This window comes from Lissotriton vulgaris, chromosome 4_1, assembly GCF_964263255.1.
Source record: "Lissotriton vulgaris chromosome 4_1, aLisVul1.2, whole genome shotgun sequence".
In the NCBI taxonomy this organism is placed as follows: Eukaryota; Metazoa; Chordata; class Amphibia; order Caudata; family Salamandridae; genus Lissotriton; species Lissotriton vulgaris.
In genome coordinates this window covers 1,984,410,948-1,984,555,126 of record NC_141691.1, presented here as the reverse complement: position 1 = coordinate 1,984,555,126, position 144,179 = coordinate 1,984,410,948, and the positions used below count along the sequence as shown (strand labels likewise).

The 144,179-nt window shown below is 44.3% G+C and overlaps 1 protein-coding gene across 1 annotated transcript; it reads left to right on the top strand.

Annotated features, from left to right (window-relative positions):
• The first annotated feature begins 67,775 nt into the window (after window positions 1-67,775).
• On the top strand, window positions 67,776-142,713 carry LOC147724786 (lymphocyte antigen 6E-like). The gene is made up of 4 exons (XM_086967070.1): window positions 67,776-67,884; window positions 87,122-87,241; window positions 116,815-117,035; window positions 142,544-142,713. Exons 1-3 carry the CDS (start codon window positions 67,833-67,835, stop codon window positions 117,024-117,026), a joined length of 384 nt encoding a protein of 127 aa, XP_086823196.1. The 5' UTR covers window positions 67,776-67,832; the 3' UTR covers window positions 117,027-117,035; window positions 142,544-142,713.
• The last annotated feature ends 1,466 nt before the right edge of the window (window positions 142,714-144,179 follow it).

Below are 144,179 nucleotides of genomic sequence, written 5' to 3'. Positions count from 1 at the left end.
AGAAAAATTATATAAGAAAGAACTTGGGAAATGGTGGGAGGCAGAATCCCTGCAACGATACATTGACGCAGGTAGAGTGCCGCGAGGCCTGAGAATTTTCACTGTTCCCACCTTTGAAGATCCAGACCCTGACATGTTGGATGAGTGGTCAAATAACTCGGTGGCATGCTCAACGACAATGATGCGCATTCTAGTAAAATATGCGCTAAAAGACCGAAAGAAACTGCTGGAACAAATTGAAGTACTTATTGCTGAGATCACGCCTATAATGGGAAAGGATGCCTTTGATGAATATGCTAAGAACCTGGAAATTAAGATGCACAAATTGGAGGAAGAAATAACAGCAAAGAAACAACGTAAATTCCTGCGGGACTATAAAGATTATCAGGCGGGCCGCACCTTAACCTTCCACCGCAAATACGACCACCTTTTTGACAAATCAAACTCCAAAATGACAAAAAATGCTTTGACAGTGGCACAAACAGAACCGGAAGAAAGTGACGTGTCAGATGGAAGTCTACAGGATCTTACTACCACGGGTCTAAACCAAAGTGCTGTGGATGATCTAGAGGAAATAAGGAAGCGTTTTTTATTACAGTTCCAAGTACTAAATCAGGGACGGACAGATCAACAACAGGATCAGGGAGGTCAAAGAGGACGCGGCAGAGGAAATCGGGGAAGACCGAAAGGAACAAAAAAGCAAAAATCAGACAGCAACGCCGCAAAACAGCCCATGGGAATGGCAACAAGGGGCAGCAAGACACACTATGACGGTAAGCAATTTATCTTCTAGGCCATTAACTGTGCATGAACACGAAGTACTTTCATTGGGATTGTCATTTTTTCCTTGCAATAATCTAGACTACGCCCAAACGAGGATAGACTTGTTTTATTTCTCAAGAAAACTGAAATTGAAAAAGTGGTTTGAAACCCACCCTTCCAAACCACCATCAGGGGTGGGAACGAATATTGAAAATAATTTGGATCTAAATGATATTGAATTGATGGAAATTATCTCTTCTGGTGCAATTGATGGTAATGAGTTCTTATGTGATGAGGATGTTGATACCAATGTAAATCCAGGAAGTAATTTCAAAGTAAAATCCAAGTTCATTCCTCAGATCATGTGTGAGGCAGTTGAGGTTTTTGAAAAGGGTGTTTTGGAAGACCTTAAAAAACTGAGACTTGACAGTATACCTAACAACAAGAAAAACTTGTCATTTGAACAGCATAAGGCGATTAAAAGCCTGAAAGAGGATGTTAATATTGTTATCCGCCACGCGGATAAAGGTGGCAATGTTGTTGTTCTGGATGAAAATAAGTATCTAGCAGAGGGGCATAGACAGTTAGGAGATGTTAACTGTTATGAGTCAAGCTCATTCTTTGACTACAGACAAACTAAAGATCTGTTTGAAACCAAATTACAGAACTTCAGAGATAAGGGTCTACTGACTTGGGAGGAATATCTATTCCTAAAATGTGATCATCCCAAAATCCCCATTGTATACCTTCTCCCTAAAGTGCATAAAAACGCCACTGATCCACCAGGGAGACCCATAGTATCTTCGATGGGTTCACTTCTTGAAAAAACCTCGCAATACATTGACTATTATTTGAGACCCTTTGTGACAGCTTTACCCACGTATCTTAAGGATACTACACACTTTCTGAAAAGTATAGAGGGCATTATCTGGGAGCCAACTTACATCTTGGTTACCTTAGATGTGAACAGCTTATACATGTGTATCAAACACAGTCTAGGACTACAAGCAGTGGGACACTTTTTAAAATCGAGGTCGATTGCATTTCTGGAACATTCAAATATGCTGCTAGAGTTAATTGACCTTTGTCTACACCACAATTTTTTCATTTTTGATGAGTTGATATACCGACAGTCACAGGGCACGGCGATGGGCACCTGTTTCGCCCCCAGCTATGCCAACCTTTTCATGGGTTGGTGGGAGGAGCAGGTGTCCAACGAGGTCGCCGATTTTAACAACAAGGTTGTCCTGTGGCTTAGGACATCTTCCTGATCTGGGATGGCACCGAAGAATCGGTGAGAAGATTCGTGTGCCAGTTAAACAACAACACAATGAATCTTAGATTCACTGAACATACACATAGATCTAAGATTGAATTCCTAGACATTTGTGTTGAGATAAAGGGAACCATGATGACTACTTGTCTTTTCAGAAAGGCAACAGCTGGCAACAGTTTACTCAATGCCAGAAGTGCGCATCCCAAAAACCTCATTGACAGTATCCCTTATGGGGAATTGTTATGTGCCAAACCCAACTGTAGCACCAAAGAAGCGTTTGAGTCAGAACAGGAAACTATGATCAAACTTTTAAAGAACGCGGATACAATAATAAAACCATACAAGGGGCTGTTGCAAGAGCAAACACAAAAGTCAGAAAAGACCTTTTGAACACTAATAAAGTTAGCAACACTGAATCCAACATCAGATTCATCACAACCTTTTCAGGCCAGGCTAAGGAAGTAAAAAACATCCTTAACAAACACTGACACGTGTTGTTAACTGATCAACATCTAAAGCCTCATTTAAATCATAATCCACAGGTCACATTCAGAAAAAGTAAATCCTTGAGAGACGAGCTGAGCCCGAATTCTGTGACAAGTACTAATAAACCCACAGACATACTTGGCTTCAGATGTTGTAGATCGTGTAAGGCATGTCGCAACAGTATCAATTGTAAGGAGTTAACTGTGCCCAGCACTGGTAGACTATTTTCTATACTGTTTTCCTGATGGGAGAATGTTTGGACTAAGATATTGGGCTTCCGGAACCCTAACAATGACCCACTCGCGAGCAGGTACTGGCTTTCACCGGAACTCTGTGTCTGATATGTATATATATATATATATATATATATATATATATATATATATATATATATATATATCTCCAAGGACGCGGCACACCGTGAACAAAGCCGAGGGAGGCTACATTGGTCGAGAGGAAGTGTTAATAAACTAAGCCTTGAGTAAATGCCCAGTCTGGAGTGCCGCGTCCTTGGATGAAAATTGTTGTTTGTGCCATGATCCGGCCCCTACGCTGAGCACCGGTAGTTGAGCACACTGCGGTCGGAAGAGCATTTTTTGTTTTGCTTATAACTTTGGCGTCCCAACTAATTCTTTGTTCAAATCACCTCTTCTGTTGAAAGTTTGGGGATGATTCGTCAAGGGGTGCCGAGATAAAAGGGGGTCCCAAATTGTGTTTTCTCCATGTTAATATCTATAGGAAACTTTAGACAAGGCTACAGGTCAAACGGGTGAACGGGATTATCCCACAATTGGCAGAGTGAAGGGTCTTGGTCTAGAAAGCAATCTTTTGCTTATTTGGGGTCAATCCATTCAGCAGTTTTGGAGAAATATCCAAATTTACAGATAACGATATTTGGGAATTCTGTCATATAATTGGCTGAGACGTTACAAGCACAAGCTTGCTGCTTATTGGCTGCAAACAGTTGTAACTAGTAAGTGTTGGCCACCATTTTGTGTTTCAGTTGAAGCGAGTAAAGTAAAAAAGGGTGAAAAAAGTACAAAAGCGGAGGGTAGGAGCACAGTAATGTTTGTGGGGTTTTTAGGGTGTGCTATACAGGGAGTGTAAAGTGAAGTTTTGACCCCTACCAGTGTGAAAGTGCTGTTTTGCCCACAGTGAGATGGTGCTGAGGAGAGGTGCTGGTACACTCGGGGAGGAAAGCATGCGCATAAACCATGAGTTGAATGCTGTAAACTCATGTGCTCTGGGTGCTTGGTTGGAATTACGAAGTGGTGGCCGCCATTTTGTGTTTCCGTTGAAGCGAGTAGGGGGAAAAAAGGGCAAAAAAGTAGGAAAGATGAGGGTAGGAGCACTGTAACGTCTGTGGGGTGGTTAGGGTGTGCTATACAGGGAGTGTGAAGTGAAGTATTTACCCCTACCAGTGTGAAAGTGCAGTTTTGCCCAGAGTGAGATGGTGCTGAGGTGAGGTTTTGGTACAGTCGGGGATGAAGGCTTGTGTCTAAACCGTGAGATGAGTGCTGTAAACTGATGTGCTGTGGGCGCTGTAGCATACTGGCCAAAGCGAAGTATTTACCCGTACCGGTGTGAAAGTGCTGTTTTGCCCACTGTGTGATGGTGCTGAGGTGAGGGGCAGGTAGACTCGGGAATGAAAACGTGTGCCTAAACCCTGATCTGAGTACTGTAAACTGATGTGCTCTGGATGCTGTAGAATACTGGGTGCTGTAGCATAGCTATGCAGGTGGTGTTAGTATGCATTTGAGTATAGCGGGAGTGGGAAGCAAACTACTCACTGGTACTGGTCTGAAGACTGGGGGATGAAACCGTGAGCCTCAGCCATGAGCTGATTGCTGTAAAGTGATGTGCACGCTAAAGGATACTGGCCGCTGTAGCATACGTGTGTAAGTAGTGTTAGTATGCGTTTACACTATTCAGGGAGTGGGAAGCAAACTACTCAACCCTACCGGTCTGAAGACTTGAATGCAGTGTTTTAGCAAGCAGGAATAAAGAAATGATGGTGAAGAATATAATGCAGAATGTTGCAATGCCACAGAAGACAAATGGTCAAATCAGGTGTGTCTAAGAAAGTGGTTGTGTGTAATAAAGTGATGGAGTTTGAAAGTTATATAAAAAATTTGTTTATTTAAGTGCCATATATGGACCCACTGGTGCAAGAGCTAAGGCATCCAGCTGAGGCACACTCCAACCTGTTCTGCTGGATTCAAACTTAAGCTCCTGTATCAGTGAATTCCACATTACATGTTACAGTTCCATGTGACATAAACAATATCTATTAGACTTGGATGACTCTATAAGGAAAATAAAGATAGGATACGATTACCACAGGTATCCTTTAAGAAAACAAAGAAAAAAAAATTGCAAAATGTAATCATTAAACTTTTTAGGTACCCTGGAACTGCTTTTTTGTAACACAAAATTACCAGCAGTAGAACAGTCAGCAATCTGTTGTACAGTAGATTCAATCTGGTGTGTGTCAGAATAGGTATTAGTTCTACCCACATTTGAACTTTGAGGCGGAATACAAACATTGCGCTTCTGAGAAGCACATTCGGTAGCCTTCTGGTCAAACCATACATTATTGTCTTCAGCTGTTTCAAAAAAACCTTATTGTGCAGAGCTAAGGCATCGAGCTGAGTCAAAAACGCCAACAGCTTCTGCTGTATTCAAACCGAAGCTCCTGCATCAGTAAATTCCACATGATATGTTACAGTTCCATGTAACACGAACAATAGCTATTAGACCTGAATGACTAAATTGTATAATGAAAATAAAGGTAGGATACGATTACCACACTGTGGCAACCAGTTCCTAAACAATGTTGTGTTTTTTTATCTTGATCGCCAGCTTGTGAGCACAAGCTGAGGAAGAGTACCTTTGTATGAAAAGGCTTCGTGAATAACAGGCAGGGAGCGAGACGTGTGCACAAAGAATAGACATGGTTTCAAAATGGATGTTGGGTTTAAGCTAATTTAGCAAGTAAATAGCGTATTTGCATAGGCCATACATCACCGATCCCTGGTTAGAGTGGAGACGTAAGGGGCAATAATGAAAACAGAGTTCAAATGTGTGGGCATACTTAGAAAGGTATTATATGAAAGTAGTATAATTGAAGTGTATTGAAATAAATTAAAGGACAAAGTCAAAATAGATGGAAAAAATCAATCCAAGAATAACGTGCGTTTCTTACAAGTCTTGGAGATTGCAGTCCAGAAGTTCTTCAGCGGCTTGAGATGTGTAATGTTCCAAGAGGTCATTGTTGCCATCGTGTAGGAAAAGCAAAGCGATCCAATTCATATCCTCGAAGGGACACTAATGTTCCTCGAATGTTTGAGCGGCAATTTGAATTGGGAGGCAATCTTCGATGTTGTCAAAGGTCGGACGTTGCAGTAGATCTTTCGCGGCTTTACAGGAATCCCATTCCGCCACAATACCTTTTTGCATGGCATCCGCCATTTCTCCAGTTCCCGAACACTCAAGTTCATGGTTTTCAAGATACTGCATTACCTGATGGATACTGCGAGCAGTATCTGGGATGTTAGCAAGGCATAAATCCATTCGCCAGTTCAATGGGCACGTTTTGCAATAAAAAGATGGTTGCACATAGATTGCATATGTGTAAATAAATGTCATGTTTTAGTTAGCTCCGATAATAGAGAGAGGCAGGCAGCCGAAAAGTAGTTCCATTTTTTCACGGTATTGATGTAGCTTTGCATAGAGGCGTATTCTGTCTGCCATGGTTGTTACCACAGTGAGTGCAGCCACTTTTTACAAGCAAAAATAGTGGTAGGATGGCCGCAAACAGAGCAAGAATTATAGGCACAGTTCCTGTTATTCCAGAGATGATCGAATGAATGAAGTCTGGTATTATACCAAAAACAGTTTGAACGGGTGTGAGAAGGCCGGAGGAGACCATGTTAAAAACGTGTGCCAGACCTTGAGTGTGAGATGTGTTGAAAATTGTGTATCAATTCACAAACTGTAATGGGAGGTTCGTATTTAAAAGGGACTGTATTTTACTTGAAGTTCGTGCTATCTGCAGTCGATAAGTTTCTTTTGCAGACGTGAGGGACACTTCTGTTCTGAACAAAAGCACTTTCAGTTTGGTTAGTTTAATGAAATCTGTTTTCAAAGTAGGGATTGAAGGCCAAGTGGAAGTTTGGGAGTTACTTTGTGTGGGTGGGAATATACATAGCCACAGGAAGTTACTCGGTTTGAAACAGTAAGGACATACGATATGCCAGCTGACATTCCGTAGGAGTGAATGTTATTGAGAAGCAGATAACTGCCATTAGAAAGCTTTGTGAATGTTGGTCTAATTGTGGGAGTTGGCGTGCTTTTAAGAAACCACGTAAGATTGGGGGCTGTAAGCTTAGAAGAGTCGTGCAGTTGGACATTCTTGGATAGTAATGAATGACTGCCATTGTGGTTGCAGTTTTTACCTGTGACAAAAAACATCTGTATGCTCTTTACGACAGCAATATGTAAATGGGAGAAACTACTGCTCGTGTATAAACGTGCTACCTTATATTATCACATACAAGATGATAAACAACATGTACACCTAGCAGACACAACAACACTACGTACTGTGGGAACCATGGCTAGCCATGAACACAAACCAAACATGGCATGGCACCTCTGTTACACAATGCAGAACGCCGGGAGAGATGGGAGCAAAGTATGTGCAAAGGTGGCAAGTGATTCTCGATTATAAAAGTATACAATGCAAAGTGTTGAGGGGATGTGCCGGACAGACTTGAGTATGCAGAGCACAGACATGTACATGTCACCATACACTGATGGTGTGTTGAATGAAGTGGATAGTGGACGCTACCATGATACTACAGTCAGTAGTGAAGATTTACGGAAACATAGCACGTACGTGACCGCTCCCCCAAATCTTTAGCGAAATGGGCTGGCTCGGCGTATGCAAGGCTAGAGTAGGGCTATGAATAAAAGGCATGTTTCTCAGGGTGTGGTTAGCTTACGTAATGGCGAACATGTCTGCCAGGTCTGCGCAGCTTACACCGCCAGGAGGTTGCCCACATGAGTGAAGGAGGCTGCGTGAATGAAGCTCTCAGCGTGCTGGAACCGAGAAATTGACATGGCCGCTGTGACGCACATATACCCCACAGTTCAGCTTTCAACAGTGCCATATGTGAAAGAGGGCCCACCACGTGCCGGCGGAAGCTCCTGGGCTGAGGTCTGCAAGCTCAGAAAGCTCCTGAGATCAACGCTGGCTACCTCGATATAGGGCACACAGCTCCCAGCCTGAGGCCTAGCAGCGTGGAGTGATCTGTATTCTACTAACACAGTGGTCAATCAGGTACCAACAGTCGTACAGTGTCTTGATGTTAGAACTGCATCTGAGAGTTGAGATGAAGGTACGCCCTTCAGCAGGTTCGAACAGTAAAACGGGGTCTTGATTCTATGATTGAGGATGCCAGAACTTAAAATCTGTGATAATTCCTGTGTACCCCCTCTGACCAGGTGCAACCCACTCTAGGTCCCAGAATGGTGTCTTGATCCCACAATGGACAATGTCCGATATTACCTGTTGCTTGGTTTTCACAGAACTCCCTCCGTTGATGTGCATTAGACTCTGTGCTTCCATAGCTAACTGCTGTACAGGATTATTGGGTTTGGTTTATGGTACTCACTGGACAGCAGGTCCGAACAGTGAAACAAGGTCTTGATTCTATGATTGAGGATGTAATAAGTTAAAGTCTGTGATGATTTCTGTGTAACCTCTCCGACCAGGTGCAACCATCTCTAGGTCCCAACACTGGAACAGTGTCTTGATCCCACAATGGACGATGTTAGAATTGCATCTGAGAGAGGAGATGAAGGTACTCCCTCCGACCAGGTGAAACCAACTATAGGTCCCAACAGTGGAACGGTGTCTTGATCCCACGTTGGACGATGTCCGATATTACCTGCTGCTTGGTTTTCATAGAACTCCTTCTGTGCATCAGAATCTGTACTCCGTAGCTAACTGTTGTACATAAATATTGAGCTTGGTTGGCGGTACTTGCTGGACCACACTGCAGTACAGCAGGTTCGAACAGTAAAATGGGGTCTTGATTCTATGATTGAGGATGCCAGAACTTAAAGTCTGTGATAATTTCTGTGTACTCCCTCCGACCAGGTGCAACCAGCTCCAGGTCCCAACAGTGAAACGGTGTCTTGATCCCACAGTGGATGATGTTAGAACTGCATCTGAGAGTGGAGATGAAGATACTCCCTTCGACCAGGTGCAACCAACTCTAGGTCCCAACAGTGGAACGGTCTCTTGATCCCACAATGGATGATGTTTGATATTACCTGCTGCTTGCTTTTCACAGAACTCCCTCCGTTGAGGTGCATCACACTCTGTGCTTCCATAGCTAACTACTGTACAGGATTATTGGGCTTGGTTGACTGTAGTCGCTGGACCACACAGCGGTACAGCAGGACTGAACAGAGAAACAAGGTCTTGATTCTATTATTGAGGATGTCAGAAGTTAAAGTCTGTGATTATTTCCGTGTACCACTTCCGAACAGGTGCAACCAAGTCTAGGTCCGAACAGTGAAACGGTGTCTTGATCCCACAATGGACAATGCACGATATTACATGCTGCTTGGTTTTCATAGAACTCCCTTTGTTGAAGTGCCTCAGACTCTGTCCTAGCGTAGCTAACTGTTGCACATTATTATTGTGCTTGGTTGACACCAGGCGGTGGAGTACACCAGGGTACAGCTAGTCCGAACAGTGAAACAGAGTCTTGATTCTATGATTGAGGATGTCAGAAGTTAATGTCTATGATGATTTCCGTGTACCACCTCCGATCAGGTGCAACCAACTCTAGGTCCCAACAGTGGAAAAGTGTCTTGATTCTACGATGGATGATGTCCGATATGACTTGCTGCTTGGTTTTCATAGAAGTCCCTCCATTGAGGTGTATCACACTGTGCTTCCTTAGCTAACTTTTGCACATGATTATTGTGCTTTGTTGACACCAGTCGTGGAGTATACCACGGTAGAGTCCGACATTATTTAATCTGTACATGGAACCCCTGGCTCACATTGTGGAATCATTTGGAGTAGACATCGTCACATATGCCGATGATACTCAATTAATGATTTCACTCACCCAGGAACAGAGTGATGAAGCTGCAATTAATTTCTCCACTTGCCTCACGACACTAGCGAGTTGGATGAATGACAATTGTCTACGTTTAAATGGTGATAAGACAGAGCTGTTAATAATAGGAAAAACTCCAACCATTTGGTCGCCCGTATGGTGGCCGGCTGAACTTGGTCCTACACCTCCTCCTTCGGAAACTGTGAAGAACTTGGGTGTTCTAATGGATGTGAATCTGTCCTTTAAACAACATGTTGGAAAAGTGATAGGAAAATGCTATGGCATCCTAAAAACTCTACGTAAAGTTTTAGACCTGCTGCCTATTAGTGCTAGGAAAACTTTAATCCATGCCCTAATCACGCCCCATCTTGACTCTGGCAATTCCCTGCTCATAGGCCAAAGCAAGAAATTGCTCTATCAGCTGCAGCGGGTGCAGAATGCTGCGGCACGCCTGGTGCTGAATCTGCCTCGCAGAGCTTCCGGGAAACAAGCTCTATCAACACTACACTGGCTTCCTATTAAGGAACGCATAAGGTTTAAAGTGCTGTGCATTGCGCACCGCATAGCCCATGGGAAAGGTCCCGTGTATCTACAAAAGCTTCTAACCATTCATTGTCCTATACGTAATCTAAGGTCACTGGGTACTATGCTGTTCACGGTTCCTCGCATCCGAAAGGCCAGAATGGGTGGTGGCTCATTCAGGTACTTGGCGGGCAAATACTGGAATGAGCTTCCCATTGAACTTCACATGGAGCCATCTGAAGCAAGATTTTGCCTTAAACTTAAAACCCATCTTTTCCCACTCACTTGCTAGATATTGACATGTCTCTTGGCCTAGTGATAACAACTACTTAGGGGGTGGACAGCAAGCATAGCGCGGGGACACACTGTTGTTGAGTGTAACCCGGCGCTTTAGAAATGGTTTTATTATTATTATTATTATTATTATTATTATTATTAGAGCAGGTCGGAACAGTGAAACAGGGTCTTGATTCTATGATTGAGGATGTCAGAAGTTAAATTCTGGGATGATTTCTGTATACTCCGACCGATGTGGTGCAACCAACTCCATGCTTTCGAATTCAACTGTACATAGCTGTGAGGCCTTAATGAATACTGCCTCTGGCCTACACTCCGGTCAGCAGGGCTCACAATTCAGATCGATTGGTGATTGTTTAATTACAAAATCCAGTAGTCAAGTAACTACAACATCTATTGAAATATACACAATATCTTTTTAGTATACTTGCTTGAAGATTTTTTTTTTAGATGACTTATAGGTTTACTACAATGATCAAATTCATCTTGCAAGTCTAAAGGAACACTGAGTAGTCTACTCTGTGGACAGCAGAAATCGCAATTTGAAATGTTTTGATTTATTCATTGCAGACTTTTCTGTAATTTATGTTGTTGTATTTTGTGAAGAGGAAGTGAGAAAAAGTATTAATGGTTGTCTGTGTGAGTACTGCTTTCGATTAACACTGCAGACAGCAGTGTTCACAATTCAGATCGAGTCGCTATTGTAGATGACTCAGTCCTGTAAGAAAATACATTGCTCCTGGGCACACTATCTGCACCATGAATTTGAATTTGAATTTTAAAATATTTATAGAGCGCTCTTATACCAGAATCGGTTTCATGGCGCTAGGTAGCAGAAGACCAGTGGGTGCGGGGGAAAGGGCTATACAGCTACAGATCTGGAAAACAAGAAGGTCTTAAGATGCTTGCGAAATTCCAGGTAGGAAGATGACGACCTAAGAGTAAATGGGAGTGAGTTCCAGAAGGAAGGAGCCAGCACTGCAAATCTGGCCCCACCGGACTTCTGTTTTCTAAAACGAGGGACTGACAGAAGGGCCAAATGAGTGGAACGGAGTTCTCGGGAAGGAAGGTAAGGGGAAATGGCTTCGCACAGGAAAACGGGAGCGGTCCCTGATCTGGCCTGGTAGGTGATACATCCAAGCTTAAAAAGGGCCCTCTCCCTCACTGGGAGCCAATGGAGAGACTGCAACAGGGGGGTCGTATGATTGAACCTGGGGAGTCCGTAGATCAGGCGAGCCGCCTGATTCTGAATCTGTTGGAGCCGGCGGAGCAGGTAAGCCGGCGCACCGTTGTAAATGACGTTCCTATAGTCAAGGCGCGAAAGCACCATGGCCATGAGGATGAGCTTGAGTGCAGCAGTTGAGAAGTAGCGGGCGACCCTTCGGATGATCCGAAGGGAGAAAAAACAGGCAGATACAACTGCATTGATCTGCGTATGAAGGGTGAGCATGGGATTGATGAAAATACCCAAGGTTTTAACCTTGGAAACAGGAAGAGGGGAAGGGCCAAGGGCAGAGGGCCAGAAGGAAGGGGACCAGGGACTGCAACCACCCCCCGTCAGGACCAATTCGGTCTTGTCCGGGTTCAGTTTGAGGTGGTCGCAGTTCATCCACCCTTGGATAAAAAGCATAACCTTCTGGAAATTAGAAGCTGAGGAAGGAGAAGAGGAAAGGTTGAAAACAAGTTGGAGGTCGTCGGCGTAATTAAACACCGAGACCTCCATCTGCACCATGCATACGTATCATTTTTTTGTAAAATTATTTTTATTGAGTTATGGTGCATCATACATTCACTGCCAACAACGGCAGCGTAAGCCTGGTGAACATGAGCTTTCAACAATGCAGTAGCAGGTAAGTCCTCAATGATCAAAGTATGCAACATAGCCAATACATAAGCCTTATAAATATAACACAGTGAGTGTGATCACACAGTAATATAAAGATCAACATGGATAGTTAAGAATGTTCATCGTCATCAGCAGGTGTTGGTATAGCAAGGAAGTGTTCGAGTAGTCCCCAAATATCCTTCGGCCTAGATGTTACAGGTAATTCTTCGGCGTACGTTGCCAAATTGTTTTTACAATATACCATATCCTTCATCCACCTTTCCAATTTTGGAGCAAGGACACTGTCCCACGTAAACAGAGTGCGGCGTTTGGCAAGTAGGAGTGCAACTCTAACAAATCTGCCCATAGTGCCTTTCAATTGGGGGATGTAGTTTAGTAAGTATATGAGAGGTGTGCAGGGAAGCAGAGTGCCCGTAATGGTGTGGAGACGATCAAGCACTCCCTCCCAATATGTGAATACTGGGCCACAGCACCAGGCAAGGTGTGGGAAGTCAGTGTGCAATTGTCTACAATGTTTGCATTGATCTGATTCCCCTAGACCCATTCTGTGTAATTTGGAGGCAGTATAGTATATCTGATGCAGGAATTAGCATATTCACTCCCATTCCTCTCCAGTGATCTGGGGGTCTAGTGTTTCATTCCATCTATCGAGGCTTTTATTGGGTCTTCTGACCATACCCTCCTGCACAGCCCTGTATAATCTAGTAACCAATTTTCTCTTGGTGGGAAGCAGTAGTTGCAAGGACGTGGGTGTTGGGGGCTCAGCAGGAAAATCAGGGTAGTGGTCTCTTATGGCACGTTTGAGGCAGTAACAGGTATATTGAAACAAGGAAGTGGGGTTTTGTATGTATTCCAAATCACTGCTTTCAAGGTATCGCCCTTTAGGGTATAGGTCACACATTTGAATAATGCCAGCTTTTTTTAACGGTTTTAGAGGTCCCGCCTCCTGAATAACAGATAAGGCGGCGTGATGGGCTAAGGGCAGCGCGGGTGCATACAGTGGTAATTTGTGTGCTCGATTGCCAATCGCCTGCCACGCAGCTATGGTCATTTCTAGCGTATTGATTTCTGTCTTTGGCGTGTGTCTATTCGCATGTGTCAGCATGCTTCCAAGAGGAGTAGGATGGGCAACTCCGTCTTCCACCGCTACATGTGGCATAAAGTTGTGTGTTCTGAACCAATAGTATGCATATTGGGCTTGAGCGCAGAGATAATATACATAAAAATCTGGTGCAGCAAATCCTCCCTTGTCATACGATAGTGTTAGCGTACACCAGCTAATTCTAGGCTGTCCTGTGCCCCATATTAAGTATAGAAGTTGGGTTCTTTCTGTTTAAAAATATTGTTGTGTCAGTTTGATGAGTATATTGCAAAAAAGATATAAAAAGCGGGGAAGAATGACCATTTTTATTACTGCAATACCGCCTACCAGAGACAGGGGCAGGTGCAGCCATCTATTCACTTGTTGTTCTAATGTGTCATATGCTCGGCCATAATTTTCCCTGATTACAACTTCAGGATCATGATGCACCCGGATACTGAAATATTTAACTGGGTCACTCGTCCTTAACAAGGAGTATTCCAGGCGGGGCTGGGATATGATCGTAGTTAATGGTATGATGACCAATTTCTTCCAATTGATTGAAAAGCCCAGAGAACAGACCAAATTTTATGTATTCTCGACGAACAGGGGATAGGTGGTGTTCGGGATCTCTGATAAACAAGACCATGTAATCTGCGTACATGGATGTGCCAACTGGTCGGTGTTTAAAATTGAGGGCAGACGCTCTGTGACATTATTGAATCTTACAAGCAAGTTGTTCGAGCACAAGAGCGAAGAGAAGAGGGGACAAAGGACAACCATGCCTGGTGCCGCGTTTTATTTGGAGGTATGGCTGACGTGTCGGTGTATAAAATCTGGATCCACTGTATTATGGGAACCCCATTTTGCGTAAAATATGAAACATATAACTCCACTCTATAGAGTTAAATGCTTTAGCCGCATCAAGCATGATACGGGCCGCTGGCAAGTCGGGGTTAAGTATGTGGAACTTGGCGAAAATAGTAAGCAAGTTATGGAAAGTGGATCTTTCTGGTATAAACCCAGATTGATCAAGGAGCACGAGGAGGGACATCAAAGGTTGAATCTTTGTAGTTAGTATTTTTGCCAATATTTTCGCGTCCAGTTAAATCAATGATAGGGGGCAATAGGACTCACAGGAGGTAGGTGATTTGTCTTTTTTGAGAAGGGTAATGATCATAGTTTGCCTTATAGAGGGGGTTAGGCTGCCGGCTTCATGCACCTCAGTGTACATTTCCAAAATATGGGGTACCCCATATATTTTCAATATATGGGGTACCAGAAGGTCCACTTATGTTTTGTAAAATTCTGCCGTTAGACCATCTGGCCCCGGGGCCTTGCCGTTGGGAAGGGAGAGAATAGCGTCTTTAACATCTAATTCATCTATGGGCAGGGATAAATATTCCTGTGTGCGTTTGATAGCCACACGCATGCTATGTCTGATAAGTATTCTGCCATGGTGTCTTCAGCCACGTTGCCCTGTGTGGTATACAGTACCTTATAACAGCCCCTAAATTGTTCTACTATGGCCTGTGGGCTGAGATGTTCTGACCCGCTGCCATCAACGATTTTATCAATCTGATGATGATTTTCACGGAATAGTAGTTTAGTGGCTAAAGTCCTGCCAGATCGGCCACCTTCGCCATATGCTCTAGCCTCATGTCTCCTCCCCCTATACTACATCTCCGTTTCGGCTAATTTGTCATAGTCTGCTAAGAGTTTGCGTACGCGGGCAAGTTGTGCATTCGATGGTGCCGCCCAGTACTCTTTTTCCAACCCATCTAGTGCTGTCTCAGTTTTGGAGAGTTGCCCTTTGATGTCTTTCAAAATACCGGATGTAGTGCTAATACAGACCCCCCTTATTGTCACTGTGAATGCCCCCCAAAGGGATGCCTGACTGTCCACTGAGTCCGTGTTTTCTTTGAAATAGTGAACTATGGCAGTTCTAATGGCTTCGTTGAAAATGGGATCAAGTATTTGTTTAGCCATGTTCCCGCTCTTTCGCTGAGAATCTTATTTAGCTCATACTTCTTTTTCGTTAGTGTTGTGAGGGTGTTCCTGTCTCTTAGGTTGGCTATGTGGCCCGTCTCTAGGCCTTTTATTTCCTTTTCCTGGTTGGAAATCTTATTGTTCCTCTCTTTGTTTATTCGCTCTTTGATGTAGAGTATTTTATCCCTGATCTTTGCTTTTAGGGCGTCCCACAGGGTACCTCTATCAGTTTCTGGGTTGTCATTGAGTTCCAGGTACTCTCTTATGGCCTCTTCTATTTCTGCCGTTGCGGTTAAGTTCTTGAGGAGGTCATCATCAAACCTCCATCTTCGTGTTCTTCTATCGGTATGTCTGCCTGATAGGGTCAGACTGATGTGAGAGTAGTCTGAGATGGTCCTCGGGGCTATTTCTGTTTGGTCTATGAGGTGGGTGTGTGAGTCTGAGATTAAAATGTAGTCAATTCTGCTGTAGGAGTTATGGGGGTGTGAATAGAAAGTGTACTCTCGGCCGTCCGGATTTTGGAGTCTCCAGGGATCCTTGAGTTTAATTCTAGCGCACATGTTTTGCAGAGTGTTCCCTCTTTGTGTGCTTTGGCTCTGTCTTAGTGGGTGGATGTCTATGGCCTGGTCAAGGACCTGGTTTAGATCGCCCGCCACTATTAGAAGGTCATCCTGCGGCAGTGTGCTCAGTTGTACTTCTACCCTCTCCCAGAAGTGCTTGTCATCCGTGTTTGGCCCATATATATTGGCTACGTGTATTGTCTCCTCTCCCCTGGATAGACTGGTTATCTGGACCCTCACTACGTCGTCTGCGTGTGAGTCTTTAAGTGCTAGCTTAGCCTAGGACCCAACTATAGGAAGATGATGCTAGCACTCTATAGCGAGCCTAAAGCACGCGTAGTAGTCAATGGAGGCACATCAGAGCCATTCACCTTAGAACGAGGGACCAGACACGGATGCCCGATATCACCGGCCCTCTTCCTACTTGCCCTGGAACCACTCCTAACAATGATTAGAGTCAACAACGACATCAGAGGAATCCCAATAGGGGGCGACACGGTCAAGCTGGCAGCGTACGCGGATGACATCCTAATTACAACCGAGAACCCAGACCAGTCAATAACAGCACTTATGGCCACCATAGAGCAGTATGCACGAGTATCAGGCTACACATTGAACAGAGATAAATCAGAATGCAAACCCCTGAACGTGCACAAAACGAAGGAGGAGCTGGGGAACTCGGGGCTAGCATGGCAGAAAAAATCCCTTAAGTACCTAGGGTTGCTCTTTGGGAGAGCCCTCAAGACCACACTAGATCAGAATGAATCGACTCTACTCAACAAACTGAAAGAGAGAATAGAGGCATGGTCACCGAAATTCATCACATGGTGGCGCAGAGTAGAGACAATCAAAATGTTGCTGACCCCGATGGTGAACTACATGCTCAATATGCTCCCGCTGACCAACACAGTCGATTTCCACAAAAGACTAGATAAACTAATCAACAAGTTCTTGTGGAAAGATAAAAAACCCCGAATTAGCCTACAAAAACTCAGGCTTGGTAAAGGCCTGGGAAGCCGAAATATAACAAACTTTAAAACCTTCCAAACAGCCTGCATAGCTAAACAAGGACTGTACAAGAAAACACCCCAGCATGGCTCTCACTAGAGAAGAGACTGCTAAGGGGCAGGAACCCATCGCCCTCCTCACGGCGACCAAGCACCCAGAGATCGCAAACAACCCCATACTCAAGAACATCAGGATGGCCCTCCTTAAAATAGACAAAACAATGGACACAGGCATTAAAAACACTGAGTGGGAATCTATATGGTTCAACCCCAAGATCAAATACCAAGAAAGAACACTAGACATGCATTCCTGGTACAAGCACAGCATCTCCACGGTGAACCAACTGTATACCCTAGGGACACACACAACCTTCGACTCCCTTAAAAATAAATACAAGCTAGGAGACATCGAGCTGTATAACTTCCTTAAGATAAGAGTGGCGATCGCCAAGGCTGACCTCAGCAAGCAAACCCCCCCAATCCTACAATATGCGACCAATCTAAACAAAATAGGACATCAAACATCGCACCTTTACAAAATACTAAGCCCAGGAACTTCCAAACTGAACAACAAACTTAGCGAGAGAGAAAAGTCCAACGTCTGGACATCTACCTCGAACAAGAAAGTGACCACCACCCTAGCCCAAACCAAATTTTGGGTAATACACAAGGCATACTGGGCCCCCGCCCTCCTGGCGGCCATTGGTGTCCGTGAAAACGACAAATGCTGGAACTGCGACGGGCAGAAAGGAGATCTGGCACACCTAATCTGCCCTAAAGTTAGAAAATTCTGGCACAAGATAAGCAAATTCATAAACAACATGTTAGGCACCCCCATACAGCTAGAATTCCACAGCCTAGCCACAGGCTTCATGGCCCCAACAATCCAATCCAGAGAAGACAGAGACCTGATTGACCTCCTACTGACAGCGGCGGTCAAGACGGTCCTGAACAACTGGAAAGACACAGGGAAGGCGTCCTTCAAGGTCTGGTTTAACTGGGTCACCTTCCTGCGTGGAGCAGACACCATAACTTCCAACCATACACCCAAAACCCACGCAAAGTGCGAAATGTGGCTCTCCCTGGATAACTATCTGTCCTCACACAAGCCACCGTAGCCGCTCGAGTAAAGATCCTGACCAGTATCAATCGAACACAGGCACTGTGCTCCATCTAACATCACAGCCACACATTTCTCCTCCTCTACTTTCCTTCCTTCCTTTCTCGACACCGGGGGGGGACACAGACGGACAAGGGCCGTAGACATGAACATACACTGGCCATACGAACAATATGCAACCCAAACGGGCCAGTAGAGGCGGGGTAGACTGCCGAGGCCGGGACAAGAACAATCACCAACTATACCTCACCGGCCCGGATTGTCACTGCAACCTATTGCTACGTCTCCTACCCCCCACCCACTCCTGCTTTTCCTTTGATTGTACCCCTGTATACTGTACCTTGTATATATAAACTTTATTTTCAATAATAATTACTGAAATTAAAAAAAAAGAAAATGGGATCAAGTAATGCCTCAGCACGGATCGCCTTGTAAAGGGCCAATGGGGATTAGTAGGGATTAGTAGGGATTCGCAATTGCAGGTAGACAGGATTGTGATCTGATAGGGTGCGGGGCAAGTTGTGTATATGAGTAACCCAATTTATTGCGTCTTCGTAGTCCAACTGGGACCAATTGTTGTAGGCGGGTGTGATATGGGTGCCTTCCATTAATCTGTCCATTACGTAACTGCCAAACATCAGCCAGGCCCAGTTCTGTCATAGCTTTGCGGATACATTGGGCAACTTTAAGTGTACGGGCCCCTGACGGGTTAGATTTGTCGACCTGTGGGTCAAGATGCGTGTTGAGATCGCCCCCCATTACAGCTGTTTCGGGCCATGAACGTAGATTAGTAAGCATCTGTATAAATGGTGTGGTATTATCTACCACAGGTCCGTACATATTAATAATTGTGAGATTGGTCATGCCTAGTTTGCCTTGTACCATGGCGCAGCGGCCTTCTGAGTCCGTGTGAGTATGCGTAGGCCGGAACGGGATACCCTTCTTGATCAAAATAAGTACACCCCGTGCATAAGTGGAGTAGGATGATGCCAGCCGGAACCCTGACCACCTGTAAGCAATTATAGAGTCTGTGTGCTTGTTCATGTGTGTCTCTTGCAATAGGGCAATCTGCACCTGCTGTATCTTTTTTGGGGTGTTGAGTCCACGGACATTCCGTGTCATGCACCTATAATCTTCACCCATTATCTATGTGTAAATATCTTGATGCGTATTCTGTGTACATTGAATGGCACCCACTATGTGTCACGTCCAGGGTCGTCGTCATGTCTAGGACTCTGCTCTTGCTACTTGCAATCTTTTGAGACTGTGCCCAACCCCCACACCCTCCCACTTTAGCAACCCAATCTTGCCAAAGGCAAATCCTAATGTCATAACCAAACCTAAGAACAAAACAGTACAGTGTAAAAAAAAGTAGTAATGGGGTACACCCAACAGGGGCCGTAGCAGCTACAACCACTCCCCGATAGAGCGGGAGGGGGCCGCTTTATGAGTTCTCGCGCTCCTGACTGTTATCCCACTGTACTAGAACAAGGAGTATATATGTATTGAGCAATGCGACCATCTCAGCACAGGAAGCAACGCAAAGATATACAGATTGCATATAATACCACATATCATCGTCACTGTTGCATTCACAATTATGGGCCAAAAAGAGTAAAAAGGCGAGCGTAAAAATGGCATTATGGACATACGTCGATAACATATTGGTAGGCTTAACTCGGGAAAAAGTAGGAGATAAACAGTGATTTTGCTTAATCTTTAGCAGTAGGACATCAAGCGTAACAAAAGGATACACAGTAAAATAGGGAAGGCTGTAATCAATCATCAATGTCGGAAGTCTGAGTGGAAGATCCTTGTTTCCTTCGCAGCAGTTTGGCGTGGTCCATAGCCAGTTTTGGGTTCACAAAAATCTTAGCGTCACGATCAGTTCCTATGCGGAGATGGGCAGGATATAACATGGCATATGGGATCAGCTCTTTCATGAGGCGTTTTTTGACTCCTTGGAATTCCTTTCATGCTGCCTGTACCGTGGCTGTGAAATCCGGGAAAAAGGATAGGACGTTGCCTTGATAATTAATGGCGCCCTTCTGTCGAGTGAAACGTAGTTTATTGTCCCGCTCTCTAAAGTTTAAGAGTCTTGAGATTATGGGCCGAGCTGGGGCACCAGCTTCGGGCGCGGCGCCAGAGATCTGTGGGCGTGCTCAATGGCGAACATGGTGGAAAGATTTTCGGCCTCACAGATGTCCCTGGTCATAGTTTCTACATATGAGAAATAAACAAGGACCCCCTGGGTAGTAAGGTACGCAGACTCCTAGGGCAGGGTAAAGACCAATGTGGGAAGAAATTCCTAGGCCATCAGCAAGGTTAGTGAACAATTAGTCTAGATTATACAGAGAAGAGAACAATAGAATGTGAATATATATTAAAAATATATGTTTAATTTACATAGATAAAAATCATATAGAAACTACAACAAGTTGAAACTATATGATGCAATAAAAATGACATAGACAAATTATATCCACAATAAATGTTTTATTATTATTATTCTACAGCAACTTATTATGACAACTGTGTATGAACTGTTTTACTTGTAATGTTTATGAATTATATGTTATGCATTTATTGTGGATATAATTTGTCTATGTCATTTTTATTGCATCATATAGTTTCAACTTGTTGTAGTTTCTATATGATTTTTATCTATGTAAATTAAACATATATTTTTAATATATATTCACATTCTATTGTTCTCTTCTCTGTATAATCTAGAATAATTGTTCACTAACCTTGCTGATGGCCTAGGAATTTTTTCCCACATAGTTTCTACATAGTCTTCCAGCCGCCCCACATTTGTGGACTCCGGTAGACCCAAAATACACACATTATTGCGCTTTAAGGGCGCTTCAATGTCCTCATTTTTCGCCAGGATTACCACCAGGAGTTGTGTGATGTCTTTGGTTTTTGCGGCGACTTGTTGTAGGCTGTCTTTGCTTGCTTGTCCAGTTTCAATGACATGCCATCCATTCGACCATTTAGAGCTTCTATTTTCCCATCTATAGATTGCAAGCTGGCCTGGATGGCGGATAGCATTTTCTCTCAGGTGGATGGGGCCTGCGTGGCAGATTCCAGCTCAGAGACCGATGCCGCATTTTGCGATGTTTTGCCCCCTTTGCGCAGTTCAAATGTGAGCCTTGGTTGATTTTTCTCTGGTTTGCCCATGATGGTGGTGTTTGTGCAGATTTTTCACCAGAGTCAATAGTCGGAGAATCACATAGCGGCAGAGCCTGCGAAGCAACACTATTGTCCAGCTAGGAGTTTATCCTCGAGGGCAGGCTATTTGCTACTCCGCAATTGCGTACGATCAGCAGGAGGTGAGTGTTCACACAGATACCCTAATATTTCTTGGTATATTCACAAAAGAGGGCAACCCAATATTCCCCCGGAACTGGCTATATTTAATAACAAAAACAGAAAAGTTCCTGAAGGAATTATTTCTTATCATTTAACAATTTATATGAATGTCATAAAAATGAACATCATTCAATAAACAACCAGAGATTATATTTATATAATCATTGAGTTTATTTCATCAAATAAGAAATTATTAAATCAGCATAGGTAAATATCCATCTGACAATTCATGAAATGGCAACTAGAACAGAAAACTGCTACTTACATTTTTTTTGTGAGCAGTGATGATAGACACTTTTGCTTATTATATGGACAATATGTACAGTTTATGCCATATATACATTAGTTACCAACTATATACATTTATTTACAATACATAGTCAGATGGTATTAGCAAAACAGTGTCAGTTCGTCGACGTTTCGGTCGCAGACTTCATGACTAAACGAGACCATCCTCAGGACCAATGTTGCACCATGAATCTACAGTAAAATAACATATAATCAGTAATCTCCATATTGTGTGATATGTACTGTCTGCCCCCACCAGATATGGTGTCTAAAGAGTGGAAAACTATATACAGTGTCTATATACATATCTACAAATATACAACCATGCACTAAGAAAACGAGTAAGTAAAGGTCAAGGGTAGTGCAGGTTACCTATCTCTTTACCAAGTGCACACATCTAGTGGTGTATAACGCGCCGTTGCCAATGGAACAAGAGCCAAACTTTTGGAAGAGAAACGGTGAGAGCGGGGACTCGAGCTGTGCCTCACCGCCCACTGTGGAGATTTATTTGAACAATTTTGGGGGAAATGCATGGCTTCTCACTGAAGTAATACAAGAGCACTACGAATACCATCAGGCCACGGTTGTGGCCACACCCACTGGGCGGAGGTCCGTTATCAGATGTGATGCTCTTAAAAACGCTGTGCTGCTGCCTCTTCAGTTTGTCTGCCTCTGAAGAAGTGGAAACATCCACGAAACGCGTCAGGCGGGAATTTCATTTCATTTTGGGAAGACATTGCTGGTGTTTCCTCGCTCTGAAACCTTCCAATAAAGAAATCTTGGGCAAATACATATCTTGTTGTGAAACGCCTCCCTTGACAGGCAACTTTATGTGTGATATATATATATATATATATATATATATATATATATATATATATATATATATATATATATATATATACAACAAAACATCGCCCTGGTGCAAGGACGCGCACATCCGCAGAGTGGTTGTAAACTATTTATTCAAGAGAAACTTGCATTTCCATCGTGATTATTCTTATTTTCCTGACGCGTTTCAGTGCTCACCAGCTCCCTATTCATAGGGTGACAAAATGAAATGCACTGAAGTGCTCATTAAGGTGCCATTACTGCATGCTGCTCATTTAAATATTCCCCAGTGGGCATCTCCAATGAGTTACAATAATGAGCATGCTGGTACCTGTAGTGTTCTTTCCTTGAGCGTATATTTTTCAACAGTGGGATCAGTGCAAATTCAAAGTTCTTTATAAAATATATCCAGTCTCAGTGACCTTCAGTTAGGATTGCCGGTTTATAATCCATATCTCTGCTGAGCTGCTAACAAGGTTTTTCATTTCTCCAAGCCTCCCGGGCCCCATGCTAATTCTCTAGTGGCACATCCTCTATGGCCGACTACCGTGATTCAAATCCAACAAAACATTGCCCTGATGCAAGGCCGCGCAAATGAAATTAAATTAAAAGGAAATGTATAAAGCGCAAAACATTGACCCAAGGGTATCATGGCGCTGGCTCAACACAGGACAACCGGGACCAATAAAGACAATCTCAAAGATTATAAAGCCATGTCTTTAATGCCTTCCTAAATGGCAACAAGTGTGTTTCTTCCTTAAGCCGCACAGTTAGTGAATTCCAAAGTCTGGTCGTACTGACCAGAAAACTACTGCCACCCCAGGAGCACTTTTTAAACCTGGGAACTACCAAGTTATGAAGCCGTGCTGAGCGAAGCTGGCGGGCAGGGACATAAGGATGCATGTTTGGTTTAAAGAAAGCCGGCCCTGTATTATAAATGGCTTTGAACGCAATGCAGAACCTTAAACTCTATCCGCCTCTTCATTGCCAACCAGTGAAGTTTTTTGAGCGCCATGAAGGCTGATTGATGTTTTAGGATATTCAGAAAAAGACGTGCTGCAACATTCTGCACAATCTGCAGCTTATTGAAGCTTTTCTTGCAAAGGTTCATGAAAAGACCATTACAATAGTCGGCTCTGGACAGAACAAGAGCCGAAACCACTAATTTCTTCAAGTCAACTGGGATGAATGGAAGAACCCTTCTCAAATTTTTTAAAGTGTGGAAGGGAGCAGATGTGACCTAATTAACATGACCCTCAAAAGAGAGCATGGTGTCAAACGTGACCCCCAGGTTTTTAACATCAGCAGAGTGGTTGTAAACCATTTATTCAAGAGAAACCGGCATTTCCATCATGATTATTCTTATTTTCCTGACGCGTTTCGGAGCTCACCAGCTCCTTATTCATAAGATGACTAAATGAAATGCACTGAAGTGCTCATTAAGGCGCCATTACTGCATGCTGCTCATTTAAATAATCTCCAGTGGGTCTCTCCAGTGAGTTACGATGTCGAGCATTCTGGTACCTGTAGTGTTCTTTACTTGAGCATATATTTTTGCACAGTGGAATAAGCGCAAATTAAAACTACTGGCTATTCATTCATTTATTTACAAATATTTGGGTTTTGTTATATTTAATAATTGAAAGCTGTAAAGTCTATTTTCTGGCAAGTCTTTTATCGCTGTCTACTGCAAAGAGGTGTGGTTAAGCAGTATCAACTAAGAGTGTGGTCACTATTTAAGGGTTGTAACTGGTACAGCAAGTCATGTGATCAAGACCGTGGAAACGCGGTCGGAAAGTTGGGCCTATCTGAAAGATACAACCCACTTTCTAAAGATCATTGAGGATATCCATTGGGAATCTTCATACACACTAGTAACCGTTGATGTAAGCAGTTTATATACATGCATACGGCATGAGTTGGGCCTGGCAGACTGGAACACTTTTTGAAAACACGAGCCATCTCACTTTTCAACCATTCCAAAATGTTGGTGGATTTAATTAGTTTTTGTCTTACCAACTATTTTTTTATTTTTGATGATACGATGTATCGACATTCACAGGGCACCGCGATGGGCACCTGCTTCACCCCCAGTTATGCCAACCTATTTATGGGCTGGTGGGAGGAGCAGGTGTCCATGCAGTACACTGAATTCAACAACAAGGTTGTCCTGTGTCTTAGGTACACTGATGATATTTTTATGATTTGGAATGGAAGTACAGATACAGCGAAAAGATTTGTGAGACAACTGAATGACAATGAATTGAATCTTGTATTTACAGAGCATATTCACAAGACCTCAATTGAGTTTCTTGATGTTCAAGTGGAAATTCATGGGCAGACTGTAAACACCAGCCTCTTTCGAAAAAAAACCAGCTGGAAACAGTCTGTTACGTGCTAGAAGCGCTCATCCTCGGAACCTGGTAGATAGTATACCCTTTGGGGAACTACTACGGGCAAAGAGGAATTGCAATACAGATGCTTCTTATGAAGTTGAGAAGGAAATAATGTGTAATCGGTTTAGGGAACGAGGCTACAGGAACAAAACCATCAAACAGGCATGTAACAGGGCGGATGCCACTGTTAGAAATGAACTGTTGAATCCTATCAAAGTGAATGATGAAGATACTAAAGTAAGGTTTATAACAACCTTCTCGGGCAGGCCCATGAAATTAAAAGGATTTTTTTAAAATTATATTTATTACGTTTTTGACACCTTTTTTCCCTCAAAAAAATAAATCCAATACATGTTACATTACACATATTTCAAAATACACATTTGTAGAAGCAAACAATGACAAAAAACAAACAGCTTCCCATACGACTTTCCTGTAGTTAATATATATACATATTACCCTTTACTTGACCTATATATATACTAACCTCCCCTTTTCAGTGAAGGATTTCTCACCCCTGGCCCACCCTGTTCTTCCATTGTTCAATGGGCATCCAAATACTTTCGCCCAATGCTCTTGCCCTTCTACCCTTCCTGTTATATATAGCTTTCTCCATATTATACGTCGATAGCATTCTTGCCATCCATATCTGAAATGTAGGAGCCATGTTCTTGCGATGCCAAACCTATATACTGCCATTACCATGAATAAAAATTCTGTGGGGAGGCCTTCTGCTCTGGTAATTACCCCTAACATTATTAGTTCGTCCGTCATTTTGGTCTTAATCCCAAGGGAACCCTCCAAGAATTCCTCTATTGCCAATTTTAATGTATGCAATTGCGGGCATTGCGCAAACATATGTACAACATCAGCATTATCCGAGTTGCAGCGCGTGCAGGTTGTTCCAGTAGTCCCTCCCCACTGTGCGATTCTAGCGGGGGTGTGGTATAATAAGTATACTGTTTTATAATGCTGCGCTTTTAGTGTCGCCGAGCACAGCACTGACCGGCCTAAGTTGTGGAAGGTCCTGGAGTGGTCCGGAATAGGCAAGGGGTATATAAAAGCAATTCAGGCCCTATACAAACAGCCGACAGCAAGAATAAGAATTAATAAATCTTATACAAAGGAAGTACAGATAAAACGAGGGACCAGGCAGGGCTGCCCAGCTTCGCCTCTATTGTTTGCTTTATACCTGGACCCGCTGTTAAGGAGACTTGTGAGTAATCATAATATCCACCCTGTCAGGTTGCATAATGAGGACTACAAACTATTTGCTTATGCAGACGGCATGGCCATTATAACTCCGGAGCCAGGGAGAGCAATAGATGAAATAGAGCAAGAGGCCAGGAATTTTGGTTTAATATCAGGATACCTTATAAATAAAGGGAAGACCCAGATAGTGCAGAATAGGTTTACATCTTATCAGGATGCCAGGGTAGTATCTGAAGCGAAATACTTGGGAATCAGAGTGACAGCGGACCTAGAGAATCTGGTAGGGATAAACATGGAACCACTGTTAGGGAAAGTAAAAAGAAATACTGAAAGGATTAAAAATTTACACCTGAACTTAATGGGGCGAATCAATGTCATCAAAATGGTCATATTCCCCAAATTTCTGTACTTATTCAGAGCTATACCTCTCTTCTTCGACTGCGTGTGGTTTAACAAATTAGAAAAAATACTAAATAGACTGATATGGGCGCAGGGAAAAACAAGGAGAGCCTATCGCTTCATGACACTTCCCAGGGACAAGGGGGGCTTGAGGGCACCCGACTTTAGATTTTATTACTGGGCGGCTGCACTGCAATACTCACAAGGGTTGATTGGGCGGGGGGAATGGCTGGGTCAGGAGCTGACAGATCTGGTTTTGTGAATGTTCATTAAGCTTTGGTGGGCAGAGAGGCGGAGAATGCACTATTAAATACGGTAGATTATACCTACTTCAAGCACACTAGGTTCAAGACCCTAAGAGCAATATTTAAAATCTGGAAGGTCGTTACAAAAAAATTGGGAATAGGCAGACACAATAGATATATGAGATTGTACACAAATCACTCACTTACAGGAGAGATTTTTAGGGATGCAGTCATGAAAGAATGGGATAGGAAGGGAATCAGGAAACTAGGGGACTTAATGGATTTGGATGGAGTATTTCTACAATTCCAGGAGGTTCTAAGTAAATTTGAGATACCAAGAAGTAACTTTTTTAAGTATTTGCAAGTAAGGAGCTATTTTTATAACAAACAAGGTGGCCAACTAGGGTTTAGTCACATTAGGCTATTGGATTTTATAGAACGAGGTAATCATTGTAAAACCAGACAGATATATGCAGAACTCTGTGCACTAAAAGGGGATTACAGGGGTAAATATGCCAATAAATGGGTAGAAAAAGTGGGCTCGTGTCCAGATGGCCTACAGGCTTCTTTAAACTTAGGCCGGTCAGTGCTGAAATTAAAAGGATTTTTAAAAAACATTGGAATGTCCTGCTAACAGATCAACATCTAAAATCTCACCTAAATTCCAATCCTCAAATTACTTTTAGGAAATGTAAGTCCCTAAAAGATTACTTAAGCCAAAATTCAGTAACCAGCACACAACAAAGAAAAGGAAAGGCTGGCTTTAAATGCTGTAGAAGCTGTAAGGCCTGCCGGAAAAGTGTGGACTGTGATATTCTCACTATTCCAACAACTGGAAGGGAATTCACGATCAGGAAATCCCTGACATGTAACACCATGTATTGTATCTACGAACTCATCTGCCCATGTGACAGATGGTACATGTGAAGTACAATACATAGAGCAAAAAAGAGAGTAATGGAACATGTAAGGGCAATTAAGAACAATCACCAACAGTATTCTGTAGCTTGTCATTTCTTTGACCACCATTGTCAGAATGCAGATCTTTTGCGGATGGTGGTCATAGACATGGTAGATCTGGGAATCCGAGGAGGTGATAGAGAACTGGTTTTGCGAAAATTGGAGTCAAGGGACATAATCGACTTTGAGTGTATGACTCCGAATGGGTTAAATTCTAATGAAGAATTGGCTATACACCTTTCTGAATGAAATTGACAATCTGATATATCTCTGCAGTTGACTTTCAAGTGTCTGATTTTATATTTTTTAACTCTTTTTTAGTTAATGGTTGGAATCATGTGGACCATGGTGGTGGATTAGCATATGTTGGTCAATAGTGAAGACTAGGATTGTTACATAGAACTTCAATGGAATGATACAAGATTGAAACTTCAAGGTCCATAAATACCAGCCCACTGAGGCATAATAGCAAGGCTGTTGTTCCTAATATTGCATTAAAAACGGAACTAATTTGAAATTATGAGTGCGTCGCATTGTCCATCATATTGCCCACTAGGGCGAGGACTCATTAATTTGTTTAGAGGTCATATATCTCGTTGTACTGGCATGTATTGTTTTTTGAACAGGAGCGTTCTGTAAATTTGAATATGTGAACTTTATTGAGTTCACTGATAGTACAGTGACGGCCAAATGACCTTTGACTAGTTGTATCGAAATATTGCAATCTTGTCTTCAATTGGAATCATTTATGCATAAATACCGTTCAATTCCGATATTCTAAATGCCACAATCGTATGTTTGTAAGGTACGGCTGTATAACAAAATCAGATGTGATCATTTTAACATCTTGAATAATAATTATGAGAATGAGTCAATCGTTTAAATGTACAGCTAAAAAATGAGAAACATATGCATTACAATGTATTTTCGACTTATGTATAATGGCCGCCATGATTGTTCACTGTTCGTATACACAATGGGTGATCAGTCCTATTTCTACTGTAAATAATGACTTAAAAGGACACACTTTTGTTTTCTCAGCTGAAACGTGAGCAAGCCGCAAGGTGAAACGTGTTGTTTCCTGCCAATTAAACTTTCGTGCACCAGCAACTCCAGAGTTTTGAGTACGTTTTTTCACCAATGGAACGTTTGGCTGGATACATTGGGTGACCGGGAGACCTACCTCGAACCGCCCGTGAGCATGACTGGCGTTTTGCCGGAACTGTTGTGCTATATATTTATATATATACATAATATATATTAGATCTGACATTCACACCATTCAGGATCATTTAAAATAATCTGTTTATATAAAGATGTATTTATATCGCGAAAGTCTGCATAATATGACTTAAACAGTTTTTAAGAATAACAATTTATTTTTGTATTCAAACTGTTTTTAAGTATTTAATATATGCTTTTTAAAACTGAAACTGTATTATTCATATAATGTTTACATAATGGCGGTATTTTGCACAGAATACATTTCAATGATTCATGAACTGTCTTAATCAAATTCATGCATTTATGCAGAAATTTTGTTGTCTAAATATTTAATTAACTCAGTTATATTTAATAGTATATTACAACGTTGGTATGTCAATGAGACTAGTGTACTTTCCCTCGTTGTATAATTGCTCTATATATATGAAAACAGTACCTCTTCCCTTTTCATTTATGCCACGTGATGTGTCACATGATTTGCACAAGCATTTGAAAAATACAGGCATTGTGGGTAAACATTTGACTGTGAGCAAGGGCAACCGCCCGAAACGCGTCAGTTTTGCTGCTCAGTTTGCCTTGAATAAAGAACTACATTTTGCCTTACTGAGGATTCGTTTGGTCGTCTGTTCTGGTTCTGTGGGTCAGGTTGCAGTTTGGCTGTTTGCGTGCATATATATATATATATATATATATATAATTGCGCATTGGGGAGAGAGGAGGCAGAATTTATTTTGCCTTTGTAAGGGGGACAACGCATTGGGCTTTAGTTGCTGTACGGATACAGTGGCGAGGAAACACCGACCGACACAGTTGGGAGGCATCACTGGATTTATTGAAGTCCCTTCACTGCAATGGGCTTCAGCGGTGGACTTCAACGCCCAGCATGCAGTGCAGTAGCAATAGCGTGAGGTGCCTTTTAAGTGAGAGGCATTGGAGAAAGATCACATGACAGGGAGTTGTCATCTACTTAACAGCAATCTAGTGAACCATCTGATTACATCGTGGAACTCTGGAATGGGCACTGATGAGGACAATTGATGTCTGAAACGCGTCTGCCCTAGCGTTTCAGGGACCCTTGACGGACCGGCGCTGTAACATCTAATGAAGCAGAGCGTTTGTCCCCCGTAGCTGTGTCACTCTCTTTTCTGCGAGGGAGAGAGACTGTATGCAATGTTTTAGCCAGCATGCAGGCGCTGGCGAGTGACCGCCCTCTCAATCTGGAGTGACGAGTATTTCCTGCAAAACTCTGGTATGTTCATAACAAATGCTACTCGTCACCCCCCCTTTGCTGGATACCCACTGGAGGTGAATTGCGCATTGGGGAGAGAGGAGGCAGAATTAATTTTGCCTTTGTAAGGGGGACAACGCGTTGGGCTTTAGTTGCTGTACGGCTTCAGTGGCGAAGAAACACCGACCGACACAGTTGGGAGGCATCACTGGATGTATTGAAGTCCCTTCACTGCAATGGGCTTCAGCGGTGGACTTCAACGCCCAGCATGCAGTGCAGCAGCAATAGCGTGAGGTGCCTTTTAAGTGAGAGGCATTGGAGAAAGATCACATGACAGGGAGTGGTCATCTACTTCACAGCAATGTAGTGAACCATCTGATTACATTGTGGAACTCTGGAATGGGCACTGATGAGGACAATTGATGTCTGAAACGCATCTGCCCTAGCGTTTCAGGGACCCTTGACGGACCGGCGCTGTAACATCTAATAAAGCCGAGCGTCTGTCCCCCGTAGCTGTGTCACACTCTTTTCTGCGAGAGAGAGAGACTGTATGCAATGTTTTAGCCAGCATGCAGGCGCTGGCCAGTGACCGCCCTCTCGATCTGGGGTGACGAGTATTCCCTGCAAAACTCTGGTATGTGCATAACAAATGCTACTCGTCACCCCCCCTGTGCTGGATACCCACTGGAGGTGAATTGCGCATTGGGGAGAGAGGAGGCAGAATTTATTTTGCCTTGTAAGGGGGACAACACGTTGGGCTTTAGTTGCTGTACGGCTTCAGTGGCGAAGAAACACCGACCGTCATAGTTGGGAGGCATCACTGGATGTATTGAAGTCCCTTCACTGCAATGGGCTTCAGGGGTGGACTTCAACGCCCAGAATGCAGTGCAGCAGCAATAGCGTGAGATGCCTTTTAAGTGAGAGGCATTGGAGAAAGATCACATGACAGGGAGTGGTCATCTACTTAACAGCAATGTAGTGAACTATCTGATTACATCGTGGAACTCTGGAATGGGCACTGATGAGGACAATTGATGTCTGAAGCGCGTCTGCCCTAGCGTTTCAGGGCCCCTTGACGGACCGGCGCTGTAACATCTAATGAAGCAGAGCGTTTGTCCCCCGTAGCTGTGTCACACTCTTTTCTGCGAGGGAGAGAGACTGTATGCAATGTTTTAGCCAGCATGCAGGTGCTGGCGAGTGACCGCCCTCTCGATCTGGAGTGACGAGTATTCCCTGCAAAACTCTGGTATGTGAATAACAAATGCTACTCATCACCCCCCTGTGCTGGATACCCACTGGAGGTGAATTGCGCATTGGGGAGAGAGGAGGCAGAATTTATTTTGCCTTTGTAAGGGGAACAACGCGTTGGGCTTTAGTTGCTGTACGGCTTCAGTGGCGAAGAAACACCGACCGACACAGTTGGGAGGCATCACTGGATGTATTGAAGTCCCTTCACTGCAATGGGCTTCAGCGGTGGACTTCAACGCCCAGCATGCAGTGCAGCAGCAATAGCGTGAGGTGCCTTTTAAGTGAGAGGCATTGGAGAAAGATCACATGACAGGGAGTGGTCATCTACTTAACAGCAATGTAGTGAACCATCTGATTACATCGTGGAACTCTGGAATGGGCACTGATGAGGACAATTGATGTCTGAAACGCGTCTGCCCTAGCGTTTCAGGAACCCTTGACGGACCGGCGCTGTAACATCTAATAAAGCCGAGCGTTTGTCCCCCGTAGCTGTGTCACACTCTTTTCTGTGAGGGAGAGAGACTGTATGCAATTTATATATATATATATATATATATATATATATATATATATATATATATATATATATATATATATATATATATATATATAAAGTCACAGGTTGCCTACGTGAGAACACCACGCAAAGAGGGGGGTTATGCACACCAAACCGCAAGCGTCAGCGTAAGCAGCAGGCCACTCGCAATCCCATGTACGCGCTTCGACTTCTATTGTAGCTCTTGATCACTGGCAAAGAAGCAGAAAACCGCATGTGTAAGAACAGATGGTTTTTATTGGAGTAATGAGTCTGTGCTTAACAACCAAAAGCACTGACTGGAACGGAGGGGGCCTGCTTGCCGGGACATATTGTGAGCAGTACAGCGAGTCAACCTAACCTCCCACCCACTGAGGGTAATATTCAGAGAGAAGACTCCACCGTACCCACTGGGGTTTAGACATTTTATGTATTTTTTACACGGAGTAGCGGCACCTAAACAGGTTGACATTTGGCATCATAAGTCCTGGCAACATTCTGCATAAACTACGATACCCAGAAGGCTGTGTTTGCTAACGCCCACATGGGCGGAACTATTAATTTGAATAAAACATGATTCCACTAAAGCTCTCTATCTCCGTGTGGTGGTGTAGCCAGTGACCAAGAGCAGCACAATGCTCGAAACGTGTTTGGCGATCTTATAGTGGAGGGAAAGCGGGCTGGCTTCTACTGCTGCTACCGGTGTTGCGTGTGTTTCAACCTCTCCGTGTGAGACATCTTCAAAGAGGGCAACCTGTGGTTTGAATATATATATATATATATATATATATATATATATATATATATATATATATATATATATATATATATATATATATATATATTACCTACTGGCGGTCGCCAGTAGGTAGTTATAGTTAGGATTTTTTTCAATGTTAAATCTCAAAATTCTATTTGGAATAACTTTGGCGCCGGTTGACGAATCTGCCTCAAAATTTCCTCAAAATGGCCTTGCGGCGTTCCGGTCCTTCCCTGAAAGTTTGGGGGGGATTCGTCAAGCGGGGGCCGAGATAAAAGGGGGGTCCCAAAACGCATTTTCCCCATGTTAATTTCCATAGGGCGGTCGATTTCACTTTTAGCCCGAACGGCTGAATGGATTTCCACCAAACTTGGCAAAATTGTAGGGACTGGTAGCCCGATGTGCCTTTGCTATGTCTCAAGATATGTGCTCCAGTGTATTTTGAGTAATTAAGGTTCAAAAAAATATATATATCTATAGCCGCGCTCCGGTACGCGCACCGGTACGCGCACCGGGCGCGCCACGCGACTTGCGCGCAGAAAGCTGATTGGCTCTGGGGTGTCTGTAAACATTCTAAACAGTCTGGAGCGGCCGCCATCTTGTGTCTTGGTAGGATCGAGACACGAGAGGTGGCCAAAACAAAGAGGGAAATGACCATAAGGGGGCAGAGTAGACCCCCCTTGACCCCCTAGGTTTGATGTGGGGGCCATAAAAGGGCCCCGCCGGGCAAAAAAAAATAATTTTTTTTTTGATTTTCACGGGGGGAGCGTACCATGGGGAAAAAGAATGACAGTTTTAAAAGTAGCTGTTTAAAAAAAAAATGTTTTGTTGTTTTTTAATACATACACATACATATATATAAATGCATATGCATATATATATGCATATATGTGTATATGTGTGCGTGTAGAGAGAGGTAGAGAGGTAGAGGTGTAGAGGTAGAGAGGTAGAGAGGTAGAGAGGTAGCGGTAGAGAGGTAGAGATTAGTAGAGAGAGAAGAAGATAGAGGTAGAGAGTAGAGAGTGAGTAATAGAGAGTAGAGAGTGAGTAGTAGAGAGTAGTAGTGAGTAGTAAAGAGTGAGTAGTAGAGAGAGAGTAGTAGAGAGTGAGTAGTAGAGAGTAGTAGATAGTGAGTAGTAGGGAGTAGTGAGTAGCGAGTAGTAGGGGGTGAGTAGGATAGAGTAAGTAGTAGAGAGTAGTGGAGAATATTCCAAAGTTTGGCACAGCACCACTTTCACAATGAGTCCAATCAAATCATATCACTTAGAGTCCTTATTGAAGCGCTGAATCTTGGTGTATATTCAAATGCTTTTTTTTTCCTTATGTTTATGTACCACAGCCAGCCGAAACGTTTCGTTCTGTACAACAGAACTTCTTCAGGGCGTTCTTATTTCCTTCAAGTTATGTCGGTATCCAGTTGTCATATAACTAGATATTTCTTCCAAATGTTAGACGAGACATAAGTATATTCTTATTCAAAGTGACTAGGTATCAATTTTACCCACACAATTCGGGCAGACTTGAGTAATTTATAGCATCCTCAAAGTCAGTCTTTCAAAAATTCCAAAGTATAGGACATGATAATCCAAATCCAAATGTTTCTCAAGAAAAGTCATTTACAATCGTTCGGAATATCGGTGTTTGGGCAGATATGATCCAGGGACCCCCAGTATGCAAGGGGAATTAGTCCCCCCTCTGCAAACGCGCCAGTGGCCTGCATTGCAGAGAGGTGTAACAAGGGTGTGGCCTCATTACACTTCTCTGCAATGCAGCTCCCTCACGCATACTGGAGGCTCCTGGTGGACTAGTTGACCCCAGGGACCCCCAGTATGCAAGGGGAATTAGTTCCCCCTCTGCAAACGCGGCAGTGGGCTGCATTGCAGAGAGGTGTAACAAGGGGCATAGTCTCATTACACCTCTGCAATGCAGCCCCTGGCGCATACTGGAGGTTCGAGGTGGGCTAATTGGCCCCCAGGGGCCCCCAGTATGCAAGGGGAATTAGTTCCCCCTCTTCAAACATGCACGGGGCTGCGTTGCAGAGAGGTGTAAAATGGGTTGTGGCTTCATTACACCTCTCTGCAATGCAGTCCCCTGGCGCATACTGGAGATTCCTGGTGGGCTTTCAGGTCTTATATAGTTAGGAATTAGCATTAAAAAAAACTTTGAAATTCACTGAAAAAACCATAGGTTTCACACCAGTTATAGTTAGGAATTAGCATTTAAAAAACCTTTGAAATTCACTGAAAAAACCATAGGTTTCACACCAGTTATAGTTAGGAATTAGCATTTAAAAAACCTATTAAATTCACTGACAAAACCATAGGTTTCACACCAGTTATAGTTAGCTGGAAATTTTACTGACATAAAACCATTGAAATTCCCACGTTATAGTTAGTTGGACTCACTATAACTTGCGCGCCTGCAATGCACTGCTGATGACGTCATATATTACATCACTCATGACATGGTCAGTGACATCACTCATGACATCACTGATGACACCATCCAGTGAATGTGTGTCTTTCTGAAAAATAAATTTGTTTTATATATGTATTTGTAAAGGTCGATGGAAGAATAAATGTTTAAATAAGTGTGTAAATGGATTTTTTTTTAAATAAATTGGTTGGTTAACTGGCTTATTAAGTGTATCTTAGTGAATACATATATTAGCGAGTATTGTTTAAATATTTAAATGTTTGTATCAGTGTTTCTTTTTTTTTTTTTTTTTTTTGAAGTTCAACAAAGTCTTTATTGTTGTGATTCGGGTACAGTTGACACAGCCTTAGGCCTACAACCCTGGGGCCGGCCGCGTTCTGTAAAATCGTAGCATCAGTAAACAACACAGCCTTACATCTGGCAACCCGGGGGTCCAGCGGCGTATCTGCAGCAAAACAGTAGTTATGTATCTTATGTTTGCGGTGCCAGCTGACTGCTACTTTACATGCAACTTCATTTTTGTGGGTTCGAGCCCCTTTTTGTAGAACATTCAAAAACAATAAATCTAGGAACACCTGGGCAATTCTACACTCCGACATCCTCCGTGTGTAGCATGGTGAATGTGCAATTAATACAGGGCTAGATCATTGAGCAGTGTAGATAATACACTATATCAGTTGTTTGAAAGGCAAGTCACGTAAGGCAATACCTATCTAGTCCTCCATTTCTTCTCCCTCTAGGGTCAGGAGAAAGTCTGTCAAATAACACCAAAAATTCTTTGGTCGCGATCTTCTGGGCAATTCCTCTTCGTAAGTGAGCAGCATGTCCCTACAGTACGTCAGATCTGTCAGCCATGCTTTAACATTCGGGACCTTTTTTCCTTCCCAGCATCTGGAGACCTGTCTTTTAGCAATCAAGAGCGCTATGGCACAAAACTTCCGCATCCCCGCTTTAACATTTGGCACCAGACCCAATAGACAGTTTTTTATAGTACACTCCACCTCGATCCCCACCATTTTACTCAGAGTGGTTGTTATCGTATCCCAGTATGCGTTTATCTTTTGGCAATACCAAGCTAAATGAACGAAATCCGCCCCGTCACACCCGCAACGTCTGCACCTGGCATCTTCTCGTAACCCATATTCATGCAACCTGTGCGGTGTATGGTATGTTTGGTGTAGGTATTTAAGGTGTGTAATACGCAGGTTTCCATTTGAAGTGAGGAGTTTGAGGAGCGTGCAGGCAATAGACCATTCACGCTCTGTTAGTGCTTCCGGTAATGAGTCGTTCCATCTTTGCAGGGCCCTATCACTGTTGTGTGGGAGTTCGCTTTGTGCCATCCTGTATAATCTAGAGACTAAGTGGGAGGTATTCGATGAAGTGATTATAAATTGCAGTAATTGCAAAGTCGGCGGTTCTTCAGGGTAGTTTGGGTACAGTTCCTGGATTGCCCTCCGTAGTCTAAAGTGTGTGAATCTGAAAAGTAAAGTTGGGTTGCTGATATAGGTCAGATCTTCTGTTTTGCGGAATGCCCCCTCGTGGTATAGATCCCCAAATGAGTCTATTCCTATATGTTTTAGTATGTCCATTCCAACTTTCTCATTGGTCACCGATATGTTAGGGTGGAAATGTAGTGGGAGCGCCGGGGCATACAGTGGAAGCTTGTGAGCCATCCTGCCAAGTGTTCTCCATGCGTGAGCTGTGGTATCAATTGTGTTAATATCTTTTGAGTGCAGCGGCGGCCGTTTATGCGTTACTATTGCATTCAGCAGAATCGGTGCTGCGTCACCCTCTTCCACCGCTGTGTGTGTGAGATATGGGGTGGGATGATACCAATGTGCCGCGTATTGGGCCTGTGCGCACAGATAGTAGAGCCGAAAGTCTGGTAAACAAAACCCACCTTTTTCATAGGGCAATGTTAATGTACGCAGGTCTATTCGCGCCTGCTTGCCTGCCCATATAAGTTTAAGCGCCAGGGATGTTATGTGGCTGAATACTGCTTTAGGCGGTGTGATTGGTATATTATTGAATAAATACAACAACTTTGGAAGGACATTCATCTTAACTATCGCAATTCTGTCCGCTAGGGACAGTGGCAGCTGTATCCATCTCTCTACTTTACCCTCTAATTCTGTGAGTACCCTTCCATAGTTCGTCCTGATTACTTCTTCAGGGTCCCGGCTGTACCATATGCCCAGGTATCGCGAGGGGTCAGACTGCCAGTCCAGGGGGAAGTCAGGTGAATATTTAGTGGTGGAATCAGTGAGTGGGATGATTAATGACTTTTCCCAATTAATTTGTAACCCAGAATGGCGACCAAATTTCACATATTCACGTAATAATGGGCTAAGATTCTGTTCGGGGTCCCGCACGTAGAGAAGCATGTCATCCGCATACAGCGAAATATGAAGCGGCCTCCCGGGGAAATGTAGGGCTGAGTGGTTATGCGTCTGTCTGATTATGCACGCTAGTGGTTCCAGGGCCAGGGCGAATATTAAAGGCGATAATGGACACCCCTGTCTAGTCCCTCTAGTAATATTAAAAGGCGCCGATATGTATCCATTTACCCTTACTCTAGCTACCGGCCTCGTGTATAGTAGAGACACCCAGGAGATATACCGTGCCGGGAACCCCATTCTCTGCAGTATTGTTTGTATGTAAGACCATTCGATGGAGTCGAAAGCTTTGGCTGCGTCAAGCATGACGGCTACTGCTTTAGTCTGGGGGTGGAGGTAGTGAGATAGTGCAAATAACGTTCTCGTATTATGGGAAGTGGCTCGTGTAGGGATGAACCCTGCCTGATCTGGGAGTACTAGGTTCGTCATAAGGGGCTGTAAGCGTTCAGCTAAGAGTTTCGCTAAAATTTTAGAGTCCACATTCAGAAGGGACAGGGGACGGTACGATTCGCAGTGTTCTGGCTGTTTATCTGGCTTTAGGAGGGCAATGATCACCGCCTCGCGCAGCGATGGCGGTAGCGTTTTCTGATCAAAGGCCGCGCCATACATCTCAACCATGCGGGGGGCAAGTGTATCAACAAAGGCTTTATAGAATTCACAGGTATAGCCATCCGGCCCCGGTGCTTTCCCGTTTGGTAATGCGTGTATAATGGCGGTCACCTCTTCTACTGTAATTGGTTGTGCCAAGTATTCACGCTGGTTGTCGGACAACCACGCTATTGCTATGTCCTCAAGGTAGTCACGTGTTTCCTGTGGCGGAGCAGGTTGACGGGAAGTATACAAGTCGGCATAATTACGGACAAAGCAATCCAGTATTCCCGTAGGTTGCGTACATAATTTGCCGTCTCTGTCATGCACTTGTGTAATTAGTTGCGGCTCTCGTCCCTTACATATTGTCCTCGCCAACAGCCTGCCAGGCCTTCCACCCTCCCCGAACCGCCTAGCTAGTGGCCGTTTGTTCACATATTTCAGTTCGTCTTCCGCAAATTTTTGATGTTCTAGGAGGACAAGTTTAATTTTACCCAATAGTTCCACATTACCTGTGTGTGCGTACTCCTTCTCTAGGGTAGACACCTCCCGTTCCAGCCTTGTTATTTGCGCCCGTATGTCTTTGAGTATCCCAGCTGTCGTGCTAATGCAAGTGCCCCTGAGCGTCGCCTTGAATGCCTCCCAAAGAATGCATGGGTCGTCAACTGAGTTTTCATTCAACTGGAAGTACTTCTTTATTGCTTTCGTTATGGTAGTCACGTACAGGGGGTCTAACAGCGCCTGTGCACGGAATCGCCAACTGAATGGAGGGGGAGTGTAGTGTGGGACCTGCAGAGTAAGTTCTACTGGATTGTGATCGGACAATGTACGCGGGTGAAGTACTATCTGTGTAGCCCATAACACCACATTATCTGTCCCCAGCCAATAGTCTATTCTTGACCAGCTACCGTGAGCCATGTTTACATGTGTCGCACCCGGTGTCGACGGGTGCTTGACCCTCCAGACGTCCTTGAGTGCAAGTTCTACTAGTATATCTCCCAGCTTTTCCCTGGCTTTCTTGTGTGGTTCCAAGGAAGCGGCAGAGCGATCCACAGCGTCCCGTAATGCCACATTAAAGTCCCCTCCCCAGAGTATAGTCGTGTCAGTAAATTCCAGCAGGTGATCCCACAATTCCTGAAAAAAACCCGGAGAGTCAACATTCGGTCCATACACATTCACTATCGTCACCTCCTGGCCCCGCAACTTTCCTGACACAATAACATATCGGCCATTTGTATCAGAAATTGTACGTGTTATTCTATAATTAGTGCCCTTTTTGATCAGTGTCATCACCCCTCTGGAATAGGAGGAGTATGCCGCCGAGTTGGTTGATTCCGCCCAGCGTGTACCAATTGGTCTATGTGATTTGGGGTCCATGTGAGTCTCCTGAAGCAATGCTATGTCTATGTGGTGCCTGTCAAGACATGCAAAAATGTGCCTGACCTTTTTAGGATTGGTAAGGCCCCTCACATTCCAAGTTAGTAATTTCAGGCTATTCGTATTCATATTAACAGCATCACATTCTGGTTGTACCATATGTAACCTACCCTCTTCCCAATTGTTAGCTCAACCTTGCACAGTGATAGCATTTTGGATGTCCACCTGTTTACAATCATCTCACTTCGGTGTGCAGCAGTGTATCTCGATCGCCCAGGTAATTCAAAAATCAACAAACCTCAACTTTCCCAATACCCACCCACTCCAGCAACCCAATTCTGCTGAAGCCATTGTACCCATAGAACTGTGATTGTCAACATAACTTGTCGGGGACTGCCCTAGTGGAGGTCCGCCGAGGACGCATTACTCCATCCTAGTGAAAGGATGTGGGCGAATCTATGATCTGTGTACAGAGCGCCTGGGCCCTAAAGCATCACCATTCCCATTTTGCGTCATTGAAGTCATAGGCATACAGAACAGTCTTACAGTATGTGACAGAAAGCACAGCATCCTTCCCTCATGTACATCTAAGTGGTACACTACGGAAGCATAACCAAGTTCATGTTTTGACAGTTTATGTTTCGCTGTCACGTTAACCTCCTTGCATTTCTCCCCAATTAACCAAGCTGCGTGTCTCTCTGACATGGCATCCATACCCAACATTGTCTCATTATACATGACACCCTGTCACTCTGACTCGGCGTGTTTGTCTCTGCGATGGGACCGTTTACCTTTGGCAGCCGTTGTTTTGATGAAATCCATTGCAGCTTTCGGGGTCGAGAAGAAAATTGGCTTGTCCTCCCATGTGATCCGCAGGCGAGCTGGGTATAACATGGCATACGGGATCTGCAGATCTCGGAGCTTGGTTTTAGCCTCGTTGAACTCTTTGCGTGCCTGTTGTACAGCGAACGTGAAGTCTGGAAAAAATTCAAGTTTGTTTCCCTGATACTGAATCTCACCTTTTTCCCTCGCCAGTCTGAGTACTGTGTCCCTGTCGCGGTAATTCAGAACTCTTGCCACAATTGGTCTAGGCGTGGCTCCCGGTTTGGGTTTTGGCGCCAAGGATCGGTGCGCTCGTTCAATAATGAATATTGAGGAGAGATTTTCGGGGCCAAACAGGTCTTTACACAGTTGTTCCACATAGGTCTCCATTCGGCCAGTGTTGGTTGATTCTGGAAGACCCGAAATACGTATGTTATTACGTCTCGATCTGGCTTCCAACTCCTCGGCCTTGGTTTTGATCACCTCTAGTACTTTTTCCATTCCTGTACATTTGGCCGTCGTGGTTCGCGATTCGTCTTCTACCGTCGAGATCCTGTTTTCCGCCGTATCCAAGCGTTCGCCCTGTTTGTCTAGTTTGGCCGCCATGCTGTCTACTCGGCCCGTCAAGTGATCAAGTTTGCTATTGATATCCTGCAGGTTTGCTTGTATGGATTTCAGTATGGTTTCCATGACACCACCATCTCGAGAGTCAGTTTCCAGGTCGTCTTCCGCAGCACCAGTCTGACTCTTGGGTGCCTTTCGCGCCTCAAAAGTTAGCTTTGGCTGTTGTTTATCTGGTTTGCCCATGTTGCGGGTGTTGAATTGACTGTCTCTGGGGGTTGTTCGCTTTTGCGGCGTGCCGTATAGCGCCTAGCTCTGTAAGGAGGGGATGTGGCACCTATTCTCTAGCCACCTCAAGTGATGCACAAACAGACCCCACAATCGGAATGAGCCCCGTGGTTAAGCGGTGGTGGTGTCTCCGTGGTACACCAAGGCGTCGTTGACCGTCACTAGATAATCGCCAGCAGTTACTGGTGTGGGCATGCGATGTTCACCACCTCCCGGTTTCACAGGTTGTGTCGATAAAGTTTTTTGCCGTTTATATAACCGTTGAAAGAGAATCCGGCTTCTGTAGTAGGGACCTCTTTGTTGCGCTGGTGAGATAGTGTCGTTGTCAGCCTTCAGTGAGGGAGCCTAGTGCAGTGTGCACAACCTATGTAGAACTTGCATTACCCACTTCCATGCAGGCAGAGAAAGGACGTTTTTATTCCTCGTTATGTGGTGGGTGGCAAGGCAGCAAACAGCCTGCCCACTGGTGTGCTAGGAACCCCGATCCCACGTGTGCATGGACACCGCCGTTGTGCTTCCCGCCGATGTACAGCAGTTAGGAACAGTTCAGGGGGGAGGTGTGAGGGGGAAACGCTGACAACAGTGGCATTGGTGTACGTGTTCGTGATCCCTAGCTCTTCACCATAAACCACAAAAGCAAGCCAGTTCCGATCTCCCCCCGCCGCTACCAGCACTTGTCCATGTACAGCGCGTTATTAGTGCCAGTCAAGCCCGCATCAAAGGGAGCGTCCCGCCATGACACCCCTGCTCCGTACCTTCTTGCTCGCTGTCTCTCCTCCGTGGTCGCGCAGTTCCCACCAGCAATCCGCCGCGGGCGGCACCCGCTCGGAGCGAGCACCACTGTGTTTTGGCATTCACTCACACGCTGGCACTGGCGCGGTCAGCCGATTCTGCAGTCGATCGCCGCCCGCCATGTTGAATCGCCGAGTCCGTTGGAGTCCACAGCCAATGTCGCATCTCTAGCGCGACAGGGTGCCGATTTCGGGGGCCCTCGTATGCCCAACACTTTCCCCTGTTGAATGGTGTGCCGGTTGGCCTGTGGCGCTCCGATTTAGCGCATATTAAGGTAGCGTTTTAGATACGCCCGGCGGAGCTGCACAGCTAGTCAGCCATTCCGCTGTGCGCCCCCTAGCGCCTCCATGTTTGTATCAGTGTTTCTCTTCGTGTATAAGTGGCTGCAGGGGTTGGTGACTGACTCACTGTTTGTATGTGTTTTGAAGACAGCATATGTGCAGGACTGTATGGGTGGATGAGTGTGTATATGTGTGTGTTAGTGAGTGAATGACTGTCTCACTAGTGTCTTCATTAGTAACGACATATGTTTTAATCTAGTATATGTGAGTATTGATGTATATAAGTGAGTATAGTATATATAGTGAGTGATTGTAGGAGCTCCTGTTTAAATAAGTATGTGTTTCTATAAGTGATTGTTTAAGAGAGTAAGTATGTGTAAGTTTCCTTAGAAGTAAGGTGGTAGTGTGTGTATAAATGTATATGCAAATAAATGGATGTTCAATAGTTTATTTGCATGTGTGAGTATGTGTGTGAGTAACTTTTGGATGACTGCTGATGTGTAACAGGATGTATAGGTGTATCACTACATATGATGAGTGAGTATATATATGAGTGACTATATAGAACTGTTGGTGAATGAGTGGATGTGTATATAGATGGTGGAATTACTGAATTGGTTGTTGTTACTGGTTTGGGTATCTCCATTTTTTTGAAAATGTTTGTTTCTATTTTTGAATATGTGTTTCAAGCGTTACATTACACTGAAATTAGGTCTGTCACTCTGTCACAAGGATGGTGTCATCAGTGATGTCATGAGTGATGTCACTGACCATGTCATGAGTGATGTAATATGTGACGTCATCAGCAGTGCATTGCAGGCGCGCAAGTTATAGTGAGTCCAACTAACTATAACGTGGGAATTTCAATGGTTTTATGTCAGTAAAATTTCCAGCTAACTATAACTGGTGTGAAACCTATGGTTTTGTCAGTGAATATATATATAGATATGATATATATGATCATTTAAAGAGTAATATGCTTTCAATACACTACGTTAAAGTCGATATTTATTAAACAAAAATTTTTTTTGTCGGTTTTTGGTTGATTTTCTTATAAAAAATATTTATGAGATAATATTTTTGTATTCTAATATTTTTGCATGCAATATTCTGTCAGTGATAAGAGTGCTACAGATGCGAGTGAGGAAGATATTATTTTCCATGACTAGTCTCCTTTGTCTTGTTCTTCTATCATCCATGTTTCCTAACTCTCTTTTATGGTGTTGTACCCCAAACCTGAGAGAACCCCACCTCCCAAAAGCTTCCCTGTTTTGGGCGTAGGTTTATTGGAAAACGTTTTATGAACTATACATAATAATCTCAGGGTATGACAATGGCATGAACAATTGCTGCTGGCTCCCAGTAGATATTGAATACATCATACTGTTGTATTCTGCTTTTCTATTACCTTGTCCTTCCTTTGTGTCACTACTTGTCTATGAGCCCTGCTGCAATTTTGGGGTCACTTGCCTTGCTGTCACTGCTACTGAGTCTCCAGGAACCCCGCCACCAACACCATTGCCGCTACTGATGCGTCGGGACTACACTACCCGGCAGCACCCGCGGTACGCACGCCGCCAGCGCGTTGAGAAAGCGCCAGGAGGCGCTTCTAAGGCTCGCAGGATCTCCGCGTCGAGGGACCCGTGCGGGCAGCTCCGGCCAAAGCCCGGGCCAAGGGTGGGCCCGTCTGTGCCCGTCAGTGGACGACAGAGGCCGGCTGGGCCACCCCCCTGAAATCCAGACCAAAGACTAAAGCCTGCAGTCCAAGGTAAAGTGGGTAATATTATCCAACTGCACATCAGTGTTTATTTACCACTCATAAGTAAACAATTGGATTCCGTTGTGATATTGATATGGCGAATAAACGTAAGGGGGCAGCCGGGACACTAGACCCTTTCATCGTTAGTGATGAGTCTCTACTTATGCACAAAATTGAACTGACAGAACGTCGTTTGTCCTTGGATTCAGACACATTGCATCCGCGCTTATCGTTAGGAGGTCAGAACATCGACAATGCAGCACATGTAACTCCTCATGAATCAATCTCAACCGAAGCTCGCCTTGCTTCTCCATCTTTATCTCCGCTATGCCTTGAAGCTCCAGATTTAGTAGTCCCAGAAATTTCAGGCATCAACACCAGAGCACGGACAGCCGGCCCCAAAATGAACGATAAAGTAAAATCGCAACCTGTAAAAAGGAAGAGGGTTGTAGGGGTTACTAAGTCCAAAAATCCAAAGGCTGTCCATCATTTAGCAATGCGTTAGACTCGGTGGCCACTCATACTGTCACAGTGGGCACACAGACTGATGTCACCACTAACAATGTCAGCGATGACAGCATCATAGGAATTGAGGATGATGTTGCTCCCTCTCTTGCCCTGAAGTCGATTGAAGTTGTTTTAATGGACATTAAGAATGTAATTGACACCAAATGTAACCTACTGTGGAGGAAAATGGAATCTTTAACCTCTCAATTATCTAATTTCACAACCCGCAATGATTAACCCGTGCAAAATATAGATAAGGATGGCATGCTTATACCACATATGAGTAACACATCTGGCCCTTTGTCACATTTTGGCTCTGCCTCCAACACAGATAGCATCCCTGTTATTTCACTCATAGACCACCGTAGTAGAAATACATCTTATGGCCAAAACTCCCACAGGGATTATAGGGACTATAGGATGAGTCAGGAGGTTATTCCAGTGATCACTGCACAGGTACCAGGAAGAAGAAGTCAAGTCCTCAAAACCTTGAGTCTCCCCGTTAATGACACTGGCGCCAACAGGGGTCGTCTTAGTGGCCCCAGAACGTCTCTTTTAGACCAAATACTGACATGCTAAGTTTACCCCCCACCTCCTGTCCTTACGTCTTAGTGCTGGCTGGAGTCTCCGAATTAGTTGGGAATCACAGGGAATCCTGGGCAGACCTTCGTAACAGGTTCTTAGATTGGCTTTGTAAACATAAGAGGTTTTCTTCCTCGAACATGAGCGATATCCTCATTACCAGAAGATTAGGATGGGTTGGCCACTCGGGAAAAAACATAAATGGCGACTGTGTTGTCCTCAACTTTCGCAGACCGCAGATGGTTCGTCGATTATTGAGTAGTTTTGAGCAACCCCTCTTAGCTAATACCAATTTTAGTGTGCTCTCTCAGGGCTATTTTTACAAGCCATCTTTTGAACACCCAAGGGAGGCTCACACCATACCTTTCCGAACCAGTAGATTCTCTGCCTTATCTGTTTAGATGCACCAGACTGACAACTACCTCTGATGTTCCCCAGTCGCCTCCCGAACACAACAAAGCAGACCCCCAAGCCACTATAGCAACCACTAACACTCATAATGAGGCAAAATCTCCAGCTAGAGGTAATTGGAGGAGCAAACCTGAACATTCTTAGCTGGAATGTCACATGGGTTACAGTCAAAACTTAAAGACCAAGAATGGCTACGTCTAGCTAGAGAACACAATATAGTAATGTTCTAGTAGACTTGGGCAACTCACGACCTGCATATTGAGGGATTTCATTGTTTTAATGTGTCGGCATCCCATCGTAATTTGGGCCATCCCTCGGGGGGCCTTTTTTTGGACTTAATGTAGCAGCTGGCGGGAGACTTAAAGGACTTCCAACAAACAGTTGTAATATCCAAGCTGATTTAATTCAAGGAAAAAGTTTCTTTTTATTTGGTAAATCTTTATAATAATGACTTTCTTTCTACCCCTAATAAGAATTTTATTGAGCTTTTTGACTTTATTTCAAACCTAGATTAACACCAAGACCTGGGTAAGAATATGGGGATTGTTCTGGGAGGTGATTTTAATGCAAAACGTAGGGACAACCAACTGGGAGTAGAGCGACCCAATTTATCTCCTCCATCGCGTAGGGGTGCTGAGTTGTCGGTGTTCCTAAGGTCCCATAATTTAGTTAATGTTATGGTCCAGATGGCCATACCAAACACGGTTACCAACCACCATCTGACATTTGAGGAAGGGGCCATAGATCAACCATAAATGTTGTTTTTATTTTCATCCCACTTGTGGATTATTTAGCCATAGCAGAGGTAATTGCCACTGCTCAGGGGGACGATAACGCCATTAAAATAGCATTGAGCTTGGCTGAACGACCAATGTTTTTGTCTGATTGTGGGGCAAGAGACTTAACGTTATCGACAGCCAATTTAAGACTAGTATGGAGGGGCATTAACTGTGAGGATTTCTTTAAACTAATAACTAAGGACAACTTGCCCCGTATCTACTCCTGTCTGTCATCTCAATCCCCGCACCCAGATATAATTCTGAATTTTTCCAAACTTTGCTTGGCCAATAAAACTCATCTGTCGAAGCCTGTATCATAGGATAGACAGGGCCCTAGATGGTTTGATAATGAATGCTCACTGGATAATAGGAACTTGCGAAAGGTACTGCAGACTGTACCCAGGTGCGCATCGGATGTGAAATCAGCAAGGAAGGAATATAATAGGGCTGTTAATAAGCGGAAGGGAGTACTCCTTAGGGACTGATGGGAAATCCTATCTCAAGTTGCAACCTACAAAAATGGTAAATTATTTTGGTCCAATGTAAGGGACTTTCAAACCGCGGGCCAGTCATTAACATCTATTAGTTGCACTATATACTGGGAATCCTGGGAAGTCAATTTTAATAAATCATTCTTTTTTTTTTTAAACATTTTTATTCATAGTGTATTGACAGGAGTATACATACATTCATTAACTGCAGTCTTACTTCAAGCACAACAATTGCATTTAGTTCGCGGACATTACATACATAACAAGGTTATTCGAAACTTTCTAGGTCCCAGTGTGATAGTAATCGTCCCTCCCACTCATCCCACCGCACCCCCCCCTCACTCCCCGTTAATAAATCATTCTTAATGTCCTGTGGTCCCAGAAAACGCCAGCTCAGTTTTATAACCGTAGGCAACCAAAAATTGACAAGCACCTGTACATTTCCCTATCTTGGGGTGGTCTTTGCTGCAAACGGCTCCTGGACTTAGTATCTTACTTACTCCAGGAGCAAGTTCTCAAAGACCATCAACTCAATCTTAAGTCTTCCCCGTCCAAAGAACTCAGGTGCAATCCGAGTGCTCGTAAAAAATGTTAAATCTCAATGTGTCCCTGTGGCCTCTTACGGAGCAAAGATTTGGATTACCGCAAATAGTTCCCGCATCCAGCGGGAAGAGAATAGATTTTGAAGAAGATTGTTGGGAATCCCAATCTCTACTCAGCAATATATTTGCCACAGGGAACTGAATTTAAACTATATAACTGATTTTGTTCATGCCCGCCCAGTCCTCTTTTGGCTATGGGTTTTGAAGAACGAGGCAGCTACTCTAACTAAAGATATTATTATTAACTGCATGAAATGTGACAAAGGGATGGACATCCCCTGTCTCTCTGAAGTTTACCAGAGCCTATGCAGTGCCAACTGAGGCAGCATTTTTACAAACCCTAGCGAGACGGAAACCCTGGACAAGAAAGAACTAAGAAGTGCCCTCTACTCACTATATACCCAAGATAGACTGGTGCCGGAATCAAAGAAATCACTAGCTTTTAACTACATGTCCCGTGAGTGGTGCTGTCTTTCCCTACCAGATTATTTATTGTTACTGATGAGTAGCTGGGACAGGAGCCTCCTATTCCTTCTCAGAGCAGGGACAATCAAATTTGCACTATGTTTTCCTTTTGGCTATAACCCGCAACTCGCTTTATTACCATGCCCATGCGACAGGATAAGTGGCCAATCTATTATTCATTTTCAGTTTTTCTGCAAATATTATATAAAGTATAGCAAGGGGTACCTCCAGCCATTTTTTAAAAAGAGTATGCCGGTTAGCTTGGATTCTGCCTACTCAAGCATGTTAGCTTTGAGCAATGAAGAGCTCGTTTTTCGCACCAGCACTTTCTTGAGGGTTGCTACCTGGGCACGTAAGTTAATGCTAGCACCCTGATTCCCATAAGCACTGATGAACACATTTTATAGTTGTTGCTAACGGTTTTATTGTCTTTTTCCTCCCTTAATGTAATGGATGGGACAATGTAACTGCTGCTAATGGATTTACTGTTTTAGCCTTGATTGTATCACACTGTGTTTTATAAATTGCTATTTATTTGTTTATATTGTTAGTTTTCTCTTGTTACTAATATCTTATTGTACTTTTATGGATATGACGTATACCCGAATAAAGTTATAAACTGAACTGAACTGAAACTGAACTTGTCTATGTCATGTCTCCGTGATGTCAAAAACTGTTCTACCTGTTGATGTTCAGTGATATTTGTCAGTTATCTGGAGGCTGAGCAGGAAGGTACCTGCTCCCGGTGGGGTTTCTTACCAGATTACATTTCTACTTGAATGCTGTACCTGACCATCTAATCCCAAGAATAAATATACTACTTGAACATTACAAGGAGGAATCGTTCATTATCTTACAGAATGTACCACATACCATTCCATGCAGCCATATGTTGTAGTTTTCTTCCCTGGGATCTTGTAACCCAGTAGTTTCATTACATCATACATAGGTGTTCCATCAACTGAAGTAGTGGGTAACATCTGAAGTAGACTGGATACGCCGGCATCAACAAGTCCCTACTCTGAAAACTCCAGACAATACAGAACACCGCCGCCAGACTCGTCCTCGGCATCCCCCGACAAAAACAGTCAACACCAACATAGTCTCCACTGGCTCCCCGTGGAAAAAAGAGTCACTTTCAAAATCCTCCCTCACGCCTTCAAATGCCTACACAACAACGGACCCAAACACCTCAACGACAGAATCAACTTCCACGTACCCAAAAGAAACCTCCGATCTTCCAACCTCGCACTGGCCGAAACCCTGCGTATCCACAGAGCCAGAGCAGGCAAAAGATCCTTCTCTCACATTGCAGCCAAGACCTGGAACGAGCTACCAGCGGACATCAGACGCCACTCCCTCCACCTTCAGGAAGACCCTCAAGACCTGGCTCTTCGGCTAAACAGATCTGCGGACCTCCCTCCCCCACTCAGTGCCTTGAGACTCTCATGGGTGAGTAGTGCGCTTACAATTCCCCGATTGATTGATTGATTGATATATGGGCCACATGGTGACTCCTCCACTGATTAGGTAGCCTTAATTCTAGTGCAGATTTGCCTATTAGTCTGATAATGGGAACGAGTCCTACAAACGTAGGGGTAGATTTGCGATGGGAATCTGGAATGGGCAGGTAATTGGTAGATTACCAGGGTTTCCAACCTGTCGTAAACATAGGTCCTGTCCTATGTTTTTTGCCTGCAATCCATTTATACTGAGCTTTTGCCCTTCTTAAAATTGAGTAATGCTGAATCTTGGCTCTTACGCAAGTCATTGAGTAGAGATTTATGGAAATAACTGTGGAGGGGAAAATGGTAGGTGGAGAAATGTGGGATTGGAACCCCATGGCCAAAAAAACTTGGAGTATCCTAAAGAGATGTGCAAGATGTTTCAGTAGGAAAATTCCACAATAGGAATTCATTCTACTCACTTCTCAGAGTGATTTGTTAAAAAATCTTAAATACGGTTCAAGTGTTTGATTCAGTCTTTATCTGTCTTTCTGTCTGGGGATGGTACCTAATGGCCATAAAATGTCTTTCGCCAATATGTTTAAGCAATGTTCTCCAGAGCATGTCTACAAATTGAGCCCTTATATCTGTAATGAAAAGTGGAAGTCCCTGTAATCTGATACTTTCTTTGAGGAATACAGATGGGAGAGTGGGTGCTATGGGAATCTTTTTTAACTGAAAAAAATGTCCAGTCTCAGTGAGATAGTCAAATACCACTAATAATGCAGTCTTGCACGCTGAAGGGGGTAAATCAACTCTAAAGTCCATGGAGAGATTGATGAGGAGTAGGCAAGAACTACAACAAATCCACTGGTTCTCTTTGAGGGGCCTTGACTTGTATACAGATGACAACTGCTCTACACAATTCTCAATCTCTCCTCTCATTTTAGCCCACCAAAATAGACAGGTTTCAACTCCTGTACTGATTGATGCTTGGGTGCACTGCCGCAGGGGATTTATGCCTCTTTTTATGGATTAGTCTTTATAATATAGGATATAGAATGCAGCTTTTCCCTTGTGCCGCAAAAGCCTATTCTCTAGTTTTTGATGTATTGATTTTGAGCAATCCACTTTGTTATGTTTAGAGATTAAAATCCTTCTTTTAAGGACTGAAAAAAACGCTTCTGCATCTTCACTCATCTTTCCTGTTAGCACCAAGATTAATGGATGACATGTTCAGTGTTTGTTCTTCTCTTTGACGTGACAAAGCATCGGCTTTTGCATGCATGTTACCTGGTCTGTAGATTATTTTCACAGTTAAATCTGGAAAATAATAGAGATCACCTACTGTTCCATAAATTCATGCACTTCATTGATTTTGGATGCCAACATTTTAATGATCATACCAGATTGTAATCAGATGCTGAATCCACTCCAAATGATTTTGCCAATGGTGCCAAAGTGTTTTTGGCAGTCAATAGTTGTCTATCATGGATAGTGTAATTGCTCTCTGTGGCTTTGAGGGTTGGAGAAAAATATGCTACAGGATGTGCCACTCCGTACTCCGGATCTTATTGTAACAGAATCGTTCCAAAGGCAAAGGATAAGACATTGGTCTCCAAGAAAATGGGCAAGTCACTATCAGATGTTTCAAAATGGGGATGTTAGTGAAGGGCCTCTCTAAGGGGCCCATTAGGATGTCGGGCAGATCACCACCGCCATGCGGGCGGTGGCGATCCGCCCGACATCCTGGTCCGCCCGCCACCCATTTCCCCGCGACATATTACCATGGCGAGTGGGAGACCACGGCGGACGGAAAGACCGTCCGCCGTTTTTCGCCCCGGTCGCAAGGTTTAATATGGTGGCGGTGTATATCAGACAACGCCAGCCATATTAGCATGGGCTGCAACAGATGCCTTTCCGTGGCTGCATATGCGGACGGACTTCACTTTGGGTGCCCCCTGTGGGCCCCCGAAGTGAAGGCGAGGTGGGGGGTGCACATCGGGGGTATCTGTGGTATCCCCAGCATTTGCATACACAATGTGTCAGGCACCGCGCGGTGCCTGCCGCTTTGTGTAAGAAAATGTCTAATGTTAAAAATGCAGGATGCGCCCGCCACTGTGGGGGGTGCATCCGAATTCCACCCACAGGACCGCCGCTCTTATGGCGGGCGGTGCCAAGTACGGTGAGGATGCCGGGCGGGCAAAGTCCGCCCACCATCCTAATGAGGGCCTAAGTGTCTGAAATGCCTTTTCTTCTTCATTTACCCATTAAAAAGGACCCCCTTCTGAATAAGTTGTGATATAGGATTAACAATGACTGGGAACACTTTTACAAATACCTGTAAAAATTTGAAACTCCCAGACACCGTTGAATGTGCTTCAATGACATGGGGGACAGCCACTCTTGCACTGCATTGACTTTGTCTTGGTATATGCAGGCTAGCTTGTCAGAGAGCTTAAAACCCAAAAAGCTTAGTTCAGCAACCTCAAAGAGACATTTTTAAACAGTCGCAAATAAAGAGTGTTTTCACAACCTTTTCAATCACTTCCTTGTCCTTTTTACAGTATTCTTCAAGGGACTCAGAAAATATAAAAATGTCACACACATAAATGATTGCAAAAGGAATGTATGATGTACGGAATGCTGAACAATGCCAAACATTCACCCCAGGACAGACATCCAGGCCTAAATCTATTGTTTTTTTGCTCAAAACGTAATTCCAGTTTTGACCCAGCTTTATGCAAATCAGTCTTGACCCTGCTCTCCATGGGAAAAGTCCAGCCTGAACTGAGCGTCCTCCCCAGACTGGAAACAAACATCCTAGGACCGGTTTCAGGGTATCACCTCTCATTAGCCAGGATAGCTTGACCGGGGTGGCGTGGTGAGCACAGGACTCATATCTCGGCATACCTGCCCCACTTAGAGCGACAAATGCCAAAAATACCAAATGATTGGCAAAATACTGAACGTTGTCAATGCTCACCCCCAGTACATAGATCTGGGTTTAAAGCCATTGTGTTTTTGCTCACCATGTCATTCCAGTTTGGACTCAGCTATACGCAAATCAGTCTTGACCCTGCCCCCAATGGGAACAGTCTATCTTTAAAGGCTAGGTCCTCACCGGACTAAAAAAAACAACCTAGGACAGGTTTTGGGGTATCACTCCTCATCAGCCAGGGTAGCTTGACTCCGGTGGCATGGTGAGCCTGGGACCCATGTCTGGGCATACCCGTCCCACTAAGGCCGACGCATACAAAATAAAAACAAATTATGGAAGAAATTCTGAACAATGTCAAACACTCACCCCTAGTATGGAGATCTGGTCCTAAAGCCATCGTTTTTTTGCTCACCGTGCCGTTCAAGTTTGGACCCAGCTATATGCAAATCAGTCTTGACCCTGCACCTCATGGAAACAGTCTATTACGAACTGCCAGGTCAGGTCCTCCATGGACCGGAAACAAGAATCCTAGGGCCATTTTCAGGGTATCACCCTACATCAGTCAGGACAGCTTGACTCCAGTGGCATGGTGAGCACGTGACTCATGTCTGGGCACACCCATCCCACTTAGAGCGACAAATGTGAAAAGAAAAATGTATGGACAGAATGCTGAAGTATATCAGGCACCCACCACCAGTACAGAGATCTGGGCCTATATCCATCTTTATTTTTCACCGTGCCATTCTAGTTGGGACCCAACTATATGCAAATCAGACTTGACCCTGCTCCCTCCCCATAGGAACAGCCCATCCCGAACTGCCAGGCTAGGTAAATTATGGCATATTACACACCTCTATATTTATGGTTTTGAGTTTCCTGTAGTCAATGCATGGATGCTACTGCCCTCTTGGTTTTGTATAACGAAGATTAGAGCACTCGCCTTAGATGTGGATTGATGGCTGAACCTGTTCTGTAGATTTTGCCTTAAATAAGTACAAATTAACTTATCCTCTTTAATGGTCAAAGGATAAATGCAATCCTGAGGGATCTTAGCTTCTGGGATAAGATCAATTGGCAAGGCATAGGACCAATTAGATAGTAGCTGATATGCGCCTTCTTATTAAGCACATCTTAAAACTCATGGTATAGTTCTGGGATAGATAATGAAGGGTTTTAGTCTGTAACACACCACACATTAAGGGCAAAATGTGTATTAGAGATAGGTGTGGAAAACATTTCAGTCCATCAGACTGGGAAGAAAACAGGGATCTTCTCTCTCCAATGAATCTGAGGGTAATGTTTGTGGAGCCAGTGAGTTCTCAGGTTCACAGTGAATATTGGGGGATCTATGAGATCAAATCATATCGCTTTCATATGTCCTTTCTCTAATTCCATATCAGTTCTGTTGTTTTCCAACAGACAACTTCCTCCCGAAGAGTTATGCTATGAAGTCCTGCAATGACTCTGGGTTTATCTTTTTCCTACTTTAGTACTTCATTTACAGGCACATGCATCAAGCGATTTGGGAATCGCAAACGGTGCTAATCTCAAAATTCGGCCGTTTGCGATTCCCAAATCACTATTTGGGATGCATCAACTTAAAAGTGAATAAATCGCTATTTTAGCGATTTTTTCAAGTGCGATTGCTTTTAAGGAATCGCAAATTTGCGATTCCTCAAAAGCAATGCATGAAACTAAAAAAAATTGCGAATTCGCAATTAGAGAGAAAAAATTACCATGAGGTTGGACCTCATGGTAATTTTGCGAAATGTTAGAAAAATGCAATTTTTTGCATTTTTTTAACTTTCATGTTGTGCACACACATGCCCTTAGGGCATGTGTGTACACAACATATGTGCATTGTTTGATTTCAGGGGTGCAACAGGGTGTCCTTTGGACACCCCTGCACCCTTGAAATCGCAATCTCAATTTGCGATTAGCTAATTGCGAATAGCAAATTGAGATTGTCTTCCCATTCATTCCTATGGGCCTCTGGGCCCATAGGAATGAATGGGAAGGGATTCCTTAATTGCGATTCGCAAAATGCTAATCGCAATTAAGGAATTCTAAGAAATCGCAATTTATTTAGCGATTTCTTGATGCATAGGCATTTGCAATTCCTTAATTGCGATTCCTTAAAAATCGCAATTAAGGAATCGCAAATGCCGAGTTTGATGCATGTACCTGTATGTGTGTGGAGTGACTGATCTACAAACAACCCAATGTCCCATGATCCAATGCAGCAAGAAGATTCAAGGGTCCTTTCGCAGTTAAGGTTTCTATCTGGAGTTAAAATTGGCCCTTGTTGTTTCTTTAATCATTTAGGCAAACCTCTTAACTTGGGAAAATCCAACTGGGATGTTAATGTTAATGTTATAGATATTTCTAAAGCACGACTGTTACCCAAGGGTGTCCTGGGGCTGGATGAAGTCCCACCTGGGTCAGAGAGTGAGGGGGGGGGAGGTAAACCAGAAATTACACCTAGCAAGTAAAGAGCCATGTCTTCGAGGTCTTTCTAAAGGCCAGTTGTCGTGGCAGGGCTCTGAGATGCATTGGGAGTCCATTCCATGCTCTGGCTTCCCCGATCGTAAAGCTTCTTCCCCCCAGTTGGCTTTTTTTTACAAAAGGAATCGCCACTAGTTTAGCGTTAGAAGAGTGTAAGCATCTGGTTGGTTTGTACCATTGGAATTGCTTTTTGAGGTGGTTGGGTCCAGTTTGGTAAAGTACTTTGTGTACTATACACAGAACCTTAAATTGTACCAATTTTCACACTGGCAGCCAATGGAGCCTTCTGATTTCTGCTGATATGGAGGCATGTTTGGGTGTGCCAGTCAGCAGTCTGCCTGCAGCGTTCTGCAGGAATTGTAGTTTATTTATTAGTCCTTCCTGGATGTTAACATATTAACTGTTGCAGTCTGGACATTACTAAAGCTGTGATGATTGTCTGATGACTATTTTTGGGCAGGACTGGCAGGATATTTTTACAGGCTTTTAAAATGTATGAAGTAGAGGAGACTACTGCGGTCACCTGATCCTTGAGGTTAAGTTTATTATCTTTCCAGACTGCAAAGTTTTTGGGCTTTTTGACCATTGTTGGAAGGGGGCCTAGTGTGTCAGGAATGTCTGACAAAATAAAGAAAGACATAATATTGAGGTACAAAAATATCGGAGCATTAATATCTATGTCAACAATATCGACATCCTATCTACAACAAGGTAAGTACAAAAATATTGAATAAAAAATATCGATGTCAAAAATATCGTTTTTAAAAAAATATAGTGTTTTTAAATTAAAAAAAGTAAAATAAATTAAATAATACTTAAAAATATATTAAACATAGTTAAACATATTTAATAATATTCAAATTAATAAGTAATATACATAATTTAAGAAAATAATTATTAAACATACATATAGTATATAAACTTACTTAATAATTATTTTAATAATTATTTCAATAAATTATACATAATTAAAAATATTATAAATTACACATTCATCTATACACATAAAATATTAAAATTAATAAAAATGTAATAATTACGCGAAACAAATTTTCAAAATTACATTTACTTTTATTATTTTTCAAATTAATAATATACTACATTAAATAAAACTATACAAATATATATTACAACAGTAAGTAAAATGTTGGATAGCGTAGAGGTAAAAATTACTATTACCACTCCAGAGAGTGCAACAGTAGGGAAAGTGTTGGATTACGTAGGGGTAAAAATTACTATTCCAACTCCAGAGAGTGCAACAGTAGGGAAAGTGTTGGATAGCATAGGGGTAAAAATTACTAATCCTACTCCAGAGAGTGCAACAGTAGGGAAAGTGTTGGATAGCGTAGGGGTAAAAATGACTATTCCCACTCCGGAGAGTGCAACAGTAGGGAAAATGTTGGATAGCGTAGAAGTTAAAAATACCATACTTATAAATACATTAATATTTTAAAATATTAAAAAATTATTAAATAAATCTAAACTATTTAGACATACCAATACATACTTATTAAAAACATAATTACCAATGAATAATTAAGTAAAAATAAATGCATAATAAATACCAATTAATAATAATTAATTCCCAATTAATAATTAATTAATAATTATATAATTAACAAAAACAATTAATTAAAATAAATGATTACTTAATTACATTTAAATTACTTCCCACCTTATTCCCCTATAAACCCATAGCCCACTACAGAACATAATTATCAATTAATCAATTAATTTAGATTAAGCACCAGTTGATAAAAATTAATTACCAATTAATTAAAATTAATTTATAATTTATAAAAATTAATAATTAAATATTTTTGGGGATTTAATAGTTTATTAAGAAAGAAACAAAAACAAAGCAAAGCAGAGTCAACATACAGTAAGACAATCAATACAATTCAGAATCTTATGAAAGGGCAATATACAGAAGTACATTATGGAGCATTACCTCGTCGAGGTCCAGCCTTATCCATAGCCATATCCACAGTGGGGGAAGTACAAATCTCACCTCTGTAGACATTCCAGTGTCCCCATTTCTTGTCCCATTTCCCGGGGCACCCCCTGATTTTAAATACAGATTTGTCAGCCAACATGCATCTATTCATTTCAGCCACCCAACCCACCAGGAGAGGCTTTCACGTGGCTCCCAAATGCATTGCCACAGCTCATTTCCCCAACAGGAAACCCAAGGCCACCCACTGGAGCTCCACCTCGGGGAGGTCAGTGGCACCCCACACATTAAGAATCCCCTCCTTAGGGGAGAGAGGGACGGGTTTTCCCACCGCGTCCGTCATTTTGCGGGTCACCCTGTCCCAAAATTGCTGGATCACAGGACACTCCCACAGGATATGGTAGAAGGGATCAGGGAGGCCGCAGCCTCGGAGACATCTATCATCCGGGCGCCTACCTAGTTTGGCCAGAAGAGGGGCGGACATATAAGTCCTATGTAGGATTTTCAACTGGATCAACCGGAAACGGTGATTTATCGCCGTTTCCCTGGGGAACATCAGTGCTGACTGCCATTCGTCATCCTTCAGGTTTCCTACATTCGCCCTGCCACTTGTCTTGTAGGGACTGGAAGGAGTCGGGCAAGTTATTGCACAATTTACGGTACGTGCAAGATATTGCCTTTGTAAGAAGAGGTTCCGAAAGGATTAGTTACTTACCTGTAATCCTAGTTCTCTTCCAGGGGTATCCTCATCAAAGTCATAAGCATTAGAATATTCCCGCCCATGCGCGGGACCCCGGAAACACTATATTATATGTGCCCCACATATAAATACAAATATATATATAAATAATATATATATAAAAACAAGCAATAGCAGCCAAATCACATTAGAGCTGAAATATGCTGTGAAGAATTTCCACCAGACATGTATATAATAAGCATTAGAAACATGAGAAACAACACCAAAGATTGTTTAGAAATTGTTTTAATGCTCAGAAAGCAGTAGAAATGCTCATAACTCACTGGAAGCATAAGAAGCTCCCAGGCTGCATTGCAAACACACAGTCTAAAAAGACTGAAAAGCTAACCTGTAGCTGAATAGCAAAAAACTGACACTGTGCCTTTAAGGCACTCATGACCCCCTGTATCCCATCATGCCCCAGGGGTGACAGTTAGGTCAGTTGTTCTTTTCGGAGACTGAAAAACAAACCCAATAACAAATAGGTTAACAATATCTCCTTATGAAAGAGTATCCTTTGCCCGGGGAGGCGGGAGGGTTGCTTATGACTTTGATGAGGATACCCCTGGAAGAGAACTAGGATTACAGGTAAGTAACTAATCCTTCTCTTCCAGGGGATCCTCATCAATAGTCATAAGCATTAGAATAGAATCGCGAGCCTCTCCTCATCACTGCGGGCAAAGGAATGACAAGACAGAAATCTCATCAATAAGCCTGAGTAGACTATAGACTACCCAAACAGATTCCTCAAGGAGGCTTTCCCTACTTGAGTATCGGTCCTGGAATCAGATTCGAGGCAGTAATGCCTCGTAAAGGTATGCACTGATTTCCAGGTTGCAGCCTTGCATATTTTCGACATGGGAACGTCATGCAAGAAAGCCACTGTAGCCGCCTTCCCTCTAGTGGAATGCGCTTTTGGAGACATCAACAAAGGTTTGCCTGCTAGTTGATAGGCCAACTTAATGCAAGAGACAATCCACCTAGAAATGGACCTCTTTGCTGCTGGAAAGCCAGTTCTCATCGAGCCATAGTTCACAAACAGTTGGTCCGTTTTCCTAATCCCTTTAGTCTTTTCCAAATAAAACTTAAGCACTCTTTTCAGATCTAAGGAGTGAAGTGACCGCTCGGCCGGGGTCGTAGGATTTGGAAAAAAAGAAGGGAGGGAAATAGACTGATTTATATGAAAATCAGAGATGACCTTAGGCAAGAAGGACGGGTGAGCCCTTAGGACTACTCTGTTATGGTGGAATACAGTATAAGGTTCCTTTGCACAGAGCGCTTGTATCTCACTTACTCTGCGCGCAGAGGTAATCGCCACCAAAAAAGCTGCCTTTCAAGAGAGATGTTGTAAGGAAGCCTTGTGGATGGGCTCAAAAGGAGGAGACATTAACCTTGATAGAACTAGGTTTAATTCCCACGGAGGAGATGGATTTCGCACAGGGGGATACACTTTCTTCAATCCCTGGAGGAAATCCTTGACCACCGGAACCTGAAAGAAAGACACCTGATCAGGTGACTTTCTGTAAGCCACAATAGCTGACAAATGCACTCTAATTGAAGCTTACTTTAAACCAGCTGTTGCGAGGGAAAGGAGGTATGGTAAGATGACGTCCTCCTGCCCCTTAGTCAGATCCAAATGATGATCTCTACACCACAAGTAAAACCTTTTCCACTTGAAGGCATAGGATGCTCTCGTGGACGGTCTCTTAGCCTCCTTTAAAATGTTCATGCATTCGGGAGGCAAGTTCAAATGTCCGTATTGCAGGACCTCAGGAGCCATGCTGTTAGGTTCAATGATGGGAGGTTGTGATGCATTATCCTCCCGTTCATTTTGCTCAACAGGTCCGGCCTGCAAGGGAGTTGTTTGTGTGGACACACAGACAGATGTAGAAGGTCCGGATACCATCACTGCCGAGGCCAGTCTGGAGCAATCAGGATCATTACCATGTTCGTCCTGAGGAGCTTGGAAACCACTCTCGGAATCAGTGCCAGGGGAGGAAACGCGTATGCGAACATCCCTGCCCAATCCAACAAAAGAGCGTTCCCCTGCGTCCCTGGCCTGTGAAACCTGGACGCGAAGGCGTGGCATTTGGTGTTTTCGTCGTCTGCAAACAAGTCTATGGATGGACGCCCCCAGCAACGAAAACGCTCTTCTACTACTTCGTCGCTTAGTACCCAGTCTGGCTGATCTTCGAAGTGCCTGCTGAGTGCGTCTGCCTTGACGTTCAACTCGCCCGGAAGGTGCACCGCCACTACTGTGAGACCTCGAGCGAGAAGCCAATGCCATATTGCTTGAGCCTCTCGAGACAGTGGGCGAGATTTCGTGCCTCCTTGCTTGTTCAGCTAGAACATGGTTGTCGTATTGTCCATCTGAACCAGGACTGAGCTGGATTTGATCGCTGGCAGGAAAGCTTTGAGAGCCAGGAATACCGCTCTGAGTTCCAGCATGTTGATGTGGTATGTCTGCTCCTGCGCACACCACTGGCCTTGAATCTGAAGCGGACCCATGTGTGCTCCCCAGCCTTGCAGGGAGGCATCTGTCACTATAGATTGGGACGGAATGGGTTGGTGAAACGGCACTCCCACCATCACATTGTTTCTCCGAGTCCACCATCTGATGGACTCTTTTGTCGCCTGGGAAAGATTGATTCGATCCTCCCAACGTCCTGTTGCTTGGTCCCACTGATCCTCCAGAGCCTGTTGTAGAGGACGCATTCTCAGCCTGGCGTTTGGGATGAGAAAGATGCAGGACGCCATGGAACCCAGTAGAGATGCTACTTGTCGTGCTGTTGGAGGCCGAGACTCTAGCAGAATCCCACATTTCTGTTTCATGGAAGAAAGTCTCTCCTCCGAAGGAAACGCTTTTCCCACGCTTGTGTCCAGAACGGAGCCTAGGTAGTGGATGGATTGCGTAGGCCGCTGGACTGACTTCTCCAGGTTCACATGGAGGCCGAGCCTGTGAAGTTGGTGCAGGCACAGTTGCAGATCTTGCGTAACCCGTACCGGAGATGGACCCTTTAGGAGCCAGTCGTCCAGGTATGGGTAAATGAAGAGACCCTTCTTGTGAAGAAAAGCCGCCACCACTGCCATGCATTTGGTGAAGACACGTGGTGCGGACTTGAGACCGAAGGGTAACACCTTGTACTGGTAGTGTTTGTTTCCCACAACAAACCTTAGGTACTTGCGATGTTGTTGCGCAATCGGGATGTGAAAGTACGCATCTTGCAGGTCCACCGAACACATCCAATCTCCGGCTTGCAGATGAGGACATATCTGGTGAAGCGCTAACATGCAGAACTTTTCCTTGACGATAACCTTGTTTAGGAGTTGTAGGTCGAGTATTGGTCTGAACTTGTCCTCCCGATCTTTTTTGGGGACAAGGAAATATCTGGAGTAAACTCCTTTTCCTCTTAGAGCGAGAGGAACTTCTTCTATCGCTCTTTTTTGCAGCAGGATTTTTACCTCTCGTCGGAGCAGGCTTAGTTGGTGAGGGCGAGAGCTCTTCAGAGGGACGCTTTTTGGAAGAGCACGGAAACGTATCCTGTATCCATTGCGCAGTATATTCAGCACCCACTGATCTCTTGTGATGCTGACCCACTCTGCCAGGTGTTGTGAAGCACTTCCTCCCACTGGAGTGGGCAACGGCGTCAGAGGAAGCAGCTGTTCAGGCCTTTCCTCCTCTCGTGGTGTTGGAGGACTGTTGGTGACCTCCTCTACCTCTGCTGGGCTTGCCACGAAACTGGGGTTTCCCTTGAGTTTTGTTTTGGGACCACTGAGGGGTTTGAACCCTCTGTTGAGCCCCTCTCCCCCTGTTGGTCTTGAAGCGGCGCTTGAATTCCTTTTTCTTCTCCAAGCCCACCGCCTTTACCGTGTCCAGCTCAGTCTTCATTCGGGTCATCTCTTCGTCCGCATGTTCACCGAAGAGAGCGGAACCCGAAAAGGGAAGATTCAGAATCCGATGCTGAGCATCCGGTTTCAGACCTGTAAGGCGCAACCAGGCCCATCTTCTGGCACAAACTCCGTGGGAATAGGAATGAGCCGAAAGCACCGCCCCATCCGCAGCCGTGCTTATCATCTGGTTCGCCACCAGACACCCCTCCGTAACAGTTTCTTCAAAGTCCTGCTTGTCCTCTTTCGATAGCTTGGCTTTGAATCTTTCCATCGAGTCCCATAAGGCTCTGTCATACCGACCCAGGAGCGCAGCTGCACTGGCGACCTTAAGAGTGGAAGCATTAGAGTTGCAGACCTTTCGACCCCAGGAGTCTTGGGTTTTGCTGTCCTTATCCGGCGGGACTGAAGAGGAATCAGCAACCGCATGTGTCTTCCTCGCCGCCGCTACAATGACAGAGTCTGCTGGAGGGTCAGATTTCACAAACACCGGGTCAGAAGCCGCCGGTTTGTACTTCTTCTGAATGCGTGCCGGGACTGCTCTGATTGCTGCTGGGGTTAGGAAAACCTCCTTGACAGGGTCCATAATCCCCGGAACTAAAGGCAGCAGACGTCTGGAGATGGCCTTCTTGTGTAAGGTTTCAAAAATGACTGTCGTCGTTACTTGAGGGACAGACATTTCGATGTTCAGTTTAAGCGCACCTCTTTGCAGTACATCCAGATACGTGCCAATATCATCCACTGGGGAGGACCTGGACGTTGGACTGTCCGTCAAAGTCGGGGAGTAGTCCCTCTTGGACGATCTGGTAGAAGAGGTTGAAGAAGTAGACGGAGTACGTCTATGTCTACGGTGAGCACTGAGTCTCCGCTCCCGCGACCTCCTTGAATGCTCCTCCCGTCTAGGGGAGCGAGATCTGATCCGATCTCTTGTCCGATGTTCCTTTCTAGGAGATCGGGATGTCCTGGGAGATCTGGCTGGTGATCTCACGGTAGATCTGCCCCGAGGAGATAGAGACCTTTTCCGACCTTCCGTTCTAGGCTCCCTTGTAGGAGAACGGGATCTTCTTGGCGCTTTGGTGGGTAGTGTCACAGGGGATGTGCTCCTGGGAGGGCTACGCTTGTCCATCTCCTCCACCAGGTCTTGGAGAGGAGACCTGTGGTCTGGGCTGGCATATTCCTGCATACGCTTGGTAGGCCCGGCATCTCGCCAATGGTCCAAGGATCTGTACCATCTAGGTGACAGCCTGATGCGCCCTGTCGAAGGATCTGGACGACGCTCAGGAGTTCTGTGTATAGGGCTTCTGGACCTTGAATGCTCAGTTGAGGAGCCAGAGGACCGATAAGATGAATGGTGAGAAGCAGATTCTGTCACCATGATCGTATCTGAGTGTCTCGACGTCGAGCGTTCTTTTCTCGCCGTCGAACGCCTTTGGGGAGTCGGAGGATCAAACAATCTCGACCCCGAATGTCCATGAGAGGTTCTGTAGTCTCTCGACGTCGAGCGGCAATGAGAAGCCGTCGACCGAGCCCTTTGCTTCGACGTCGAACGGCGGTGTCCGGCCGTCGACGGAGACCTCTGCCTCAACGTCGATCAACGATGTCCTGTTGCCGATGGAAGCTTTTCTCTCGACGTCGAACGATCTCGTCCTGTCGTCGACGGAGTTTTCTGCCTCGAGGCCCAACGGCGATGGCCGGCCATCGACGGAGATCGCTGCCTCGACGTCGAATGCCTGTGCGACGACGGAGGAGGGGTATTGGGCACCCTCGACGCCGAGCGCTGATGCTGCACTGACGGAGACTGTGTCTTCGACGCCGATCGACGAGCTACTGTCGACGGCGGAGGGGTCTTGGTCCTCGACGGCGATCGCCGCTTCTTGGACGACGGCAGAGGGGTCACACTTCTCGACGCCGGTCGTCGCCTGGTTGACGACGGCGAAGTGACCTCCCTCGACGCCGGTCGTCGCCTGGTTGACGACGGCGGAGGGGTAATGGATCTCGACGCCGACAGCCGCCCGGTTGAAGGTGGCGGAGTAGCCTCCCTTGACGCCGATCGTCGCCCGGTTGACGACGGCGGAGGGGATTTCGACGACGGAGTTGGTTCTTTCGAAGTCGTCGACGTACCTGGTCTTCTTCTCGACGGCGAGCCCGCCGTCGACGGTAGTTTCGAAGAGGAAAACTCCACCTGTGGATCTTTTCACAGTGCTGAGCTCGACGCTGAAGTTGAAGGGTATGAAGACTTCTTTCTTGAAGATGTATGAGTCTTCTTGGAGCCCTTCTTCACTGGAGATCTCCCTCTTGAAGCTCTGTCAGCCAGGCCATAAATTCGAATTCTTTCCCTGTCCTTGAGAGTTCTTCCTGACAGGTTCTCACAATGTGGACAGGTGCCTGGATCATGATCTTCAGGCAGGCAAAGGATACAGACGTCGTGGCTGTCTGATTTTGCCTTCTTGTTGCCAAGTGTGAGAAGTGTGGCTCAGGGGTTAATGGCGGCAGACCCGGAAGCTGAGATCGGCCCTGGACCAGGGTTCAATTCCCCGCCTCGGCGGGTCTTGGGCTAAAAATTCCACAGACTCGATAATTCTCGCTCCGGTGCCTTCTCGACTCATGGGTTCACACTCTGCGACTCTGGGCAATAGCTTGCTTAATCTCCACAACGGCCCCTCGCGGTGGGATGCCTGGCTTTCACCTTGTGGATACCCTGCCGGGGTTATCTCACAGGGGAATACCAGGACGGGTTCCCTAAGCAAGCGCCGGGAAACCCACTGTGGGTAGCTGTGCGCTATATAAGCTCAAATGCATTTACATTTACAAGAAGGGCATTTATCAAAGAGTGAAGGCATTCTTAGAGGAAAATGCTCACCAAACTGCTGAAAACAAGCAGTATCTTACTTGACTAGATGTAAGACGTCGAAGTAAGAGCAAAAGTTGACAAAAAAGAAGTATTTTTCTGTCAAAAACCAGAAAAATAGTGGAGCTGTGTAACCAGGGTCCTTCACTGAAGGAGCCGGAAAGAACAACTGACCTAACTGTCACCCCTGGGGCATGATGGGATACAGGGGGTCATGAGTGCCTTAAAGGCACAGTGTCAGTTTTTTGCTATTCAGCTACAGGTTAGCTTTTCAGTCTTTTTAGACTGTGTGTTTGCAATGCAGCCTGGGAGCTTCTTATGCTTCCAGTGAGTTATGAGAATTTCTACTGTTTTCTGAGCATTAAAACAATTTCTAAACAATCTTTGGTGTTGTTTCTCATGTTTCTAATGCTTATTATATACATGTATGGTGGAAATTCTTCACAGCATATTTCAGCTCTAATGTGATTTGGCTGCTATTGCTTGTTTTTATATATATATTATTTATATATATATATGTGTATTTATATGTGGGGCACATATAATTAAGTGCCGGATGTAGGTCGGTCGGTAACGGCCGAAAATCGGTATTTTCGGCCGTTACCGCCCGAGATACACAAAATGGTATGTAGGGCCACATATTTTACAGATTCGGTAAATTTACCGATCAGTAAATTTACCGAATCTGTAAAATACCGAATCGGTATTTTTACCGATTCGGTAACAATGAGATGTAGGTGGGACTCTTCTGAGTCCCACAAGCCTTACAGAATCGGTATTTTACCATGAAATCCAACTTCATGGTAAAATACCGATTCCGGTGTGCATGCACATGTGTGCATGCACACCTGTGCCATATGACAGCTGCCTGCCACATGGCCCCCGAATCTTTTTTGGGGGTGCTAGAGGGTGTCAAAGTGACACCCCCTGCACCCTTGTCAAAATCGGTATTTACCGATTCGGTAAATACCGACCGGTAATGCCCCATTCATTCCTATGGGCTTCAAAGCCCATAGGAATGAATGGGGCATTACCGGTCGGTATTTACCGAATCAGTAAATACAGATATTTACCGATTCGGTAAAAGGAACATCTGGATGTTCCTACATATCCACCCCTTAGATTTACCGATTTTTAATTACCGAATCGGTAAAATTCGGTAATTAAAAATCGGTAAATCTATTTTACCTACATCTGGGCCATAGTGTTTCCGGGGTCCCGCGCATGGGCGGGAATATTCTAATGCTTATGACTATTGATGAGGATCCCCTGGAAGAGAAGTAGCCTGTCTTCAAGTGGTGATGCCTCAGGAAGGGAGGAAAGGACGGACACATTTGCAGTGATAGCATCTGTGATTTGGAGGTATCTAAAGGCCTCAGTGTTGGCAAGGGCATGACGCTGTTGGAGTTCAATGAAAGTCAGTAGCTTCCCCCTGTGAATGAAGTCACCCAGGGTGGAAATCATGTCCCAGCTATCAAACCCCTTATGGTGGCAGAGGGAACTCAGTTTCTGTGAGGCCCAGAGCGGGATAGCTTTAGTAAACACGTCGGACCATCCCAAGCTCTTGGTAGCGCGGTGCCAGAGGGCTATGGTGTGTGACAAGGGTCCCTCATACCGGTTCCGGGGAAATTTACCATACAGGGCACCCAGGTACCCCTCTCTTCCCGTCTGGCAGCGTTCCAAGTGAAAGGCGGGATTTGTAGGTGAACCATGAATCTGATAGATTGTCCTAATGATGTTGTGAATATGTTAGCCTAATGTGTCTAACCAATATGCAGCTACAGCCTATTATTCATGTGCTGCAACCCACTGAGCTATTTTTGTAATATGCAAGCTTCAGATGGATAGAATTGTTTCTGTAATGTGTAAGCTTTTGTCTTATTTTTGCCTTCTAAGTTAGAAGACCTGTTGTAGTACATTGCTTTCCCTTTGTTAGGTTCCCATTATTGATATTTCTGTATACTTTCCTATAAGAGAGAGAAGCTTGTCAATGGCAGAGAGACTTCTGATGCTGACATTTGCTCTGCAGTTCCAATGTCTCATGGTACGGTTTTCTCCCCTCCTTTATGAGCAGAAATGTTTCCATGCTCTGGAGAAGCAGAGTCTTGGCTCCATGGCCTTGGAGTAAAGATAATAATGTTGCCCTTGCAGGTGCAGATGCCTGGTGTCTAGAAAAGAGGGGGGATCCAAAAGAGACTCCAAGGCTATATCAGTCTTCACGTGGTTTTGTGTAAGAGGGACACACTCAAAAAAACTCTGGACCTCTTGAGTTTTGAACAGTAAAGTCTTTAAGGGGGTAGTGAGTGAGCTTCCAACAGTTCTTTATATCATCAGGCTGAATCCTTACTCATATGGATTGAATCAAAAGTCCATTCTTTATATAGAAAGGAGATCTTTATTGATTCTAGTAAAAACATGAACAGCCGACACGTGTTTCGCCCCCTTTGGCGATTCGCGCCAGGGCTTTTTCAAGGCTATTTACATATCAGTCTGCTCATTGCAGTTCTTCCACATTATTGTGCTGATTTCCAACAATCATCTGGTTTTTCAAACCGCGAAAGCGGAAGGAACGATCTGCAGGCTCCTGACTTCGGAACTTAGGGATTTCCCTTTACAAATTTATATTTTGAAAAACCGGATGATTGTTGGAAATCAGCACAATAATGTGGAAGAACTGCAATGAGCAGACTGATATGTAAATAGCCTTGAAAAAGCCCTGGCGCGAATCGCCAAAGGGGGCGAAACACATGTCGGCTGTTCATGTTTTTACTAGAATCAATAAAGATCTCCTTTCTATATAAAAAATTGACTTTTTTCAAGTATTTACCTGAGGCAACACTACAATTTTTCACAGACCTAACTTTGGCTGACACTGCTGGCTGAGGCTTTTGCCAAAGTTAGCATTTGGAAACCATGATGTTCCTCCTCGGTTGTGACAAATAGTTCTTACTTACACTTCCTGCAGCTAACTAGCACTCTCGCCCATTTAACCTCAAATTACCTCCCACTCGCACAGACTGCCTCTGAGTCTGGGGCTTAATAGCACTTCCAGTGTTTGGAACCCAGACTTCCTGTCCCCTTCTAGCACTTCCAACACACAGTAATTACATTTTTTGTTTTGTTATGTTAACTTTTGACCGACATCGTGTATCATTTTCCAACACGCCCTACAGTGACCTGTAAAGCACTTTTGCAACACATTAAACCTTTATGCCTTCTTTCACCCTATGTAGTGAACATCAGGCTATTGGAGCTCACGATCTCTGGGGTGGTGTCTACAGTCAAGCCCTTGGTGAGAAACCTGCTTTTGAGTAAGCCATAAATTAATTAAATAAATAACAGGGGCGTGCCCTGCCACTCCAATTCAAGCGCGACCCCGTCAAAGAGGTAAGCACGTCATGGACACCTTTCAAACCGCAGAAGCAGAGGGTGCAGTTGTGCATTGTACCGGAAGCTGTTCTTGTTGGACCACATTTTTCAGGACGTCAGACTTCTGGTGACCTCCACTGCCCCATGAAACGATGCTATATATACACCCTCGGACGCTCCTCCGGTACTTTCTAGAAGCTTCCAACACCACACGAAGATGAAGGCCCTCCTGTTCGTCGTGTTCTGTGCAGCCCTGTGTGTGCACGTGGGTAAGTGAGGGTGGGGGGGAGGGGACGGGGGGTGGGTGCTTGGGTGAGGGGGCTCCCAGGGGCCTGCAGCACGTCTGCCCTCTGTCACAGCTGTTGAATGCAGCCTTGCCCCAGTTTCGTGCTGGTGCTCGGCCGGCACATAGCTTGTTTTGGGGAATAATCAGTGCACATAGTCCTGGCAACATTTGCATTGTTTTTATCCCATTGAAGTTTAGAAAATATGCCTCTTTTATAGAATCCCTCCCTCCCCCCTTTAAAAAAATAACATTTAAACACTGACTGAAGCAGTGATTGAGAAAAGGTGCAATCCGCAAATGTGGGGCGCTCGTATTGAGGGTGCCCGGGCATATTTTGGATCCCAGTCCAACCCTGTGTTTATGAATCGCACTGTTGCACTGCTCGCACCCATATTTATGGACGTTTTAGATTGCACAGGTTCCCATGATGTTTTATAGCTACATTTCTAGATCAGAATGCAGTGGTGCAATTTTGGCACCTATATATCTCGGCTAAAACAAAACTGCAGAGCCGGCGGGGTCTTCAGAGTGTTGGTTTTGTACTTTTTTAGTGCAAATTTCGTTTTTCACTTTGGCAGGTTCTGGACTTGGAAATGTTGGTGCAAATGACATCATTGCCTCCCCCAGATCCTCATCTCCCCAGAGACAGACGTGAGCGACGCTCAGCGACGGAGCCCCCTAGTGGTAGACTAGAGGAAACATGCTGGGTGAACACGACCCATCAGGTTACATGTCAGGGACTCGTTAAAATGACCTGTTCCACTGGACAGTGACTGGGTATCATGTTTAAACTGTGGCATGTTACCCCAGATATTTTTGTAAGACAACTACATGCAATGTCACAGTGCTGCACTAGAACATGTGATACCCTAACATGTTTGTTTCTCCTCAGGAGAACAACATCGCTTTTATAAGTGTGCAAAGTTTTTCTCTCACTAGTAAAGTCTCCCTTCCTGTAAATTTGCGTAGGTCATTACAGACACTGTCCCCAGTCTTGAAACTTGAACCAATAAATCACTGATTTCAGGTTTGATAGTCTAATTAGCTAACTAGATGTAAAACTATCACACAAAAATCCAGAATGGAAGCAATGTCAGTAATGATCTGGAAGGAGGTGGTGTAGTTTGGTCCAGGCAAACAGGCAATATTAGAATTTCGAGTTCTAGTTGGTGCTGAAAGTGGTTTCTTGCGAGAAATGCGCATGCGCGGGCGACGTGCATGCACATTACTATCCAAGACGGCGCCGCGAATCGCGCGATGACAAGCGGGAGCCCCGGGGACGCGGCGGACAAGGTAAGTGGTTTGTAATAATTTCTAAAATGTAATTTAAGTATTTAGGGAGGGCGGGAGGGAGGCGGGTGGCTAGCAACATCGCTACGCCCGCGGGGTGGGCGTAGTGTTGCCTGCTACGCCTACTTCGCAAATGGTGAAGTAGGCAACACTACGACCACTCTGTGGGCGTAGCGAAGTACTACGCCCAGGGTTACATATTACAACAATATGTCGAAGCTCTGTGCTTCCACCTGCGCTGGTGCACAAACTGCTGCCTTGTGCCAGCGCAGGCACCCTTGCACCATGGTGCAAAGATGCCTGCATCGTGGGGAGATAGCAAGGGGTACCTTCCTGCACAAAAAACAATCATTTGAGGTGATTTCCTCTTCTAATCTGTGCTGTAGAATGCAGCACGCTTTGAAAGAGGGAAAAAAATGAGGAGAAATGAAAACATTTCTCCTTGTTGTACCTCGCTACGCCACCCCTTTGGGGGTGTAGCATTCTAGCACATTTCCAGATTTACGATTCCTCGTAAATCTGGAAATGCATCAGTGCACATGGGTGTTGCGTGGGAACACCCATAGCAACACCCATGTCACTCTCCCTAACATGCAAAGTATTGCATACAAAGGGGCGATATTTACAAGCGAGGTAAAGTCATGCAAGGTGGCTTTACCTGTGCTCGTAAATATCACACAGCAGGTTGCGCCGCCGGTGGGTCCCGCAACATGATGTACCGGTGGCGTAAGGGGCTTGTAAATCTGCCCCATAGATCAGCAATATTGTTCCCCTCCTGAACTTTTGCCCTCCACCTTTTGAAAGGCTTTGCTTGTCATGACATCACTTCATTCTTGGAGGTTGTGTGGAATTCTGTGACTTGGTTAAAAGCACTAAAATAAGAGTTGTAGGAACTAAAGCCATCATAAGCTCTCAGACGCCTAACCGATGGCATGCCCTTTGGTCCCATAAATGCACAAAGAAATGGACGAGATTTAGCAAGATGGCAGAAAGCAACATCAACCACAGTGTGAGCCTCAGAAACATAGCAAGGCCATTTTAGTCAATCAACAGGCACCTGTTTGCCAAAGAAGAGTCAAGGGGAAGGAACCCTGCTGCTTTCGTGACCCCTGAGGCTACAGGCCTCAAGGGCAGTGGCTGAGGTACCAAAGGCTACCTTGATGTCCTCACACTGAAGATTAGAGTAGTCGGAACCGTTCTGAAGGAGAGTGACAATCGCTCTGTCCCTTTAAAGGGCTCATCCGGTGTATGACCCCCAGCACACGTCAACAAACTAAGCAACATTCTAAAACGCTGGTTGTTAGAGAGCCAGGAATGGGTAAAGATAACTGCTTTCCCTGGTCACTGGGTGGCCCCTTTAAGCAGAGGAGTTAGGTGCAAGGATAGCTGAATTTCACAGGGTAACAGTTCAAAACTTAAGTTCATGACTGGTAATAAGGGAACAGAGTATTTCAATTAAATTGATTTAAAAAAATGTTACCTATTAGTAATTGTTAGAATCCCCGTATAGTTGGCTTAGGTAGGTACCGTAGGCCAAACGGGGACCCACAAGCCCCCAACGTTAGGGAACAAAAGCTCACCTCTAGAGATAGCCCCCACTCCACCCCCTTGGTAGCTCGGCATGAGCAACCAGGCTTCTCTTCAAGGCCAACGTGTAAAGTATTTGCAATTATGCCCACAGCAACCCAATAGACTCCACACGAGTTTCATAGAAAAAGAAGTATATGTTTATAAAAAGATATACGATGCAACCACACAATACTAAATCAACATATGCGTCGGGGTAAAGCTCCCACTGGCCTATTACTATTGAGCTAAACTAAACAATCCTACGTAATCCTAATGTCTTAATATGCAGTTCGTTATGCAACAATCAGGTACTTCACAATATAAGAATAATGCAGATCGTAATATGGCTATCTGGCGATTTGTACCACACTAAACAGCCGTAGTCTAGAAGAAAGGCAACACATGAAAAAACCAAACCAAGACTTCTCTGAAAAATTACTTCTCTACAAAAATACAACAAATTTGCATAGATTCCCATCACTCACCATTCCAGGTGACATGCTTCATCATCTTGGTCTCCTTTTTCTGGCGATTTGTAAAGTTACTGTAATGGAGTGCGTGATGTAACAACGTTGTAAACTGTTATGCCCCCGTAATGCAATGCGTACAGTCCCCTTCAGATACTTTAATAGGAAAAAGCAATGCAACGTGCAATACAGTTATCAGGCAGTTCGTTATGCGAAACTAATGCAGTGCGGACCACATATATCAGGCAGTTCAGTATGCAACACGGCAATCCGGCAGTTCATGATGCAGGACTAAGACAAGGCGTGACACATCTATCAGGCAGTTCGTTATGCAAACCTAGTGCAATGCATAACACATCTATCAGGCAGTTCGTTAGGCAAAACGAATGCAATAGGCATTATGACAAACAGGCAGTTTGTTGTGCAGAAAGAAGGCAATGCATCATGCAATCATCAGATACTCTGTTATGCAGGAATAATGCAATATGTTATTTAATCCAGCACCGTTCACGGTGCCTCCGGCAGTCTCTCAGCCACTTGTGCTGGCTTGCGGTTAGTCTATGGCCATAGTTGACCCCATACACGGGTAAGATATAATACAGTGAATGCAGCTTTGCACTCCAGCCCCCGGTGCTGCCACTTCCTTGGCACACATGCCGTGATTCGAGCCAAAGCTGAGGTTCACGCTGCAGGACAGAGAAAGAGGCCCAGAGCGTCTCCCTTCGAGCCCGCGCCCCGCCCCAGGAGTCGACTCACGTTACCTGGGGTCACAAACCCACTCTCCTCCTCGTCTAGCGACTTGAGCCTCTGATGCAATCTCTCTTAATTTCCCAGCAATGGGAAGATCCCAGGCTGCACACTACACCCCCACTCAGAGTCAATGAGAGTCACTGGACTCCGGGTGTACTATAACCAGACAACTCCTCACGAGGGTCACAACCTGCACACAACACACGCATGCAGCGTCTCAGAGACACACTTGATCTTCTGGTGCTCACGATCACAGGGCCCAACTTGCGCAGGTCTCAGGCGGTAGAAAGCACACGCACTCCGTGTCGCGGAGACACACTTTATCTTCTGGCGCCCCCGATCACAGGGCACAACTTGCGCAGGTCTTAAGCTGTAGAAAGCACACGTACAAAGCGTTTCTCTAGACACGCTTGATCTTTGGGTGCCCCCGATCTCAGGACACCTCTGGCGAGGGTCTCAGGCTGCAAACAGCACACGCATACAGCGTCGCTGAGACACACTTGCCCTACTGGTTTGCACGCTCACGGCAATCCACACGAAAGACTCAGGCTGCTCCAAGCACACGGACACTGCGTCGCTGAGACTTACTTGGCTTCCCGGGGCACATGTTCACAGGACGATCCTCTCGAAGGACTCAGGCTGCACCAAGTACACGCACACTGCATCACTGAGTTTTGTTTGGAACTCCACGTGCCCAAGATCACAGGGCAACTCCTACGAAGGTCTCAGGCTAGACAGAGCACACGCACACAGCATCTCTGATAGTCTTCTCTGGAAACTTTTATGTTCCTGTATTTCCGAACAGGGAGCCAGCTCACCTCAGGCCCTTGGGGACAGTTACTTCAGGACACAGCACAACGCAAAGTCCTTCAAGCAGGGGGACACAGCACACAGCAAAATCACTTTAGCATTTCCTTGGTTGAAACATCAAACTGCAGGCCAGCCCTAGATCACACAGCATGAGCAGTCCTATCCATCAGTCTCTTCAGTTGTTTCTTCCTTGGCAAAGGTCCTTTTGATCACGAAGTAGCTCCAGTCTTGTTCACACTTGATCAAGCCATTCTCCAAAGTTCAGGGGCTGCAGCTCGCATAGTTACACCCCTCAATGGCTTTGAAGCATTGTTGTTACAGGGGGCACTGACCCCTGCTCAGTGGCGGCCGGTGGTAGAAGTGTTTCGGGCGGTAGGGCGGGGCGGGATGGAGCAGGGAGGGGGGTAGTAAACTACAGCATATGGTCGAACAGAAGTAAGTAAACAAATACATAAATAAAACAAATTTCATTGGGCGCCCTACATTGACAAATGCAATGCAAAGCACGCAACAAAATTCGTTTTATTTATTTATGTGTTTACTTACATCCGTTAGGCCGTATTCCATAGTTTATTACCCCCTACCCCGCCCCACCCCACTGCCCCACAGCACTCACACCACCAGCCACTACTGCCCCTGCTCAAACCAGTTCTGGGTGCCTCCCTACCAGTGACACCTTCTTCCTTTGATTAGTGGGGGGCTGGATTCTCAATCACTCAGCAGGAGATGGGACACTTGTTTTATAGCACCAGTATATCCAAGGGAAGGGAGATAGGGGCCTTTTTAACTAGGTCCAGCATACATGCCCAAAAGTATGACTAAACAGTGATGGTATGCAGTTCCTATTGAAAGAAGCAGGTAGTTGTATGTGATCTGGGGATACACGAGATAGTGTATAGTCAAAAGGCAGGAAAAAGACTCGCACACACCCAGCCAGCTAGGTGTCTTGCTTCATCATCTCGTTTGCTCCTTATCGGGTCGGCGCTGCAATACTTGATTAGCGCCCGTGATGGGGCCTCCTTGGCGGAGATCTTTATTCCTTATGCCATAGAGTGTAGTGCGTGTGAGGGCCCTAGGTTAGTGTAGGTGATAGTGATGTGTAGGGATGTGAAATTAAAACAGGAAGTGGTGGTCCGCTCACTACAATTTTAATGGATTGTGGCCACAACCCTGATAAAAATGAAAAGAAAGGTTGGGGGGTTATTCCAGCTCCGGGTGTGCTTGCCCCGTGCTCCGCTTTTCACCCTAAAAACTAATTCCACCCTGCTCCCTTTAAATACCCCTGCACCCCATAATCATAACCCACCCTTACTCCTTAAATTACCCCAACACCCTTAAACACTAACCCATCTTAACCCTCTAAATATACCCTGTACCCCAAAACCCAAACCTATCCCTAAACCCTAAAAATACCTCTGTACCCCAAAACCCAAACCTAGCCCTGAACCCTATAAATACCTCTGTACCTCAAAATCCAAACCTACCCCTGAACCCTAAAAATACCCCAGTACCCCAAAACCCAAACCTAGCCCTGAACCCTAAAAATACCCCTGTACCCCAAAACCCAAACCTAGCCCTGAACCTTAAAATACCCCTGTACCCCAAAATGTAAACTTAGCCCTGAACCCCCCCAAAACCCAAACCTACCCCATAACCCTAAAAATACCCCTGTACCCCAAAACCCAAACCTAGCCCTGAACCCTAAAAATAACCCTGTACCTCAAATCCACAACCTACCCCTGAACCCTAAAATATCCCTGTACCCCAAAACCCAAACCTAGCCCTGAACCCTTAAAATACCCCTGTACCCCAAAACCCAAACCTACCCCTGAACCCTAAAAATACCCCTATACCCCAAAACCCATACCTATCCTTAAACCCTAAAACTACCCCTGTACCCCATAACCCAAAACTATATCTGAACCCTTAAAATACCCAAACACCCAAAAACATATACCTCAGTACCCCAAAACATATACCCCTATACCCATACTTGCCTCATCCAAACACTAAAAAAAACATGCTTTTACCGTTCATGCATTTACAATAAATTTCGTTGTAAATGTATGCGTGGTAAAAGCATATAAAATGTAATGCCATGCGTTATAATGGCATTGCGGAGTCATGGTACTTTCATAATGAAAGTATGCGGAGTGAAGGTATGTTGCGGAATAATGGGTGTTTACCCTCTAATGGGTGTTTACCCTCCCCTGGTAAGTACATTGGTGGCATGGCGGCCCACATCTCCAGCGACATACTCATATTTTTTCACCACTCATTTGAAAAATGCACAGGTCTCTCTCATTGATGGCCAGCACCGACATTCACTTTTAGACACACCTCCTGCCACAAGTTCTAGAATTGCAAACTTTAGAGCTGGGGAGCTACGTTTGAATCTCGGCATCAGCTCAACATCCTGTGATTCCAGGCAAATCGCTTTGCCTCCCTGTGCCTACCACAAATGAATGTGTTCTTCTGTATTGTAAATTGTGCTCATGCCATGTTGTCGAGTTTGCGCTATATAATATTGCAAGGATAAATAAAGTAGGGAAACTCGAGTTCACACACTACTGAACACGCACTCTTAAGTGCATCAGCAGTGCACTGTGAATCGGAGCGTTTCACAGGCCTGTCACAGATAAGAAATGCTATCAAAATGCAATCCTACAAAACAATAAACTACTGGCCAGCAGTAATTCATACCCGGACAACGTCGGGACGGGCTGCTAGTTCTATTATAATGGGCAAGATGGCCTTTGAATAGGGAAAACAAAATTGTGATTATTTCACTGCCAGGACATGACACACACCTTAGTACATGTCCTACCTTTCACATGCACTACACCCTGTCCAGGGGGGGACCCTAGACCTACCATAGGGGTGTCTTAGGTGCACAAAAAGGGAAGGGTAAGGTCTGGCAAGTGAGTGCACTTGACAGAACAAAATGGCAGTTTCACAAACTGCGCGCAGGCCCTGCAGTGGCAGGCCTGAGTTCCCTTTTCTAGACTACTTGAGTGGGTGGCACAATAAGTGTTGCAGGCCCACTTGTAGCATTTGCATTACCAGCCCTGGCACACATAGTTCATTTTATAGGGACTTCACTAGTAATATAACCTCCCAATTATGGACAACCAATTACCATTACGCTGTACACAGGGAGCACTTGCACTTTGATACAGTTTAGCAGTGGCAAAGTGTCCAAAACATCTAAGTTGGCAACACTTGTCAGAAAAAAGGTCTAGAGGGAAAGGCAAAAAGTTTAGGGAACTTTAGCCAAAAAGGGCCAAGTCCCACAGTAATCTAATAGAAATGTTCAAAAAAAGCTAAAGGGAAGTGCTATAAAAAGAAACTCCGTTTCATATTCAAATTAGTAGACAAAGAGGAAAGGAGGCAAGATGGCGGCCGCTTGAGACCGCAGTGCAGGTCACCCAATGCTCTCACTCTGAGGATGTTTTTTTTCCCCCTAAGATGTGGTAACAACTATCATCCGGATTGTAATCGAAAAGACAATATTGTGGGAGAGACAAGATCAATCACATAATGCTGTTGGAAAACCTGAGAGAGGAGCAGACTACACGAGTGGAGAAGAGGCGAATACCCACGCTGGCCACTGCAATTGAACTCGCACTTATACAATACTACTGCCGCCTGACAAGGAGACATAAAGACTGTTGCCTGTCTCACCTTTGCAACCCTGTGGGCGGTGGGTCAGAGTTGAAGCTGGAGTCGAGTGTCAGCCCATCGGACATGCCTCCGAAAAATACTGCCGCAGCGGCTGCTGTTGCAAAGACGCGAGCGGCAAGGCTCGCTATGCGGGAGAACACGGAGGTGTCTACAAAAGGCATAACAAAGAGCCCAGCTGCTGCTGGAACCCCAGAGAAGACGCCGAATAAATCGAATGCTGGCGCCACTCAGAAAGATGCTCAGACTGCCCCCTTGGTCGTAGAGCTTCTCCGTAGGATCCCGGGGAAGCTTCTTCCGGGTCAGGGCATGCAGAGTCAGCCGGGAGCCGAACTCGTGTCTCAAACGCCGCCCACTGAGTCAGAATCGGCAGTCACCGCTGTAGCAGGTACGACCAGAGGCAGGCTGGTGGAAGGAGAGGGGGCCAGCGATAAACCGGTGAGCAGGCACAATGTGGAGAGCGTGGAGAGCATGCATGGAGTAAGGAGAGATGCACCAGCTAGTGCTAACGAGCAAATTAATACAAGAGGGCAGGCTGTCTCAATTTCACCAATGGTGAATGCTAATTTACCCAATACTTCCCCAATGACTGAAATCACAGGAGTTATCGAAGACAGCCCCAGTAGTATAGACAATATAGTGGCACAAAGAACACTACTGGAAAAGTCTGGGAAGGCTGATGAAGAGCTAATACAACCTAATGCATCCCTCACGCTTAGCTTGAATGCAGCTGCAGATACCAATGCTGGTGGTTCTGGGGGGCTCAGCACTCCACAAAATACAAATACAAATATACATACTGTAATCTCTGACGAATCTGAAAATCTCAGCGTGGAACGCACACAGTCAGCTCCACCTCAGACTATTTCTAAAGATCCAGATAGCCGGGCTGAGGCTCAGCTGGGTGTTCAGGGTCTCTCGCTGAAGCAAAAGACGAAACCTCTTGAAGCCCCATGCAATCTGAGTGACGATGACCCTGATAAGGACAAAGATAAAGATAAAGATAAGGATCCAAGTGACTTTTACTCTTTCTCAGATGAACTTGGCTGGTCAACAGATATCGGCTCACACCTAAGTGACTCTAGCGATGATGAAACTAGCATTAAGGTGGTGAGAACTGCTCAAAAAACTGTACTGAGACATAGAAAGAGCCGTCGCGATCCCGCTGAGCTGGCATGGGACTATGCATCCACTAATAATATACTTCCCACAGCAGCTCCAGCAAGCTTACATGGTCCAACCCAGCAGTTGGATTCAGGGCCTTCAGTAGATAACTCTGCCCCTACGATTGAGACTGTGTTACTAGCCATCTCTGCACATAGAGAAGAGACTTCTCATGATGGGCGGAAAGCCCAAGCAGAGCTACGGAAGGTGCAGGGAGTGGTCCGTAAACTTTCAAGAAAAATCAGCTCCTTTAATGATCGAATGACTGAAATGGAAACGAGAGTTGTGGGTAATGAGTCAGAGATTGCCGCAAATCGTGAGCAGAGCGATACTCATGAGAAAGAGCTATCAGATGTAATGTGGAAATTAGAGGACATGGAAAATCGTTTACGTAGAAATAACCTGCGGGTTTTGGGTATTCCTGAAGGAGCAGAGGGAGGCGACGCACGCACCTTTACGGTCAAAATATTTCAAGACTCTTTACCAGAACTTTCAACGTGGAATTGGGACCTAGAGGTGCAGCGTGCACACCGAGTACCTTTTACCATACGAAATACCCCAAAACCTGGTGCATACCCAAGAGCTCTATTGGTATATTTTGGCAATTTCATACTGAGGCAGGCAGTTTGGGAGAAAGCGAGACCAGTGGCGAAGAAAAATAGTGGTCATATAACTTATTTTGTGCGTCCTGACTTCTGTCACACAACGGTTGAGCGGAGGTGGCGCTTGCGCCAACTCGTAAAACCTTTTCAGGACAAGAAGTTGCAGGCGTACTTGAATAATCCCGCTCGCTTGAAAGTAATTAATGGTGACCAGATAAAGTTTTTCGCCTCTGAGATTAAGGCAAAAGAATATTTAGATAGCCTTTCATGAGACTACCCATAAAAACTTCTAAATCCTTTCAAGTCCGGGATAGAAATGGCCCCTCTTCTCTTTTTTTTTGTCCCGCTGGTATATGGTTCATGAACCACAACTTGGGGTTCTGGGATTTTGGGTAATCAGTAATAGTTTAGTTTGAGAGCACTGGAGGGATAATGTACGTCCATCACCACAGACTCCAATGGAGTCTAATCGCCTCATTTTGAGGAGGGTGGGGGGGAGCTGGGGGTTGGGGGGTAAGGGGCTGAGGGGGCACAGATGGGAGAAAATTTATAAAAATGGCAATCATGATTGTAGAAGCGGAGTTAGAAAAATAAATTGTTGTGGTAATAGAGAACATAGAGTTAAGTTTGGTTTTATAGCAGATATGGATTGGAAAATAAATACATTACAATATGACTAGAGTAAAACTTTGTTCTTGGAATGTGGCGGGCCTTAATGATAGGTTGAAAAGAGAACAAATGTGTGGGATAATTAGACAAAATGCATTAGATATAATATGTCTCCAAGAGACACATATCCCCTGGGTAGAAAGGGGAATATTGAGGATTCCTGGGTTCAATCTTTTGGTTTGTACATCTTACACCTCGAGGACTAGAGGGGTTGCTAAACCTTTTTTGGGTGAGGCCATACGTGTAGCTGCTGACTCTGTGAGCAGGTGGGTTATTGTGGAACTCAAGTGTGGGTTCACAATATGCTGTATATACGCCCCTAATGAAGATGACCCATCTATATTTACTGAACTCGAGACGGAACTCTCTACCTGGTCTCAGGCACTTATAGTTTGTGGACATTTTAATATCTCCTTACCAAAAATGGATTTAGGATACAATCAAGTTAGAAAAAAATATGTTGGTCGTAAGCCTAAAGTTTATAATGCTGTTTCTCAATTTAAGGAAAGTTTAGGTTTAGCTGATATATGGGATCTGAAACAGCCACAAGATCCAGGATATACCTATTTCTCGTATCCACACAACAAGTATGTCCGCATTGACTATATTTGGATGTCTAGTAACCGAGCTAGTCAGGCAGGAATTTTTAAATTACCAAAGATTATAGCGGATCACAATCCTTTAGTACTTTCTATTAATATAGATAATATGATCAGACCACACTCCAGCTGGTCTTTTGATAGAAAACTGCTTGTTAATAGGAAGTATAATGAGTATATTAAGGTATGGGCGCAAGGATTTCAGGACTGTAATCGGTGTAGCGCATCTAGAAACACAGTGTGGGACTCTTTTAAGGCAGCACTACGGGGAGAGACACTTAGCTATGTAGCTAGGAAGAAGAAAGAGAATGCAAGATTAAACAAACTTCAATTTCAAGAGTTAGCTATAATAGAAGAGAAACACACTGCTTTAATAGCCCGAGGCGGAGAGGGGGGCTCAACTTTGAGAGAAATGGCGATTTTAAAAGCAGAGATAAATAATAAGCTTACTCAAAGTGCAGCCGAGACCTATCAATCCCACCGCAATAAGATTTATGAATCAAGAGAGAGGGTAGGGAAGCAACTCGCCCTTAGTACTCGTCAAAAACAATCTCTCAACTCAATTACGTGCATAGAGTCTGACGGTCAAGAATATACATCACCTGTGACTATTTTAGAAGTGTTTAAAAAGTTTTATGAGAAATTGTATAAAAATGAAGACTCCTCTGATTTTGCTACAATTAAAGAAGTAGTGGCAAGATGGGCAGCCGAGACTGAAAATACCCTAGGAGTAGATATGGATACTAGGCAAGACTTAGAAAGGGATATAACTATGAGTGAAGTAGAAATCGCTTTAGCAGAACTAGCCTAGGGCAAAGCGGCAGGCCCAGACAAAATCCCTCTCGAGCTTTATAAGATTCTGGGCAATACTATAAACCCTCTACTCCTCAATCTATTTATTGGAATTCAAGTTAGCGGCACTCCCCCTAGGTCTTGGATGGAAACGAATATTGTGATCTTTCCAAAAAAAGATAAACCTACTAAACTGCCCTCATCCTACCGTCCTATCTCTCTTATCAATTCAGACTCGAAGCTATACTCAAAGATTCTGGCTAACCGGCTCAGGGGGACTGTTGAGCGTCTGGTTTCTCCGTGGCAGCACGGCTTCTTCCCGGGCAAGGGCACTACGGACCACACTAGGCGTGTCCTTGCCCTGTTCGATGCTATGGCTGTCACGGGGAGCCGGATGTCGATGGTCCTCCTAGATGGCGAGAAGGCCTTTGATCGGGTCTCATGGGCATTTCTGTGGGCAGTGTTAGAACAAAATAATCTGGGACCCTGTTTTATGAAGTCTTTAAAAGCAATGTATGTCTCACCAAGGGCCAGAGTTCAGGCGATGGGTCAAGAGTCGATGCTGTTTGATATATCACGTGGGACAAGACAGGGCTGCCCATGTTCCCCGATCCTTTTTGCCCTATACATTAATTACCTCATTATAAAATTATTAAATGCTGAAGCAATTAGACCAATCACTTGGGGCCACTTTGAAACTAAAATATTAGCCTACGCCGATACCGGACGCTTACAAGATCATCCGGAAAGATCGCACCAACCAAACAGGAGGAGGCATCATCCACAGGAACACCATCAAAATCACGACCAGCATCGACGATAATCTTGCAACCGCCGAACATCTCCACTTCCAGATCCACACCGACCCTAGGACCACACTTAGAGGCACCCTCATCTACAGGCCTCCAGGAACCCGCACTCAATTCAGCGATGACATCACTGACTTCGTCAGCCCACATGCCCTCGCCTCCGAGAACTACATTCTATTAGGAGCCCTCAACTTCCACCTTGAAAACAAACACGACAGCAGCACCAAATCCCTTCTGGACAACTTGGCCAATCTCGGACTCAAACAACTTGTGGACACCCCCACCCATGTAGCCGGGCACACGCTCGACCCTATCTTCACCTCCAGCAAGCACATTTTCTTCGACCACACCACAGCTCTCCATTGGACGGACCACAGCTGTGTTCACTTCAGCTACAAAACCATCCTGACCCACAACCGCCCACAACCTATTCCTCTGAGAAACTGGAACAAAATCACCTCCGACCAACTCCTCACATCACTCAACCAAAACCCTCCCACCCTCTCATTGGACCCAAACCAAGCGGCCTCCAAACTCAAGCAAAGGATCACCCACAGCGCTGACGAATTAGCACCCCTGAAAGAGCACCAGATCATTTCAGGCAGCAAAAAGGCTCCCTGGTTCAATGATGACCTTAAAAAATCCAAGAAGCTATGCCGCACCCTAGAGAAAACATGGAGAAAAAACCCAACTACCGACAACATGACCACCCTCAAGGCGGCCACCCGCAAACACCACCAACTGATTCGATCCACCAAGAAATCAGCTTTCAAGGATCGTCTCGACAACAACGCCCACAACAGCAAGGAACTTTTCAACATCGTCAAAGAATTCACCAACCCCGCCGCAGCATCTAACGACATCACTCCCTCCCAAGACCTCTGCGATGCGGTATCCTCCTTCTTCTTCAACAAAATTGCCGACATTCACAACAGCTTCGAGAACACTCCCTGCGAACAACCCTCCCAACCCCCCTCAGATCCCACACCGCCAACTATCAACCTCTGCGCCTGGAACCCAATCACCACCGAAGACACCATCCGCCTAATGAACTCAATCCACTCTGGCTCACCAACCGACCCCTGCCCCCACCACATCTTCAACAAGGCTGACTCCATCATCGCACCCCATCTCCGTGATGTTAGCAACTGCTCGTTCAACTCTGCCACCTTCCCAGAAAGCTGGAAACACGCCAAACTCAGCACCCTCTTGAAGAAACCCTCAGCAAGACCCCTCTGAACTTAAAAACTACCGACCCATATCCCTCCTCCCCTTCCCCGCCAAAGTCATTGAGAAAGCCATCAACAGCCAGCTCGCCGCCTTCCTCGAATCCAACAACTCCCTCGATCCCTCTCAGTCCGGATTTCGAGCCAAACACAGCACCGAAACCGCCCTCATTGCAGCAACAGACGATATCCGAACACTACTGGATAACGGAGAAACAGCGGCCCTCATTCTACTCGACCTCTCGGCCGCTTTCGACACAGTCTGCCACAGCACCCTTATACAACACCTCAGCAACATTGGCATACAAGGAAAAGCCTTGGACTGGATCATCTCATTCCTCGCCGGAAGAACTCAAAGAATCCGACTCCCCCCATTCAACTCAAAGGCCACTGAAGTCATCTGTGGAGTACCACAAGGATCATCACTCAGCCCCACGCTCTTCAACGTTTACATGAGTCCACTCGCCTCCATCGCGCGTCAACACAACCTTAACATCATCTCTTACGCCGACGACACCCAGTTAATCCTTTCCCTCACCAAAGACCCTAACACCGCCAAAACCAATCTTCACGAAGGCATGAAAGAAGTAGCCGAATGGATGAAACATAGCCGCCTAAAACTCAACTCAGACAAAACGGAGGTGCTCATCCTAGGATCCTCCCCCTCTGCCTGAGACGACTCTTGGTGGCCTTCCGCTCTGGGCACAGCACCCACACCCACACCCACAGACCACGCACGCAACCTGGGCTTCATCCTAGACACCTCCCTCTCGATGTCCAGACAAGTCAACGCAGTCTCATCCTCCTGCTTCAACGTACTTCGTATTCTCAAAAAGATCTTCCGCTGGATCCCCCTCGAAACAAGAAAGACTGTCACCCAAGCACTGGTCACGAGTCGACTGGATTATGGTAACACACTATACGCCGGAATCACAGCAAAATTACAGAAAAAACTCCAACGCATCCAAAACGCATCAGGGAGACTCATATTGGACATCCCTCACCATGATCACATCACCGGACACCTAAAAGACCTCAACTGGCTCCCCGTCAACAAGAGAATTACATTCCGTCTTCTCACCCACGCACACAAGGCCCTCTACAAACTAGGACCCGAATGCCTCAGCACTCGACTGTCCTTCTACACACCCACCCGCCAACTTAGATCGTCCAATCAAGCCCTCGCCGCAGTCCCGCGCATCCGAAGATCCACCATGGGGGGCAGATCCTTCTCCTTCCTGGCGGCCAGGACCTGGAACTCACTCCCCACTCACCTCCGCCTTACTCAAAACCACATCTCCTTCAGAAAAGAACTTAAAACCTGGCTATTCGACAAAATTAAACCCCCCCTTCCCCAAGCCCCTTGAGACCCTCTGGGTGAGTAGTGCGCTATATAAATCCCTGAACTTGAACTTGAACTTGAAATTGAACAGATCACTCAAACATTCGGCCAAATTTCTGGTTATTCCTTAAATAGGGATAAAACGATGGTTATATGTACCCAAAATACTCATTTCATAGATCCCAGGAATGTAGAAAGTGCTGTCTATCTGGGAGTTCGTATATCCCCCCAAATTGGCGAGATCATGAAAATAAACTATGATCCTCTTATACAAAAATGAAAACAGATTTAAAATGGATAGATAGCATACATTTGTCGATTATTGGAAGAGGTAATTTCCTCAAAATGAATATACTACCCCGGGTCCTATATTTGTTTCGAGCAATCCCGTTATTGGTAGATGACAAAACCATTAAGGTTCTCGAATCCCAGATGAGTACGTTTATATGGGGATACGGGAAGATAAGGGGATCCATTCGCTTTTTATCTCTTCCAGCTGTGAGAGGGGGGCTTGCAATTCCCAATTTGGGATTCTATATGTTGGCCGCTTTGTTACAGCAGATGACGACATTATTTTGTGTAAAATCTTTGGAAAGTGAAACAGGAGAGAAGCATATACCTTCCATATATGAATTGGTCATCGGAGATAAGGCTAATGGCCTTCTAGTAAAACAACTCGAACCATCATATTTCAAAAAAGTAAAATTTAAGATAATATTGAGTGTCTGGGGTATATGGAAGAAAATTCGTAGACAATTGAGCATTCCTAAGTATAATAAGTACACTTCGCTATGGCACTCTACTATACTACCACCACTTATATATGACGCGATTGCTAGGAAATGGGAAACTTTAGGAGTTTTAACCCTTGGCGATTTCTTATTGCCCCCAGTTGTTCAAAAATTTCAACAGCTCCAACTTAAATTTTCTATTCTGAATAATTGCGTTTTTAAATTTATTCAGATTAGTACAATCCTAGATCTAAAAAAGGCGGATATTATATTAGAGAATATTCCTCTAGTTGACTGTTTAGTTAGACCTCTTACTAAGATCGGCACGATTTATGACATCTTAATTGACAGTCAGCAGGATGTCTCTATCGAGCAGGGATGGTCAAGGAAACTAAACAACCCCAATGTAGATATTGATATGTCACTTACTTTGTCAACAAAATTGTTTATGTCTTCCAACCTGAAAGCACAATTGTATAAGACTCTTTATGATTTATACTTTACCCCCGCTAAACTTTTCTCATGGGGAAAAAGAGCCACTTCGGAATGCCCTAGGTGCGGAAAAAATGTGGCCCACCTCCTTCATATGTTGTATTAATGTGAAAAACTAACAGTTTTGAAAAATATGATAACAGGATTTTGGCAGGAAGTGTTTGGTCACCCAGTAGCCGAATCCCCTACTCTGTACATCTTGGGTTACGATAATACATTATCACATACTATCGAAGAAGAAACATCTCTCTTTTTGGGGACAGCTGTGTATCGTATAATATTAACCGCACGTTGGAAAGACACAGATCCACCTAATTTTCAGAATTGGCTATCACGACTCTTAGGAATGTTTAATCAAGAGAAGGCGATTTTTGCTTGTAAAGGCGTGAGGGCAAAAGCCCGGATTTGGAAACCAATTGAAAATTGGAGTAATAATATCAGAGTGGATAACTAGGCCTGCCCGAAAAATGTAAATAATGTTGTGTTTTCCTCATTCTCTCTTATTCTTTTTTATTTCTGATATCTGCTCATTATTTTGATTGTTGTATTACTTTTTCTGTTAAATGCGAGAGAACAAAATGTTGTTTTTTATGTCTGTTTCTGCAAATATGAGATGCCAAATAAATAAATAAAAAAAAATAATAATAATTAGTAGACAAAGAAGAGTGAAAGAAAGTAGGTTGACAGGGTGGGGCAAGGGGTGGATGGCAGTTTGAATCTGTTTATGGAATCAGTTTCACATTTAAGTAGAGAAGGCATGGGAGTAAGAAGACAGAAGTAGTGTAAAAGGAACTACGCAAAGAGTGTCCCCGTTTTCAAAAAGCACAGTGTTTCCAATCGCAGACAAAAACAACTTGCTTTAACTACTTGAATGTGAAATGTTGGACTTTGCTCAGCACAATAAGTTGCACTGACAAATTGTTTGGTGAACATTCTACACATATGCCCAGATGCATCAAACTACTTTTTTGCGAGTCCTAATTTGCAAAAATTACCGAATCGCAAATTAGGATTGGCAAAATGGTATGCATCATTGTTTTCGCATTTTTTTTGCAATTCGGTAAAAATCGCAATTTTTACCTAATCGCATAAAAAATGCGATTTTGAAATTGCGAATTCGCAATTCCCATTCATTCCTATGGGCTGAAATGCCCATAGGAATGAATGGGAATTGCGAATTCGCAATTTCAAAATCGCAATTCAACAAAGCATTTCAAGGGTGGAGAGGGGGGTCCAAATGACCCCCCCCTGCACCCATGAAATGCACTTTTAGCTATAAGTTACATACATACATGTCCTAAGGACATGTGTGTCTGTAACAACAGTTTAAAAAATGCATTTTTGTGCATTTTTAAACAATTTAGCAAATTACCACGAGGTTCAAACTCGTGGTAATTTGCACTTGCAATTTTAAAATGTGCAATTTTTAAAAAAATGATGCATTGCATTTAAGGAATCGCAAAATTGCGATTCCTTAAATGCAATCGCATTTAAGAAATTCGCAAAATTCGCGATTTTCTACAAAAGCTAATGATGCATATCAAAAAGCATTTTTGGAGTCGCAAACGGCCGATTTTAAGGAATCGCACCGTTTGCGACTCCAAAAATGCTTGATGCATCTGGGCGATAATGCGCTGGCAGCTCGACCTTCCCATGAGCCAAGTTGATGTGTTATATGGGATCTGCTGATTTCTGTACCCATCTAAAATAGAGTGCACATTTCCATGCATCAGTTTTGGAGGGCCTCTATATAGTAAGACATTCAATTACATGATATGCTCATCAAGGAAGGCAGCGGTCATTTCTGTTCCTGTCTGCGCTGCACTTCCCTTGTGGCAGAACTCTGTACTACCAGAACTGTGATTGTGCAATGGGTGATAAAATATTCACATATTTTATTTCATCCCCCTTTGAATAACAGTCATCTTCCCCATCACTCCCTCTTGCATGACTGAGCCCCACTCTTTGTCACGAGGCAGATACATGTGAGTAATGTCTACATACATAATCCATTTTTGTTTGAGCGGATTTTTTCTAGTGAATCAATGCATCATCAGCAGGTGTGTGCAACCCCCTCTCAATCGGAGGGTGCAGTTAGAAAGATTTAGTAGCCTCTGAATCTGTAAATATGTTTGGCTGTATCATTTGAAACCAAATGGCAAGGGTGAAATGCTGAGAAAATGTATCTTTGTGTCTCTGTTGGTTAAAATGCGTTTTTTCTTTTCAGCACAATTTTTGACCTGCTACCAGTGCAGTTCACAGTCTAGCAACGACAATTGCAAAACCCCACAGAACTGCTCAGACACCGAATCCTTCTGCAGCACTACCGTGATAAAGGCCCCATTTGGTAAGTGGCAATTTATATTGGCATCATATTAACCCTAAGAAATGTATGTGCCAATGTCCATCTTTATTTTTAATGCGCTAAGGTAACCCGTCGTGCATGTATCCCTATTATTTTGGTAGATAGTCAGCTAGTTAGGTACTCACAAAAATCCTGAGGAGGAGTCGTGGAAATCGATGTAAGTCATAGACTCTGCCTCACATAGGGTGCAGATTTACTAACACTTTGCTCTGGGTTTGCTTTACATTTGTAACTTTGTAACTTTTGTAACTTGTACTTTGACTGATTTGCGATGGAAAGTTGGCCATAGTAATGCTAAGATGAACATAGGAATGTTGAGAGCTCCATTGACAATGGAGGAGCAGCCTATATGCACTGCTAAACGCTCGCTGCTCTCAACATTTCAAAGTACTTATAAACAGCCTGTGCCTTTCCAAAACACTTGGGTGCCGATTTATAAGCCCCTTGCGACACTTTTGTGCTGTTGCTGCGTCACTTTTTGTGACGCAGCAGCAGTGTAAACAATGTGTTGCAGCCAATTTACAAGGAGCATCTAGGGAGATGCGCCACCTTGTAAAGCCCTGCACCATATTATACCTGTGTCAGGTATAATGTATGCAGGGTGGGCGTTCCCAAGCAAAAAGCCATATAGAACTGACGCAGTGAAATTTGCAACATTTCACTAAGTCACTCTATGCCTTCACTGCGTCAACATCCATACGTCTGCTCAAACCAGGTGTAAGGAATGACGCTCGGCTTTTTACATTGGACTCACCTATCTGTTTTTGCGCATTGCTGGAGTTGCATCACTTTCATGAGCAACTCCAGCAATGCGTCACTTTGCGCCAACACATGCGTCAGAATTTCTGGCGCATCTGTCAATCCTTCTGCCATGGTGCGCTGTATTATAAATACGATGAATCTTTACGGACGCTTCAGTTTCTTGTAAATCTTGCCCAAGGAGTGGCCAGGGGAAAGCATAAGATTGTGTGTAGTAATGCAGTTTACGTGTTCTTTTAATATCTGTCAGAATCTTTATTCAGGTGTGTTCTTTGGAACACCTATTTCCTTGTGATTCCTCTTTGGTTAGTTGCTCAGTGGCTGGCGAGAGGACGATCAAGTTTCTTCAGATTCTGAGTAAATAAATGTTTATGAGAATGGCGGAGTCCCTGGCCGCCTTCACCATGCTGAGCTACAGGTCACACCAGAACCTTCCCCCTCTCTCCTCCCGAGCTCAGAGTCATTGGAGCTTCAGAGGGAGGGAGGGAGTTAGGGGTAATGCTGTTCAGCTCCTAGTCTGCCTGGCGCAGCTGAACGAGAAACAAGCATTGGCATAGCCAATAGGTCTCGCTTTTGGTACCATATAAGTATTTAGTTAAGCAGCACAAAAACCTTGGCGCAACAACATCAACTGTTGCATGGCTAAACACTTATTAGGTCCCAAAGGCGAGACCTATTGGTTACACCAAGGCTTGTTTATACTGTACATACGCTCATGGCTTGTCTCCATTGTAAAAAAAAAAAATATATATATATATATATATATATATATATCACGTTTGGGTAGAATGAGGCAACCTGAGGTGCCCTAGATGTTTGTTTTCTCTATTTTGCAATGGCAATGCGACAGGCTCTTTAAACCCCTCGTGTTTTCATCACAGTTTGACATGTCTGTGTAGCAGGAATAGCATCATGCTGAATAACCTTGGCTGGCCTCTCTACCTACTCTTCCCTGCGGCCACGAGCACTCATGGTGCCTGAATGTGCATAGCTCAGGTGTTATCTGTGCACATGAGCGGGCCACACCTCATTCAACCCTCACCCCTCCATACCCTTTCCATGAGTAAATGGAGTAGTTTGATCGGCTATCATAATGACGGTGGGCATAGACAGAACGGCATTGGGGGTCAAGGAACTACTGGTCGGAGAGGCCTCCATCCGGGTGGGCGATCCACCCAGATCTGGCAGCTGCTGTTGAGACAGGTGGAGGATCCGGGCCCTCCTCAGTGCACTCTGCTGACATTGTTTCAGTGAATGTACCGGCACCTCGGGATCTCTGCAGCAAAAGCAGTAACCCACAGAGCTGTCTATAGAAATTACAAATTTGTGACTTGCACGTTAGATGTTGGGCTTTGCAGCAGGCACATTAACCCTCTATGCTAGTTTACAATGGGCCATTACTGTGATTAGACTGCAAACCGATTTCTCCAGAAAGAGCATTAACCACCAGTTATCCTATTGTTATCATACCTTGAAACTCGTTGGGTATACAACCATCTGGGCAGCAGGCGTCTTAACTTGTAAGATATTTTAAAATGCAATCTGTTTATGGTCAATTAGATAAGGAAGGCCAGATGTACTATAGAATTTATCCATGTTCTGAATTTTTTTGGGCAGAGTTTTTTGTTTTTAAATTTGCAAGTTTACTTTCAGATTCCAATCCTCTTGCCTCCGACCCTCATGTCTCTCTTTGCGTATCTGCTGCTACCTCTTGACCGCCAATTTGTGGCATTCCAGGGTATTTGTTTTCTTTTCCAGCACCAAGCCACTAAGCCTGGCCTTCTCTTTGTTAGTCTGAGCTCAAACCCCCATTCCTGCTTCCCATCTCGGAGTTGCGCCAGACACCATCCGTCACACTCCCAACAGATGCACACTTGAGCCATTCTGTACCAAAATGTCAGTCAGTGCCATATTCTGGCTGGCCACTGGGTGCCAGTGTTTCCCCAGTCTGTGTCTAATAAATGCTTCTTTGTGCCAACACCACAGCAAAAAGTGCTTCTAGCGCGGGAACTCAGACTCGCAGAGCCAAATGGAGTGAAATAATATTGTTTTTATGGCCCTTTAGAAAGGAGTCGAGTGATGCAGCGTAGGTTGAGTGGAAGTTTGCACCACAGGTGCGGCGTAAGACTGCAAATTGGCCAGCCTGTCCGGGATACAGCTTGTTGTCAGACACAGAAGTTTAAAGTGGATATTGACCTCTACAAGCCACCAGTAGGGGGCAGCATCAGAGTAACAAAGGCAGCTGCCGCGTTGCGCACCACCCACAGCAGCCGCATCTGGCGGCCTCCAGACGGACCTGCAATGCCCACCCCCACCCTCCTCATGACGCAAATGCAATGTTGTGAACATAAGCTCCACTGATCGTATTTGTGAATTAAGGCCAAACTCTGAATCTCAGTAAACCAAACATGCCTTGTGCTGGTTTGTGTGCTAGGGAAAGCAAACCCAGGAGCTTTTAGGTGTGAGGACTCGGTGGTAAGGTGGTGTGGACAAAGGAGGCGTCCTTCAATTATAATCCGGTGACAGTGGCCGAGCACCAGGGAGTCTGTCTCAACAGCATTAAACATCAGCCCTCTTTCTCTGTTGACTACCCCTTCCTGAATGTTGTCAGCATACAGATGAACCGAGCTTGTCTGCGTCCTGCTCTCTGCTGAGAAGCTGCCTCGTCGCCCAGATTAGTGGGATTCACAGGGTAGAGGAGCTTCTAGAAGTTACTGAGACTAACAATATAGAATAAAAGTGCAAATGTCTGAAAACATTTGCTAACTCAGTTGAGATGCAATGGGAGAGCCCAAGGCGGGTGGGTGCCATATTTGCAGATGAAACAAGCATTGGCCGTGTAGCCATAATAGTAACGGGGCCGCGCTGCTGTGAAAGCGATCGCGGGTACGCCTTCTGTGGTGGGGAGGGGCGGAGCATAGAAGGGTGCTGCGAGGAAAGGCAGATGGAGGCACCGCAAAAATGAAAGAAATCGCGCCTGTAAGTGTGCCCGCGAGATGGCGCCTGTGCTTGCAAGTGCGCACCCGCGCGCAGGACCGCAAGCTCTAGGCCACAACTAAATGCGTTTGGTAGCATTTTTTGAAGCCCTTACTAAAAGTCTCGCCAGGGCATTACATTCGCTGGCTCAGGCGAGACCTAAAAAAAAAGCAGCTTAGCCAAGCTGGGGAGAACCAGGGGCTGACTTCAGCCCCTTTCCACAGCTCTTGCTGTGACAGTTCAACAGCTAACAGCTGTGGCCCTGCGCACACTGTTAGCTGTTGAACAATCACAGCAACAGCAGTGAAACGAAGGCTTCGGAGCTTTGGGGATTTCAATCCTCTCAATCTCTGATGCCTTTGTTTTTATAAATAGGACATTCGGCCGTCTAGGGGAAGAATGTTCTACCTGCTGTAGCTGGGCTGTACTAGCCATTAAATGCCCTCACCCTTGTTAAAGGCCCTCGTCTTCGGCTCAGGTTTTAAATGCTGGAGCGGGCCTTTTATGGCTTGTATAGCATCTATGGCGATCTAAAAGGCTAGCACTATGCTCTACTTTGCATCAAGGGGGCATTCTATAGGTGGTACAGGGGCATTACCATGCAGCTACCCATTGGTTCTGATGTAAATGCCTGTCTACTAAGAATTGTAGATAGGGATTTAGGGCAGAAACGAAGGCTTTTTTGAGGCATGTGTAACGGAGCGAAAATGTTCTAATTATGCCATACATTTCAAACTTTGCATGTGTGCTGCATTGTACCACACACATACAGAGTGGGAAAAGCAATAAAGCATAGCTTTTATACAGGAAGCGTCTCCTTCCAGTACATAACCTATGCTTGACAGAACCAACACACCCATGCACTATTATGCAAGGATATGTGCATTGGGACTTGGCAGCCAAAATCTTGCCAGCGAGAGAAAAGCAAGAGAAAATCAGTAGATATGGCTCTGTTATTTTACTCACCCTTTGACACAACAGAGAGCAGCAACTTTGATTGCTGTTGTGGTTGGTGCCACATTTTAGTAAATGCCCCCCTTATTTCAACCTGGTATCTCAGGCGCAATGCAAAATTATATTATAGCTTGTGATGTAAATTTTCCTTTAGATTTTAATAATTCACATTGATATGGAAACTGCAGCTATCAAGAAGCAGGGATTCAGATGATGTATCAATGTCGTTAACACAAGAAAATTGAAAGGGTTGGGAAGCCACTCTGTATAGCAGTTAGTAAAACAATACCCATACCCTCTTTTTGGAAAGGTCATTAAGCCATCCAGATCTGTACGAACGTCAGTGGGACTCCCTTAGAGCAGTGTAGCGCTGTTTGCAAGTAGAGACAACGGGATAGGAAGTGAAGTCGCTTGACTGGCATAGAGATGACTGCGGGTTAGAGGCACCAGTAGATGTTCTTTGTGGTCCAGCTGGCCTCATAGTGGCTACGTATAGAGACTGAAACCCACCAAAGAGAGGAATATGTTTTGGGGTATCCTGCAAGTGACTGGAGAGGGTTCAGATCTTGATGTGCAGCTTGAGGCAGCTGATCAGAGATGATGCTAACACAATCTGCTGAAAGACTAAGGAAGACAAAGAACTAGGAGTTAATGTTGTCTGTGATGTGGTATAAAATGGTGACTACTTGGGTGGTGGCTGTCTCCACTGTGTTGTGGTCTGAATCCAGGTGGTAGCCTTGATTATCTTGAGTGGGTGATGCTGGCCTTTTCAATATTTCATTCTGGGATGGGAAGCTGTGCGATTGGACTGTTTCAATTAACTTTTTTAAAGAGAGGCAAGACTTGTCTTGGGTGAGAGTGGTATTGATGATGTTGAGAAGACAAGCAAAAGCATTGCCACAGGTCTCATTTTTTGACATAGATGCTGAGTTAATGTTGTCTCCGCAATGCAGCTTTTAGAGATATAAGGAGGATGGTAGATCATTACATGAAATGTGTGTCCAAGATGGTTCACGGGATGGGCTGTAAGGAGGGGTGGAAGTTATCATGTTGTGTGGTCAGCGTTGATGTTCTGCTGCCTAATTTTGATCACTAGTATCAAGATACTTTTGTGCAGCGCACGTGTAGAGAAGATCTTGAAGGATCTCTGGAGATGAGATGGGTACTGTTGTTCCTTATGTTTTAGTGATGTGTTTTGACCAAAGGCAATGGTTGTGTGGACAGACTGGATCACTGATGGAGAATTGTGATAAGTGAAGCTGGTCATGCTGTAGCAGATAAAGCCAAAGGTGTTTCCTCTAGTGTGCATCAGAAGAGCCAATGGTGGCACTGGATACAGGTCTTCTGGAGATTGAAGTAACAAAACAAAGTGCTTTTGGTGTAGGAGTCAGAAGCTATCGGGAGCAGGAAGGGCCTTTAAATGAAGATTGGGATAGTGTGTAGATGAGATGGAGTGTTACCGTCTGAGTTGCTGTCAGAGAATGTGGCAAAAAAGAGCTGGAGCAGGTCCACAATGATTGATGCATCCCTGTACAACACTAGGCTGATGGGGCATTTTCTCGTCATTATCAAGCTGGGCTGTGGCAAAGATTCTTCGATCTTGGGTAGCTCTATGGACTCGGGCTGCGTTTCCTAACTACAGCACTTACAGCAGGACCTACGTCTATGTTGCTGAGTAAGGCAGAGTCTAAAAAGACCAATATTTCTACCTCATCTCTGTCAGGTCATGGAAACTGCAGGCCTTTTACTCCCAGAGCTCTTTAAAGTCAAAATGTGAACTCGGAAACCTATGTCTCAGGCCTACTTATACCCAAAAACTGGGGCATTTGTTGACAGGCCAACTGGCCATTCAGATTCAAAGCCACCCTTGAAATTGTGGATGTATTCATAATAATGCCACTTGTATTGTTCTATAGTATAGCTGAGTCCCATGGAAACTGGTATCACATAATGTGCATAAGATGCCCAGTAGCTCTGATCTCATTCCACGCTGCTCCTAAGATATGCACATCTGTTCAAAACACTCCTTCCACCGATCAGTGATTGTTGCTGGGCTCAGCTCTCCTTGGCACACCTAGTCACAGAGATGTCCAGGCAGCCCATCTTTTTTGTTGAGGTCTTTGGTAGGGGCCAGGCCATGGTCAGGGTCTTGAGGGTAAAAAACACAATAGACTGGACTGCAGTCCTGGGAAATCAACAGTTGTGGAGATTATTTCAAGCAACCCACCCAGCACTTTTTTGTTTTTCTCCGTGTGACACCCTGTGTGTTATGGATGTGCCCAGATGTGGGTTACGTGCTCACTGTGCCATTAGACTCGAGCTGCACTTAACCTATGAGGCCCAAGGTGGCTGACACAGGCCCGGATTGCTTGCATTCCTAACCAGAGTGAACCTGCCCTGGTAGCCATCCATCAAGTTTTTGTTTATCTCAGTTTGATCAGGGAAGGCGCACACACAAAATACATTTCAACTCCATCCCATCAATAGTAAACATTTGTAGATGGTAATGAATCAATTACCTGTTACCAAAAACCCTCATTTGTAAACCTCTGTGATGAAACGTCACTTCCTCAGTCGTTGTGAGAAGGAGGCCAACATTGAAACAGAACGCTTCTTTGACAAGTCTTACTTATGTATCCTCGAGGACCTGTCATTTATAATGAGCAATTTCAACCACTTAGGCCTGGTTACACTTTGAAGTTAAATCTTCCCATTCAAAAACTCCCAACCTGTGTTATAAAGGTGTTCCTCGGAAGGGATAAGCATTGCACAGCTTCAACCATGTAAGGAAACTGGCGATACAAGAGACACAAGTTTACTGTGTACCATTATATATCAAAAAACATTGTTAAAGGTGAGTTATGGTTAAGAACTGCACTTTGATCCAGGGTGTTAGAGTTCACTTTAGAAGGCCATGAGTTAGCATGTCATTGGCCAGGCCCAGCGTGTTCCTTAGCATGTGAGGGGAGGAACAATAGAGTGGAGGGTTGACAATATGGCTGTTTTGCTCACCAATACTGGAAAATTCCAGTGGTTTTTGGTTTCGTGCTATAAACATAACATCCCGTCATCTGAAAACGTTTATGGTAACTTTTTTCAAGCACAATATTTGTCTTCAAACAAACTAACCACATCTTTTCTTTCACAGAATTTTTCCAGATACTTTTTGGGGTTTGCAGTGATGGACTTTTAGCCCCTGCGCCCTTGAGCAACAGGCTGTGGGGTGAGAAGTGGGCTTTGACCACACCCTGCATCCAGTTATCCATAGAGGGCTCAGGGGGGGGGGGGGGGGGTGGCTGACTCCGCAAACCTGTGGACGCAGGCCTCTGACTGCTTTTAATAATCAATGCATATGAGTGCATGGAGCTCAGTGCCCAGGGCCCTAGTCCATGTGCAACATGGACACGGCGCAGGGTGTGATCTGTGACCCTGCACCGTGCTTCCAGCACATGTTCCCAGCTGAGCACGGCCTTTATGTGTGCGAAATCTGTCGTGCACAGTTGTTGGCATGCACAGTGGGGCCTTGAATGACCGCATGACTTCAGCCACAGCCTGCAGCCGGTTAGGAAAGTTCCCTGGTAAAGAATGATCGAGAAACTAAGTGAAGGAAAGCAGGATTTAGTCACAGGCTTTGGTCGAAAAATTGACTAAGGATCATTTTGTAGCTTTCAATTATATAAAACAGTATTTCGTGGAAACCATCAAAGTGTATTTTTGAAATATTTGTGGGTACAACATTTACCCACATGTCATTGGTGAGTGTGCGTATTAAGTGGACATTCTACTCAATAAATCAAAATGACAGGTAAACTATATTCTCATCATCGTACTTTGGTTGGACATTAATTTGATATATATATGGAAACACATCGGCAGTATGTAAGTAAGTAATAGTGGTATATCAGTCATATTTTAAGGGCATCTTTCTTTTTTGACTGAACCACCATTTCACATTTTTCTAGAAAGCTGTGTATCATTTGAACTCTTATTTGCTATCTGGCACCTGTTGGGTTAATGTGTTTTGGCCCTCTGTGAACGTTAATGGGGTCTTTGCCAGGCCAGATAAATGGACCTTATTGATTAAAAACACAACACATTCCTTATGTTAGAGCAATGCAATGATGTTATTGTGCTGTTCCTTCCTCCCTAAGATTTTGAGCCGCAACAGGGTGCGCATGACAGCAGTTTAGGCCCTTTTTACTTTCAACGAAAGGCTAAGAACATTAATGCGGTCAATTGTTTTTGTGTTTTTACACATAAAATGTCAGGTTTACCAAAAAGATATCCATATTGTCTATAAATGTTATTATACTTGAATTTAAGTCTGATAAAACAGGATGATTACATGAATACATGGAGGCACCAAACACAGGAAAAGCACTTGTAAACATGTGTAAATAAATATGTGCTGATGGTACCCTGTATAGAAAACCTGTTCTGAGTTGCCATCAGTGTTGATAATCGCCTCTCTGCCAGACTGTATGGGCAAGTGTTTACTTTAAATGCACAAAGTTACCACATGGGTCTGCTTAAGCACAGCGGCGAGGGACAGAAAGTGCACTGCGGGAAAATTAATTCATACCAAACTGGGCTGATATCATTGCCAGCACATATGATAAGCTACATCATGGCCACCATATTGGGAGGTCTATTGATGTCATGCATGTCATAAGACAAGGGAGTCAGCAGACTAGTTTATGTGCAGTGACATGTCTGTACGTAACATAGGGGTGCTGACATTTCGTCGGATTGGTTATTCACAATGATAAGCTTGTTTTAGATCCAGCCCTGCCAATTGCCGCGCATCTGGGATCCGAATAATACATTTCCTACATTTTGTCTCATCTCCGCAAGGCCCCGAGATTGTCACGCGTATTACAAGCTCTCGGTCAATAATCAGTAAGTATTTGCAGCAGTGCCCAGCTCTTGCAGTGACTTGGAAGTACTGCATGGCTGCTCTTTGCTGCCTTCTGGTGTCACAGTGCTCAGAAAGCCAACTACGGGACAGCAGTGGCAGTGTTTCGCTGTTGCCTGCACTGCAAGGCCTAGCTGTAGAAAAAGGTAGGGCTTGGACCTTTCTCAAGATTTGCCCGGCGCTAACCGCCCTTGTACCATTCAAATTTACCAAGCAATGAGGCAGGCGCCGGAGACCAGAAGGCAGGAAACAGAAGTTTTATTCCGACGGAGCAGAACACATCAGATCAGACAACAAGGTATCATCTCGAGGTGCTCTAACAAGTGAGCTGAGACTCTGGCTTTTATATCTTACAAAACACTTGAGAGTACAATCAGGACAGTATGACGCAAAGGAAAAGACATCCCTATAATCCTCGTGTCAATCCTACCCCACATGCGTTCTCAATAGGGACCCTTGACCTGCTGATAAGAGGGGAGGGGTCATCACGCAGTTGAGTGTTCTGCCGAGTCTTAGGATGTGTGCGCCTGATCATATCACAGGGGGTGGGGAGGCCTTGGATCAATAGAGGGTCCTTTGAAGGAGAGCGACCTCATACAATAAGGGGCAGTAAATGATATCTCCCGGCTTAGGCGATGGCCTCGGACCTGTGTGGACAGCTGGACACGGGGTGAGGGGTCATCAAAGGAGTGGTATTCATGCCTCGTGGACAATCCAGTGCGGAGGGAAGGTTGATCAACAGAGGGGCATTCATCGGAGGAGAGGAGGTGTTGGTCAGGCGCTGGCGTGACTCCCAAGGACAGGGTCATGCAGAAGGGTTATGTTCATGAGGGGAGGGAGGGGGAGCCAGGGTGCGCGGAGGATGCTTGCTGGGTCAGAGGGGTGCGCTGGTGATTGATCGTGGACAGGAAGACCATGATGCCTAAAAATGGTGATCGTGCACGTTGTACGTGGGTGACAAGCTGGCGCAGATAATGTTTAGCTCACAAACTAGAATTCCACAGTCCTCCCTTTTAACATATCTCGCCAACTTGTCAGTTTGGATTTATCCCCATAAGGCCACGTATTTCTACTTCATAGAGGGGACTCATGTGCTCATTTCGGAAGTCCAAAGTCTTTTGGCACATACAGTTGGAAACAAGGCCGCACAAAGATGGTAGACATTGGATACCTAAGCAACACCCACATAAGATCACAACAGGTATCAGCACGAAGGAAAACAACCTCCAACCCCAGTTCCTCAAAGTGTCCCAAAACCAGCTCCCAAGCGACCATCCTTCCTGCTCCTGGTGAACCTCCGAGGAGAGTCTGTGGAGGTGTTCAATGGCTTTGTAGACTGACGGCGAGTTGTCTGGGACGTAGGTGCAGCAGCTAGATCCGATGATGCGGCATGCTCCTCCTCGGTCGGCTAGGACCACATCCAGGACAAGGCGATTTTGAAGGGTCACAAGGCGGACCGTCTGAAGCTCCGCAGTGTTGTTGGCGAGGATGCCAGCCGTGATGTTGATCGTTGTTTCTACTGCCTGGGTCAGGTGTCGGATAGCGCGGCTGTTTGCCATTGGGCCCCACAGGGGAACAAGTCCCTTTGCTGCATCTAGGAACTGTGCTCCGGTGGAGTCGGCTTGTCCAATGTCATCTGCACGCCTCTGTCGGTGATGGTTGGCAGGGGCTACATATGTGGGTGGAAGAACGAAGGCAATGTAACATGCGCCCTTCCAACCTCTCGGGAGCCAGGTGTAAGCTTTGGTGCCACACACAAAGTACATATTCGGAGAAGCAACAAAGGAAGGTGGGTCAACTGAGTCCAATGTTCTGGTGATTCGGCAGGCACTGTGACCCACCAGCTGCGTTCCATGGCCTTCGAGACACACAAGACCTGTGACATTGATAACAGACAGGGCCACAGTCAGAGTAGCGGTAGTTTGTTTTTGCAGATGAGAGAAGGTGGTCCTGGCTGGATTGTGGAGCACCTGTACTTCGACTCGTTCTTTGGCAGGAATGTCTTTAAGGAAGGTGGCGCCCGTGAGCGCAGGACACAGAGCAACAGAGGTCTTTTCGGTTTTGTTTAGCCAGAACCCAGAGTAGAAGTGCGACACTGTCCGGCTGGAGGTGGCGTTGTCCTTGTGGCTCTCTTGCATGAGGATCAGCCAGGCGAGGCAGGAGCCGTGAACTGAGAAAGGAGAAGGGATGAAGGGGATGGAGTGTCCTGTAGCATGCGGGAGCAACCCGCAGATCCAGCAGTTCGTAGCATTTGCAGCAAGGTTGTGTTGGTGCAACAGTTGCACGAAGGAATTGTTCCAAAATTCCCTGCGCCTTTCTCGGAGCTGAGGCGACAGAGAGATTAGGTGATGCTCTTTCAGGGGTGTTGGCTGTGCAGTAGGGAGCAATGCCTCATGAGCCGGTGTACTTTCCTCCAGAATCCAGAAGGAGGTCATGAGGAGGAGGCAGAAGAGGAAGACAATGAACAGTGCAATTGTCTTTGATTTGTGCAGGTTGTCAGTCTTTGGATTTCTATACTGGGTATTTCCTGTTACTTCCATCATCTTCTTATCTGGCGCTTCCATCATCTTCTTGTCTGGCGCTTCCATCACCTTCAAGGGGCTCGGTAGTGGGCAGAACCACAGACTTCGTTTAGCTTCTCTCCCGGTAACCCTTGATTGTGTTTAGGTCACCGTTCTGAGATTTTAACTTAGTCCGTGGCCTACTTAGCCGAAACTCCCTCCTTTCGACGCAGGAAATACCCTTCTCTGGATGGCACAGTGGGATCAGAGAATTTTGCAAGTTCGAGTGCCTCAGTATCGGGATAACAATCCAATATCGGTCTGTCTTTGCTCAGGAGCTCTTCTTGGGTGCTGACCTTTTCTGTCGTGGCCAAGTTCGCAGAGACCTTCCGACAATGATGCGCGTGCAGCCAGTGCTTCTTCCCCTCCACTCGGAGCGCCGTTCGGGTGGTGATCAGCACTTGCCAGGGGCCCGTCCACTGAGGTTCCAGACTCTTGGTTCGCTGGAAGTTTCGTATCAACACGAAATCTCCCGGTTGGATGTCATGGCCGGGGCCCCTGGAAGCATCGGGGATGGCTTGCTGCACCTGTTGATGAATGACAGACAACGTTTTGGTTAACTTGCACAAATAATCAGATAGCAGGACGTCTGGGACGTCATGAATGGAGGTCGGTTTGGGAGCAGTCCAGAGATTCATCGGTCGCCCAAACACGACCTCGTAGGGGGTCAAATGGTGCTTGGTGGGAGTGGAGCGCATCGATAACAAAGCCAGTGGGAGGGCATCCGGCCAGTTAAGTCCAGTGGTGGCCACTATTTTTGCCAGTTTCAGCTTCAGTGTGGCATTATGGCGTTCCACTAGACCGGCGGATTGGGGTGGAAGACCGCATGAAACCGTTGCTTCACCCCCAACCCCTTTAGGATTAGTTGGATAACCTCAGCTATGAAGTGGGGGCCATTGTCGCTCCATAAAATTCGACAAAGGCCATAGCGAGGGAAGAATTCCTTCAGTAGTACTTTGGCAGTAGTCATGGCAGTGTTGTCACGGGTTGGATAGGCCTCCACCCATTTGCTGAAGGCACATACGATGACTAGTACATACTTCAGGTTTTGGCATCTCTCTAGTTGGATGTAGTCCATCTGAAGGACCTCAAAGGGGTGATTGGGGGTCCCAAACCCTCCCCGGGGTACTACAGTTCCTTTCCCGGGGTTGTGTTGCAGACAGATAAGGCACTGCTGAACTAGGCGTCTGGCTGAGTCGGGGATTTTGTCATTGTGCCAGACTTTGGAAATGAGTTCGATCATGGGTGCAGATCCTATGTGTGCGGGGGAATGTGCCATTGTCAGTATGGGGATCAGATATGAGTCGGGCAGCAACCACTTGTTTGCATCCTTCGTTCGCCAGCAACCCTCTTCGTCCTTCAAACCCACCCTTGCCCACTTAGTCAGTTCGTGAGGGGTGCTGGCCGACTGTATGTCTCTGATCATTTCCCTTGTGTCACTCCATTTTTCTGCTTGTGACCTGGTCACATATATGCGTGTCACCGTCCTATTCTCAGCTGTGGTTCGTGCAGTGATGTCGGCTAATGCATTCCCTTGTCCGACTAAGTCTGTCACCCTTTTGTGTGCCTGACATTTGATCACCGCTAATCGTTTGGGGAGGAGAACTGCCTCAATCAGAGCGGACACTAAATCTCCGTGGAGGATTGGGGTGCCGTGGGACGTCAGGAATCCCCTCTCCCTCCACAGGAGCCCAAAATGGTGGACCACTCCGAAGGCATACTGGCTGTCCGTATATACGTTCGCGGTGGTCCCTGTGGCTATGATGCATGCTCGGGTGAGGGCTATCAGCTCTGCTGCCTGGGCAGATCGTTGTGTGATGCAGGCTGTCTCAACTACTGTTCGGGCTGTCGTTACTGCATAGGCAGCTGAAGTGGTGCCATCTGGGAGTTTGATGCATGAGCCGTCTACCCATAGCTCTCCATCGGGGTCAGGAAAGGCAGTGTCTCGGAGGTCAACCCTACTCCTAGTCTGTTCGTCTGTGAGGGTCACACAGTCATGTATGGGAGGAACGTCGGGTCGTTTTCAGGCAGGGGTAACAATGTGGCAGGATTCAAAGTCGTGCATCTCTTTAGTGTGATGTGGGGTGCAAGCAGAGTCAACTCGTACCCTGTCAGTCGTGCGCTAGTCAGGTGTTGGGTCTTTGTCTGGTTCAAAAGGGTGTCAACTGCATGGGGCACTAATACAGTGAGGGAGTTGGAAAGTACGATTCCCTCGCTCTGACGGATAGAGACAGCAGCGGCAGCTACTGCTCGAAGGCAGGCAGGTAAAGCTCTGGCTACAGGATCAAGAGTGGCGGAGAAGTAGGCACAAGGGCGCTGCTTAGGACCAATCGATTGAGTCAGGACAGACAATGCGCATCCCTCCCTTTCGTGGGTGAAGAGGGAGAAGGGTTTGGAGTAATCCGGCGTTCCGAGGACGGGTGCTGAGCAGAGTGCATCCCGTAATTCCTTAAAGGAGGCTTGACACTCAATGGTCCAAGGAAGCGGGGAGGGGACATCTTTGGTCAGCAGGGCAAGTAATGGTTTCACAATGAGGCTGTAATTAGGTAACTACTGTCTGCAAAAAGAGGTTAGGCCAACCAAAGAGCGGACCTGTTTTTGTGTTTTTGGGATGGGGGTGTCTAGGATGGTTTGGATTCGGTCAGGGGTAAGTTTCCTCCCTTCTTTGGACAGAAGATGGCCTAGGTAAGTCACTTGTGGCTGGCAGAACTGTAACTTCTTTTTGGAGACTTTATGGCCATTTTCTGCAAGAAAGTGTAGGAGTTGAACGGTGGCTGTCGTTGCAAGCGGGGTGGTGTCGGCCGCCAAAAGGATATCATCGACATATTGGATCAACACCACTCCCTCTGGTAGCTGGAAGGCATCCAGCTGTCTTTTGAGGGCCTGGCTGTAAATGCTGGGACTTTCAGTGTACCCCTGGGGAGCTCTACAAAATCGGTACGAGCGGGATTTTAAAGTGAAGCCGAAGAGATAACGGCTGTCTGGATGGATGGGGATAGAGAAAAACGCGTTCTTAAGGTCGATAACAGTGAAGGTGGTGGCGGTGGACGGGATGAGGGTCAAAATGGTGGTGATATCAGAGACTACGGGATATTGGGGTACAACCACTTTGTTAATCTCTCGTAAGTCGATGATGAAGCGGTACGCTTTCTCATCTCCTTCACCTTGCTTCTTAACAATAGGTAGGATTGGGCTGTTGCAGAAGTTGCTAACCACCTCTTCAACCACTCCTGCATCTACCAGAGACTGAATGATCGTTACCAGTGCCTTCTCACCCTCTGGGGATATCCAATATTGCGGGAGTTTCGGGAGCATAGCGTCCTGTCGTACAGTTATGTGGATAGGATCAATCATCATTCGCCCCACATCAGAGTCGTTTTTGGCCCACAGGTACGGGGGCAGGGTGTCAAGCAAGGACATGTCAGCGTCAGTTATGGGGCACATGTGTCGTGGGGGACGGGATCTGGGCATGTCTGGGTTATCGTATAGGATGACTCGTATTCCATCTGGGGAACACCTAATGGTAGCTCGAAAATGTTTCAGTAAGTCAATGCCCATAATGGCGTCAGGGGAGTTGGAGGAAAGCAGGAATGTCGCGTCAGTGGTGTTGTTTTCTAGATCAAAGGAAATAGGTACGGACAGGGGGTTAGTGGAGGGCGTTCCATCGAAACCTATCGACGTTATGTGTGAGCCAGACAAGGGTGCCCTTGGAATCAGTCGTTTTGATAACACACTACGTGTCGCCCCAGTGTCTACCAAGAATGGAGACTCTGTACCCAGGACCTTAGCGGTGACATAAGGACCTTGCTGGTCAACACAGAGCTCGACTGGATCCCTCCCTTGCCCCTGGCAGTCCTATGCAAAGTCGGGGGCATGTTCACCTTCGGACAGCTGATATTGGTTCTGCCGGGGACGGTCAAATGTGTTCAGTTTCCCTGATCTGTCATTGTTGGTGCCGTTGGCGTGCCCTCGTCCTTGTACCCCATTTCTTGGACCACTTGCCATATCCCTGGAATCCCTATTTCTATTCATCTCTAGCATAACCGGACACTGGTATTTCCAATGGCCGAACCCTTTGCAGAAGGCACATTGGTCGTTGCTAATGTCTCTACGTCCAGGGTGGGGTGTGGGAGTGTGATCTTTAGGAGGTGGATCTCTAGGGGCGGCTGGTTGGTAGTTCCCTCTTTGATGTTCCCGTCCTATCGTTATACCTTGTATCTGTGCTATCATTACCCTTTCCTTTAAATCTTTCTTCTTTTTCTCGGACGCCCTATCATTCTCATTCTTTTGGTGCTCGTAATACTGAGCCATCTGAAGGATAGCTGCAGGTTTGGAGGCCCCCCAACTACTCTCACTTGTCTGCAGCTTTTGGGAGACCTCTTGCGTTAGACCCTTTACGTAATTTTGTACAAACAAGTGCTGTCCGGTTGCGGTGGTCATGTCTTGGCCACTGTAGTCGGAGAACACTGTCTCGAATCGGGAGAAGTATTCTGACACATCTTCCTGCGGTTTCTGTCGACAGGCCGTGACTATCGACCAGTCTACCTTTCTTTCTGGGATCAGTGTCTTTAATTTTTGAACTATTTTGTCTGGGAGTTCTAGTATGTCTTTCACTGGTTTCCTTCCAGGTTCTCGTTGTCTATCTAATTTACCGAGTTGGTCCCAGGTATGCCCAAACAGATCCGTGTGGTCAGCCTTCCGGATTTGCTTCCACACGTCAGCTGGCAGGCATAACCCGAAGAACAAGTCGATGTCTGCTAAAGTCATTATCGTCGAACCCAAGGCTGTGCCTAATTCGGTATAAAATGCTGTCGGGTTCTTTCTTAAATCGGGCAGGGTTTGCTTAAAGGTTAGGATATCTTGTCGGTCCCATGGTTGGTAAACCCAATTGTACACAACCCTTCCCTTTGCATTTTCATTATTAATATCATCGCTCGTTCCCTGGCCCCGTGGCGGGATCCAGTAAGGGGCCGCTTCTCTGATAGGCATCATAGTATTGGCTACTTCTACCGAGGTCGTTTCAGGGACTGTAGCCTTGGCTTCTGGTTTCTGTTCCGTGAGGTGGCGGAAGACCTCAAGCATCTGCATGAAGAGCTCCGTCGCCTCACGTTCAGTCCCATCTCCAACATCAATTTTTCTATACAGTGTTGTTAGTTTAGCGGGACCCTTACTTTGATACCTATCTTCATACGCGTTCAGGGTGTAGTAGCTGAATCGCAAGATGAAATGCCGTCTGTGGCTGTCGGCATGTGAATTATATACGCTCATTGTATAATCTTCGCTCTCCCTTCGTTCTACTAATGTCTTTGCTATTTTGTCGATCCCATCCCGCTCATCTTTGCTCAACCTATTTAGTCTGGCTGGTGATTGTTTGCTAGACTCGGGGTCGTCTGATGAGGTTGTTAATGTGGCTGGTGCAAAGGCCGTGAGGGCTGGTGCACTAGCACTGTGATCGCTTTCGCTCACACTCGGAGCGTGAAAGCTTTGTCGGCAGGGGGCATATGGAGGGGGCATGTAGATGATTGGGGGACCTAGCAGTAACTCATCGTTCGCCCGTTGTTTGGAGGGCAATTCAGGGTAGAGCGCAGAGGGGGTCCTAACAGGACATTGGCCTGTCGACCCTGATTCTTGGTTTCGCATAGTATCTTTTCTTTCTTTTATTTCTTCTTCTAGTTGCTTTGCGGCTAGGTGGGCTGCCTTTCGTAATTCTTTCCCTATTTTTGCTTCTTCTCTTTTCTTTCGTTGTTCCGTTTCTTTGCGCCACATGCCGATACTGTCGAGCATAGTGGGCGTGGTCTTATTCTTCTGGAGCGCTATTTCTAATGTTTTTATTTTATTTTCGTCAAAGGAACCTATCAGTGGCCACTGACTTTCAGGGTTCTTTTTCGTATATTTATGCCATAGTTTAGTGTAAGCTATAGCGACTAGTCCATACTTAGTGAACATGTCCTTATTAGGGGTGCCCTCCAGTGGAGCTGGATGGTTCATCTCTAATAAGCGGTCCGGGCTAAACAGGCTACCAACCAGTGGGGAGAAGACAGGCATGACGGATTACAACGGGGACAAAAGTCTGCACTACCTATCTTATCACGGCGGACAAAGACTAGACAGAATATTTCTATTCTACGTTGTTTGGAGGCCGTGAATACCTCAAAAGAACCAATACCGAATAATCGGTCAATCAAACAATCCAGTGGGGAGAATAAGTGGGCACGAAAAGTTATCGTTACCCACTCTTTCTCTACCTGCAAAGAGAGACCTTGTTCTTCCCTGTTTGCAGACAAAGAATCTCCAGACAATAATCCACGAACGATAGTTCGGGAAACAGTGGGGGAGGAAGATAGGCACGACGGATTACAACGGGGACAAAAGTCTGCGTTACCTATCCTTCACTGCTTGCAAAGAGAGAGCCTGTTTGTTTTTCCCCGTTTGCAGACAGTGAATCTCCAGAGGGTTTCAACAAAGCGTAATACTAGTATTATCCAAACAAAACAATATTTTTTTCCAATTTGTCGTGGTTACACGACCTTACCCGGACCGCATGGACGGTTTCCTGTCCTCTGGATCCAGCGCCCGATCGTCCTCTCTCCTTCGTGATGCCCGTGGCACTCCTGATGGTTCCCAGTCAGGACCGTAGATCACTCGAGAGAGGTCTGTTCAGAACTAGTGAAGGTCGGATGATCGGCTGTCAGACGAGGGTCTATCGGACACGAGCTCTTCCCGATCGTTGCAGTCGTTCACTCTGTCATCGGGACCTCTCCCACTGGATCCACGTGTCGCTGATGGGCCCCACGCTTTGGGACGCCAATTGTAGAAAAAGGTAGGGCTTGGACCTTTCTCAAGATTTGCCCGGCGCTAACCGCCCTTGTACCATTCAAATTTACCAAGCAATGAGGCAGGCGCCGGAGACCAGAAGGCAGGAAACAGAAGTTTTATTCCGACGGAGCAGAACACATCAGATCAGACAACAAGGTATCATCTTGAGGTGCTCTAACAAGTGAGCTGAGACTCTGGCTTTTATATCTTACAAAACACTTGAGAGTACAATCAGGACAGTATGACGCAAAGGAAAAGACATCCCTATAATCCTCGTGTCAATCCTACCCCACATGCGTTCTCAATAGGGACCCTTGACCTGCTGATAAGAGGGGAGGGGTCATCACGCAGTTGAGTGTTCTGCCGAGTCTTAGGATGTGTGCGCCTGATCATATCACAGGGGGTGGGGAGGCCTTGGATCAATAGAGGGTCCTTTGAAGGAGAGCGACCTCATACAATAAGGGGCAGTAAATGATATCTCCCGGCTTAGGCGATGGCCTCGGACCTGTGTGGACAGCTGGACACGGGGTGAGGGGTCATCAAAGGAGTGGTATTCATGCCTCGTGGACAATCCAGTGCGGAGGGAAGGTTGATCAGCAGAGGGGCATTCATCGGAGGAGAGGAGGTGTTGGTCAGGCGCTGGCGTGACTCCCAAGGACAGGGTCATGCAGAAGGGTTATGTTCATGAGGGGAGGGAGGGGGAGCCAGGGTGCGCGGAGGATGCTTGCTGGGTCAGAGGGGTGCGCTGGTGATTGATCGTGGACAGGAAGACCATGATGCCTAAAAATGGTGATCGTGCACGTTGTACGTGGGTGACAAGCTGGCGCAGATAATGTTTAGCTCACAAACTAGAATTCCACATAGCTGCCTCCTCAGAGTCTCGTACTCTCACTGATTGGGTAGCAGACTTATTCCACACCAGGGGCTTGAGTTACTATATTTTTACGCACAGCAGCGTAGCAAGCCTTCCTGCTGTGCTGCCGTGTTTCAGAAGAAAGAGCAGGCATGCACCGTATCTACAAGATACAACTTATTCCTGTCCTCCCCTGTACCAGCGCACAAAATGCAGCCATGCATTTATTGTTTATGTGCACCTTCTTGCACATAATCAATAATTAAAGGCGATTTGCTCCTACTATGTCTGCTGCTTTTGCAGCACACATAGAAATGGAAAAAAACGAGGAGAAATAAAAGTATTTATCCTCGATGCGGCATTCCTTCCCGTCCCCTGGTGAAGCGAAGGATTCTGATGCATTTCCTGGTTTACTACACTTTGTAAATCAGGGAATTAGTTAAGTTCCATGGATGTTGTGTGGGAGCACCCACAACAACACCCAAGGAATGCTCTTTCATGCAGAGTAATGTGTGAAATGGGCTCAGATTTACAAGCCCATGAAAAGTTACGCAGGTGACTAAAAGAGTGATGCAGTGGCGGTGTGATGAGCATGCAAATGAGACCCCAGGAATGCAGCATTACGAACCACCTACCCACACAGCACCTATTCTGAGCACTAACTTTGGCTGATTCTAGGACATTTTAAGCCCCAGGACCGGTTGTATGATGGAACCACGTATGCTTTTACCACACATTCCTTTACTTTGGGCAATACAACGAATGAGTCGTTACCACGTGTTCCTTTACCTTGCAAGTCGTTACAACGACTTGCCTTAGGGAAGCGCTGGACTTTGGAGTAGTATATTTTACTATTCCAACTCCAGTCTGTGCAACATTAGGGATAGTGTTGGACTTTAAATTCAACACCAGTCCAACAACGCGTTTCCTAAAGCAAGTTGTTTTAATGACTTGCGTGGTAATGACGCACTTGTTTTAGTGCAATACAACAAGGAGCCAAGAGGGAAGTAAGGATACCGTAGGGAAAGCCCTCCACTCAATAAGCATCAATACACAAAAGATCCCAGTACCCTAGACGTGGACTAGCATTTGTCTAAAAAGGCATTCCTTTGTACTTGAAAATATACCATTAGATTCCAAAACACCCTCCTACTCTACATTGAGTTAGGCGTGTTCTTCACGTGCCTATCCGTCCAAAACAAAACATTATTTTTATTTTTAACCATCAAATGGGTGGAGGGACAGAGAGGACAGTAGACAGAAGGCCCACGTTGACCATCCAACCTTCATTTGGAGGGGCTGCGAAGGACAGATTGATCATTTTTAGACGTTTTAGGGCTGTGATGGAGAGACCCTTGCAGCCTTGGTATATGTAGACCACAGAGAGGGGAGGGCTGCATCCTCTGGAGGAGATTCTGAGTTGTCGGACTCCCAGAGAACTAGAATACAGTTGCACTTGTCCATGGGCTCTGGGAATATTAAGTGTCCACTTTCAGCCCCATCTTTTGACAGGACACGTCCTCTGCCTGTGGTACAAGTGCCTAGAGAAACAGAAGTGGTTATATTATAATCACTGAAATCCCCTGCCCTTTTAGGATTCTCAAACAGGTGATATTTTGTTGGCATACATGGCACTCTTTGCATATGTTAGTCAGTGTTCCACTGTCCCATTCCTCAACATATTGATTACTTACTTCCGGCCATGGCTTCTGTGACATTCTAGCACATGCAGGATTGAGGTTTCAAATGTCAGAGTAAAGTCTAAAGAGAACCATATTTGACTCATGTAATGTAGATGTGCTGGGGCGTGGCCTACGTTAGTGTAGCAGATAATGTGTGCCTTTACTTCTTTGGCCTCGGCCCAAGACACGGAGCTACACACGACAGTGCTAGCATTATGACTGTTATTGCTTCCGAAAGTACGTTTGCATCCAGGCATGAGGGTTTCAATAGTGTTGCTACAACTCTAAGATCATTTCTACATTGAGCTAAATGCAAACATTTCTGAAGCGTATCTCATTACATGGACGTGAATGCTCTCTTTAATTTGCGATATGGTGTCACTCAGAGTCACGCTTAATCACCGAAATGTCACGCATTTGCGCACTGATCACACGAAAAATGTCACACGTAAGCAAACTAAAAACTTGGCAGCTATTTAGAGCATCAAAGTGTATACATGTGCTCTATTTTTTACAAGCTTATTTTGGTCTTGCATTTATTCCTGCCTGGCTAATTATATGTTACATGTGTGAGGGCATGTGATGTCACTTCATTTTATGTAATCGAAAGGAGAAAGGACACGTTGCATTCCAGTCAATCCTGCAGGGGTTCGTAAAGGGCAGCTACTCACCCGCGAGGGTCTTAATGCGCATTTAGTCCACAATCCTGGGCGTTTTGGACAATCAGCACTATGTAGTCTTTTCCACATTTGTAAAGGATAAAATAACACAGAACGTATTTCTTTACCTGTGACTGTGGCAGATTTAGTTCAGTTTTAATTTTGAAAAAAAAAGAAGAAATCTTTTTTGTCAATACCGGAATCAATATTGATTGTGGATGCAAAATGTAACCATACATGTCTTAATCGGGCAATAAGCACGTACAAGTCCCAAATTTGGGGTAAAAGGCCACTTTATTGGACAGGTAGGCAATACAAACATATTTATAAACAGATCATAATTCAAACATATTCCAAACTAACACCACCCGCCCCCAAGCAATATCCCCATAGCAACTATTACCCAACCTTGTTCGGCCTAATCCTCCTCCCCAAACCCCTATCTCCCTCTCTCCCTCTCCTGCCTACCTCTTGCCTCCAACTTCTCTCCCTTGCTTCCCTCTGTCCGAAGCAATTCCTAATGCCCCAACCCTTCCTGCCTGTCTTGATCTCCTCTAACTCTACCACCTGTTCAAGCAACAACCACCAAAACAAGACATTTATGAGAAATTCTTTATATGAAAGAAAAGCATAAAAACTTATAAATCCAGGGTGGGAGGGCGGGCTCAAAATGTGTTACCTTACCTCACCGTGGTCAGGCATAGTGCGCCACATAGAATGTTATCATCTGAGACTCGCGCTGATAAGCGCCAGGCAATCAGTATTGCCTAACTGTCCTAGGGCCATACTTTGTGCCCGAAGCTGCCCGGGGGTGTACACTCTGCGAGTGCCACCCCCAGGAGCCCTCATCGGGCAATAAGCACGTCCAAGTCCCAAATTTGGGGTAAAAGGCCGCTTTATTGGACAGGTAGGCATACAAATATATTTATATACAGATCATAATTCAAACATATTCCAAACTAACACCCCCGCCCCTAAGCAATATCTCCATAGCAACTATTACCCAACCTTGTTCGGCCTAATCCTCCTCCCCTAACCCCTATCTCCCTCTCCTGCCTACCTCTTGCCTCCAACTTCTCTCCCTTGCTTCCCTCTGTCCGAAGCTTTTCCTAATGCCCCCAACCCTTCCTGCCTGTCTTGATTGCCTCCAACTCTGCCACCAGGAAAAAACTAACTCGTGTTTTTCCGTCCCCCCCGCATTTACCAGGAATTCAAGAAAACTGGATGCTTGCCACCAGTTATATTTAAAAAAGAGTACCACGGTCGCCAAACAGGTGAAGAAACTTTATCAGATATAAAAACATGTGCTACCCGAAGGCATAAAACTCATCCTGTCGCCAAACAGTTAATCACTTATCCATAATAAACATATGTCCAGAAAAACTACCACCATGAACTAAATAATTTAAACATTTTTGTGGGGGGGCGAAGGATGGGGGGTTGTGGAGGATGCTAAATGGTAAGAGTAGAATGTGGAGGAGGGAGGGGGGAAAAATGGATGACAGATGTTTATTAAAAAGACATTTTTGAAAAACTGGTATGTTACTGTAAACATCCCCAGTAATGTTGTCACTCCAACAACATGAGTTCAACACCATGTGTGTATACCCAAAATCTTAGAAATCATTTATTTTATGTTTAAAATATACATTTCGACATTGTGCCTAAAAAACTGATAATCTTCTTTAGTAATTTCATCATGAACTAACCAATATATTCCGTTAATAGAACAACAACATTCCAGTTCTCTATTCACTTTCCTTCTTGCTCTTTTCACAGCAGTAAATCTCTCTGTCCCCTCCAAATTCAGCTAGGCATCAGCGCGGTTAGGATGAGTTGTGTGTTGGGCCAAGTCTTTGAGAAAAGTTCAAAATCTGAGTTCATTTCTATCAGTAGCCCAAGCCCTGACAACTGGACTAAATCATTTTCCCTAAGATGTAACATGACCACTTCTGGTTTGTTCTTAACTGATAACTCACACATTAACGGCAGGAGCTGACCCCACTTCATGCCGCTTTTCCCCCACCAAGACAACAAAACTTCTTCAGAAGAAAAACCTACAATTTTCCCAAAATGCTGTTTTTCCACATGTTGTGCTGCCCACTTGGTGAATGTATGTCCAATAATGCCAAACTTGATGCTGTGACATTGCCAAACCTGCCTTCAAACCTGAAAAGAGAAAAAAAAAATATCCCCACTTTTAACTGTCATGCTCTAACTTCCTAATATAACGCAAACAAAAATCCGAGGACCTGCACCCCAGTTTTTTAACATCGCTAACGGAACTCCCCATCTGGCGGCTTCTGAGTCTGCCCCAATGCGGAATGAGTGTGTACCAAAATTGGTTGGATTCTTCCCAATTCTCTTTAATGACTTCCACAATATTGACAGCATTTGTGAGGCTTTTAGTTGAGATCCAGCCAGGTGCCAACAAATAAAGGTTGAAGTTGCACCTCCTACTGTTAGAAAATCTAACCATGCTTGTTTAGGACATAAAGGATTACCTATAGCTTGCAAATTGCTTTTTAACATTTGCCTGTTTGGTCGGTTTTTGAGTGCTCAAGACAAATTTCTATATTTGAATGCACCAAGGATATGTTTTGTGTTTTTATGTCATCATTAATGGGAGTCCCTAACAATTCAGATATCCTGAAGGCACCAAAAAAGAGCCAAATCATGCACACTTTGAACAAATGAAATTCAAAAGAGGAAAAACAAATCTCATGAAGATTGTGTTATCTTATACAACAATTTTAGAGATATTTTGTATAGCCCTATCTTTTTTGTCTTTGCCCAGCCTTGCAGTATTCTCCTACCCATTTCCCCTGCTGATGGCTCATATCCCCAGAAGAACTTTCCGTAAAATGATATTCCCGCTAACTTACCAGCTATTGCAGTAGAAGAAATGTTCTTGTCAACATTAAGCATATTGAACTTAACTATATCCTCTCTGCGCTGTAACCCAACGCTATCATAAACTCTATACGTTGCACCTGAGTCTAAGAACTCCAGCCAAGCTCTTCTGTATGCCAGTTTGGTACTCTTTGCTAATGAGTTTTTGACAAATTGATGAGCATTCATATCGCCACATCCCATATCTCGCTGAGTATCTGAGTCTTCCGTATATCTGCTCCGGGCGCCAAATCACGGAATCTCTCCCACTGAAAACTGTGATGTTATTTTCCAATTCTGCAATATGTTTAACTTTGAATATAATGTTAAACTTTAAACAGCCTAGCATAAAAGTTTGCAATAACTTCAACATCTGTTTGTCTTTGGCCTTCTGACCATTGATTAAGTCAACTACTGTCTTATTATCTACATTAAATAGCACTGTTCTGTTTCTCAATTTAGTTCCCCAAACTGCCAGAGCCACTATCATTGGGAAAAATTCCAGGAAAGCTATACTTGTCTTTTCAGCAACCCACCTGGCTGGCCATCCTTCTGCGCACCACTTTCCTTCCCAAAAAAGGTCATAACCATTGGCCCCAGACGCGTCAGAGAAAAGTTGCATCTGCCAAATGAAATCTTCGTCCAGTGACCAGAGTTTCACACCGTTATATTTTGTCAAAAATGTGGACCACACCTCAAAATCTGCTTGAATATGTGCCGTTACCCTGTTTCTAAGATGTGGTAGCTTGATACCCGACATAGAAAAACCCAGATGCTGTCAAAAAGTTCTGCCTGCTCGTATGACCTTACAGGCACAATTTAGATGACCTAACAAACATTAAGCTTCCAATAATGTCAATTTTTCAACCTTATGTGCATGTTCCAATAGCCTGGTTATTTCAATTATTTTCTTCTCAGGGAGCCTGGCCTGCATCCTATTGGTATCTATTTCAATGCCAAGATATGTGAGACAACAGCTGGGGCCTTCTGTTTTGTCCTCTGCCAAAGGCACACCCATGTCCTGTGCAAATAGTTTGAAATCCTGTAGCGCCTTTTTATTTTGCGCAAATCTGCGACATCTGGGCCCTTGATATCCCAATTTAAATCCTTCCCATTCCAACAATGCTGCTTCTTACGCATCAGGGTAGAAATGTAACCATTTACATAAATTGCCCACCTTGATTGGAGTAGAAGACCTTGTTTCCAGACTGGAACGCAAAACCTCTTCCCATGTTTGGCAAACCACCTCCCCAATTTGATTGCTCACCGAAACATTGCATAACTGAGTGTTTTTCCCCGCACCTTTTTTGTACGGTACCCTTTATTAAAATTCCAGCATGTGCCGAAGACAATTGTCTGTGGTCTGTTCCAAGTACCCCCCAGGGTGGGTCTGTTCTGAAAGGGCCGATAAAAAACTGCTAGACCATTGGCCGTGTGCATGGATGGTGGAGGCCGTTGAGGGTACATCCATTGGACCCAGAGCTCGTTATCGACCTCCCCCCAAGGTTTATCTGGCATTAACACTAGTCTGACCCTGAACTCCTCATCGTAGTGTAACCAGTCATAGCCCCCAAATTCTGTTGCTGCTTTCCGAATCATGTTTAAGTACTTGAACAGTGAGACTGACCTATCAGGGAATTTTTCGCAGTATACACTAGCAAAAATTAGAAAGGCAGAAGTCCATGTATCTATATTTGTTGGTACCCTTGGTCTCTTTGCCAATTCCCATGCTTCCTCCTTTGAGCCTTCTTTTGCTTGTATTTCCCTATGGAGTAGCTTAAATACATCAATGAAATCTCCTTTCCAGATCTTATCTGTTGTAGTCTTGCTTAAATGTTTAACATTTAATGTGTTCTTTTCTTCAGACTCTGCTTGATGTATGGTATCTGAACTTACCAGAATTTTTACCTTGTCATCTGCTGTTCCAACCTCTTCGACTCCCTGACTGTCCTTATTCGGTATTACCACCTCATTAAGTTTCCTATCAGTGCCCATACTTATATCCATCCGCAAATGTTTGTGCACAACAATTGTATGTACCTCCCCATATTTTATATGTGTATGATCTTCGGTCAGCAGTCTGTTCTTCGTCTCCTTGTTCTGATGCCTCAAACGGAGTCCCTACTGGGTGCCCTCGTTCACTTGGTTCTGCGAAAAATAAATTCTTGAGATGTCTTTTCCCCGCAAGTTGTTGACAACCTTCCGATATGTCTCCATTTTTCAATATTTCCCCTTCTTCCAAAGACTCATTCCCATCTACTAGCTGCTGGGATCCTACCACCCCCTTACTCCCTACACTACCACCCCTCCTGCTTCCCCATCCCCTATACCCCCATCATATTCCTTCCAGTTAATAGCTTTTCTTTAATATGAAGCTCATTTTTTGTCCAACGGTGTGGGGAATTTCGCTGAAAACCTCCCCTCCTCACTATTTCTCACGTTTCAGGACGCTAGAGGCCTGACTGGAATATCCGCACTGCCCTTTCTTGGGCCTGGAAGTATCCCACCCACGTTGGGCTGCAAGGCGCTCGAACTTGCAGCTGGGAGAGACCTATTCTCTTTTAAATGTAATAATCTATGTTCATCATTTATTTCTTTTGGTATCCACACCCATTGTCCATCCATCTTGTTTGGGTCTCAGAGAACTGACAACCTGACTAACATCGTTCTTTTTGTTAATGTCGAACAAAAGGAGGTCATCTTTATCTGCATCTGTATTTACATTAAATTTATACAACTCCTGACCAGATTTCTGAGGTAAAGTAAGTAAAACATCTATTTTATATGAGGTATGGTTTGGTGACAAAATAGTATCATCTTTCTCACTGGCTATACTAGGGGACAAACCGTCAGTTAACCGTTCTTCTTACACTTCAACGTTTTTAAACAGACTTTTTCCAAATATAAAAATATCTTTATTTCCCTTCGCAACCTGTGAGTTGAAAGTAATGCTGGCCATTTTCTCTATTTGGCCACTAGGTGGTGGATTTTCCTTATTTATATCAGCCACAAGTCATTTCTCTTCAAGATGACTCGTTTATTGTAATGTATTTTTCTGGCAAAGGAAGAGGAAGGCACTGCGCGTTTGCACGGCCTACCCCTCCCATTTTTCAGTGTACTGGAGAAGACGGCAACCGGGAGAGCTGCTGACTGACAGAAGGTGAGGCGTACTTCAGCGAGTGGCTGCCGCTAATAGACGGCGCTGGTGAGCCCCCGCTAGATAAACAAGCGGAGACAACTGCTGAAACTCCGCCCGCAGCCTGTCGCCTTCGCTGCTCCATGCCGACCCACGCCTCAGAAAGTAACACAGGCACAATTAAATCCTTTCTCCCAGCCTCACACAATACCCGCAGCGCTTCCCTGAAAGAAGCGGCGGTTTCCATATCAAAAAAGACTTATAATTAGCAAATTTTGCACCAAAAGCGACAGAGTGCCAAAATGCATTACCCTACGTCACCGTGGTCAGGCAAAGTGCACCACATAGAATGTTGACATCTGAGGCTCGCGCTGATAAGTGCCAGCCAATCAGTATTGCATAACTGTCCTAGGGCCATACTATGTGCCCGAAGCTGCCTGGGGGTGTACACTCTGCGAGTGCCACCCCCAGGATCCCTCATTGTACTACACGGGTGTTTAGATCACATGAAAGACGTGCCACACCATTTCAGGTTGGTCGGGGCGCTGCGGCCTTGTCCAGTCTCATTCAAGGGTACTGGCAACCCTGGAGTGTCTAGGGGCTTCATTTCATATTTTGTATGATTTAACTTGAGAAGGTGAAGTCTAAAAGCTGTGCGGCCTAGCACCGGTGAAGGGGGTTCCTCCTGGGGGCACCCCCTATGGGCAATGGTACCTAACACGAAATAAAACAACCATATAGTTCTTTGAAACACAGTGCACTTTATACCTACTATATATACTATAATGGATAACTGAACAAAACACTAAATGGATTAATGGTTGGATAAGTAAATACATTAACAAATGATATTGTGGTGACTAGAGGATGAATTACAAAGACATTCTAGAATTACCAACAAGGTTGAAAGACATCACTGAGGGTATAGCTTACACATATAGTAGTCTCACTGTTCAGAGCAGATATGATCCGAGTATAATGTAAACAATTATGAATTATTTGTGTCTAAGGCACACTTATCTAATACTTACTTTATGAGGGAGTCTGGGAACACTTCCACTCTATTGTCCGATTATGCTTGTAAAACCCTATTTCTACACAGGATGTGGTTCCTGTGAGTATGGTGCACACTTCAATACACAATGATTCCATGGGTAGAATGTACTGAAGCCGGTGGGCCCTTGGTGGTCAGCGCTGACACTGTTACTACGTATGTGACAGATTTAAAGTAGCGTAAAACACCACACTACTAGCCTGACTGTACTCACTCAATGTGATAGGAAAGGGTACAACACATGAATCTTCTGAACTGAATGCTTCACCATTTCACCACATTTTCTTTTGTTTTACAGTTGGAGTCTATATTTCTAAGAATTGCGCTAAGACATGCGCTGCAAGTAATGTAGCTGTACTTGGCCAAGGAGTCACCACCTCCTGCTGCACAACACCTCTTTGCAATGTCAACGCAACATTCAACGGAGTGGCCAGCACCATGGCCAGCAAGGCCGGCTTCGCGGTCCTGGCGCCCACAGCGGTTTTCATTGGTCTCCTGTTCGCATATTGACTCTGAAAGGTGAGTCAAACACTCTGAAGCTTAAAAGATACAGTATCATTTGTAACATTCACAGCACAGTAGTTTACTTCCATAAGTATTAAAAAATGTATTTAAAAAAACCACAAAAGTATTTTTAAAAAACGAATTAGCTAGTTAAATGTCTTGAAGTCCTCTGATGAGTGAATGTAAGCCTTTCAGTGTCCTTGTCACCTAACAACCTCCCTTTCCTGTCCTTCTTCGCAGCCTTTCTCAGGTGCAGGTGATGCAGCGCTACTCCGGAAATAATTTCTAAAACCATGTCACCTTTCCCTGAAGTACTAAATCATACATATACTCAACAGTGGGGCCCATAACACCGCGAGTCATTCAAAAACACTTACATCCTACTCCATGGATCGGTGAAATTAAAAAGAGAGCTGCGGTATCATAGTGGAGTGTCTAAAACTAAAACCGGATATTTATACTATTTACACCTTCAGTTTAAATGAATTTACAATGGTTTTCAGTGACAAAACATTTATTTAGACACGCCACCTTTAAGGTTGACTGATCTGCTAGTAAAAAATTAGGCGTAGGAAAACTCATGACCAGCTTAATTCTTCATTTATCTAATTTATATTAAATGCAAATTTAACATGTCTAAAAGTTGTATTCACTTTATTTATTTCTTTATTCAAAAACGACATTTAAAGAATAAGAGTTTTATCTCAAAAAGTTAATTTCATTTATTTTAGAAATTAAAAAATAGACATTTTATTTAGATTTCAAAAATGCAAGTATTAGCAAAAGACAGATAGTTCCTCTAGGAACTGGGGTCACCAGTTCCCCGGGGGTAGCCTGGCACGAGCAGGTAGGCTCATGTGTTAAGTGACTACACAGCACACGCATCCACTGAGACAATAAACGCACACGCAATGACGGAGACCACACCAGTGAGTTTGATTAAAACAATCAAATTTTATCTAGAGCAGAGTCAGGGTAATCAAAAAATCACAGTATCAACTAATTTCATCAGAGGGGAGTAAAGGGAACAGTTCAATAATCAATGTAGCGTCTTGCAATAACTATTTCATACTGAGATTAGCATTTCATTAAGGTATGTCATCAAAGTTAGACCTGTAACAATAACCATTGCATCAGGGGAATAAAGGCTTCATCACTCAGCAATAAACATTTCATCATATACCTGTGGGCGTTCCGGAAGACACTGCTTTACACAGGATTAGAACAAACATTTCATTAATCCCGTTAGGCATAGGTAAAACATTTTATTGCCAGTGAGTAAACATCTCATTAAGCCCGAATCCAACCTTTCATTAGGCAAAACTACACATCTCCTGGTGCATGAATAGGCAGGGCATTACCCCGATTAATCAAACATAAACATGTCATGAGAGGGGCCTAGCATCAGCAGAAGTAAAGCAGAAGTAAAACATTCCCTTAGCAGATTAAACCAGGGGTAAGGCTAGGGCGAGCAATTAATTATAGAACTGTAGGCTTTCTTTAACATCTCATTAATCTGGAATAAACCATGCCTAGGGTGAGAAGGAGCATTTCGTTAGGTAAAATTAATACTTTCACTAGGCAAGAATAACCAAGTCATCAAGCCAGAATAATCCTGGCAGTAGGTCATTTAAGGCAAGTATGAATAAACATTTCATAAGCCAGAATAAGCATTCTCCTCAAGCAGTGATCAACCTTCCATTACACATATATAAACTTTGTGCCTAAGAACCAGTAAGGCAATGGTACGTGAGCAGGAATTCTGAGGTTGGAACCAACAGTGCCCTACTCTCAGGAAGCAGGTTTCCATAGCACATAGAAAAAAATGTAACAGTCCCCTAGCCAGGGGTTAACTCTCTGATAAGGTCAGTTCCCCACAACACTCTCTCAGGGCTCTGGCCTGTTCTTTTTCATGTAGGGTCTAATTGGGGCCAACAGGGCCCAGTCACCAGTCTTCCCCAGGGAGAGGAGAGCTCAGGGCCTCCTGGGGCCTCCCGCCCTCCTCCCTGGGGGTTGGTCTAGCTTCATCAGGTGGAATGGGGCCAACGGGGCCCAGAAACAGTTTTTCCCTTGGGAGTTACATTGTGATCTTCGGGCCTATTTGGCCCCCTGCGGCGGTTCTCCGGCGAGGGTTCTTACTTCCCTCAGAGCCCTCCGGTGTGTGTGGGGGCCGGTCAGGGCCCTCCCCTGGTTTGCGCCGGCAGGTGGGGGCTTTCCTGAGCTTTCCCCGACGTGGAGCCCAGTCCAGGGAAGCTCTGCAAATACTCAGCGCCGGCGAAGGGGTTGCGGCCGGAGCGGCCAATCACAGAAGGCAGGGGGGAGTTTCCCCCGCAGCCGCCAATGGCGGCGCGGCCTGCAGGGGTGTGACCGCCTCCCCTCCAATTGCAGGACAGCTGAAGGCGGGGCGCAGCTGATGACGCGGCGCCCCCCCTCCCTCGTCACGTGAGAAGGGTGATCAGTGGCTTCAGGACCTACGCTGCCCGCTTCTGACTCCGGCAGCCTGACTGGATGATCGCGGCGGCCCACCCCAAGGCAAAGGCGTCGCAGCGAGAACTGCTCACCGTCGGGCCGGGGCGTGGCCCCCAGCAACACAGCGGCGGCCCTCTCCCGGCACCGAGGGCTGCCGTGGGCAGTCGACAGCGCCTCACGAGGGCTGTGGCGGTGAGTGGAGATTAAGGTAGCGCCTCGTGAGACAGCGCTTCAGGGCCCTCACACAGCGCGTCAGCAGGCAAGGGGGCGCTGAAGAATTACAGACCCTCCAGGCAGAGGGGTCGCGGGGCACAGCGCTGAAGGCACCTGAGGGATGTAGCGCTCCTCAGGGCTCACAGCAGGTTTGTATAGTGTAGCGCTTTGCAGGGTCAGCGCTTTGGGGCAATCTCGGCATTAGCGCTTCAGGGCAGCAATCGTCTTTAGACTCACAGCGCTTCTCCGAGGGCAACAGCAGTCTCAGGCAGAGTCAGCGCTGGGGCAGTTTCCACAATAGCGTTCCTGGCAGCCACAGATCCCCAAATGACAGCGCTGGGCAATCAGGGTCAGTTCCAGCAATAGCGCTTCTCAGGCACAGCGCTTCAGGACATAAAAGTCTCCAGAAATCTCAGTGCTTCACAAGGGGGCACAGTAGGGGAGCACTGGGTAGGCAGGGAAGGCAGTTTAGCAGTTCAGATGATGCAGGACAGGCCACACGACAGTGGCAGGATTGCGTAGGGACCCAGGTCAGGACAAAGGGGCAGAAGGAGCACAGCCCAATACCTTGTGGATCCCCAGTGGTCCTGGTTAGCACAGTTAGACTTCTTCTTCTTGGCACTTGATGGTTTTGGCGTCCTTGTGGATAGATCCTTGTTTCTTGAAGGGGGTTGAGTTGAGGGCTGCTGACAGGATTCCTCAGCAGGTCACTGTAGATGGTCCCTGGGTTCCCCTCCCGCCGGGCCAGATCAGTGGGCTAGTTTAGGGTTCCTCACTCAACTTGAAAGGCAGCACCTAAGCCCTGTCACTCCCAGTGGCATAGGTCCCTGACTTAACCCTATCGCCTAAGTCTCCTGCGTGGGTTCCCCAGGTCAGTGATGCCCCAACTGACTGGAAAGTTTCCCTCCCTTTCTTTATATAGGCCTAGGTCAGGTGACCACCCTCTAAGGCGGCAAAAATAGGCTCCGCCCCTATTCTAGAAGGTTCCAGGAGCTTCCCTACTCTAACTGTGGGCAGGCAAGGAAGGCTGGAATAGTTACAATGTTTAGGGGTTCCAGCCAGCTCCTGGCTACTAGAGTGCACCTAACAAGACCACGCTGCAGTAGTAGGGGTGAGTGGCAGCCATGTTGGGGGAAGAGGGCACCTGCACCTTAGCATTGATTTTAACATTACACAGGGCATCTCAACTACACAGGGCCTATACAACTTCATTACGAGGGGGGACATCCAGAATTCGGGGAGCGAAAAGTGAAAAATTTCAGGAAAAAGGGCCAAGTCCAACAGTTCCCAAAGTCTATTTTTTCCTCCTAACTTCCCTGACTAATAACCTCATCTAAGGCTCAGTCCTCATTCAAAAAGAAATGGAAAATTATTCAGAGTCTTACATCTCAGGAAAATCAGCATTCCGGCAGCATCTCTAGTGGAAATAGAAAAGAAGTTTTTTCCTCAGTAAAACCAGCACTTTTTATACCGTTTTCACTAGCGCTATCTATCTATAAAAGTAACTTTCAGCCTAAATGCGAGTTCTGTTAGGACAATTTGGGGTGGATGAGCATCACCTCATCATTACATTATTCAATTTTTTCTTCCGTCAGCAAAAAAATCTAAAGGTTCATTGTTCATACATCGTCCAGCCTAGTCCTGTTCTCAACTAGCAACTTCACTAGATCTTCTCATGTTCAGAACCATTGGCTTTGCCTGTTTGGCAGCCATCTGGACTTCCAGGCCACATCGTCCTTGAACTACATTCACTCTAGGCTCAAGCAGCTCGCAATCGAACTCGGACTTTGGCTTGCGCATGCCCAGTTCATTTTCTTTTCGCAGTTTAACAGGACAGCCATTTTTCACTAGGCCTCACAGGCCATAATGGGAACTATCATAGAAACAAACACAAACAAATGTTAATTTTTTTAATCTAGCCCTTCTGTTTACCTCCCCCCTTACTAAGGTTTTCCCTATTAGTAGTTACCTAGCGAAATAAGTAACATTTAGGCGTAATATACTCACCTATCCTTCGGTTTCTGCCACAAATACGTAAACAAAAAGCACATTTATGCCGCATTTCATTATTTCAAAGCTGCTTTATTAGTTTAGGACACAACAGAATCACATAATTAGTTAATTTTGATTGCAACATAAGCAAAATTAGTTCCCACGTGTACTTGTGTAGGTGCAATTTTATTGTAGGTTGATTAATTTCACACATCAATCCATTAGTTCAAATTATGGTTATGAAAGTGTAATTTCACAAGGGGTACACAAAATTTTGTTTCTCCACCTTGCTCCATCAACTCCCCCCTTTGGTGATTTATCACCAAAATATCTCCCAAAATTTAGCAAATTTTATCAGAACATGTTTCAAATTCTTCAGATTAGTATGAATTTATACTTTTCTATCTTTTTCTTTAGTCTCTTTAAAAATCTTTTCTCTGAACTCCTCCATTTCTATATCACCTTTTTCTCTTTCCCTTTCTCGTTTTTCTTGGATCATTTTCTTTAATGACTTTCTTATCATTAAAATCACTAATACTATCACTATTACTGGAATTAGTATTTTGCCTATAATTGAACTACCTATTTCTTGAAACCAATGTTTAACTGCTGTAAAACTTTTACCAAGTCGTTCAAGAATACCATCAACCTCCAGTAGTTCAATTTCACCTATGCAACTCTGTAATATTTTTTATGTACTTTTCTATATTTTGACTTTTGTCTGGAATATAGGTGCTTTTGCTAATATTTCGTCAAGAGCAAGACGATTTTGCATTACCATAGTTCTCATAGCAATCATTTCGGTGTTTACCATTAGGAATCCACCTGCTGTATCTGTTGACAAACGATCTACTATCGTTGACAAACTTCAAATTCGATTTGCATTGAAAGATATTCCCACTGCTGGTATCAGTGCTCCAAAAACATCACCTATTATTTCTATAACACTCTCTCTTTTTCTACGACTTAAAGGTTTACCTATCTCATGGATACCATTAGTACCTCTATCTACATGAAACATTTTAGGAAAGACCAAGCCCACGTATCAAGTCCTGTACCAGTGGTCAGGTAATCTATAATAAGCTTTGTTTCCACAAATGAAATAAATGCCAGGAAAAACTGGATCTTTTCCCCCTTTAAATCCCCAACCCCCTAGAATTCTATAGGTATCTTTACATTGACTTGCTCCCATAAAATAATTGTCATACACAGTGTTGTCTCTCCTAATACAGAATTTCCCTAACAATGGAGTGTCTATATCTATTGCTACATTCACATTTCTTTCATCAATATTTTCATCATTAAACGTCCAATATTTAGATTTCTCATGCTTTACCTTTTCTTTACGTGTATAGGCGATTCCTCTTTCCTCAACCATATCTAAAAATGCCTTCTCTTCCACTCTCATTTTACATGTCAAATTATTTTTAAATGCATAATTGTGGCTCAATTCATCTATTTCTAAAAAATATTCTCCCATAACTGTGGCAGACTTTTTTTCTTATTCAGTGCATTATCAATTTTCAATTTTGCAAAAACTTCATCTGAATTAGAATAGTGATATTCTAATTTACCTGTTTGATAAAACAGGCTTGCAATCACACTACATGTGACTCCATATGTAAGTGGAAGGCGGTGATTTGTCACCCCTTCGGAAACAGATGCAGGTAACTTTACACATATGTAGCAGTCACTAGCATCCATTGTCCTGACATATTCAGACAATAATCTTGAAAATGTATTTTTAGTGAAATCACTAATACTACTATCTTGATGTATTTTTGGCCTATATACATGCTGCTTGTTAGACTTTGATTCCACATTTTGTTCACCTGAACTCACATTATGTTTTAACTTCACTATATTATCCTGGAAAGGAATAACAATAGCCAAAATTATTCATATCAATATTAGTAATCCAGTACACATTAGACATGATCTGCACCATTTTCTAAAAATAGAACATTTTTTTTTACACAGCAAGTTTTTCTAACAGGTTTTCTTCGACCTTTTGTCACTTACAAGCTTTTATTTTCACTTACAGTGCCCTCTCATTTATCAGGGTTTCAGATTTTACCTTAACCTTATTTCTTCGATCAATTACCACTTTTTTATTCAGTTCTTTACTCACTTTTCCCATTTGTCTTTGGGCAATCCAGATTTTCTTGACTGCTGTTTACTTCGTCAATTGGAAGCAATATTATATAGGTCCACTTTTTGGCCTTTGGACAACTTCTATTCATTTTCCCAATGTATCTCTTTGACTGGTTATTTCGTTCACTTGGTCCTCTGACTTTCTTTCTTTGCTAACCAGTTTAAATTTCAGTCCATCATTTCCTTTAGGCCAATTATCTCCTTTACAAACTCTTTTTGTCTTAGGCTCTGTAGTGTTATGTTCCAGTCTCCAAGCCCTTTTTCTTGGACTCTTTTTCAATGAAGTTTCATCTGCACTGTCGTCAGTTTCACTTTCAGTCTCTTTGACAGTTTCATTTATGACAAACTTCACAATGTCTTTCTCCTTTTCAGAGTCAGTTTTCTCTTTTGGCAGTTCTTTCACTCTGTTAGAAACATCTCCATAGCTGGTACTTGGAATCTCATCCTTATCGTGAGTTTTTCCTTCCTTTCCAGTGTCAGGATTTTCGTTCCTGCTTCCAGAGCTTTCAGACTGTTCTTCAGAATGTTCTTGATCACCAGTTTTATCTTTGCTTTGCTCAGTGGCCTTACTGGTGCTATTCTCTACCAATTATCGATCCTCAGATTGATCTTCAGAATTCGGTACTTCAACAATTTCTCCTTCTCCTTCAGTCGCAGAGCTATCATCTGATATTTCCAGATATCGACGTTCCTGTCGATCTTCAGTATCTAGACTTCTCTCTGGTTCACCTTCAGAGTCAGAATCAGTTGTGCTTTCACCTTCTTTGTTTGGATTTTCAGGTTCAGGCACTCTGATAGTATGACTTGCATGTACCCATCTCTTTACTCCAGCACACTTGACTGCAGTGGTGCTAACCAATATGACCTCTCTCGGTCACTGCCAACGAGGCACCAAACAGTTTCTTCTGCGGTGTACTTTTATGCGTACCCAGTTTTCAGGTACTAGATCATGAGCTGGATCGTTCTCTTTCGTGTTCGATTCAGTTCCCACCTGATGGAACACAGAAGTCACCACGTCAGACAGGTTTTTGCAGTAATCCAGTATGATGTCATCATTAATATGCTGGTACAAATGCATGTCTCATTACCCTGCCCATTAAGATCTCATGTGGACTTAATCCAGTTTTTCTGTCAGGTATGCTTCTTAAGGTCATCAATACAAGTAGCAAGGCATCTGGCTCTTCAGTCCTGTTGCCAAGAACATTTTTGCAATCCTGTTCCTAATTGTCCCGTTTACTTGCTCAACCACTCCTGAAGCCACAGGTCTGTAAGCACATGCAGTCTTTTGCGAATATCCAGTGCTTCACATACCATTTGCATGAGTTCATTCTGGAAATGTGGACCACGATCAGTTTCAATGGTCACTGGGAAACCGAACCTGGGGATAATTTCACTTAGAAGTAACTTTGCAAAAGTTAGCCCATCATTTCTCCTTGTGGGGAAAGCCTCTACCCATCGGGAGAACAAACAAATGATCACCAAAACATATCTGAGCCTGTTACAAGGTGGAAGTTCTATGAAATCCAACTGCATTAATTTAAATGGACCTCCCTCCCGTCCTATGGTTCCCAAACTCACAATTGTTCTTCTGTTTGGATCAAACTGTTGACACACAAGACATCTCTGGCATAAGCTTTCTGCAATCATTCTAAACTTAGGATTGTACCACGTCTGTCTGAATAGACGAAGCATGGCATCTCTCCCAATATGAGCTTGACTATGGTACATTCGGGCCATATTTGAGATCATGCTATCGGGCATTACTGGTCTTTCACCTTTTTAAACCCAGATTTCAACTTCCTCTCTTTGTCTGCATCCTGCTTTTAACCGAACATTTTTCTCTTCCTCATCTGCTTCTTCCTGCATTTGCCTCACTTCCTGCCAAGTGTCAACTACTGTGGTTAGTATCAAAGGACTTGAAACATGTTCCTTTTCTCTGTCCCTGTTAATTGAGGGCGAATTTTTAGCACAGTACTTTGCAATTGAGTCTACATACCTGTTACCTCGGGTGATGTAGTCATTCCCCTTTTTGTGTGCTGCACATTTTACCACAGCTATTTTGTCAGGCAGTTGAATTGCGTCTATCAACATTCTCACAAATTCAGCATTACTTATTGGTGATCCTGCAGAAGTCATATAACCTTTATGGGACCACAGTTGTCCGTAATCATGGACAACTCCAAAACCATACTGACTGTCGGTCACTATGGTAACCTTGATTTCCTTTCCCAACTCACATGCTCGAATCAAAGCAATCAATTCCACCATTTGTGCAGAACGAATTCCTTTCAAACAAGAAGCTTCCAGTACATCTGCCACTGTACAAACGGCATATGCTGCACTCAAAACACCCTCATCTGTTCTCAGACATGACCCATCTGTGAACATCATATAATCAGATTCAGACACGGGCTCATCTCTGATGTCTTACCAAGAACATCCAGGCACCTATGAACAACGTCATTTTCACCTCAACTTCCATGATATCAGGCAATAATGTGGAAGGGTTTACATTTACGCATCTACAGATTGTCACATTTTCTGTTCCCAAAATAGTTCTTTCGTATTTCATCATCCTATTGTTGGTCAGGTACTGTGTTTTTGTCCTAGTTAGGAGAATTTCCACAGAATGAGGTACATACACCCTCACATGAAATCTCATCACTATCCCTTCACTTTGTTCTATACTGACACTTGTAGCTGCTACTGCTTTCAGACAACCTGGCAATGCTTTTGCAACTGGGTCTAAAACAGCTGAGAAATACGCAATTGGCTTTCTGAGTTTTCCATGTCTCTGAATCAGTACTAACAATGCACATCCTTCTCATTCACTGCACTACAATTCAAACTCTTTTTCATAGTCAGGCATCCCTAAAGCTGGTGCTTCACATAAACTTTTTTTCAGCTGTTCAAATGCTTCCATCTCAGTTTTGGTCAGTACTATAGGGTCTCTGATATCTTCTCTGGTTAATCTCTGCAATGGTTTTGCAATCAGTGAGAATCCACTAATCCACTGTCTACAGTAACCTACCATTACCAGAAACATCCTCACTTGCCTTTGAGTTTTTGGTGGCTGAATTCCATGTATCATTTTGATTCTTTCTGCAGGGACTTATCTTATTCCTTTGGCAATCTTATGACCTAAGTATTGTACTTCTTTCTGACAAAATTGTAATTTAGATGGAGACACTTTATGTCCCTCTTCTGCCAAATGATTCAGCAATGCAACAGTATTCGTTACACATGCATCTTTTGTCTTCGATGCCACTAGGAGATCATCAATATATTGAACCAATACAGACTCTTCGGGCATGCTCAAACTTTCTAATGATTTCTTTAGTAACTGATTAAATATCGATGGACTTTCAGTATACCCTTGAGGAATTCGGCACCATGCCAAAATACGATCTCCGAATCTGAACGCAAAAATTGGCTGGCTTTCTGGGTGCAATGGAACTGTAAAGAACGCATTACACAAATCGATTACAGTGTACCATTCTGCATCATGGGGAATTTGATATAAAATCACTGCTGGATTTGGTACAATCGGACAACATGGGACAACTATTTTATTAACCTTTCTCAAATCCTGTACAATTCTAAATGTTCCATTTGTTTTTTACAGTGCCATTATCGGTGAATTACAAGGACTACTCTCTATTTCTCTCAGTATACGTGCTCAATGATTTTGTTTATCACTGGGGTTATTCCTTCAATTATTTCTGTGGTCATTTTGTACTGTGGAATGTTCGGACAATTCACACCTTCTTTTATAGAGACTTTACAGGATCTACATCTTTCATCAACCCAATATCTTCTGTGAAATCCCACACCTTCTCTTTCACTACCTTGTTCAATTCATCAGGTATATTTTCTCGATCAAACACAGGTAACAATTTATTTTGTTCTGGTTAAATCATGAGCATAGTCATTTTATACAGGTTATATTCATCTGGTGTTTGCAATTCTATGCCATCTGGTGAACAGAATATGGCAAAGTTCATCTTGCACAAAATGTCTCGTCCTAACAGATTTACGGGGCTACTATCACACACCACAAATCGATGAATGTCTTTGAAATTTCCAATTTCTACTTCAACTGGTTGTGTAAAAGAAGCTTTAATTTGTCTATTAGCTACACCTACAACTTGGATTTGGTCTCCCGAGAGAGGAAGATTTTGGACTTTCACTGACCTAACAGTAGAATGGGTAGCACCAGTGTCCACTAGGAAAGTTATTTCTACATCATTCACTTTTCCGTTTACAAATAGACCAGACTGATCTACCTCAAGAGTGGCTCCAAGCACACACTCTTCTCCCTCTCTCAGGCACCGTCAGAAACTTTCATCCGACTCACTTCCGCGTTCCTCCTGTAACCGATACTGGGGACTCACATTCACTCTTGGCGATCTCTTTACCTGCTCGCCTCCGCTGAATCCTGTCTCTGCACTGCATCCCTGTTGGTTTGCACTGTGTGGAAGTGGCGGTTGTGGCACCTGACTTTGCTGATTAACTATCTGCTGCTGTTGCGGTTGCTGTTGAATTACCTCATGCTGCACCTGTGGATTCAATGATGTATTTTCTGGATTAATTCTTGGTGGATACTTACACTCTTTTCTCCAATGCCCTATTCTGCCGCAATTATGACAAGGGAACTTTTTCTTGAGCTGTTCAATATTTCCTACTAATTTCGTTTTGCCAAAATTTCCTTTTGGTTTTCCCTGATTTGCATCAGTATTTTTATTTTCCAATTGTGCCACTTGGTGTTCTGCTACCTTCACTTGTGCCCACATAGCTTTTTCTTTTAGCTTCTTTTGTTTGGCATCGATCTCTTTACTACAATATTTAGCTTTTCTTAAAACATTATCTACAGTGCTCGACTGCCATCCTATCATACTATGCCTAATCATATCTCCAATTTCTGGTCCTAATCCGCACACAAATCGATATATAAAATGACTCATGTCCTTTTCACTCTGTTCTTCTTATCCACGTATTGTTTAAATACCACCAGCACTCTTTTATAAAAGGCATGTACAGATTATTTTGGTTCCTGTGTGGTTCTGTTTATTTTAACCCAATTTGTTTCTTTTGGTGGAATTTTATTTTTCAAAAACACAATCACTTGTTCGTATTTTCTCATTACTTCAGGTGAGGGAGCATCTGTTACTTTGTCTCGAGGATATTCCTGTTTTGGCCAATTTATAGTTATTTTACACTCAGTCCACAAATCTGCTGGCACGACTATGTCACATGATCAACCCATAGCACTTTTGAAACTTTCACAAATCGATCTACCTGTCGATACCATTCTACTGGTTTTTCTCTCAATCTGGGGAAAGCATTTGTAAATTAGATTATATCCTGTCTACTCCAAGGAACATGTACATATCCTCCTCCAGGTATTTCTCTCATAGGGAACTCATTTGCGACTGTCTCCTTTTCTCTGACTGGGAATGCTAATGTGGATTTATCACTAGCTTCCTCTTTCTTCTTTGCCCATTTCACTCTCCATTTATTCACATCTCCCCATCTCCGTAACAGCACAATTAATTCTTTTATTTGAGTCAACCTTCCGGCAGTATTCATGTATTCAATGTCTATTTCTGAGAAAATCTACTCTATAGGTTCTGATGGTCCTACAGGGGTATGCGTTAAATCTATTTTTTCTATGCTTTTTTCAGGTGTAGCAGAATCAGATTCTGCTCCGGTTGCATACTTATATGGTAAACTCTGATTGAAAGTTAAGTCCGGCGGATTTACATTATTCGCTCGTCTGATTTCTGACAAATCGGGATAAATATTTTCTTTAACTTTTTGCAAACTCTGCTGTAAAGGGATTGTCAAACTTGGTTCTTTTATTCTTTGGTTTTCACACAGTAGAATTACAGGTCCTATCGTTACTGGGACTGTTACTGCTTCTATGTTTTTCGTAAGCTCTTGTATCTTTTCTGTCAATGCATTTGTAGTCCGTATATATTCATCAGTACTCGCTTGTTCTTCAGCTCGCTTTTCTACTCTATTTACGCTCGCTCGTTCATTAATTTGCTTAGGTGTACCGGTAAGTCTTGGTTTTGTCATTGAAGTACTCGGATTATATCTCACTTCTACTCTTTCTGGTACATCTCTAAAATTTGAAAATTGCCTTGGGGTTTCATTATTCCTCTCGTCTACGGGTGGAATATTAGGTGCAGTCAGTAAAGAACCTGGTTGATACGGTGGCGGTCTCCTATTTAATATTTCTTCTAGCACAGCATCCTCTGATTCACTGTCACCATAACCTTCTCTCCCTGTTTCCACATTTTTTCTCTTTTCTGTGCATTTCCGCCCTTCATAATCATCCACTAATCTGACTGGATACATGCCATCACACATGTTAGCATTTCTCCATCTTGGCATTCTACTCTCATGTATTTCCATAGATTACGAAATCTACCTCTTGGTCTGATGTGTCCTTTCAACCTTTTACTTTCCAGTTCATGCATCTCATCTTCCCATTCAACTAAAGCTTCAAACTGAGTCGGTCTAGGTCTTGGATCAAGCTTCATCATCTTTTCTCTCAAATTTCTTAAAACTGCCACATCAAAAGATCCTCATTCTGGAAAAGCTAACACACCATCATTTCTGGTATATCCCACCCAATTCTCTAACCAAACACACGTATGGTAACCATATTTTGACAACATATAGGAAGCAGGTGTTTTCGGCGGAGGAAGTAATTTTCCCTCTCTTGTTACTATCGCCTTGTCCTTCACAAACACACTTTACAATTTCTTAAATCATGAAGGTTTCTTCTTTTCCTCTTCATAATAGTAATCCATTTTTCTGTAAATTTCCCGTCTTTCAAAAGATCGCGTACTTCCCGGTTGCTGTTCTGTAACACCAACCTATCACATCGCGGTTTACACTAGTGTACCAATTAGAACAAGATATACCTTCTTAGTGCTTAACCAATAGTTTCGCTGATTTTCTTGATGAACCAATCAGCTCTTTGCCCTGTCTTGGTCACGAGGACCAATCCCAGCGCAACACTTTTGACGTCACCAGCGCTCCGGCTTCTGCAGCGCCGACTGACCCCCCTCCTTTACAAGGTTTTCAAGAAGCCGTATTTACAAGATATTCGACGAAATCGGTTAGTAATTTACACAAAACAACTCCATTTGTCTGTTTCGCTAAACAAAGTGATAGAATTTTCTCAATTACACAAGTATTCTGTATTTCCAGTAGACAGTGCTTACCTCTTCTCTACCACAGAATTTTACACTGGCCGATAAAGTAGCACCACTTCCTCCACTTTACCCTTCTCACAAGCTCGGGTTAAGCTCTATTACTCTCCCAGCAGTAAGTTTTAAATCAGGATACACAATGATCCGTGTACTCAAAAGCTAAGATTTTATAGACTGTCCTCGCTATACATTTTTCCTTTCATATGGAAAGTCCCTAAACCAGTTATGTGCGACAACACCACTTGTGATATGCGACGATACCACCTGTAGTATACGACCATACTACCCTTTGAATCAGACTATGCGATGTGCGACTTCATTGCCACACTTCCTCTGCCTGCAGACAGAGTGACCAGCTTCACGCAACACTCTGAAGCCTTTTCAGGACTACATGTAATGTAATATGAACTCAACAGATGTTAGTCATAATTCTGTACACCAAAAACCCTTATATAACGCTTTATACATAATCCTAGCTAATTCTATAGCAACCAATGCTCTGCTACCAAGCTAATAACTGATGCAGCGCTACTCCGGAAATAATTTCTAAAACCATGTCACCTTTCCCTAAAGTACAAAATCATACATATACTTGACAGTGGGGCCCATAACACCGCGAGTCACTCATAAACACTTACATCCTACTCCATGGATCGGTGAAATTCAAAGGAGAGCTGCTGTATCATAGTGGAGTGTCTAAAAGTAAAACCGGATATTTATACTATTTACACCTGCACTTTAAATGAATTTCCCATGGTTTTCATTGACAAAATATTTATTTAGACACGCCACCTTTTAAGGTTGACGGATCTGCTAGTAAAAAATTAGGCAAATGAAAACTCAAGACCAGCTTAATTCTCCATTTATCTAATTTTTATTAAAAGCAAATTTAACATGTCTAAAAGTTTAATTCACTTTATTTATTTCCTCATTCAAAAACGACATTTAAAGAATAAGAGTTTTATCTCAAACAGTTAATTTCATTTATTTTAGAAATTCAAAAATAGACATTTTATTTAGATTTCAAAAATGCAAGTATTACCAAAAGACAGATAGTTCCCAAAGTCCATTTTCCCCTCCTAACTTCCCTGACTAATAACCTCATCTAAAGCTCAGTCCTCATTCAAAAAGAAATGGAAAATTATTCAGAGTCTTACATCTCAGGAAAGTCTGCATTTCGGCAGCATCTCGAGCGGAAATCGAAAAGAAGTTTTTTCCTCAGTAAAACCAGCACTTTTTATACCTTTTTCACTAGCTCTATCTATCTAAAAAAGTAACTTTCAGCCTAAATTCGAGTTCTGATTGGAGAATTTGGGGTGGATGAGCATCACCGCATCATTACATTATTCAATTTTTTTCTTTCGTCAGCAAAAAATCTAAAGGTTCATTGTTCATACATCGTCCGGCCTAGTCCTGTTCTCAACTAGCAACTTTACTAGATCTTCTCACGTTCAGAACCATTGTGCTCATCCTTTTTGGCAGCCATCTGTACTTCCAGGCCACATCGTGCTTGAACTGCATTCACTCCAGGCACAAGCAGCTCGCATTCGAACTCGGACTTTGGCTTGCGCATGACCAGTTCATTTTCTTTTCGCAGTTTAACAGGACAGCCATTTTTCACTAGGCCTCACAGGCCATAATGGGAACTATCATAGAAACAAACACAAACGAATGTTAATTTTTTAAATCTAGCCCTTCTGTTTACCTCCCCCTTACTAAGGTTTTCCCTATTAGTAGTTACCTAGCGAAATAAGCAACATTTAGGCGTAATATACTCACCTATCCTTCGGTTTCTGCCACAAATACGTAAACAAAAAGCATATTTATGCCGCATTTCATTATTTCAAAGCTGCTTATTAGTTTAGGACCAATGTTCCCTCTAATTTTTTTCCTCTGTGTGCGGCAGTGTGGGGTCTCTGTGCGCTGCAGCCATGGTTATGTGCGCCAGGAACCAGACCGCGCGTGTGGGTGCAGCGCCAAATATCAATCCAAACGCATGCTTAAACAAGTGAAAAGACTGGATTTTCACACATAAATCGCCACGTTAAGGGTCTTATGGCAGGTTTGCAATTTAGACACACACCATTACATGAATTGGTTATACAGGCAAGTACACTTCGGGTTTAGAAAAGCACAAGACTCCAATGATAGTACCATTATAAGATTTTACTGCTGTAGATGTAATGTTACTTGTTGTATTGTATATCCGGATGCACAGACGGAAAGAAGCAACAAAATACCAGCCAGGCGGCCCACTACGCTAAGCAGAGAGATTTCTAACTTGCGTGATATCTAAAAGAAATTCAGAAAGTCCAAAAGAACGACGTGTGCTTTGCAGGTTGTTCAATTGGACTTTGGTCAGCCAACTTCAACTAGGCACAAGCCAGGCCGTCTTTAACACTGGTGGAGCCCTGTGTGACAATGTTTGTTGGCGCCCCTCCAATGGCCACCTCTACCATGGATTCCCTCACTAGCACCCTTTAATAGCGGCCCTCAAGTCTCCAGAACCACTGGCTCTCTGATTAATTTCGTATTAGAGCACCATTCATACCAGTGTAGGGTGTCAGAGCACTTTACATAATACACACATTGCACAGAGACAATCATAGTTGTGTAAATCAGTGTATTGGAAGTGTTACATCAGAAAAGACTACAAGGTGTAGTGTAGGAGTCATCGATACTAGTAGGCAATATAGTTTAACAATGCTTATACTGGAAAAGTACGAATTCAGAATTCAAAATGTGACCCCATTGTTAGAGGTTCTCTTAAAAACAAGAATTGTTTTTTTACCCAAATGAACCCTTTTGGAAAGATTAGGATAATAAAAGACTGGGCAATAAAACACATTGCTCTAACATAATACTTGCCGTTAACACGCAGCTGTTTGATGACAGTTAATCAGGGGTGTGGAATTTTACAAATAATCTAGTTGTCCAAGGGACAAAATGCCACTGAGATCTACATGTCCTGTAAAGACCACGTGTCCCACCTACTCCAATCCCTCATCAAACATAAGGGTTCCGGCTGACAGAGAAACATTAACCCAATTTCCGTTTTTATCCACATTTAAAAATTAAAAACAGATAAGAAAATAAATGGTTTTCTGTCTGTATTTATCTGTAAAAATTAGTAAAAACGGAAAACAGGGAGCCTTAATTATGAAGAAAAAGTTAGCTTTGGTGAAATAAAATATTTGCCAAAGATCACACAATTTAAGCATGGAAGCCCTTTTTTTAAATTAATCAAGCAAGGTTCTCTCTCACAAAGAGTATGTAAATAGTTCTGGACCGTCAAGAATTCTGCAACATCACAAATAGCAGATAACTACTGTAAATAAACTCTGCACTCAAGAAGGATATTGCACAATGTCACAACTATGCACAACTAATTGCAACCAGTACTTACTTAACTCACTGCTTAAAAAAAAAATCATGATCACTAATAAGGAACATCTGTCGCCAACAAGCCACACCTATTCAAAATACTGGACTATCACAGAGCATGGCACAAATAATGGACAGACAAACAATATCCACCTGCTTCAAGTAAAACTGTAGATACAAAGACCAAAAGAATCCCGGACTATGATTAAATAATATAACGTCAATGTGCATTTGCAGACCTATTAGAGGCAGAACTGTAGTGCATTGCAGTGCTATTTATAGAGGCCTGGCTCCCCTGTTTCACACAAGTCAGAGTGGTCTACTTGTGTGTTCAATGGCAGAGGTGCCCACAGCCTGTTTTGTTTCCGTGATTTAATGTCTACTTGTCCGTCGGACAAAATAGACATTAAATCTTCTTGCCCAATGATAAAAACATGGTTCGGGCAACGGGCGATATGATTCCCCCACCCGTTAATAGCTCAATGCTCTATATTAGGATTTTGACTTACAAACCACAAGTAACAAAATGAGCTCTCTTACAGAAGCCGTAACCCACTGACCTATTTTCATTTATTCACTTTATCTGCATGGCACATGTTGTTAGCAGGAGACATTTTAAGCCACTGTGGGACCTTTGGATGTGTCAAAACTTCCACTAGACAAACCTCTATCTCTTTCCAGCAAGACTATTAATCACCAGAGTATCTAGACATTTTAATTGATGCCTGAAAATAGCTGGAGGCCAGGAACATGCATGACATCCAACTCTTCACACGAGGACAACACCCTCATATATGTATAGTCGGCTGCATGCAGCAAAGCCTCGCAGCGGCCTTCGTCTATCTCCATGCACAGCTCACAATCTGGCAGCCAACTACTGCTGTGTATAACTTTTAAGAGGCTTGGCTGCAGCAAGCCCAAAAGCACGATGTGTGCTTTACACATAGCTGCCAAGGTTTCAGATTGCTTGTTTGTGACATTTTCATAATTACAGTGTAATTATGAGTGACATTTCAACAACTGAGTGACCCTTTCTGGCGAGTAAAATCCAGCCATGAAAAAGAGGAAAAACCTATAAATAAAAGAAATTACAGCTATCTGAGGGGTGTAATGTCTCATCTTTATGTTTCCGTCATCTTCATTGCTTGATTTTGCTTGAAAGTGTCACTCTCATTTGTTGAAATGTCACTCAAGATTACATAGAAATTATAAAAATGTCCCCCATAGCAATCTTAACTTAGTCTCTGCCTGCAAAAGGGTCAAAGTAAGTATAAGCCACCCGAGTGCGTGTGCTTATTTTACCGTGTGAAAACAGTACGTGCTGAAATATGTGACTAAACCCATTTGTTGCCCAAGTAAAACAAAATAAGTAACAATGTTGATTTAAAATTTTAGAAGACTGTTATTGCAAACATTAACAAATTCCATAAATCTGCCTTTGTTTAGATGTCTTCTTTCAATGATTGGCGGGTTTTGTGCAGATTAGTGTCTTTGGAGGGCGTGCGAAAGTTTGCGAGAATGTTCTGTACATTGGTCGTCGAACGTCACGTCCGGTACATGCTGCGTTTCAACAAGTAACTCCTGTTGTGCACGAATCCTGGACGTTTTTTCTCAGGCAGGAAAATGTAACATGCATTTGGTTAAAACCCTATGATGGCTGTAAAATTCTATCGTGAGGTACTAAAAGCTTGGCAACTGTGGTCTAAACTGCAGAGATAGGTGAAAGTAAAGGCTAGTGCCAGTAACTTTTTTTGCAATAATAAATGTGCAATTCCTAATACATCACAGCTTTCGTGCCATCAGGACTGAGCATAATCTTAACAACAGAGCTGGATCGTCGCCTTCTAAGTAAAGTGTTCTGAAACTCTGGTCAGTGAGACTTTGCTATCAGCCTAGCTGTGGCCTAAATGAGTGCCTCCCACGCTCCACTTTCTAATGCAGCGCTACTTACAGCTCATGTGGTCGGCAGCAATCGAGTAAGTCTGCTAACCAATCACCTGACTATAATAAATTATGGACACCTTCCAGTCTGCTTTATCTATTTTCTGAAATGTTGGCTGCAGTCTGATAAATTAATTGTTTAACTATTATTTCTTATGCTGTGAAGCAGCTAACGTAAACTCTCTCTTTACTCAAATGATTGTAATTTCTGATATTTATGATTCCCTCTTCTTCACTGCTTTATTTTGTCCGCGAGCAAGTGTCACTCATAGTCGCTGAAATGTCACACATAATTTCAGTGAAATTATGAAAATGTCACACATAGCAATCTGAAACGTTGGCAGCTATGCTTAAACCTTGGTAGCTATGGCCTCTGTCCCGCCCGAACTGTCAGCTGAGGAGAGCGCAGAGCGCACATGCATATGCCCGAGCCAGCCACAACAGAGACCTGTAATACTAGCGAGGAGGGGCTGGTGAGGTGACATGATTGAAAGTGGCAAAATAGAGGCGGGAGACACCGCCTGATCCTGTCTTTTCTTTTGCTGAATTTGTTCTATAATGGGCTGTGGCTGTCGCTCCCTTAAGAGAAGACATTTAGCAAGTCCAAAAGCACGAATGCTTTTGGACTTGCTAAATGTCTTCTCTTAAGGGAGCGCGGTTGGGGGCTGATTGTGAGCCATTGTGAAAATGTTTGTTAAATGCAGCGCATGACGGTGCTGCAATTAACAAATGTTTTCACAAAGGGCCCCAAACAGCCCGCAGCCACAGCCCATTAGTGCGGAGCAGTCGATGATCTTTCCACCAAACACGGAATTGCCGTTTTCGCGACGATAGATGAGAACATCAAAACAAATACTGATGGAATGATGGAGCGCCCACAGTCAACGCTGATGTTGCTGACTTTCCCTAGAACTTCACAGCATTTCCCATTAAACTATGAACGACTTGGGCGGTGAAGTGAGCCTACAAGGTAAAGTCCATGGAATTGCCGTTTTCGCGCCGCTCGCGTTTTAAACGCGGGGGCGCGAAAGCACTCACAGGATGGATGTGTGCGCGCTTTCCACGGGACTCTGCGCGCTCGGGGTCAGCAAGATGCGCGCGCGCGCGCGCGCGTTACAGGGAACACTGTTTAGGACACAACAGAATCACATAATTAGTTAATTATGATTGCAACATAAGCAAAATTAGTTCCCACGTGTACTTGTGTAGGTGCAATTTTATTCTAGGTTGATTAATTTCACACATCATTCCATTAGTTCAAATTATGGTTATGGAAGTGTAATTTCACAAGGGGTACACAACATTTTGTGTTTCTCCACCTTGCTCCATCACAGGAATGTCTGGACGTTTTGATGTGGGTGTAGTATCCTGTTTATGTATTTACCATGTTACTTTCTCCCTAGCTGCTCAGCCAGTGTCAATGTGCTGCATGTAATGTTGGTGTGTTGATGTTGAATGGAATGTTTGGGTGCCTGGGTAGTGAGGTGACACAGTTGAAGATGGGCTGAGCAGCAGGCAGGCTGCTCCTGGTGGGGCTGCTTTACATGAACATAAGATCTTGTAACTGAGACTAAATAAATCCACTGGAACTACATTTCGGCTACCTGACTTAATTATTACACATTTTTGGTGACGTTTTACACTGGATCAGTAAAGTGAAGTGGGGCCCTACGAACATTCCGCTCCGGGCCATCCAGGTATTTTAGTCATGTTAGCTGCCTCCTCATTAATAAATAAGAGAGCTTCGCTTTAAAATCAATCAATAAATGCTACAGCATGAGGAGGGACCCTGAAAATGGGTGGTACCTGGGGAATACTACCACACCGGCCTCCCCACTTGTTAGGGGCCTCCTCAGTGCAGTCTGCTAAAATTGCTGTATAAGCACTTTGACACCACAGCAGGGGCAGTGGCATAACAAAGGCCCCCGAAGCCCCACGGTGCAGAGAGAGGGGGCCTATGAGCTCCAGGAGACCCCCTCAGCATAGTACCATGGTCCGATGGTGTGACAGGTCCTGACTGAGTCCGGAGGGTGGGATACATGTAGATTGCAGAGGGTCCCTCTCAAGTTTGGTTACGCTAGACCCTCTAGTGCAATTGAAAGTTATGGTATAGAGGCCGGGGGTACTGCCTGGAGGCAAGGCCCATTTCAGCTGTGGCCTCTGCACAATTTGACAAACATTAGCCTGCTGGGATCAGCAGGCACAAGGACTGAGACGCACTGATGTAGGTGATAAACGGAAGGCCCTGCCATTATCTCACAGTTTATTTAGATTTCAGTTGCCCCACAGGTGTTTTCAGCACCTCAGTGAGATACTCTTTAACAACATAACAAAAGTATCCCATTAGAAATATCTAAAGCAAAATATCAACATTGGAAAAGTATTGCAATTATCAATTGGGTTTTCAGTTTTGTAGGTCTGATAGAATAATGTAAAAAAGTGTCACCCAAGCAGTGTATGACAGAAATGTTAGTGGAATAAAAGAGTCACAAAGGTGAACAAAACAGAGAGAAGAGATAGGGAGCTACTGAACGTCGCAATACACCACACCACATTAAATTAAATTGATCACCCAGATTTACTAAGATTTTGCGTCTGAGTTGCATCACTTTTTTGATGCAACCCTGACGCAAAATCTATTTTTGATTTACTAGGCCATGCAAAACTGAATTTGCATGGACTTGTAAAAAAAAAAGCAACACAGTGCACAGCATTGCCTTGCATTAACTACGTCAGATAGATGATACTTTGGGGGGGATTGAGCGTTCCTGGGCATCCACCAATGTATTTTGATGCAAATCCATATTTACAAAGACTTGTAAACGTGGATTTGCATCAAATGGTGGCGTAACAAAGAGAAATATCTTTGTCTTCTCATTACTTCCTTTTTGCATGTTTGCTGCCTACCGAAGCACAGGCGAAAAGAGGGTACCTTCAGGATAGCGATTTCCAAATAGCATTTTCCCCCGACTTGCTCTTTTTTAATCGCTAGTCTAAATGTATGAAAGTTTTTTATTTTAATTTGCAATTCCTAGTGGGCCACAAATCAACATTTCTCATGAATAATAACTAGGTAGGTCGCATTTTGCAAAACATTAAGAATGACTTCCATGTGTGTCATTTCTTTCAAACAAAGCAATTTTTTTGCAGCCCGGTTGCCTTAAGGAAAACAGGGTGCATTAAAAAAAAATGAAAAGTTTACTTTCTTTTTTAGCATTCGAAAGGGTAAGGGTTCCCATCGGGACACCATCCCATTTGGGAATGGTTACCAATACCTTTAAGTAGTTGATAAAAAAATAATGCTATGCTATCATAATTTGGTTACAAAAAATTAATACAAGCTACTGTGAATCAGTATTTGGAAGGGACACTCTAAACACACCCCTTCCAAATACTGAATCACAAACCCGAATTGCGAATCAGTTACAATTACCAAATCACGATTTGGTTTTTGCACATTGAAAAATGCATTTTTGCTGCCCCAAACGGTCCGATTCTGTGAATCTGAAGGTTTGCGACATCAAAAAAACGTTGTACATCTGGCTCCAAGTCTCAAAGGATTAGTTTCTGTGCAGGGAGGTACCTCTTCCTGCCCAAAACTATCCCGACCTTAATAAAGGCCCCCTTGCGATATAACGCAAGGGGGCCTACGTCGGTGGTATGCAGCCACAAGTGCGGCAGGGATACGAGAGAGAAGAACGGTGCCAAATCTTTGAAAATTAACACAACGCAGCACAGCAACTTCACTTTCTCGAAACATTTAACAAGGGGAAATTACTCTTGTGCAACAACAAAATACAGCAATGGAAAAAATTAAGACATTGTTACAATGTTTTTAATTGAACACAACGTTTGCATTCTGATGAAAGCATTGCCAGATTAGTTCCTAAAGAACCAGCCGCCCAATCGGGTTCAGCATCTAATACTGACTGATTGATACACGGATTGATTGAGCCAAGACACTATCCCAACCACATCCCTTCTGCAAACAATCCCCTTTTTAATGGTAGAATGTGCCCTTTTGACATTTGAATCTACTGCTCAATTGAACAAGCATGAACAACAACACACAGCATTTCAAAGCAGGCACAACTGGAAGGAAATGGCCGGGTCATTGATCTCCTTTGTTTACCCAAATGCACGTTGTTTTTTCAAAGTGAAACAAGATGGGTGTATATTTTTTGCATAAAGTTAACTAGCAAATGATGCATTCCTGAAGTGACAGCAAGTTGAGCCAGTAAGATAATAGAAAGTGATATTATGCAAGAGCGAGAGTCCCCCCCTAGGGTTTGTTGACCAGAGATGGAGCCTGAGGAATAGAGGCAAAGCAAGGGACCCTACTTTGTCACCCATTCTGCAACTACAGTAGTGACCTCGCCTTGTATAAGTTTGCTAGGTAGACCAGATGCCTGAAATGTAGGCTGAAATTCACTAACTGAGATGTGTTTAAAATGATACTATTTTAGGCGTAAGGTTACATGAAGGATGCACGTTTTTGGTGATTAGGTTGGCACTTTTTTTTTAAAATAACTTTATTTATGGAGTTTTGCCAATAATCAGAGGCTTGAAATATAACAGACTTCAGAAATAGAGAAAAAACATACAACGGCATTCCATTATATAAATGAGAAAAATAAAATCTAAGTCATCGTACCTGCCAATACATGTTGCATGTAGATGTTTTCACAGTGCCGTCATAATAAGGATATAAAGCAGCAGAAAGGGAGCAATAGAGGGTGAATGAAGAAAGGAACAACATAAAACAGAGCGATGGGCTTCCTATCCTCCTGTGTATGTAGCTGTTCATACGTCAATCCCCAGAGCTGTAGGTGAGTCAGTCCGTGTCGGTGTCATCAGTGATAGTGTTGATATGCAAGAGATAATCTTTCAGGGGTTGCCGTATATTCTTGGGTCTGGAGGTGGGCGGTTGCAGCGAGGCATAGATTTCACTTGTAGTGTCTCAGTATATCAAATCCCAGATCCAAGTGTCTACCGTCAGGATGGTGGTGGTACACCAGTGTAGGGACATATGTTGTTTCGCCAATAGTAATGCGAGGGCAGTACAGCGCCCGACCCCTACTGGGAAGGTTTAACATAGCCCAATAGGGCCTTGAGAGGCGACGGTTCAAGTGGAATATCTACTATGAGTGATAGGGTGGAAAACACATCCTCCCAATAAGTTAGACTAGGCGCTAGGTTGTCACTCTTATTACTCCTGGTTTTGGGGTTAATGAAGGCAATGCACTTGTAGAAGATGCTTATTTCTAAGGACAACAATAGCAGATTAATTTACTTATGGCTTAAAATGAGGGCGATGTGCTGGTCAGACTTTACAAGCTTAGGGTCTCTAGAGAAGGCACCCAGACCAATCAACAAAGGCTGGTGCCGGGTGATACAGAAGTCAAAATCCAACTTAGGTCCCTCCGACGTCTCTTGTTAGCTCCTGAGGAGACAGAGGTGGGGCATGGAAGGCAGGAGAGGCGTCAGGTGAATTGTGAACTGATTCCAGGGTCCTGCTCAAGCTTCACCAACAGTTTCTACATAAACAAGGCATCGCGATGTAGACTGTGACTGTTTATTTGTGTTTCCTAGTTGGATATGACTTTTCCTGGTAGATATTGACTTGCTTGAACTCAAGATTCAGCATGTTAGCAATGCTCAGTTATGTGAGAGTGTCACACATGTCACCTTGTGGCCATATTTTGAAACTTAAGAATGGTGCCTAAGTACATTTTGGAAGTGTACAAGAGATGAAGCAGCTCAATTATCAATCACTGAGTAGTAGAATGGTCGGCTAGTCATCAAACTCTGACTCTTCAAGGTCTAAGTTGTGTCAAGAGCTTTCTGAACAAGTGATATATTTGAGTGATAGAAAATATGCATTCTGAGGAGGGAAGAGTGGGAATGCATTACTCATGAAAGTTTATCTGTAATGTTTCTCAAAGAGGAGGTGTTTGGGTTGAGAGAGTGGTGCAGCACTTTCCACGATCTGCCCTGCCTCCATGTTTGTTATGGTTGAACTTAGCCTGCCCACTTGGGGAGGCTGAGGGATGTTCCTTTATCAGAAAGCTGAAAACAGTATTTTGCAAAGGAAGAAAAAGTTATGGTTTTGTAATAAAAATATATTTTTCGTTATTTGTATAGATTGGAAGAATTGCCAAGAGCCTGTGTTTCTTGGAAGACAGCAGCTGCGATGGAAGCAGAGGATTGCTGGGGACTCATATTTCTCATCACATTTGTAGATGTTATGGCACTGTAGTGAAGATAAAACAAAATGTTATTTTTCTGATATTTTCGTGGGAATAAATACTTTGCTCATCTCATCCTCAAATGCTTGGAAGTTTTCTTTTTCCTGAGAGATAAAATATAGGGGAAAAAATTAATTTCCTATTCTACTAAATAGCTAAATAATGCATTTGCTAAATAGTCTTGTTGGCGTGTGTTGGCCATCCATTCACCTTAACTATGGCTCTCAATCCCAGAAACATAGAGACAAAAAACAGGGAAAGAGTTTACACAAGCCATAATTTTCTCAGGTCCTCAGACAAGCCATGAGCAGCTGTCAGTGTGGGGCCTTGAAGAAGCTCCAGGCCTGCAACCCAATGAAAGGGCAAAACATGTGTTGGCTGTCACAACTCCATTGTTACTCAGAAGCTTAAGATATAAATCAAAAAGAATACGAAAAACAAGGCAGATAAAGCAATTAATTAAAAACACCAAAGAACCTGTAAAATGTATGACTTGTGTAAACTCTTTTTTTATGTTAAATTGATCCGTGACTACACAGTGTAGAATCCGAGCGGCTTATTTACATGCCTCGTGCGTTGCTTCCCTTTTTCCCATCCCTGTTTTGTGGCTTTAGGCTTAATGTTTGAAAAACCTGAAGGACTAGTGGATCGCCTGGAAGATGTGCATTTGTGGCCACTGAAAATGTGTGGTAACTCATCTCTACAAGAAAACAAGCATGCGGAAAACCCATAGGTCTGGTCTTAATATGCTAATGCAAACTGGCAAGGCATGCACACATGTGCAGACCTAGTTAGTCTTGGCGTGATAGATGCTGCTTTACTTTCTCCTGGGCCTCTCATTTGTGGCTCACCCAGGTATAGTTCAAACATGCTCTTGCTGCAATCCTTCCCGACGCCCGCGTGCACACACGCACAGGGGAATGCAGCGTAAGATCTGTTACCTTCAACTTTCATCATGATTCACAACATAAACACATTATCCTCTGCACTTTAGGCAAAACTATGCAGCACTATATATAAAAACCTAGAGGGTGTCTCCTTTGGGTTCCGGGGGAACACACAGAAGAGAACATTTGAAGTCTTCTTGCGGCATCCTCAAGCACCTGGAGGCTGAGGCCGAACGGTGGAAGAGAAACAACTGAAGAGGGGTCCTACGCACTGCTTAATTTAAGCAGGTATTTGCCAGGGCTCAGTACATGAACACTGAGAGAACAGGAAGGAACTTGGGATGCTTGTATTCATGATTGTGCAGTGGTCATACAGTTTTACATTTTGCATGAAGGAACCCCGTAGTGGCAGCAGGATTGCTAATTGTCAATTACGAACACAGAATTTAAAGGTGTAGTGACACCAGATGGCAACAAGCTCTTTCCTTTTTAGGCCACGCCTAGAGTCTCTGCACAATCGCTGCTCTGATGAAGATCTGCTGTAGTTCAGTACGTGAGGCAAAGCCCGCCTACTCCCCCGCCCATACTTTTCATTGGCTTGTGTCTTTGCCCTTTAGGCCCCCAGTGGCGCGGGGGGGGGGGGTG

Bases quoted from the DNA above. Each gene is read 5' to 3' on its own strand.
- LOC147724786 (XM_086967070.1), top strand. From the start codon at position 67,833: ATGAAGGCCCTCCTGTTCGTCGTGTTCTGTGCAGCCCTGTGTGTGCAC. The intron at 67,885-87,121 runs GTAAGTGAGGGT...TTTTCTTTTCAG, and splicing joins AGCCCTGTGTGTGCACGTGG to CACAATTTTTGACCTGCTAC. The intron at 87,242-116,814 runs GTAAGTGGCAAT...TTTGTTTTACAG, and splicing joins CGTGATAAAGGCCCCATTTG to TTGGAGTCTATATTTCTAAG.